A 107,976-nucleotide genomic window follows, 5' to 3' on the forward strand; every position below is an offset into this window, starting at 1 on the left:
TTTCTTTCTTTCTTTCTTTCTTTCTTTCTTTCTTTCTTTCTTTCTTTCTTTCATTCAGAGAGAGAGAGAGTGAGCGGGGGTGCAGAGAGGGCCAGAGGGAGAGAGAATCTCAAGCAGATTCCGTGCGCAGTGAAGAGCCGGACCCAGGGCTGGATCTCACGACCCTGAGGTCATGACCTGAGCCAAAACCAAGAGTCGGACACTTAACCAACTGAGCCACCCAAGCGCCCCCTCTTCTCTTTCTTAGCATACCCTATTTTTTTTTACAGAGCCTCGCTCTTTGGAAGAGGAGCTGAGTCTGGACTCAGTTCAATGTTCAACTCCCTTCTCCCTGACCCTCAGTTCCCCCATCTCTGCAATGGGACTATCACCGTGCTCTTCACTGGGCCTTCCTGAGTGTTCCATGAGAATAATGGATATGAGGGTGCCCTGCAAACTCTATAGTCATATACAAAAGTAAAGAAATTGGCATCATTTTTTTTTTATGTTTTCCGAGTCGGTCAGAATATTTCTTCCATACGGTCTGCACTTCACTGTGATGAAGTTTGCTTACACATTCCCTTGGCCACATGACTTCATCTTTCTAAACCTCAGCTCTGTCATCTGTGAAATGGGCATAACATTTGCCTTCTAGAGTGATTTGTGGCGATTAGATGCAAGGGTCTTTCTGAAGGATTACATGCATTCTAGCCACACAAGAATGTGCTTCACATTCGCACCTTGACTTTTCTCAAACTGCCGGGGTTAAATCATTTATGTCTCTCACTCGAAGACCATCTAGAATCATGCCTTCTCTCATTCTCCATGCTTTTAATACATGAATGAAACCCGTCTTCTTCGAGGCTCACATAATTCGGCATCAACAGCGGAATATTTACTTAGCAAAGAAAACTCCTCTTTTCACTCTTCTTGCCTGTGTCACTCTATGCACTGCCACACGCCCCAGCTGCCGCCCCAAGCCTGTTCCCCAGCGGCAGGACGTTTTGTGAGCACAGCAATACTCCGTGACCCTCTGAGTGCTTGTTCAGCTGGAATTACTTGTGTCTGGCACAGACCTTCTCTTTTGATTTTGGCAGAGCTTCAGGGAGTGAAAAAGCTGGGTTAGTGTGAGGGCTGGGATTAGAATTTGAGACTCAACAGATCATACTGTTAACACTTCTTCTCTTTGCTAACTTTATGAAGTTCAAGAAAAGCTTTCTGGGGAACGGCACCAATTTATTTGCCAAAAGCTGAGATGGGCCAAGGAAGATGTAGTCAGCATTTGGAATCTCCTTGCTTTAGAATTTAACAGCTAAGGAGGGAAGAAGGATATGCTGGGGAGCCGGGGAGCTGGGGGGCTGTGGGGGTAGGTGTGTAAAAGGGATTTGGAAGGATTCACGATGCTGAACAGGCTTGGCTCCTTGTGCTTCCACCCCCGACATCTCTCAAGCCGTCCCTTCCTGTCCTCTCTAGCACAGCCCCCTGTCCTGGCCCTCGTCACCCTCACCAATGACAGGTATACTTTCTGATCTGCCTTCCTGTCCCTCTGGTTCTTCCTAAACACTGCTGTTGTCCAAAGCTCCCTAGTGTTTATCAGATAAAAGCCTCGCCTTTAGCACTGTGTTCAGGCGACCCCAAACTCCCAGCTGTCCCCACCTCATCCTTTACCCTGCACAAACCTCACACCCCCAGGTGGGTAGGTGCTACCCCCCAGTGGGCCAGTATGGTCTAATCTGTGAGCCTTTGCCCTGGCTGCTCCCTCTGCCTGGATCGCTCTCACCTGGTTCCCATCTTTGCCAGGTGGATTCCTCCTGGTCCTCGAGGACACAGTTCTAATATAGCTCTTTCTGAGAAGCCTTTCTCCCTTCCTACAGGCAAAGCTGATGCCGCCTCATCTCTCCTCCATGGGACTGTGTACTGCATTTGCGTATGGGTGCCACTGGTGACTTTGGGGCCAGGACGAAGCTTTATTTATGTCTTCCCCATCCCCACCTAGTGTGTTCAGTGTATTCTACTTTATTTGAACTTTTGAAAGCTGATGGGACAAACTCCCATGATGCTAGGGAGGAGCCAGAGCAGTAGACTGAATTTTTGGCTGGGTCGGGCTCACCGATTCTGCCTTCCAGATGAGTCTCCAGAGAAGTTTAGCACATGGGGTAAGTGCCTCCTCATTTACCCATGGGTAACTGCTCCCTGAGAATGTGTCTGTCTCCGAGAAGGTGTTCCAATTGAGACATTCTCTTGGGGAAGGGGGGTGTTCTACTGTATCTGCAGCTACTCCTATCATGGTTTTCAGTAGGTGCATCCCAGGAAAATGGCCAGAAATGCAAATTTGAAGACCCCACCCCAGAGCTCCTGAATCAGGGGCTCCTGAATCACCCCAGAGCTGAATCTCACTCTGGGGGTGAGATCCAGCAATGGCCACCAGCTTCTGATGCACACTGAAGTCTGAAAACTACTGGGCCCCACTCATACAAGAATGAAAACAAAATGCCATGGTGGCTCAAGGAAGGAGAAATAATGTTTGATTAGAAGATGAGGAAAGCCTTAAGAGGCCTTTCAAGAAATAACAAGTGTTCATGAATATGTGGAGAAAAGGGAACCCTGGAGCACTGTTGCTGGAAATGCAGACTGGTTCAGCCACTGTGGGAAACAGGATGGAAGTCCTTCAAAAAGTTAAAAATAGAACTACCCTATGATCCAGTGATTCCACTACTGGGTATTTACCCAAAGAAAATGAAGACACTAATTCAAAAAGATATATGCATCCCTATGTTTATTGCAGCATTATTTATAATACTCAAAATATGGAAGCAACCTAAGTGTCCATCAATAGATAAGTGGATAAAGAAGATGTGGCATATATCTACAATGGAATATTACTCAGCCATAGAAAAGAAGGAAATCTGGCCATTTGTGACAACATGGGTGGACCAAGAGGATATTATGCTAAGTGAAATAAAGTAGACATAGAAAGACAATATCATATGATTTCACTTATATGTGGAATCTAATAAACAAAACAAGCAAACAAACAAAGCAGAAACAGACTCATAAATACAGAGAACTGGTGGTTGCCAGAGGAAAGGTGGGTAGGGGGGTGGGCAATGTAGATGAAGGGAATTAGGAGGTACAAACTTCCAGTTATAAAATAAATAAGTCACGGAGATGAAATAGGGAATGGGAAATATAGTCAATATATAGTCACTATAGAATAGGGAATATAGTCAACAATATTGGAATAACACTGAGTGGTGACAGATGGTGACTACACTTATTGTGGTAAGCATGGTGTAATGTATAGAATCGTCAAATTACTTATGTTGTACACCTGAAACTAATATAGCATTACCTCTCAATTATACTTCAATAATAAGAAAAAAAAGGAGAGAAAAGAAAAGAGAAGTTCTTTGAGGTGGGTTTTGAAGATTGGGTAGGTTGCTTGAAATAACTACAAGTTCACACGTAATATTATAATTAATTATAATATTGTAAATATAAAAATCTTTAACCCCAAAACATCAACAGTTTGCTTTTACTGACGGTCTTTTCCATTCCAGGTCCGTGAGAAAACTTACACTTTATTTTTTTATAACTAACACAAATACAATTTTCTTATTACCAGTTTTCTTCCTGATACACTATGGTTTTTCTTATTCAAGCGTTTTGACCACTTACAATGAATGGCTTTAGGGAAATTCATTTAAAACAACTTTAGAAATTATCTACGGACTCATCACTGTAACCCAATCATCATGATCATTTCCTTCTAGTCCTTTTCCCGTGGAAATTGTTTCTGCAAGAAGGGTGGAAGCAGAGATGTATTACCCACACGTACTTTACATTCTAGTGCGAGCATTCTTTTTCATTACTGAGCTGCTTCATTCTGTGTGAGAGGCCAGCAAATCAATGTATCATAACTTATTTAACCCATCTCCTATTATTGAGCATTTTGGTTGTTTCCAGCTTCTGCTATGATAAACATTTTTGTGTATGAAGTGCTTCCTCCCACATTTTGAGTTATTTCCTTAGAATAGATTTCCAGAAGTGGAATTACAGGGTCACAGGAACAAACTCTTTTATGGCTCTTGATGCATGTTGCCACATTCCTTCCAAAAGGTTTGTACCGATTTACATTGCCACCAGCAATGTGTGACAGTGCCAGTTTTCCCATATCCTTGGCAGTTTGGGGCATTTTAATTAAAAAAGAAATTTTTTTTTTTTTTGGCCAATTTAACAGGGGAAGAACTTTACCTTGTTTTAATTTGCAATTTATTACTTTACTTAATATTACTTAATAAATGTCTTGCCATGTTTCTTTAGTGTTCTTAATGTGCTCTTTTATGGTTGCAATGTCTTTTTTATGGTTTAAATTTGATGAGTGGTGGGCATTCCAGCTTGGAGACCACCATGAGTCAGAGTGCAGGGCCAGGCAGCTCAAAGATAGCCTGTCAGGAATCGGACTCATTGTTCTCAGCGCCTTCCTCCTTCTGGGTTCCCCATCTCAGTAACTAGTACCACTAGCCATGTAATCATTCAAGCCAAAGCCTGGGAGTCATTGATGACTTCTCCCTGCTCTTTATCACCTACATTCAATCAATAACCAAGTCCTCTAAATTGCTCTTGAAACCCTACTGCTACTGCTTGAGTCCAGGCTATATCATCTCTTTCCAAAACGATCGCAGAAGCCTCCTGATGAGTCTCGTTCCCCTCTCGGACATGCTTCATCTTGCAGGCAGACCTATTGTTCTCATATCCAAATATGATTCAAGTCAAGTTTAACAACTTCCCGTTACTTTCGGGATGAAGTCCCAACATTTCTTAGTTCATGTGCATGGCCTCCATGATCTGAACCCTGCCCTACTCTTTTCCAAGTGGTGCAGTTAGAGGGTTGTGTATGTCTCTTTCCCACTGAGCTGTGCAGAGACCATGGCCCAGACCTTTGAGGACCCAACCATGGCTGGCTGGGTTGGGATTAAAAGGTGGGAAGCATTACCTGGTTCATATGAGTGGTCTCACTCTCATGCCCTATATCCAGACCAACCACCTGGATGGTGCTTTATCTGGAGCTACTCAGAGTAGCTCCAAGACTTGTTTATGAAGTGTGTATTACCGGTTCACAATGAAGTGAACACAGGAAAAGAAAGTAGGTGGTTAAAAACTGTTCTAGCAATTTGATAGAGTAATTTTATGTTTAGAATCTAATAATTAAAAAGTTGTATTTTGGGGCGCCTGGGTGGCTCAGTTGGGTAAGCGACTGCCTTCGGCTCAGGTCATGATCCTGGAGTCCCTGGATCGAGTCCCGCATCGGGCTCCCTGCTCGGCGGGGAGTCTGCTTCTCCCTCTGACCCTCCCCCCTCTCATGCTCTCTCTATCTCATTCTCTCTCTCTCAAATAAATAAATAAAAAATCTTAAAAAATATATATTTAAAAAAAAAAGTTGTATTTTATGAGTCTTTTAAAAATTCAATTTGTCTCTTGGATTTTCTTGTATTTTACAAATTATTGGTCTATCAGAAGATTAATTGGAAATTTCAAAATAAAAGCTCTTGACCACAGATAGTCTGACTTGAATTCTCCTGGAAAGTTTAGTCTGAAACAAACAATCTTCCCTTAAGTGTGTAAATGTACTTTTTGGAGTAAAGAGATGTTTGAATGTCCACCCGGGAGAGTGTGTTTCAAAGACTGAAGAAAAGCACGAAAAGAAAGAAATCACAACCTTAATTTAGTGTTTTTTTTTTAAAGATTTTATTTATTTATTTGAGAGAGAGAGAATGAGAGAGAGCACATAAGAGGGGGGAGGGTCAGAGGGAGAAGCAGACTCCCTGCCAAGCAGGGAGCCCGATGCGGGACTCGATCCCGGGGCTCCAGGATCATGACCTGAGCCGAAGGCAGTCGCTTAACCAACTGAGCCACCCAGGCGCCCTTTTTCTCTCTCTTTTTTTAAAGATTTTATTTATTTATTTGAGAGAGAGAGAGAGAGAATGAGAGACAGAGAGCATGAGAGGAAGGAGGGTCAGAGGGAGAAGCAGACTCCCTGCCGAGCGGGGAGCCCGATGCGGGACTCGATCCCGGGACTCCAGGATCATGACCTGAGCCGAAGGCAGTCGCTTAACCAACTGAGCCACCCAGGCGCCCTTAATTTAGGTTTTAACTTCATGATTTTCATAGAGAAACTGGTTAAAATAGAGAGCCCTGGCTTCTGACTGTCAAGATGTAACAGTACGTGATATAATGAATGGGATGGTAACTGGGAACACCTAAGAGGGGAAACTGGTTTTAAGAAATTCTTCATTTTCCTGGCCTGTAAAATGAAGGGGTGGGATGAAAAAAACTTCTGATATTCCTTTCTGCTCTAGGACCATGTGGTTTTCTTAATTCTATGCTTAACTATTTAGTTTAAAACTTTTCTAATAAAGGTATGTAACATGGAGAAACGAGGGCTTGGAAAAAGCAGCCAATAGAGAATCATTATTCTTCCTTACAATTTTCCTTTTCCATTCTACAAATTCAACAACTCTTTAATGGAAGAAGCTGCCAAACACTGAATCATTTATCAGAGACTTGGGTTCTCCACCCCTAACTAGCTGTGTGACTGAAGACAGATGACTTCACTTGTTTGTGTCTTCTGCTTTGTAATCAGGAGATTGGACTGTTACCAGCACCCCTAGAGTGTTGAGGGGTCTTACAGAGGGTGTGAGGGAGGAGGATGGGGAGAAGATTGGGTCCTTCTTGGCATTTTCCCATTCTCAGCCAGATCAATTTCTCTTTGTATTTAAAGATCAGGCCTTGTGTAAGATTTCATTAGAAGAAACACTTCACTGCTATAAAAGGTTTGGAAAAGCTCTCTATCAGTCTACACGATTGCCAATGTTCCTTTTAGATTTATGTCTACCTATTGGCATTGTACCATTTCGTGGCAGATGCCTGACTTGCAGTCATGATGTCTAGGTGGAGGGGTAGAAAATTCAAATGGAAGGAGACAAGCAAGCTGTGAAGAAGGCTGGAGTATAAGCTCAATAGGGAGCAGTGAGGATTGTGGTGAAGTAGGAAGTGCATGCCTTATCTAAAGAGAACCTCAGTAATTCAGCTTCTGCCCATTGTTGCCATGTGGGGATGTGGACACTGGCCTGTGCATTCAGTATGATTTCTGGGAGCAAAATGTGACTCATCTGCGTCCAGACTATGGCCACCTGAAATTCTTAAAATTTTTCATGCTAATTAAGTAGCACACATGAACTCCCAGGCTAGTGGCCTGATCATCTTCCCAACTGTTTAGCACTGTAACTGGAACACAGTAAACAGACTTTGGATGTTAGCTATCATTACTTTTATCATCATCTTCATTACCTAATAATGATGTAGCAGACTGGGATCTGTTAATAATTGCAGCTGAATTGTAACATAATTATACAATTCTGTGCCATTCAAGCTTAATTCCTTTAAAAGCCGTATCATAAAACGAGCATTTCGGAGCATTGCTGACAAGAGGAGAAAGGCAATAAAGGACGCCTCACTGTGAACTTGAGTCATGTCCAAGATAGGTCCCATACTGTTCTGCCAAGTGTGGTCCTTCAGACTCATCATGGCTCACAGTGAAAAATGTGTGGGTGTCCAGCACCATTAAAGACTTGGATGTATTCGCTGTGTGTGTGTTTTCAAGTCAGACCTATTCCAGTGATAATAAAACAACACAGTCACACTCAGTGAGGTGTTGGTGTTCTTGGCTTCTCTCTCACTCACATAATAACGATAGCTTTAAAGGAAGTTATAATATCTATAGAATAAGGCCCTCTTCCTTACTTTTCTCCAAAAATGTCTTGGCTTGTCATTTAAGCTTATAAATTTATTTTTCCAGATAAACTTGCTTACTCACATGGGACATAAATACCCAAAGCCTGATTTCAGATATCACGGTGAAATCCTATCCAGGCAATTGAGATTCTGCCTTAAAAAAAATTGTAAAACAAAACATAAAAGAAAAATATTTTTTAAAAATGTTCTCTCAGTTTCACCAGCCTAACACAATTATTGTCATTTCTTTGCATTCCCCTCATCACATATTCGTACATTGTTAAGTAAATAAAGAATCATGACTGTATCGAATTTTGTTAGTGGCTGGTGAAGGGGTAGGTGGTTACAAAACTGAGTAGGACATAGTTTCTCAAAGGGAAGGAGATGAAGAGGTAAAAAAATCTTAAAATAGAATAAATAGAGCAGAGGATGACAAGGGTGGGAGGTGGCTAGGGCGAAGGAAGCATAGAAGAGAAGAGCCATGGAATTACCTAGCCTAACGTTTGCCAAATCACTTTGAAACCTGTCTAGTAGAAGGTTTCTGACGCTGGAGTCCCACCTGGGACCAGGGACTAGAGTTATATTTATTATCATGTACTGTTTTGTGTTTTCCTCTTATTAAATTTTATATTAACAAGTAAATCATTTCTCATGTTGCTACAGAGACTTTCTAATTATTTTTTGTAATCTACTGAAACCTCCCCTTGTATTAGGTATGTATGTCATATTCAGTTTCTCACTAATATAAATGACAGTGACAAATACCTTTAGATATGTAGCTTTTTTTCTTCATTACAATTTCTTCCTTAGGATAAATTCCATGGAATTGGGATCCTGGATTTAGAAGGATAACTATTGTTTTGAATTGTGTCTTCCTGGAGTCTTGTATAAATTTACATTGCTACTAGATGAGGTGGAGTTTTTAATTTTTCTGTAGACTTCCGAGAATTGGATTTTATAAGTTTTTGTTTTCATTGCTTTGATTTTGTGTTTTGAAGACTATTGAAATAGAGGATCTTTGAAAACTTCCTGTTTGTTACTCTTTTTTTCTTGTGTTAATTGCTTCATGTCCCTCACCATTTGTCAAATGGGATTGAGGTGATGTTCTTGTATATATTTGACCCTAGGATAAATAATAGCTCTTTGGTCATTATTTTTACAAATAGTTATACTTTTTAAATCTTAGTGTGACTGCCAAATATCCACTGGGCTTTCTTGTACTTTGCTCCTGTCTCATTACGGTTCTTATCAGGTTGTGTTGCAATTACTGCTTTATGTACCTCTCTCCCCTATTGAACAATGAGCTCCTTTCCATACGCCCACCTTACACAGAATCTGGCACACCATTATTTGCTCAGAATTGCTTGTTGGATTTGGAAGAAAAAGAACGCTTGATTGAAAGAAGTAAATGAAGAATGCTTTGCAGTGATACTACCATTTTGAATTTCTAGAACTACAGGGAGACCCGGGTTTTCTTCCTTCAGGCAGGAAGAGCAAAGGAGAGCCTCTGGCTGACCCTTGGGGAGGGCTAGCGGTTGGAGAGCAGGTCTTCCTCTCTCCCCTGGGGCTTCACCCAAGACTCTGGTCTTACTTGGAGAGACCCTGGGGGTCTGGGTGGGCAGCTGCTTTCCTTTGGTGCCACTTTCTGGGCAAAAGGTTCCAGTGTTTGGATTTTATTAGCCAGTAAAATTAAGGGGGAAATGCTGGAAAAAAATCACAGCACACTGTTGTTACTCTTGTGAATGAATAACATAACTCGCAACTAGACTATTAATGTCTAAATGGATTTTCTGTGCTCCAAGCCAAAACACATTTCATAAAGTTGCACAGAGATGGACGGTATCCCAGTTAATAAAAACACTTGTGGGCAAAAGATGCATGGTCTGATGGAAGGGAAGCTGATTGATGCTAGGTTGGGGGGACTGTTGCATTTCACTAGCATTTTATTTATTTTTAAATTGAAAAAAGACCACTTTATTAAATAATTGAACTTAAATATTATTATCAAAACTTAGCTGAAAAAAGTGAATTTACAGAGCAAGTGTTTAAAGATACAAATACGTAGATGGAATTTTATAAGCTATCTTGAGTAATTTTCAACATTGTATTATCAGCCATTTTAATCCAAATCCTAGTTTGTTTCTAATCGTAAGTAGGGATGTTTCTTTTTTTTTTTTTAAGATTTTATTTATTTATTTGACAGAGAAAGACACAGCGAGAGCAGGAACACAAGCAGGGGGAGAGGGAGAGGGAGAAGCAGGCTTCCCGCTGAGCAGGGAGCCCGATGCAGGGCTCGATCCCAGTACCCTGGGATCATGACCTGAGCCGAAGGCAGACGCTTAACCGACTGAGCCACCCAGGTGCCCGGGGTGTTTCTTTTAAATTCACATTTAGGAGCACCTGCGTGGCTCCATCAATTGGGCTTGATCTTACCTCAGGTCTTAATCTCACCTCAGGTCTTGTTAAGCCCCATGTTGGGCTCCATGCTGGGTGAGGAGGCTACTTAAAAAATAAAATTTAAGGGGCACCTGGGTGGCTCAGTCGTTAAGCGTCTGCCTTCGGCTCGGGTCATGGTCCCAGGGTCCTGGGATCGAGCCCCGCATCGGGCTCCCTGCTCTGCGGGAAGCCTGCTTCTCCCTCTCTCGCTCCCCCTGCTTGTGTTCCCTCTCTCGCTGTGTCTCTCTCTCTCTCAAGTAAATAAATAAAATCTTTAAAAAAAAAATAAAATAAAATTTAAGGGGTGCCTGGGTGGCTCAGTCACTAAGCGTCTGCCTTCGGCTCAGGTCATGATCTTGGGGTCCTGGGATCGAGCCCCGCATCGGGCTCCCTGCTCAGCAGGAAGCCTGCTTCTCCCTCTCCTGCTCCCCCTGCTTGTGTTCCCTCTCTTGCTGTGTCTCTCTCTGTCATATAAATAAAAATAAAATCTTTAAGAAAATAAAAATAAAATTTAAAAATAAAAAATAAATTCATGTTTATTTGGTGGAGTAATATCTCTCCCAGAATTGATGTGCAGCTCCAGAATTTTAGTCAATACTTAAAAATAAACAACTCTACAGATTCTGATAGCTGCAGATACCTTAGCTCAAAGAATTATTTTTGTGATTATCTTCCTTTACAACCTATTGTGATAATACATTTCAGAGTTTGATTTCTTTAGAGCCTCCATTATGGTGAGCTGAAGGAGGAAAGAAAGAATGCAAGCCACTGTACAGAAAGCTGAAAAAACCTGGGGCTTTCATCTGAAAAGGTAACTTTTCATTCTATTCTTAGAAAACTTCCCATTCCAGTGGATCTCCGTGGTGATTGGTGCTTGTGGCTGGATTATCACTTGCAATTGCACCTGCCTCTTCCAACAAGGCTGTTTGTAACAAGACTAAGAAATATGTGGTATGGGACACTGCTTAGACAAAATAGTTAGAATCATATATACATATATGATATATATACATATATATCATATACATTGTTTTCCTTTATCGTTACATATATAGTATAGGCATAATGTAAAAAAAGTGATAAAATATGAAAAATAAATGATGTATATGTGGAAATGCACCAAATGTGAACAGTGGGTTACTTCTATGTCATGGAATTAGGAGTGATATTTGTTTGTTGTTTGTTTGTTCCTATTTTTTCTGCATTAAACCTGAAGTTCTTATATTAGAGAAAAGGGAGCTATTTTTCCTTTTCTTTAATTTTGGAAAATTTTAGACTTGACTAATAAAGCTAGACTGTCACCTAGAGCTGTGCAGTGGATTTCAGACTCGCTTGGGACCCGTGACCCCTTTATGCTTTCGCCCTCTTCTTTCTCCCTTTTGGACTGAGAATACCTATCCCGTGCCTGTCCCACCACTGTATTTTGGAAATAGAATTGTTTTCTGGTTTCACAGCTCCACAGACAGAGTGGAATTTTGCGTCAGGACGTACTATATCCCAAGTCTCACCTGTAAATGACTTAGATGATGAAATGTGGGCTTTTCGGAGTTGATGATATTTAGATGAGATTTTGGATTTAGAGCTGATTCTGGAATGACTTAAAACCTTTGGGGACTTTTGGGGATATTTAGTATGTGGGACAGATGTGAATTTTGGGGAGCTGGAGGGCAGACTATACTAGGTTGGCTAGTGTCTCCCCCAAATTCATGTCCTTCCTAGAGCCACAGAATTTGACCTTATTTGGAAATAGGGTTGTTGCAGATATAGTTAAGATGTAAGTTAAGACAAGGTCATGTTGGAGCAGTGTGGGTCTGTGATCCAGTATGACTGGTGTCTTTATAAGAAGGGAATATATACATAGAGAGAGACACCGGGAGAAGACCACGTGACAGGGGCAGAGGAAGGAAGAGCAAGGACTGCTATTAATACCAGAACCAGAGAGAAAGGCATGGAACAGATTCTCCCCTAGACCCTTTCGAGAGAGATCATGACCCTTGCCCACACTTTGCCTTCAGAACTGTGAGACAATACATTTCTGAGGTTCTCAGCTGTGCAGTTAGTGGTACTTTGTTACAGTAGCCCTAAGAAACTAAAATAATTTGCACATAGGCTCCTGTATGGGTATATTATGCACATTACAAAACGTACACAGAAATAGATATTGAAGGGGCGCCTGGGTAGCTCAGTTGTTAAGCGTCTGCCTTCGGCTCAGGTAATGATCCCGGGGTCCTGGGATCGAGCCCCACGTCGGGCTCCCTGCTCCGCGGGAAGCCTGCTTCTCCCTCTCCCACTCCCCCTGCTTGTGTTCCCTCTCTTGCGGTCGCTCTCTCTGTGTCAAATAAATAAAATCTTAAAAAAAAAAAAAAGAAATAGATATTGAAGAATGTGTAAAGATGAAAAAAACCCTAACATTTTAAACCTTTTCTTCCTTTTTTTTAAAAAAGTAATCTCTACATCCAACATGGGGTTCCAACTCACGACCCCAAGATCAAGAGTCGCAGGTTCTCCCGACTCAGCCAGCCAGACGCCCTGAATAAACTAGCATTTAAAAAATAATTTCAACTTACTTATTGTTCACAAAGAGTTTGGCATAAGAGAGCAATGGTACTATTTGCCGTTTTTAGATAAACCTATTTTGGGATAGTTTTACAGGTACAGAAAAGTTGCAAAACAGTGCAGAGAGTTGGCCAGAGACTTGGCTGGTGTGGCTGGGGGTGGGGGCAGGAGACAGGGCCTGCTGGACAGCAAGCAGCTGTGATATCTAGGAGAGAACACTGACCTTGGAGCAGGAGACCCACGTGAAAGCCTCACTCTGCCGCCCACCATCTTCCTGCCTCCCTCAGTTTCCTCATGAGGGAGAACACGGGCGACAAAGCTACTGACAGAGTTGTGAAGGTAAAGTAAATCCTCACTCTGCCCTGTGTTAGCTAAATGAACCCGGAGAAGATATTCGACCCCACAGTGTCCTCCTCTGTTAAAGTGGGGAGAGAGGTTGTTCAACTCTAGGCCACCTGGTCGTCTGTTCTTCCCTTTCTTTGTCCACTCAGCCACGTTTCCTAGGCTTTCCCTTAAACAGAGTTCTTGGTTACAGTTGCAAAAATGCCAAAAGGCAGCTCAAATATTTGCATGGAATGTTCAGACATACCATGAAAGCTTGCTCCGAAACATACAGCTCGTGGCACTAACATTATTGACGTGTGTGTGTGTGTCCGGGGGTGGGTTGGTGACCCCTTAAAGACCTTCCAGTCTTAGGATGCTTTGTTTCAAGAGAAGCAGAATCTAGGCTTGTTGCTTTTATGCTGTGAGTAGTCTTCAGCTCTGTCTGGAAAATTCCAGGAGGAGGCTTCTTTAGTACATATGTCGGAGAAGAGCTGATTTGTTCTAAAACTAGCAAGTGCGTGGGATGCTACGCACCATTGCTCCTCAGCACCCGCCCCTCGCCCCCACTTCTGCGACACCAGCCTTGCCTTCAGCTGAGGAACCTCTGCCACCCCCGCTCCTTTCTCCCCAGACTCCCTCAGGGGGAGGGGGCACCCTCCAGGGTCTGGACTTCAGCCCTTTCCTCCTTTTTTCCCTTGATGACAAAGATCACTGAACAGGGATTTTAGAACAGAGCAGGTTGTTCTTACATCAGTTAGTCTCTGTTTCTCAATCCTGGCTACACTTTAGAATCTCTTGGTGAATACTGTAAAGCATACAGATTCCTGGGTCTCACCTTCAGAGGTTCTGGGGAGAAGCGCAGACACTGGTATGTTTGAAAAACCTTCTCAGGTGGTGGGGCGCCTGGCTGGCTCCATGGGTGGAGCGTGTGACTCTTGATCTCGGGGTTGTGGGTTCCAGCCCCATGTTGGATGTAGAGATTACTTAAAAATAAAATCTTAAAAAAATAATAAAAAGCTTTTCAGGTGATTTTAAAGCCCAGCCAGGATTGAGAGCCAGTCCAGAGTTTTCTGAGCACCCCTCACTGAAGGCAGAAACCTTGTGTCTCTTGTGTACCACAGCATCCACTAGCGGCACAAATATTTGTTGAATTAATGAATGAAACAGACTCCTCAGAGCCGTGGGAAGTTCCTTGGATGCCCCAGAGTGTTGGGAAGAAGAGGGCTACTTTACTGGGCTCCAGGCCCCCATCCTTACTTCACCTGGAGCGCTCACATTTATCTGTTAAATTTTAAATATATACTTCCACATAAGACATGGAAACCCCTCATTCACTGATGAATTCTGGTTGTTTTAGATAAAAGAATAGGGACAATGTCTCCCGATGCAGCACAATGGCCTAAGAACAAGTGTTCTCACAATAAAATAAAACTCCAACACATGTTCATTAATAAGTTTTATAATTTAATAACACATCTGTGGGGTTCAATACAACCTTATGGCCATTTTTCCAAACACTTTAATTTTTAGAATAGTTTTAGATTTACAGAAGAATTGTGGAGACAGTACAGAGTTCCTACGTACCCTGTACCCAGTTTTCCCTATTAATAAATATCTTACATTAGTAATATACTCGGTTGCAATTAATGACCCAATATTGATACATAATCATTAACTAAAGTTCATCACTTTATTCTAATTTCCTTAGTTTTTACCTAATGTCCTTTTTCTGTTTCAGGATCCCACCCAGGATCCCACCCTACATTTAGTTTGTCATGTACCCTTATATTTTTCTTGATTGTGACAATTTCTCACATTTTCTTCTTTTTAAAGACTTTGACCAGTTTTGAGGTGTGCTGTTTGGGTTTTTTAGAGTGGTCCTCTATTGGAATCTATTTTTCTCATGGATGGACTGGGGTTATGGGTTTTGGGGAGGAAGGCCACAGAGGTAAAGTACCATTCTCATCCCATCATATGAAGGGCACAGACTCTCAACATGACTTTTCACTGTTGATGGTGACCTCCATCACATGGCTGAGGTGGTGTTTGTCTGGTTTCTCCACTGTTCAGTTATTCCTCCCATCCCTGCCCTTGCCCTACTGTTTTCTTTGGAAGGCAATCACTTTGTGCAGCCCACACTTGAGGGGTGGGGAGTTATGTAACCCTCCTTGAGGGGGTAGTATCTACATAAATTATTTGGAATTCTTCTACTCAGGAGATTTCTCTTTTTCTTTCTTTTTATTTATTCAATCATTTATTTATAACAGTATATAATATATATACTCTGGATATTTATTTTATACTTTGGGCTATAATCCAATACTTCTTTATTTTGTTTTGCAGAATGTTCCAGCTTTGGCCATTGGGAGCTCTTTCAGTTGGCTCAAGTGTCCCTCTGACATATGACCATCAGTTTTCTTTCTTTTTTTTAAACACTTCCTTACTTTTGGGCACTACAACATGCTACAGGCTCATCGTGTCCTAGATTGTAGCCATCTAAAAATGTTGTGTTGTTGTGCACTCCTTGATTTCAGATTAATGTATATTTTTCTCAGAATAATTGAAAAATTTAAAAAGTATCAGACAAGTGTGTCAGGCTGTTAGAGATTTTACGATGTTGGTCAGCTTTTAAAATTCGTAATTTGCTGTGCTTTCTTTCCTTGGTCAAAATAAATATTATTTTTGTACCTAATTCGGTATTCATGATTTTGTTTGTTTTTCTTTTAAAAAGTCCCTCCAATTATAAAAGTTTTAGGCCCTGGGGAGCCCTTGGTGCCCCTTGCTTCTTCAAGTGAGCCAAGACATTTAGGAATGAGATCTAAGTCTTCAATAGTCAAGGTCAAGTGAGAGAATGACAAAATACGAACATGGGAAAAAGCTGGTCCAGCCCATGGGCCAGGACAGCTGAGCCTTCTCTTAAACTGGTTGCTGACCATGGGCCTTTGCTAAGAGCACTTCTTTGCCAATAATGGAATTCAGTTGTTATTTTACTAAGCACCTGGTACTAGTGACTCATTCAATAAGTACTCAGTAAGAACATTTATGTGTTAGGCATCTTTCTGCATAGCTGGAGATAATAAGACAAAGTCTCCAACTCAAAAGATGGGAGGCACATGAATAATTACAAATGGAATGTGACAGGTGTTCTGGGGCCATAAAATTCTCTAGGAGAGACTTATTCTCTCTTGAAGGGTTAGGGAAGGCTCCATAGAGCAAGGGATATTTGGATTGGGTCTTGACAGATGGGTAGAAGTTTACCAGGCAAAGAAAGGGTCATTTAGGTTAAGGAGTAGGGTGGCTGCATGAATAAGACTTAGGGTTGTGACAGGGCCTGCCAACCACAGTAGGAACCTTAGGGAGTCTAGTGAGCCCAAAGTATAATTACTGATTCTTTCAGGATCCTTGACTCGATTAACAGGCCTTGTGCCAGATTCATCGTTGTAAATTTAGCATCTACATGTTTCACGGTGAAGAGTAGGTACTCAAGAGCAGTGGTTGAGTGAAGAAATATGGCACTCGTTCTAAACTGACTCCTTCAATGTATGTGAATATTTGGCTATAAAGATGTCCAGTGTAGCATTATATATAATAATAAAAATCTCAAAAGAACTTAGATGCCCAAAAAAGTGGATTGGTTAGACCAAGTATGGTATCCTCACTAATGCAATAGAATTCTATATAGCCATTAATAACAATAAAGATAATACTTATGAATATGGAGCAATATTTATAACATGTTGAGTGGAATAGGAGATTACAAAAAAAATATACAATATGAACCCAGTTTTGTAAATTATGTGTGTATATATGAAAATTGGGCAAGGATTTTTACAAATTATAGATTATTCCAATTTTCTCCTTTTGGTTATCCACTCTTCCTAATTTCTCTATCATGCATGTATGTTAAATATGTAATAAGAAAAATGTTTCCAGAAGACTCAAATTTTGAGAAAAAATGTTTCTTGAAAAGCCATAAAGCAGTAACCAAAACGAGTTCTCTGTTGAAATGCAAATCCTCGTGTGTGCATGTGTGTCCGCATGCAGGGGCGTATGCTGGTGTATATGGTGTGGATGTACCAATATTTTAACACCTTGTTGCCCCACATTGAATGGTCTTTTCTTAACCATTGTCTGATTGCATTCTTGCTGCAGTCCTTGGTTAGAGGCGGTGGGATTATGTAAATGTTATAAACTCACACTCGCAGCCTCAGCCCTCCCTCGGAGCACAGAGCACTAATTACCTGGCTGAGCTGAAACTCGTCCAGGGCCTTTTGATGCCTGGGAGCCAAAGCATTCTTCTTTCCCAGTCCAGAGATTATCTGATTGGGAGGGAGGCAAAAACCAGCCATATTAATATCCCAGGGCTTTTTCCTGCATCGTAGCCTTTAAAAGTCATACCGTAGAATATTTGATCATACACAGACATGTCCACAAAACATGCTTAAGTGAAAAAAGCCCAATTACCAAAGTGTGATCCCGTTTTAGTAAAAACTAAAATGTTTGCAGAAACACAGGAAAATATCTGAACTAAGATTTACGATCAAGAGCAAAAAGCAAGATGCAGTATATGTGGTCTGATGCCTCTTATAGTAAGAAAGGTGTAAAACAGGAAGTTATGTTTGTCCTTGAATTCGCATTCAGGAGCCCTACAAGGATACACAAACAACCTAAAAGACTTCACCTGAGAGGGTGGCAGGGGGTGGGAAACATAGCTGGGGTGGGGGCAACACTTCTCAAGGAATATCTAGTCAATACCACTTTGTTTTGAACATTCAAAAAAAACGAAAATTACATAAAAAAAAAATGAGTAGACATACCAAAATGCTAATTTTGGGTGCTGGAGAAACATGTTATGTTTATTTCCTTCTTTTAGTGCATCTGCATTTTCTCAATGTTTTTCATGTGTCAGAAAAGGAGTTATTTTAAAACCTTTTTTTTTCTAAACTTATTAAAGTCTTTGTACCCTTGGTTGAAAAGAGGAGCTGAACGAGATTTCTAGCGGGTTTTGGGGAAAAGTGGTTGTGTCAGATACCATAAATGCGAATCCTTCTTTCACCTGACGCTGTTTATTACTTCAGGCTGCCAGGCTGCAAAGAAACATTCTGGACATGGTTTCCATTGTAAGAAGAGCAGTAGGCCCCAGAATTCTCTCCAGAATTGCATTTGAAATCCAGCTCTGGCTACAAGATGAAATGCAGATTTTCCACCACAGGCCAGTCCTTCCCACTCTCTGCCCCCAAAAGTTGATTCAGATAATACTTGAAAAAGAATCCCACACCACCTCCTTTCAGGGAAATGCAAGAAGTCTAGTCCAGAGACATTCTCTGGGCCTTTAGCATTTTTGATTGATTGTGAATTTAATATATTTTTAACTCAATTCAAGTGCTTCTCTCTCAAGAGACTGCTCCTCTTTTTTCTCGTCTGTGTTGTCTGGGTTGTAGTCAGTGGAGTTTGGCTGCGTGTTTGTTGACACATTTTCTGGGCAAGGCTATTTGAGAAATACTGACATTTCCTCTAACTTTCTCTTTAGGCGTCAACCCAGTTTGTCTCCCCATCCCTGTTGGGGCTCCAGTTTCTCTTTCTTGGAAGAGAAGAATCCGCTTTCGTCTTCACAATCACTTTCAGATTTTTTTCCTCTTTCTTTCTTCCCTTCTCTAGACTTGTCTCTATTCCATGGCCTGGGCATCTGCCCAGCCAGCTTCCGAACCATGCTGTGTCCTGAAGCACGGAGTCCTCTGCTCTCAGATTTGGAAGGGACCTCAGAGATCCTTTTAATTTGCATATTAGGAATCTCCTTTACTACATCCTTGCCAGATAGTCACTCAGTGTCTTTTTAAACACCTCTAGTGACAGAGGACTCACTACCTTTCAGACCAGTTGGCCATCTATTGTTGGTGTTAGAAAGTTGTTTCCTCAGGAAGCTGAGAGCAAGCTTGTGGTCCCCTTACTTGCTCTTTGGGTGATTTCTGATCCGAAAAGAATCACCTGAGACAGGAGGATGGGGAACAGAGATCGTTGCCCAGCCTGGACCAAAGGGACCAGAAGTCTGGCATTTGCCCCGAGGGCAATGGTGAGAGTGGGGGTGGGGCGGAGGGGAGGTCAAATCTTCTGGATTTGGCCTTAGAAGACAGGGCTTCATCCCTGCGCCATCTTTCACTTACTGACCAAGTTATCTGGAGAAGTCATTTGTACTCTGAATCTAGTTTCTCTCATTTGTAAAACTGGTGTTGTAATAACTACTTCCCTGGGCTAATGGGACCACTGAATGAAATAACCCAGGCGAAAATGCTTTGTAGCTATAGACTTTTATGGAAAGCACAGTTGTCATCTAAATTCTAGATGCATAGCTTAGTAAGTCCGTGAACCAGCCCAGCCTGAGGAGGTTACAAAGTGGAGGGTTTGGGGATTAACTTTGCCTACACGTGTGTATCATTGGCAGGATCAGCTCGTGACCGTTGTTGATCACCTCTGGGGGGCCAACCCAACGTGATGACAGAATCTGGGCACATCAGAGGCTGAAGGATGTGAGTTCCCATCTGGTATAAAATGCTCATTTTCAAGACGAATGAGAATTGGTGCCTTGCCCAGTCACATGGCTCAGTAATGGTGGGCTGGCTGACCATTGATCCCAGAAGCCTGATTTTTAGGCGTAGCTTTTGTCAGTTTATCTGGTATTTTGGATGGTACAATCTTCATTGTGTAGGATTTCCTGGATCACTGTAGCAAGTTTAACATCTCTCCTCCCCATCCACTGAATGACGGCAGCATCTTGTCGTCTTTTTTTTTTTTTTTTAGATTTTATTTATTCATTTGAGAGAAAGAGTGAGAGAGAGAGAGAGAGTGAGCACGAGAGGGGGTGGGGTAGAGGCAGAGGGAGAAGCAGACTCTCCGCTGAGCATGACCCCAGCCAAAGGCAGACAATTAACCGACTAAGCCATCCAGGCGTCCCTCAACCTTGAACATTTATTCGCTTTTACAGTCTCAAGCAATTCCTCATCTTCTGTTCTTACTCTCACACTTGTTTGCTCTTCCTCACTCTCGAGCACACTCTCTCCCCCACTTACCACCCACTCCTCACTACTGCTATCTGTATTTAACTATACTTAAGTTTCTCTCATTAAAAATACCCCTGGGGGTGCCTGGCTGGCTCAGTCCGTGAAGCATGTGACTCTTGATCTCAGGGTTGTGAGCTGGAGCCTCACGTTGGGTGTAGATATTACTTAAAAATAAAAAAATCTTTAAAAAAATACTCCCAAACCCCCAAACCTTTGACCAACTTCTCTCTCCTTCCTCATCACAATCAAGGCTGTGTAGGAAATGACAAGAGTAGTACAAAGACTTCCCACATACTTTTTGCTCAGACTTCCCAAATGTTTCCGTATTACCACATTTGCTTTCTCTCTCTGCATCTAATTTCATCTAAACATATAAATGATATGTTTGTATTTATAAATTTTATTTTCTCCTTAATTTATTTATTATGTGTTTTTTTTTTAAAGATTTTATTTATTTATTTGAGAGAGAGAACGAGATAGAGCAAGCATGAGAGGGGGGAGGGTCAGAGGGAGAAGCAGGTTCCCTGCCGAGCAGGGAGCCCGATGCGGGACTCGATCCCGTGACTCCAGGATCATGACCTGAGCCGAAGGCAGTCGCTTAACCAACTGAGCCACCCAGGCGCCCTATTTATTATGTTTTTATTTATTCTTATTTCTACTATTTTTCTGTGTTCTAACACATTGATTTATTCTTTTTTTTTTTTTTTTTTTACAGGGGGTGGCAGAGCAGAGGGAGAGAGAGAATCCTCAATAGGCTCCACACCCAGTGCAGAACCTGAAGTGGGGCTCAATCCCAAGACCCTGAGATCATGACGTGAGTTGAAATGAAGAGTCTGACACTCAACCCACTGAGCCACCCGGATGTCCCACACATTGATTTATTCCTGTATATATATTTTTTTCCTGAACTGTTGCAGACAGGATGCTCATTTACTGCTATACATTTCAGTGTGTATTTTCTAGAAACATAAGTCAATGGTCAAAATCAGGAAATCAGGGGCATCTGGGTGGCTCAGTGGGTTGAGTGTCAGACTCTTGATTTCTGCTAAGGTTATGATCCCGGGGTCATGAGATTGAGCCACGCTGAGGGTTCCATGCTCAGCAGGAAGTCTGCTTGTGATTTTCTCTCTCCCTCTGCCCTCCCCCAGCCCCACTCAAGTGTGCGCTCTCTCTCTCTCCCTCCCTTTGAAATAAATAAATAAATCTTTGAAAAAAAAATCAGGAAATTAACATTAATACAATGTTATCTGATCTATAGATCTTATTCAGATTTATCCATTGTCCCAATAATGTCCTTTATAGCAAAAGAAAATTCATTTGTCTTGTTTTAGTTGTGTTTTTTTTTTAATCTGAAACAGTTCCTCAGTTTTTTCTTACTGTTTTGTGACGCTGACATTTTTAAAGAGTAGAGGCCAGTTTTTTTAGTAGAAAATCCCTTAGTTTAAGTTTGTCTGATGTTTCCTCTTGATTAGGAATTTTGTAGGAATACTACAGAAGGGATGCTGTGTTTTCTTAGTGCATTATATCAGGAGACATGGGGTGTTGATTTGTCTTATTATCGGTGGCATTAACTTTCATCACTTGATAGTGTTAAGCAGGTTTTCCTCTGTAAAGTTACTATTTTTTCCATTGCAATTAATAAGTATCTTTGGGGAGATACTCTGAGACTCTGCAAATATCCTTTAGTCCTCAAACTTTCACTTACTAATTTTGGCATTCACTGATGATTCTTAGCTTGCATTAATTATATTATTGTAATGGTTGCTGAATTATGATTTTCTAATTCCTTTATTCCTTCTACATTTATTAGTGATTTAAATTCATGCTCTTTTGTCAAATGCCTTTTCAGCGTCTATGGGAATGATCATATTATTTTTCTTCTTAGATCTAGTAATATGAATTATACTGATTGATTTCCTAGTATTGAACCATCCATGCATTCATAGAGTATCCTCATGTAGTCTTTTTTTTTTTAATTCTGCTGGGTCTGTTTGTTAATATTTCATTTAGGATTTTTATATCTATATTTATAAATTAGCTTGACCTGTAAATTTTGTGTATGCAATCCTTGTTATTTGTCTGTATCAATGTTAAATTCTCATTGTAAGAGACATTTACAAGGTTTTTATTTTTTCCAAAGCTGTGGAACTGTTTAAATAACATTGGCATTAGCAGCTCTCAAGAAGTCTAGTAAAAATTCCCTGTGTGTATGTGTGTGGGGGGTGGGGGATTCCCTGTGAAATTCTCTGAGTTTGCTGCTTTTTGAGGGAGTAGGTCTCTGATAAATTTCTCACCTCCTTTTATGGAAATTGGTCTATTTTTATTTTCTACCTGTTCTGAGGTTGATTTTAGGGAATCATATTTTCCTAGAAGTTGGTCAGGTTTTCAAAGTTAGAAAATCAGTCTCATGACCTTTTAGTGTTCTCTAATTTGGGTGTATTTCTCCCTTGTCATTTCTTATTTTGTGAAATTGAACTTCCTCATTGTATTCGTTTTGTTTGGTTGCTATAACAAATTACCACAAGCGTAGTGGCCTATTATCTCACATTTTAGTAGGTGGAAGTCTGACTTGGGGACTGCCAGGCTAAAATGAGGATGCTGACAGGGCTGCATTCCTTTCCAGAGGCTCTGGGAGATAAGCTCTTTCTCTGCCTTTTCTAGTTTCTACAGCTGCCTGCATTCCTTGGCTTATGGTCTTCTACTTCCATCTTCAAGCCAGCAATAGCACACCAAATTCTCACATACATCACTTGGACCCTTCACCCATCGTTAGATTTCTCACCGACCTCAACAGGAAAAGGTTCTCTGATTTTAAGGACTCCTATGATTAGGTTGAGCCCACCTGGATAATCCAGGATGCTCTTCTATCTCAAGGTCCTTCAGCTTAATCAATATGTGAAGTCCCTTTTTGCCATGTAAAGTAACATATTCCTAGGTCCTATGGATGAGAGTGTAGACATCTTTGGGGGGGGCCATTATTCTGCCTCCCATACCCGTTTTTTCCCTTAATAAGATTGGCAAATTTTAATCTATTTTATTATTTTCCCCTTATTTATTCATTGTGTCTTAATTTATTCTTATTTCTATTTTTTCTGTTTTCCAACTTTGATTTATTTTTCTTTCTAGTTTCCTATAGTTTATGTTGTTGTTCTTTTTTAAATTTTGGAGTCAGATGTTCAATTATTTTGTTTTTCTTCTATCTTCTTTATCAGTTTAAATAAAATTATGAAATTTTCATTGAACACTCTTTTAATACTAGTCCATAGGTGCTGCTATGTTGTTTTCATTGTTATTGCTTCTAGATAGACTAGAACTTTAGTAGTTACTTTTCCTTAAACCCAAGAAATGTTTAAGACAAAATTCTAATATTTTTTAAATTTTTTTATTTTTAAAAAAATATTTTATTTATTTATTCATGAGAGACAGAGAGAGAGGCAGAGGGAGAAGCAGGCTCCCAAGGAGCAGGGAACCCGATGCGGGACTCGATCCCAGGACCCTGGGATCATGGCCTGAGCCGAAGGCAGATGCTTAACCATCTGAGCCACCCGGGTGCCCCAGAACTTTAATATTTTTAAAAAATTTCTGAAGGTGGGGGGCTCCTGGGTGGCTCAGTTTAGCATCTGCCTTCAGCTCAGGTCATGGTCCTGGGACCCTGGGATCGAGCCCCAAGTTGGTCTCCCTGCTCGGCGGGGAGCCTGCTTCTCCCTCTCCCCTGCCTGCCGCTCCCCCTGCTTGTGCTCTCTCTCTCTCTCTGTCAAATAAATACACAAAATCTATGGGTATTAAAGAGGGCACATTCTGCATGGAACACTGGGTGTTATACGCAAACAATGAATCATGGAACACTACATCAAAAACTAATGATGTAATGTATGGTGATTAACATAACACAATAATAATAATAAAAAGAAATTAGGGCCTCCATGCAAAGAAGGATCTGAGGTGAGATTAAAACTTTCCAAGAAGTATTTCCAACTATATTCTACAAAGCTTTTGACCTCTGTTACATTTTTCTTAGTATATGGTCTGTATAGTTCCTAAAGTGTGCTTATTTAATGAATCTCAACCTTTCTGAAAGAAAAGAACCTACCAGTTAGTGTGATTAAAAAAATAAAATAAAATAAATACACAAAATCTTTTTTTAAAAAGAGTTTATTTAAAAACATTTCTGAAGGTGGAAGGGTCTTTTTATTTTCTGATTTTATTATTACTGGTATTACTGTACATTGGTCTGAGAATGCTTTCCTATGGTCCAATACCTGATCAAGTTTCATGAATGTTTCAGGGGCCCTTGTGGGGAACAGGAATGTGTTCTTTATTTTCGGGGTATAGAGTTGAAATTTTATCTATCAGAACTTGTTTATGAATAATTACATATGTAAGGTCTTATCTGTCATTGCTTATCTATCATCGTTTATCCACTTGACCTGTCATGGACTGAGAGAGGTGAATTAAAGTCTACTAGGGGCGCCTGGGTGGCTCAGTCATTAAGCGTCTGCCTGGCTCAGGTCATGATCCCAGGGTCCTGGGATCAAGCCCCGCATCGGGCTCCCTGCTCAGTGGGAAGCCTGCTTCTCCCTCTCCCACTCCCCCTGCTTGTGTTCCTGCTGTCGCTATCTCTCTCTGTCAAGTAAATAAATAAAATCTTTAAAAAAAAAAAAGTCTCCTACTAAAGTATTTGTGTTTATTTCTTCTTGTATCTTTTCTAACTTCTGCTACATGATGGTCATTATTACATTTCTTGGCGTATAGATTTTCATAACTATTAGATCTTCATTGTAGGTCTTCCTTACCTCATTCAGTGTGGTATTTTTGATGTATAAAAGCTTTTAAGCTTTTATGTAGTCAAGTTTTATCAATATTATCCTTTTTGGTTTCTGTGTTTTGTGTCATGCTTAAAAAGGCTATCTCTATTCCCAGTTTTTAAAATTATTCAGTCATGCTTTCTTCCAGTACTCTTGTGGTTTTGTTTTTTGCATAAAAATTTTAAAAATCATCTGGAATTTATTTTGATGTAAAGAGTGAATAGGTGCCTAGCTTTGCTTCCTACTCTTGAACGCTGGTCTTTTCAGATGGCTTATCAGATGTCTAAACATCTTTATTGGATAATCAGTTATAGGAGACATCTGTTGTTTCTGCCTCCTGCCCAGCATCCTCTGCCTCGCTCTTTAATAACAGCCCGTCCATTTTCCCTGGGGAACTACCTCTCAGTCCATATGGTTTGTCTGGAACTGGTACTAACTCCTGCTGCAGGGTTGGGTATATAAATCAAACTTGATGTCATCTCCCTGGCCGCAGTCACTGACTTGCGGATGGGGCATGACCTAAGCTAAGACAATCAGATCCAAGAAGACTTAGTTCTAAGACTTTTACTGATATTATTTCAGAAGACATCATCTTTTTCTATTGGACTTGAAGCTCTACAAGTGTAAGCCTGGGTTTAAAGGGACCACCATCAGGTATAACCCAAGAACGAAACCAACAAAATGAAAAGCAGAGCCTTGTGTGATAGAAAGAGAATAGGTACTGGTGAATCTATCTGAGCCTCTGGATTCAACTTTGGCTTAGGCCTGGACTTTTCTGTGATGTGAGCCAAGAGGTCTACTCACCTTTTAAGATATACCAGAAAATTAATATCTGACAACCACCAATGTGTATATTGATTTACTCAGGCAAGATCATCAGAGGATGATAAAATCATCAGGGGAAATTTAATTGGGGAATGGTCTACTTATTAATCCCATAGGGGAATGAGTAATTTTAAAATAGAAAGAGCTAATGTGCCATGGTGAGCGCTGTGAATTGTGTAAGACTGATGAATCACAGACCTGTACCCCTAAAACAAATAATGCATTATATGTCAATAAAAAAAATAAATAAAATAGAAAGAACTGGTGTTACCACCTTAACCACGTGATCAGCTTCAGGCTCAGCCCTCTCAGGGTAAGCTGACATCATGTGCCTCTCAAGGTGATGGGATAGGAAGTACACCAACACTTAAGTGGTATTCCTGTGCAAAATGTTTAGTAGAATCTAATCACGAGAGATTATCAGACAAATCCAGCTTGTGATGGATTTTCCTAGTCAATAGGCTTGGTAAAGTTCTTACAACTTAGGCACTTTCATTTTATATACTTTTATAAATAGGTAGAAGGTTAGATGAATTTAAGTGAAATGTTTGCATGTGTCTATTATATTACTCTTTCATCTTGTCATAGATCTGAAATTTTAAAAAAAGACAAATTTGCAAACAAAGTATCCTTCATGCAAGCACACTGAAATAGGTACTATATAAAAATCTCATGGGCTTTCAAATTTGGTATGCCTCGTTCAATAAAATAGTTCAAACCTCTTTTGTCAAATCATATTATGAAATGTGCATTGCAATTATAGTCAATACTCATCTTATTTCAGCTTATAATAAGATTTTCCAGTTCTTATTAACAAAAAATAAAATTATACGCTAGCCGCTGGACCAATTAGTTTTAGCAGTATATATCTTTCTTTTTCATTAAATACATGGGAAATTTAATCATAATGTCTAATGAAATTAATGGAGCTATTTTGGCCTTTTTAATGCATTATTTTATTGCATTATCCCCCCAAAGCTGTCCACCAGAGTTCAATACCCACATGAACACACATTTACTGAAGGAGTATCTTGTTTTCAGTGATACTCATCACATTAATAGTAATTGATAACTTTAGTCACACATCACACTGAATAATTATAAAGTAATGAGTACTACCATTATCATCTCGTTCTGGTAACTCAGACGTGATCAATTATATTAGACATGCATCAGTTTGATCTCGACTGATTTTAATAATCTTCCTTACCATACGTGCTATAAAATGTATTATTTCAAGTTTTTATGTATTTCTTAAATTCTGTATTAACACATTTATCTGAGCTGAAAAATGACATCTGACGTTTTCTGACAGAAAGTAAGTCATAGTCCGGTTTGGCTGATGGGTTTACCACGAGACCCAGCTTTGCAAAAAATTATTCTAGTAAATATTTTCCAGCATGTTTATTATTGAATGATCTAAAGGGAACCTCTGAAGTTCTATCAAATAGAGTTCAGGCAAGTGATGCAACAAAGGCACATAAACAAAAAGTCCTGAGTGATGCAGCAGAGAGTTTAGGGCACTTCCCTGGTGTTCTTGCCCCCGTGTAATATCTTCCCCTTCTGTGTGGGCTTTGAACCAGCAAATGGCCGTACGGGGCTGACGTCAGTGTGGCAAGGAGCTGAGGGTGGCCTCTAGCTGGTCGACAACAGAGAATTTTCTCTGCGAATTTGGAAGGGAATCCTGTTCCATTTGTGCTTCCGATGAGACTTCTGTCCCTGCTGGCACTTTGCAGCCTTATGGGACCACGAAGTAGAGGACCCAGTTTAAGTCATGCCTGGACTCCTGACCCACAGAAATTGGGAGAAAATAAATGTGTGTTGTTTGAGGGTAATATTGTCATGTGCTAATAGGTAACTAATACAAATGGCAAAGATATGTTGAAATCAATATTTCGATATTTGAATGCTTTTGGAAACTATCAGATTAAATACAGGTCCAGGCAAAAGAATTACAGGTATAACACACAGTAGTAATTCTCAACTGGAGCTTCAGAATCACCCAAAGGGCTTGTTTGGTAAAACACAGACTGCAGGTCTCATCCCCAGAATTTCTGATTCAGTAGGTCTCGGTGGGGCCTAAAATTTCTAACATTTTCTAACATAGAAATTCTAACATCTCTAACAAGTTGCCAGATGATGCTGATGCACTTGTCTGGAATCCACACTTTGAGAACCACTGATGTCGAAGCATTTGGTAGCTAAGTCTTGGTAAAACCTTTTCGGTATACTTATCAGAAATGGAGGAAATGATTAGATTCTAGTGACTGGTAACTTCCAGCTTGTTTGTTTTTTTTAAAGATTTTATTTATTTATTTGATAGAGAGCACAAGCAGGGGGAACAACAGAGGGAGAAGGAGAAGCAGGCTCCCCGCCAAGCAGGGAGCCCAATGCGGGGCTCGAGCCCAGGACCCAGGGATCATGACCTGAGCCGAAGGCAGATGCTTAACCATCTGAGCCACCCAGGCTCCCACAGTTTTGTAAGTTAAATTGATTCCAATCTTTCCTTTTCAACGAAATTGAAGGAGGACCTAATGGAATTGTCAATTGATAGATCATTTAAAATAATTTCTGATGAAGATCAGTATGTGGACTTTGGCATATAATGTGGAAGGACTATTCTATAATGGAGTGGCATTTCAATTAAATACACACACACACACACACACAGCTTATTCCATTCTTAAGGATTTGTTTAAGTGAACAAGATATATTAGTTAGGGTAAGTTAAACTGCTGTTACAGATAGACTTAAACATGGTTCAAACATTATCAAAGTTTGTTTCTTAACTGGCGGGTGCTCTTCAGCATGTGGTGAGTCAGAGACCCAGGCTTCTCCCATCTCATGCCTCCGCCATCCGCCAGGGTCTTGTCATCATCTACATCCAACTGGAAGAGGGCATCGAGGAGGTACTCACGCTTTTCTAATAGCCCTAATCCAGAGGTAGCTTACATGTGCACTGTATCTATCTGGGTCCAATCAGAGGAGAGAAACCATAAGGTAATTTGAATAAGGAGAGTTTAATATGAAGAATTACTAACCAATACAGGAGACTGGAATAACGGAATTGGCAGTTCAGAAGTAAAGGAATAGCAGATACAAAGAGTGAGTACTAGCCCTAGGGTGAGACAGAGCGCCAAGGAAGGGTCCCAACACCCTCCTCTCCCCTCAGGGCTGAGATTCAGACTTTACTGGAAAGGCATATATGTATTTATTTTTAAAGATTTTATTTGTTTATTTGAGAGAGAAGAGAGCACAAGCAGGGGGAGTGGCAGAGGGAGAGGGAGAAGCAGGCTTCCCGCCGAGCAGGGAGCCTGATGCGGGGCTCGATCCCAGGACCCTGGGATCATGACCTGAGCCGAAGGCAGACGCCCAACTGACTGAGCCACCCAGGCATCCCTACTGGAAAGGTATATTTGAGAGTTCCCAAGATCACCCTCACTTAGGTTTCATGATTTGTGAGAAGGACTAACAGAACTCAGAAAAGCTGTTATACTTAAGGTTATGGTTGATCACAGCAAAAGGCTACAGATTAAAATAAGCAAAGGGAAAAGGCACACAGGGCACTGAGTCCAGAAGAGACCAGGCACGCTCTTCCAGTTGTCCTCTCCCAGAGGGACAGCACATCATTCTCCCAGCAGTGATGTGTGGAAAACACTCATGAAACCTTGCCAACTCAGGAAGCTCACCTGAGCCTCGTTGTCCAGGGTTTCCACTGGGGGCTGATCATGTATGCTTGGCTTACTGCCCATATGGCTGACCTCAGTTCACCCTCCAGAGGTCAACTGAGTCTACATGGTCCAAAGCCCCCCAAGTATAAATCACATTGTTAGCATAGACTATGTGGCTTGGCCCAAGGTCCTAGGTAAACAAAGACACTCTTCTCAGGCAGGATATTCCAAGGGCTTAGAGGTTATCTCAGGAGCCAGGCAAAGGCCAAACCATTTTCTGGAACGTGCAAGGTTTGGAGAATGCAAGCCTGCTAAGGTAATTCTTTACTGTCTTAGAGGGTATGGCGATGGCTCACTGTAGGACAGAGAGTTCCTGACTGGTAGAACTTGCTGGAAATCCACCCTCTTGGGTGCCAGAGAGAGCTGCTCAAGGTCCTTTGCTACAGAGCTGACCGGGAGGGTACAGTACCGAGGGAAGCTTCTGGCCGCTGGTTGCTGGGGCTACTGGGCACACAGGAGCCTGCGCAGGGCCTGGAGGAAGTGTGAGCACGGTGGGAGTTGCAAACATTCTGCTATAAACCCACTGAAGGTAGGGGCGCCAGAAGAAACCGCTGGAAGCTGCTTGCTACGCAGCAGCTAGGTGCTAGAGAAGCTGGGATAACGTCAGGAGCCCACACGCAGGAACTGGGAAGTAAAAACTTTCTCCTTCAGGGTCACTCCAGTGCCTTCTGCTGACAAAGCGTCACCGCCTCCTGGCAAAAAGGGAATGCATGTGGGGCCCAGATTCATTTCACAAAGCAAACAGAAAGGATGAACTTGAGCTGAGAAACAATATATTGACAATGGGCACGGCAATGGCAAGGGATGCTGGGGAATGTCATGTAGCCACGCTATGGCGACAATCTTATTACCAAGGGAGAAGAAGAAAATGAATTTGGTGGACAGCTGACACCGTCTGTCCCACAGTGTATCTTTGAACTTACTTAAAATTGAAAATCAGGACTAGAATTGACACTAAAACCCATCTCATTCATACAGTGAACTAATGGAAAAACAGGAGTACTCCCATGCCAGGGTTTGCTGACAGATTCATTTTTTATAAATTTTTACTTTTTAATTTTAATAAATATATCCCAGATTTGGTTATATAGTTATATTGTTTTGATCAATTGTGAACTATTAATTTAGTAATCACTCAATACAGAATAATTTTTCAACATGTAAAGCCTTGTTGCCAAAGGAAATTATTTAAAACAATTTATGGTATACAGGTATGATAGAGTAAGATTAAAAGGTAGGATAAAGACTTCCCAGCATAAAAATAGATTATATCGGGATAAAATTCTTTTGGGGGTGTACATGGAAATACGGATTCAAGCATAAAAAAGAGTGACATCAGGGCATCTGGGTGGTAGGTTGCTTAAATGTCCAAGTCTTGCTTTCAGCTCAGGTCATGATCGCAAGGTTGTGAGATTGAGCCCTCTGTGCTGGCTCAGGATTCTCCCTCTCCTTATGCCCTTCCCCACTCTCTAAAAAAAAAGAGTGACATAAAAGTCTGTGAAAGAGATTGTATAGTTTGGTGATAATCAATGATGAAATTTAGTAATGGTGGTAATTAAATTGGTAGCATTATTGAATCCATTGTTAAATTGGAATAATCATATTTTAAAATGTCAGAATTTACAATAAATTGGAGATTATATCCTTTTCAACTTTTCATAATATGATAGAAAATATTAAATGTTGACTTAAGACAGTGCTAACAGGTGTCTGGTTTTTAAAAATTCTTTTCTATGGTATGTGAGCAAAAAATGTGAAAACTACTGATATCATTCATCACTGAATTCTAAGTAGCTGGCTTGGTGCATGGTATGTAATAGGTGCTCAATAAATAATATCTGAATAAATAAATTAAAGAAAAGAAAGAGGGAATGGCAAATTGAGGTGTAAGCATAAACAATGTCTTGCCTAGACAAAGGGTATAAGAATCAAGTACGAATCACAGTCTTTTTGGTGAACCTTTTGCAGTTCATACAAATAACCTTGAAATATGCCTATCCTTTGCTTAAACGTCCATCTTCTAGGAATTTATCCTGAAAGTCATAAAAGAACAAAGACGCTGATTCACAGCATCTTACTTGTTCAATAGATCTCTTTTTGTTTGTTTAAATTTTATTTATTTATTTGATAGAGAGAGAGAGAGGGAACACAAGCATGGGGAGTGGGAGAGGGAGAAGCAGGCTTCCTGCTGAGCAGGGAGCCCGACGATGCAACGATGCAGGGCTAGATCCCAGGACCCTGAGATCATGACTTGAGCAGAAGGCGGATGCTTAACCAACTGAACCACCCAGGCGCCCCTCAGTAGATCTTTCTTAATCACCCCCTCTGTATTGGAGATAAAGCTGTTAGCAAAGTATACAGGGTCCTGCTTTCATGGAATTTACAGTCTATTGGGAAAGACAATCAACTAATCTTGCAAATAAATGAATAAGAATTGTGAGAAGTGCCATGAAAAAAAGATAGTGTGGGAAAAGTGGATAATGGGAGATGAGAGCAAAGGTAGGAAGGCCAGGAAATTGAAATTACTCACTTACTTGTGAGAGTAGTTGATTATTTTCCCCTGGGGTGACTTTTGAATTGAGATTAAAGTATGTGTTGAGGTTAAGCTGGTTGGAGGTCAGGGATGGTTTTGAAGGCAGTGTCACATTTCAGGTCCAGGGAATAGTTTGTGTCTGGCTGGAGCAGGAGGGGGCAAGGTATGGTTAAAGCACCAGGAGGTCTGGTGGGGGGCTGGAACATCTACAACAAGAGAGAATGGGGCAAGATGAAGCTGAAGAGATAGAAAGGACTCACGTTGTAAGGCCAAGTTAAGGATTTTGGTTTATCCCAAGAAATGACTAGAAATACTCTTTTGAGGACTACTTCACATGACATAAAAAGCACAGACTTCAGGTGTTCAGTTTGCCAAGTGCTGACAAATGGACGCGTAACAGCCCCCGAAACCAACATCTAGAGCATTTCTACCACCCCAGAGCATTCCCTCCACCCCTTTCCAACCAGTTCCTGCCCATCCACACCTTGCTATCACTTTCTGATTTCTATCTCCACAGCTCATTCTTCTTCTTCTTTTTTTAATCGCTGAGTAGCATTTTGTTGTATGGATACCACAACCTGTTTATCCGATCTTCCCTTGATGGACACTTGGGTTCCTTTGGTGGCTATTGTGAATCACGCTTCTCTAAATGTTAGCGCAGAGGTCTTTTTGTGAACACATGTCTATATCTCTCTTGGCTAAATACTTATGATTAGAATTGCTAGATCATAAAGTGGATGCATGTTTACCTTTATAAGAAACCACCAGTTTTCCAAAAGAGTCGCACCATTTTACGTGCCCTCAGCACGGTATTCTCGCCAACATCTGGTGGTATTAGGCTTTTAAAATTTTAGGTGTTCCAGTGGTTGTCAATGGAAAGGCACAAGTGAGGGGGTGACTTGGGCTTAAAAATCATCACTCTGGGGCGCCTGGGTGGCTCAGTTGGTTAAGCGACTGCCTTCGGCTCAGGTCATGATCCTGGAGTCCCGGGATCGAGTCCCGCATCGGGCTCCCTGCTCGGCAGGGAGTCTGCTTCTCCCTCTGACCCTCCCCCCTCTCATGCTCTCTCTCTCTCTCAAATAAATAAGTAAAATCTTTAAAAAAAAAAATCATCACTCTGACTACAGTAGGGAGAAGGGGTTGGGGGAGGTAAGGGTGGATGTGGCAAGGCGTGTTACGAGGTGAGGGCAATAGTCCAGTGAGAGGTGATTGTGGATCAGTTATGACAGTGATGGTGGATGTGGATTTGAGAGATATCTAGAAGGTAAAATTAGTAGTTGGTTGTTAATTGGGAACATGAGAAAAAGCCCCAATTCTTTTTCTTTAAAATTTTAAAATTAACATATAATGTATTATTTGTTTCAGGGGTACAGGTCTGTGATTCATCAGTCTTACACAATTCACAGCGCTCACCATAGTACATACCCTCCCCAGTGTCCATCACCCAGCCACCATATCCCTCCCACCCACCTCCACTCCAGCAACCCCCAGTTTGTTTCCTGAGATTAAGAGTCTCTTATGGTTTGTCTCCCTCTCTGGTTTCATCTTGTTTCATTTTTCCCTCCCTTCCCCTACGATCCTCAGTCTTGTTTCTCAAATTCCTCGTATCAGTGAGATCATATGATACTTGTCTTTCTCTGATTGACTTATTTCGCTTAGCATAATACCCTCTAGTTCCATCCACATTGTTGCAAATGGCAAGATTTCATTTTTTTTTTTAAAGATTTTATTTATTTATTCATGAGAGACAGGGAGAGAGAGAGAGGCAGAGGCAGAGAGAAGCAGGCTCCCCGCCGAGCAGGGAGCCCGATGCGGTACTCGATCCCAGGACCCCGGGATCATGACCTGAGCCGAAAGCAGATGCTTAACCATCTGAGCCACCCAGGCGCCCGAAGATTTCATTTTTTGATGGCTGCATAATATTCCATTGTGTATATACACCATATCTTCTTTATCCATTCATCTGTCAATGGGCATCTTGGCTCTTTCCACAGTTTGGCTATTGTGGATATTGCTGCTATAAACATCGGGGTGCACGTAGCCCTTCGGATCCCTACTTTTGTATCTTTGGGGTAAATACCCAGTAGTGCAGTTGCTGGGTCATAGGGTAGCTCTCTTTTCAACTTTTTGAGGAACCTCCATACTAAAAGCCCCAATTCTTGTTTTTTGTTTGTTTGATTTTCGAGGATAGAGATCACTTGGCTTGGTTTTGGATATATATTTGTGCTGCCTTAATCTTCAGCAAAGGGACTGCTCAAAAATGGTATAGTACATATGTACTGTGGAATATGATGCAGGCACTAAAAATGATACTGTAGGAAAAGACTTCCTGATCTGGAAAGATATTAAAAATATATTATTTAAATAAGTTAGAAATCTATGTTCACTGTATAGCATGACCTTATTTTTATAAATAAATAACAATACAGAGAAAAGCCATGTGGATGGGGCTCCTAGGTGGCTAAGTTGGTTAAGTGACTGACTCTTGATTTCGGCTCAGGTCATGATCTCAGGGTCCTGGGACTGAGCCCCATGTGGGGCTCCTCGCTCAGTGGGGAGTCTGCTTGAGGATTTTCTCTCTCTCTCTCTCCCTCTTCCTCTGCCCCTCGCCCTGCTCATGCTCTCTCTGTCTCTCTCTCAAATAAATAAATTTAAAAAAAAAAGAAAAGCCATGTGGAAGGATGTATGATAAAGTGTTAACTGTGATTTCTAGGTGGAGTTTTCAGAATAATTTTAAATATGGGCTAAGGTTTTTCTGTTTTTCTACAAAGAACATATGCTAATTGTGTAATATGAAAAAAGGTTATTTAAAAACACTTAACATTTCAAAAAAAGAAATTTAAGAGCACAGAACAAGAACAGAGTCCCATAGGAATGGCAAAGATGGTGGTGACAGCAATGTAATCTCTCCTCCTCTATCCCCGAATTGCTCACCAATACCTTCTGGGCAGGACACCTGGCAGGGATACCCAGGGCTCTTTCAGACTTTGAGAGTCAGGGAATAGAAGGGCTAGTGAGAGAGTCTGAGCTGAACTCAAGCCCAGGATTCTGAATCCATGGAGCCTTCTCTGATCCCTGCCTCAAACCACCTTCGAATCATTCGGTTGTGTCTCTTTCTCTCACTCCGTGGAAAGGAGCAAGTAATCCATGACATCCATGTTGCTAATTCTGTCCTCACCCTACTGACAGGTTATCAGAAGCATCTGCCACATTGATTTCTCCTTTCTCCTGGAAATACTGTTCTGATTGTCCCTACCTGACTAGCCACTTTCCCCCCTTCTCTGACAGTTCTTCTCCATCGCCTCAACCTCTTAATCTTGAAGTCCTTAGGGCTCAGTCCTGGGAACTTCTCTTTTTTCTATCTAGACACATTCCCTTAGTGATCTCATCCAGCTTCAGCTTTAAATACACACTGACGACTTCTTTGTCTCTACAGTCTGGATCTTTCCCCTGAACTCCTGACTTGTATATCTGAATTGATGTTCCCATTTGGATTTCTAATAGGCATCTCAAAGTTAATATGTTCAAAACAGGATGCCTGTTCTTCCCCCACTCACACCCCCAATTTCTCCTCTTCTATCTCGGTAAGTAGCTGTAAATGGCAACTTTGCAATTCCTTGTACTCAGGCCAAAAATCCTTAGAGCCATAACTGACCCCTCCCTTTCTCTCACTCTACACATCTAAAACCTATTGGCTCTACCCTAAAAATATACCCAGACTATGGCCCCTTGGTGCCCTGGACCAAACCACATGTGACCTCACCTGCATTACCATACAGCCTACTATTTGGTTGTGTTTCCTTCCCTGTTCCCCTAGGACCTCAGCGGCCCTGAGTGGTCCTTTAAAATATAGGTCAGATTATGTCACTTCTCTCTCAAAACCTCTAACAGCTAAACATTAACAGAGCAAAGGTCAGAGTCTTTAAAGAGCCTGCCTGGCCCTAGATAATACAACCACAATTTCTTCTTTCTGCCTTTGTCTCTTAGTATGCCCCCCCATCTCCCTCCCTCTGATCTGGAGTCACAGGCCTTGCTATTCCTAAATATTCCACATGTATTCGAAGTTTCAGGGCCTTGCACTTGCTCTTCCCTCTGTCTACATGCTTTTCCTTCAGATATCCATCCGGCTACTTTATTTTTTCAAGTCTTTGCCCTGACATCCCTACTGAAAATCGCAACCCCCGCACTTCACCATTCACTATTTCCCTTTCCTACTTTATTTTTCCCTCTTATGGTGGGATGGTACTTAAGACCATCTAATGAATACTGTGACTATTTGTTTCGTGGGCTTTTTACCCCCTTCCCCAGATGTAAGATCCCTGAGATCAGACACTGGTACCTATTTTTTTCCTTCCACTAATCCTCGAGCTGTGCCTGGCATAGCATAGGCCCAACTTATTGGATGAGTAATAGTAAGTTATAACTTGTATTCTAGTTTCACATGGAAAACCATTTTCCCCACTAGCCTGTGAGCTGTTTAAGGGGAGGGTGGGTTTCTCTGTGTGACCCTCACCCCCACCCCTGCCTCAGAGCATCTTTTGCAGGGTCTTACACAAAAGAAATGCTTGCTATATGTTTGTTAACAGAATGAGGGAAGCAAAGAATCACCCACCTTAAGTATGGAGACCACAAAACCAAGGTCATCCAGGAGAGCGCTGCTAATGTGAGAAGTAGGTGTAGCCACCTGCCCCATACCTGCTCCATGTCCCCTCAGCCTCACCTGAGTTACTACGTCTACCGACAGCTCTCTGCACATGGACCCCTGAGCCTACCCTCTGCTCTTCCTGGTAGGGAGGTACACCAAAGAGTTCACATCCCTGGGAACAACCCTCAGCCAGCTGGGGCAGGAGTTGGTGGAGAAATGCCCACCCTCCTCAGCCTCTGGTCAGTGTGGTCCAAAGAAGGTGGGGTCAGCGTCTTTTGAGTCTGAGCCGCCCTGAGCTGGCGACTACAGCATTTAAGGAGTCACTAAGGTATTACCGTGCCACGAACAGGGCTTTATTTGAAAAATGCCATCTGAAATCATTTGTTTTCAGCATCCAGCAGTGCCTGGCTTCTAGCAGGTGCTCAGTAGAGGCTTGGGAAATGAACAAACATATATCTTTGATGGTGGGACTCAGCAATCTTCAGAGCTTCCTTAAAGGTAATGACTTGAGGATGTTTTTAGCTGTTAAACCTTAGCAGATATGTGTATGCAGACACACACACACACACACCCACACACACCCTTTGAATTCCCAAAGGAACTCCTTTCTCCCATACCTCCTAAGAGATCCCGAATATCAGCTCGTCTCGTCAGTGCCCTCACTGATCTGGGAGGTTAGGCGAGGATGGCCCTGAGATCATTGAGGTAATCCAGTCAGTCCCGGAGCTGGGGCCAGAAGCCCCATGTCTAGTCCTCGCCCCACTGTAGCTACTGTGAACCTTCCAAGAAAGTACTTTGGGAGGCTCAGAGCCATATTTTCAGATTCAATTTCAACAGAGTGTTACCGTTTAAGAAAGTCTGCCAAAAAGATAATGGGGACGAAGAAGTGCCCTGTAATCTGTTAAGTGCCATTCAAAGGTTAGCTATCTGAGCTTCACTGCCAAGGTCAATAAACCAAGGCGTGGGTATGGATTCAGGTCTTAAACTGGAGGAGCTGAAGAAAGGCTGGTCGCTCAAGGACTGGTGTCTGCGACGTCGGTGTATTTGCCGGGATCAGAACCCCCGGGGCTGGTTTGTGCTCCACTCTCACTCCCACCGCCTACTTCAAGTACAGTGCACTTACGCTAAATAAAATCAATGCTTACATATATATGTACTAAAACTCTACCACTGGCCTTTTTTCCCTTTTGCTTGTGTTCCAGAGGCCACACACGGAGCACCAGCCACCTGCACCACCAGGCAACGGATTGTGTAAGGTGTCCAACCGTCTGGGTACATGAGTGTTTTTCTTCCACATTAGTTTACGTTTGTCCCAGCTGCGTTAGAATTTAGATTCTGCGCATTCCCTGGCTCTCATGACCACATTCTTTTGCCCTCACACTACCTCTTTGTCATCTACCAACTGAGTAAGCATTGTTTGCCTGGCCTGGCTCATGAAAGGGGACCTCGATGAAGAGTAAACTTCACATTTTCTGGGCTTCCTTATCCTAGTGCCCAACGCTAGAAGGGCGGCCCAGTGTTTGGTGACCTCCCGCATTAGGTTAACGATCTGGGTCTGGGCCCGGGCTGGATAATGAGCCCGTGAATAATGGGGAACTGATTGTCAGAGCCTTATCGTGGTGAAGCTCGCTTTGTCCTCGGCTCCGCTGCCTTCTCTCCAAGCATCTTTTCTTAATCTGTCGAAGCTAATGGGTTTATGTGGCAGGCATAAACCCTCACAAGCTCCGATTCGAGCCGCTGTGCACGGATTCAGTCTCAGATGTTTGTACACTTACGGGCTTGTAAAAGAGTGAAAGAAAGATGGTAGATAAACTTACAGAAAGCCTTCTGTTAGAGGCCTGAAAAAAGGTTCTACTTATTTCTCTCCTGTAACAGGAGTCTTGAAAAGCCCAAAGGAAGGTGCAGAAAAGCGTGAAAGAGGAACACGGCATGGTCCCGCCCCGCACACAGCCCAGCACCCTGTATTTCCTTCCACCACACCTGCCCCACGCAATCAACCGATACATGCCCACCAGGAGGAGATGCACTGGGAAAAAAAAATTCCTTCTGCTGCACGTCTAGGAAAAAAACAGGCCAAGGCTTTCTGAAGTCTTTGTTGTCCTTCCCAAAGGAACAGCCTGATATTGGTAAAAATTTTACTTGTTATGATTAAAGCTTGTTGGGGGAAAATTAGTAACGAAGAATTTCTTAGGTGCTTACTGTTTTTGCAAGTATGTATCCAAGGGGATGAGCTAGAATCACTCTGGAACTCACAATCCTAGCCTCATTAGTAATCTTACACACAGTCCAGGGTCCAAACAGGAGCTAGGCTTTAAAAAATGGTTACTAATTTTGAGCAGGTAGGTGGGCTCAAGGAGATGGGGTGGTCTCAGCTCACCATTGGCTGAGGAAGAGGACCTCTCTACCTCCTAGTGCTTCGGATTCAGTTTTTATCTAGAGTTTAAGAGGTAAGGCCAAAGAGCACTATGCACTTCTATTTCCAGGTAACAGTTCCTTTAATTAGTCTCTACTCCAGTCCACTGGTAAGGCTAAATAACTGAGAGGGACAGAGGGAGAATGGGGTGGGGGGGAGAGGAAGAGAGAGAGAGAGATAGAGGGGGAATTAGAGAGAGGAAGCCAGGTGGCTTCTGCTTGCTTTCAAATTAGACCGCAGAGGGCAAGAAAGAGGCAGGTTTCAGGCACTTGGTAAACTGAAAGCAAACTTCTTTATTGTACACAGTACAGAATATAACGCAGCTTGGCAGGATGCATACGGCCCTGCGCAGGGGAAAGTACTTCAAATCAACTGGCAGGTTAAAGCCTTTCTGCACTGTAGACTTTCCACACTCTGGAAAAGAAGCGAAAACAAAAGAAAACAAATAAAAAACCAAAACCATCCGGGAGGTGCATGAGTCCAATGGGAATGCAACGGTGATGCGCCATCCTGTGTCCCGTGACAGTACAGGCCCCATAGTTACAGGGGGGCGGTGGGGGGAGCTCAGGCTACAGAGGGTTATTTCATACTTGCTAAGACAGCATAAATTCATCAAAAAAAGAAAACCCAAACCAGGATAAGAAAGAATATAAAACAAAACAGAAACAAAAAAACCAAAATCCTATACAGCATTTACAACAAATAAATCTCTAGCCAGCTGGGGGTAAAATATGCATCTATATATAGACTATGTGTAGGTTAGAGAGCTATAAATATGGTTGGGAAAGAGTCCTTTGATTAGAGTACAATGCTAATTAAGGCCCAAGCTAGAGGTTCAATACCTTGGCGGGCTAATTAGCTTCCAGTAGAGGAAAACCTCATGTGTTCGTTGCTATAAAACGCACCCCTTCTCCCTATGAACCTCTTCGCAGACGTGCGGCTGCTGGTCAGAAGGGGGACTGGCGGAGACGGGCGCACGCCCCAGTCAGAGGCAAACAACTCAAAGCGTGTTTCTTCCCCTCACCGAGTCAGCACTCGGTGTGGCGCGGCGGCAGACCAGCGGCCATTCTCAGCGTGCTAAGTGCCGCGGGGGGCGCGGGATCCTACAGCGGAGCAGGCAGCAAGACTCTACCACTTCCTAGGAACTTCTCCTCTACTCTGAGGCCGACTTGCACATCGCTTTAGCTGGGTGGTGGAAAACTTTTCCAATATCATACAGCAACCGGAGTAAACCTTTTTCTTTTTCTTTTTTTTTTTTAAGGTGGTGGGAAACTAAAATGCTAGCACTGTTTTTTTACCTGTCAGTGTCACACGTACATCTCAAACCCTATTGAATCATATGCAGGGTTTAAAGTCCAAGGATTAAAGAAAAAAAAAAAAAAGAAAAGAAAACAAACTGATGAAATGGAAGTTGTCATCGGTCATGCCCGGGGAGACATCCCCAGGGTTCCCACCGGGTGGCCAGGTGTCAAATGGACATGACGCGTATTATGTACATATGCTTTCCAGAGAGGGCATGTTAGAGGACACGGGGAACTATACACATAGAATCTAAGTGGTGTGTCCGGGCTGCCCTGCACACCTCAAAAATGTACAACTCAGGTGCAAATGTTCCGTCAGGCTGTCTGGTGCAGAAAGCACAAAGCAGGCAATAGAGTGGGCTTGTGCGCGGCTAAGGGGGCGCCCCCAGCAAAGCCCCTTTCAAGCTGCAGCGTCTTCATCAGTCGGCACTGCCCTGCTAAGGACGCAGTGCACAGTTACCAAAAGGTTTGTTTTTTTTTTTTTGCTTTAAATACCAAAACTACAAAAATCAGTTTATAAACTGTTTTTCCAAAACAACCACCAAAACAAAATGATCCCCCGAATCAAAGCAAAACAAAATACTGTCAAAAGTGTAAATCACCCTTCTAAAATGAAAGCCATCGACACACAGCCGTGTGACTGGGAAGAGAAAGGGGGCTTGTTCTACTTGGTGACCACATGGCTAGAAGGTTCCCAAGAGTAGCAACGGTTTATTATTTGAGAACCATGGAGTGGGTAACAGCTGTTCTGACTTTCCCCCCTTCTTTCTAGACGGAGGGGGAAAACATTTCAGCTTGAGCTAGAAGAACTCTCCGAATTTTAAGATCTACTTTTAACCCTTTGCGGGTTGAGCCTCCCCAGCTTCTTAGCCGACCGTTCTATAGGTTTGTCATTTCTTTTTCAATAAATTGTGCAAATCAGAGCCCTTCTATGTAAAGGCAATTAGTAGTCCATGATCAATGCAGATTGTCACACACTCTTGTCCTGGTTTGTGGGCACTAACCTGAACAAGGTATTGCTTTGCATATATTGTCCATGGGAAGGAGGCTCCATTGCAATCTCTTCCCAGTAACCTTGTCAGGATCAGAGCTGAGGCACCAGCCTTTTGATGGCTTTTCCGCCCCTGCCCTTTTCCCACTCCCCAGCCAAGGTATCTGTCTTTAAGGGTGCCAATCCAGAGACAGCTTGGGTTCTCCCGATAATACTCAAAGGGCAAGCTTTAGGAACAGCCAAAAACACAAACAAAACCACTGCCCTCGTTTGCCTGAATGGGAACTGCTAGCTCTAGGGTTCGGCCGCTCAGCCACTCAGAAACTTAGTAAGCAAAGCCCTCGGCGTAGGGGAGGCTGCTGCAGCGATCCATGTCCAGGAGGTAAGCCGGGCTGTCTTCAAAGTGGGTCAGCGGCAGGGTATCCTCCTCGCTGAGGTGACACTCGGACTCTGCTTTCAGGAACGGACGCTGGTTGTCGGGGAAGGCCATGGAGAAAAGGGCATCCGGGTCACAGACGAATTTATAGACGTATCGCTCCCCAGCCACCTGAGAGAGAGAAAACACACCTTCTCAGGCCCAGCTGGAACAGGGCATGGGGGGGGAAGGGGAAACCCAGGGAAGGATGATGAGGTATTTTTACGTCATCAGGTTCTCAAGGAGCCAGGGACCAAAGGAGGCTCATTAGTAGCTGATTGTCCAAATCATTCAGATTTATTTTGATAAATCTCGGGGACCTGTTATCTGCCAAGGGTTTTGCTGACACCACCGCTCAGCAGTTGAAGACATCTGAATTTCAGATTCACAGTAGATAGGCTCGCCATTTATTTATTTATTTATTTAAGTCCTTTTAGAGGAAAATTCTCACTGTGTCGTACTCATAGCTTAGAAAGAAAGGTTATGTCGAGGCTGGTGCTTGGTGTTACAAGGAGGATTGAAAAGTGAAAGGCAGAAGGTCAGACCCTGTTTTCAGTTACCACCGAAGTTCACAGTCTTCACAGTACTGCTTTGTTATTTGGAAGGGCTAGGAATTTGATCAGTAGAGCCTATGTAGAAATTTAAATGTGTTCCAAAGCCAAATAAAATTGCTTTTTGGCTTAGCTGCAGTTTTAAATTATGCATTCCGTGGTTCTGCTACACCGAAGAACTGCGAACTACCTTTTTATGAATTTTATGCATTATAATATTATTAGAACCAAAGGTTTTGATTCGAAGGCCTCATGATGTAGTTGATGAGCCATCCAGGTCACCGGGATCAGCTATTCTCTGCTGGTCATTTAGCGTCAGTGCAAGAGGACCCAACCCCTGAAAATCAAACCTGATAACACGCTCTGCTTGGGTAATGCAAAGCGGTAAGGGAAGGCAGCTGAAATTACTGATCAAATATTTTTACGCTCAAAAATTCGAAAGGTTGAAGTTAACTCTGCCCTTTGGTCATTCTGTTGTGATTCTAAAATCTCTTTTAATTGCAGAAATATGGCTTTGCTTCCAAATCTTAGGTTTAAAAAAATCCACTGCTACACTGGCAGCTTGTAGAGGTAACAGCAGAATTCTAATAGGTCCGAAAGCTTATTTTATGGTGACATGTCTGTCTAGTCACCAGAACATGGCTGTTTGCGCCAACGTTCTTTGGAATTCAAACACTAGGAACCAGGGGCTGTGGGAGTGAAACGGGACAAGCAACATCTTCACCAAAGCAAGTCAAGGGTAGCAGATGTACGCGATCCATCAACCCTATTTAGTTTTTTAAGCTACAGACTTACCCTAAATCTCTTGATGCCCCACCCCAAAAGCCAGTACATATACACAGCAGAGGGAGGCAAAAGGGCATAGTGGAAATAATATGAGATCAGGGGCCAGGAGTGGATGGCTTCCCCTCCTCGTTCAGTCACTAATGAGTCTTAACCTCTGTGCACTTCAATCCTCCCTTTTAAAAGCTGAGGGTTTGGGACCACAGCTTTTCTACCTCTCTCCTCACACGGGCATGCTATCATTCACCTTTAATTAGTTCTCTTTCACTCACGGGTCATGTCATAAATATAACAACAATCCTTTACATTGGGTAGCACAGTATTATCTCTGGAACATTTTCACATATATTACCCTGTGAAATTACAGCAGGGTTTTTTTGTTGTTTTTTTTTTAATCTCCACTTTTATTAGGAAGAGAGGCTTTGAGAGGTTAATATAAAGCACCCAACTAATAAATGAGAGCATTAGGATCTGAACCCATCCAAGCCTCATTCTTGTGCCTTCCTGTACTCTTTGCCTGCCTTGTTCTCAGAAATGAAGTTCTCTTCTACTTCTTGAAACAACTGACGACCTAGTCACAGGGACAACTCAGTCGGTAGTTCAAGTGATTATGTCTTGTCACATTCCCTCAGGTTGGATCTGGAGTTGGGAACAGCGAAGGAATGACAGCACTTCTTCCTGAATTTTAGGATTCCACCTAATAGTATTAACATTAAAAGGGGAGTGAGTGTGTGTGTGTGTGTGTGTGTGTGAGAAGTTTGGGGGAAATGGAAAGTGATGGCTAGTGGGTTTGGGGTTTCTTTCTGGGGTGATAAGATCTTCTAAAGTTGATTGTGGTGATGGTTGCACAACTCTGTGAATATATTTAAAAAACCGCTGAATTGTACACCTTACACAAAGGGGAAATCGAGCAACCACCCTTCCTAGGTTATCTATCAACTCTGTGCCAAGCACTGAAGTCAAACCCCCAGCTCTGCCCCCCAGGAGCTTACATTACAGTACAGAGAGAAGGGCTGTGAGAGAAAGGTGTGCAGGTGCGACCGGAAGCAGGAAAGGACACCCAGTCCCAGGACTTCAGATTCTTGGGAGTGATGCAGGGATGATTGGCTGGCCGGTAATGAAGGCATTCGGAATGTTCTGGTTCTTAAATAGGATGATAGCTTAATAGGTGAGGTTTTTTTTCATTTTCAAATATGCTTGATGACCTCCATGCACATGGTGTATATTCTTTGGTAAACAAATCCTACATTAATTAAGAGAAGATGGCCGTGCCAGCGAGAGCAGTCAAGTGTGGGTGAGGAAACAGGAATTGGGTGATAGTTCCCAGACTGGGAATAGCCTTACAGTCTGTATGAAGCACTAGAAAGTCTGTAAGACTTTATCTTTAACTTCACCTTTCTTCTTTATCCAGAGGACCATGGCAAGCTGTTTAATATTTTTTAAGATGGTGAGAGGAATATGGGGTCACATTACCACCTGCCTATGAGAAAGATCAGCCTGGCTTCGGCACAGACAAGTTCTCAGCGGCAATGGCCATATGCTTCTGCCAAGTGCATCTTATTGGCCACCCACCACACAGACTGCCTAAATGTGTAAATGCTAGAATCTGGGCAACAGCACGGCATAAAATATGGTGGCTTAAGAAAGATGAACCAACCAGTGATTAACCATCCCCAACTTCTCCCTATCCACGGGATTTTCAGATTTTGTGCCAGTTTCCTCAAAATATGCCTTATCCTTTATTTTGCAAAGAGTGAGCTGGTACTAGGTGATTCTGCTGCCATTTTACAAACCTTGGGGTTTTTTTAACTTGCGTTCCAGTTTTTTCTGTAAATTCTGAAAGAGAAATAGGATTTCCTTACTCCTCTAACGCTATTGAGAGTCTTTAACCAAGATATTTAGAGGTCTGGGTGTTTTGACAGCTGAAGACTTCAACTCAGCTCTTATGGCAGTGGAGGCCTTCAAGTTGATTCCTTCATGTACTCCTTTATGGATGCAATTGTTGGCCTATGTTTCTGGACATTTTTGTAATTAGAGGCAGTTTAAGTAAAACCAGGGAGCCTAATTTTCCTATAGTGTGTTCCACGTGCAACCTGTGGTGTTCATTTTCCCAAGAGCATTAAAGTATCCTTTATATCTCATTTGACTCTTAAGTTTGTTCTCCCAAGATTTTTTCCTACCACAGAATCACTTACAAGGCTAACATTTTCTCCTAGCCATTATAAACAGTCACATCATAGAAGCCCTTGACATTTTCTTTGAAAGTGGTCAGAGTGGTCTAGGTGCTTCTTATAATGGCTCACCTTCTGCATGATGCCCTTTTCGTAGTAATAGCGTAGAGAACGGCTGAGCTTGTCATAGTTCATGGCTGGCCGGTTCTTTTGGATGCCCCAACGCCGAGCAACCTAAAGAGACAGGAAAGTAGAGAGCAATGCAAACTCATTCCCTGGGCCTAGTGGTATTCTCCCAATCCCAGGAGCGCCAGTTCTGTGATTTGACTGCTTTGGTCAATAGTCCACTTCCCTGACCTGGAAGCAAAAATACTTAATTCCCTCAAGACCCAACATTCAACAAAGGTGATGATTCAGTCACAACCGCTAAGAGAGGTGAGATCCAGAGGTGGAAGAATCCTAGCACTTTAAGATTGCAGAGGGCTTGGCTAATGTCCCAGAGGAAGCAGGCTCTCTACTGTTTCTCCACATATGAATTATTGACCAATATCCATAGACCATTAACATGTTGCCATTAAGTGCTATGGTTTCTGTAGCAGTCAATAAGGAATAATTAGAATGGTCATTCCTGAAACATTAGGAACACACTAGTGAGTTGCTAATGGGCCAGCAGAGCAAAAGTTCAATTCTAATAAGATTGGCGAGGGGCTGGGAGCTGTTTACTTACTGCAGCTCATGGAGTAAGGGGGAACCAGATCATTCCAGCCCACTGCCATCCAATCCCCTGCTCCCAGCAGACTTGCAGAATGGACATTAAAACATGCAGCACCATTATCCACTTAATGAAAAATTAACAGGGCTTCCCAAACAGTTCTGAAGTGCATTATATCCAACCCAGTCCACCTGAGGTGCAGTGATGGGGAGATGTAATTGGAGCTTTGGGCAAAGAAGCCTTATAGCAAGAAAACTTCCTAGTGGACTTTACCCAATTGTCGGGACAGCCAAGCAATTTCTGTTCTCAAGTATCTCAACATCCAAATCCTACTTGTAAGGGCAACCGTCCGTGTAGGAGGAGAGTAACTCTAGAAATGGGAGTCTCCTCAGAGGTCTTTAAATGTATGGAAACCAGGGGCCATGTTTTGAATATTTGAGGTCACTTTTGGAAACTTAAAAAAAACACACACAAAATAACTATATTCCTTTGAGCTTTAAAAAAACAGATGTTACACATGGAATGGGAAGTAGGGAGACTGCAAATGGGAAAAGCGGATCATAAAAAAGCATTTCACTTAAAATACTTCCTTAAAGCATCTGGGCAGAATGAAAGCAACATCTTCTGAAATCAGGATTCTAAAATGACCTTTAAAAATACCAGAAATGATCTGATAAGCAAGGAAGAATGCGTCTGTCCTAATTACATTAGAATAATTCAATAGCCATGATTCCTCTCTGACTTGCAACAGACCGTGTGAAAGCGAAGTTTCCATTCGTTTGCCCTGGGCCCCGTATGGCACGCATGATGTCCCTGGCTCTCCTTTCTCCATACTGCACCCATTCAAGTGTCTCTTCGAAATAGCCAAAAAGGCACAATTCACCAAAAATCCATCCTTTGGTTAGAGAAGATAAACATTTTAGACCAACAGAAACAGCAGTGCAAGGGAGACCTGCGCAACCAATACATGTCCTTCCATCCTGTTCCAAAGAAAGGACACTACGAAGCTGTCCTTGAACTGCTGTGAGCCCGCAAGTGATGCAGGGCACCTGAAAGGAAGCCCGGCCTCATCGCCTTACTGGATTCAGTGGTGGAAATCAATTCTGGAATATTCTTCAACTTCAGCCTTGACCTCTCTTTGCCGTCACTTGCATAGGCAATGGCTTACTGGAGCGAGGTTCTGTACATGCATCGACTTCCGAGCAGCTCTGGTAGCCATAGTTACTGACTCATCCTCTTGGGCCGGGGCCCTGTGATTCAGTAGCCTTCCCCAGGGCTGCTCCTCCCACAGTAATGCATGATGCGGCACAACCGTAAGCTGCTGGAAATGAGGGCTGCCCTACTTCTGGGGGGAGGGGAGCAGGCAAGAGCTTGTTAGCAGCTCTTTCTTTCATTTTCCCATTCATTACTTTGATCACACGCATCTTGAGGACAGAGGCCGAGAAAGAGTTAAAAAAAAAAAACCTCACATTTTTTTCCCCTCCCTTTTCAAGAGAGAGCAAGCCACAGCACGGGGAGCAGCTCTTTCTCGCAGCCCATCCTTTTAAACCTCCCCATGGCATCAGTTATCTGCCACATGTTCAACAAACAACCCTACCCCCCAAAATATTCATTAATGCAGATTCACAGTTAAAATGGCTCCAGATTAAAGCCGAGTCAGTCATAATTGAGAGGGTGCTAAGCTGGATGACTATCAAAAGACATTTGATTAGGGGGCCTGCCAAAACGCAGTTCTAAAACCACAATTTCCATGCACAGTGTAATGGATATTATGGATAATTACCCAGAGTGCACTACTCAGCCACACAGCTGCCTACAATTACGTCCCAAACAGCTTCCTCCTCCGCTTCACCCTTCAAGCTCCCCCCATGACAACGTCTTCCAGCTTTCTCGAGGAGTTGGTCTCTTCCTGACTTTAACAAAGAGTGGGGACGGCAAAGTTATACAACCAGTAGGGAAAGAGCTCAACCAACGCTGCATGCGGCATGTCCTGCGGCCCAAGTGCGCACACGGCACAGAAGCGGTTCTGGAACGTCAGAGAACCGAACACTCAGAGCTCGCGGAGCGCTGGGGGATTTCAAGGTGGGGTGGAAAGAAGTACTTCCTGCAGAAACGAAGCGGTCCCGTCAGCCGAGGGAGGTGCAAGGCCACCAGAGGCCTCTCGTGTGACTTGGCTACTTGGCATTTATGAGCGTTTTGGATTAATATTAGTTTCTCTATGAAGTACGAAAGCAGGCGCCCTTTGCCATCTGTTCATCATTGTCTTTCCTGCTGGTAGGAGAGCAGAAGATTCAATAACAGCTTTACAGAGGGTCATAACCAGGTTTACCTGCAACAACACAGGCTCTGCTTAGGCCCGAGGCAGTGGCAATAAAGTAATAAAAGCTCCTGTTTGTGAAATGAGATAAATCAATAAGGACTGGCCTCATGACAGACGTGCTTGCAGCAAGCCTCAGTGGGTCCGGGCAACACGCTTTCTTCAAGCCTCCTACCAACCAGGCCAAGAAGGTGGGGTGGATGGCTCTCGAGCATGGCGCCATTTCCACATGACTTGCCCCAGGAGAAGACTCCGAAAAACACAGGCATACCAAACTCTGGCTTTGAAGGGAGACTCAGTCTTAACGGAAACGGCTGATGATAGGAGATGTTGACACACTTTCATTGTTATGAAGGATACAAGACAGGGAACACCACAGATCCTTCTTTTATAACTGCCTTTAGTGAAGCCTTCCTTGCCCCTCCTACCAGCTAGGATTCTTTAGACTTTCCAATCCACATAGTCTCCTTTTCTCATTTTAACTTTCAGACCATTTTCTTCTTCCAAATCAAGTGCCAAGTGGCTACTTCCTGCTGTTAACCCCCCGGGGCCAACTGATACCCTTGGTGGGCTGAAGTGAGCCCCGGAGTTAATTGAACATCTCAAACTGCCCTTCTTGCTCAATGCCTTCCAAGGGGACTGTTCCCATTTCATTTACACCCAACCCAAAGATACCTTTTGCTCTGCTGGTTTAGCATATAATACCTAGGTATATGCTACCAAAAGAAGCCTACATCAGATTTTCAGGGCATTTTTTTTTCCCATTTATAATCTCTCTCGAGTCTAAATCAAATAGAAATTTGAAATCAACCCCTTTGGAATATGCCAAACTGAGAACATGATTTAATTTACTTTGCTATGTGATATTCAGGAAAGGGGTTCTGTAGATTCTCCCCATTGAAGAAATGGTCCTGGTGCTGTCTGTAGGCCTTTCTGTCTATAGTTCTGGTGGTGTTTCTTTTTCTATTAAAATAATGAAGGTTTGGGCTACCTCTCAACTATTGTGATGCCACATAATACACTTAAGAAAAATCTAGGCTCATAAGATTGACCCATTTCTGATCATTTTCTCTCTCTAGGGTAGAGCCATTTGAAATATATGGTGGGGTAGTTGCGTCTGATATTACCAAAATGTCATACAATATGTTCATGTAGCCTCAAATATAGCCTGTGACATACGAGGACCCACACCAAAACAAGCTGGTATCACTGAAACAACACTTGAAAAAGACTTTCCAAGATGGAAAACAGATGCTATGTGGATGCCTGTCTTCATGGCCTCACTCTTCTGATTTTGCAGACGTGTTACTAGTACTTTTTGTGTTTTCTACAGTGGAGAACTCTGCCTGTTCCCAAATTGTAAATTGTCCTATTACTAGGAAGAGAACTACCAAGCCCATTGGCCAGGCCAGAATTTGAATGAGAAGGAAGAGCAAACTTAACACAGTAAAAAGCCTCAGTGGAGAACTAAACAAGAGCAGACATCATCATCATCATCATCAACCAATCAAATATCCTCCAAGCCCAGCACCAGTGCTTACCTCCTCAGGCTCTATCAGCTTAAACTCCATGCCACGGCCCGTCCAGGCAATGAAGTGGGCATTGGCTGGGTCATCAAGCAGGGTAACCAGGAACTGCCACAGCTGAAGAGAACCTCGCCTCTGGTAAGGAGGCCCCTCCCGATACATGGTGGGTTCTTGTTTGACTTTGCCTATTTGGGACGAGGATATACATGCAATACTTTAGTCTTAGGTTTCTTGGACAATCTGGGCATGACGGAGTTGTTAATGCCAACTTGGCGTTCACAAGACTGAGGCATTCCGATACCTCTGACATTCCGGCTTAGCAACAAACTGGAGGGGCTACTCACCTTCCAGTCTCTCAGGAACAACACAAGTGTCATCAAAGTACAACCGGGGATCTTTTTCATATGAAAAACCTGAAGGAAAATTTAAAAAGAAAGACCATGTTGCTTAACAAATTCTATCTGTATTCTACTAAAACTCCGGCTTTCAGGACTAAAATGGAATTCTACTATTTCAGCTCCTAAGCCCTACTAATTGCCATATGTATGCCAGACTGAATTTGGGGGGCCTTCAAAAGGACTTAGGTGTTCGTGTTCTGATGTCTCAGTCAGTGAAGCGTCGATTCCTGCCATTCAAGCTAAAACTGCAGGGAAGTGCTGAGTCACCAATAAGTTCCTTCACATCTTGTTATGAGGTCTGTATAGGTCAGTGTTGCTGTGACTAAGCTTTTATATCTGAGAAGACATCTCATCTATTTCAGTTGGCCTAGCCGGGAGGATTTGGTTGATCTGTACATAGTCTTGCCATTTTCCTTTTAGCAAATATTAATTTCAACCTTTCTCAGGACTTGTCGAGGCTGCCCGTGTACCTCATTCAATTATGAAAGAGCTTGGAGGGTAGACAATGCTGCCAAAATGAGTAAAGACTTGGGCCTGTGGAGGATTGTGACCAGCGACAAGTTTAAAAGCAAGCTGGAAGTATTATCACCAAACATAATGGAAGAAATCTGAAGAGACTTTCCACCAATAAAAACGTATTCATTATAGAGACAACAAAACAGAGGTCAAAAAAGGGGAACTGATGGGCTCAACACATGTAAGTGGAAATGAAAGGAAAAGAGGGCAAAAAGTGAAAGGGGTCAAGGAGAAGGAAGGATGAAGGGGGCGCCTGGGTGGCTCAGTTGTTAAGCGTCTGCCTTCGGCTCAGGTCATGATCCCAGCCTCCTGGGATCGAGTCCCGCATTGGGCTCACTGCTCCGCTGGAAGCCTGCTTCTCCCTCTCCCACTCCCCCTGCTTGTGTTCCCTCTCTCACTGTCTCTCTCTGACAAATAAATAAATAAAATCTTAAAAAAAAAAAAAAAAGGAGAAGGAAGGATGGCCGGCACTCTCAATCCACACACCCTTAATGTGCACTCCGCGCTGACCACCCAGTCATGTCACCAGGGACCCTGACAAGATCAGCTGTTCAAATCAAAGTCAGTTAATAGGCTTGATGGGGACCCTATCCCTCCCTGTGGTCGAGCCTGCTCCTCTTCCAGCACACTCCTCAGCAGAGAGCCCCGGCAGCTCCCATGTGCTCAGCCCAGTGCCCTGCTCCATCCACCTGGCTGGGTACTACAGGGGTGTGTGTGCGTGTGTCTGGGGTGCGGCGGGGACAGGCCGCGAGGCTGCGCTGCAGTGAAGGACTAGCCTGAGATTCTGAGAGGGATTTGCTAGCACTTGAAAAGTCCACGGGTAAAGACGCCAAGAAATAAACGGCTGTTCTTTCTTCACAATTGGCCAAGATCAAGTTCTTCTTGGCAGGACCAGTGCCATGCTTAAAAGGCCTGGGACTGGGAAAGCACTGCCCAACTTGGAAGAAACTGAGATTATCTTGAGGTTTGTATTATTCATCTTTGTTTTCTCAGCCCCAAGAACTATTTCTCTGTTTGCTTCACGATATCAAAGGAAGTATATTTTATTGACATTTATTTATTATTTAATCCAATAAATATTTATGCCAGGCACCAGAAGAGGGTGGATAACAAGAAGAATAGAGACTCGGTTCTTGCTCTCATGGAGCTTGTACCCCGACGGGAGGAGACATATAATAAAGCAGGGAAAGAAAACTGAGCCTCGGGGTACTGTGGAGCATTACAGAGTGTGGGCCATGGAGCCAGAATGATGGACCTGGATGGGCTGTGTGACCTCTGTGCTCCAGCTTCCTCATTTGCAGACAGCGGAAGATGCTAATTGTATGAGAATTAGTTGTGTGAGAATATTATGAGTTATTAACATATGTTCTGTTACATTGATCTGTTTATCTTTATACCTCCGTGTCAAGAGTAGTTCCTGGCACATAACTATAAAATAAATGAATGTTAAAAAAATTAAGATAGTAATTGTACACTGTGATAAGTAGTATTAAGAAATGAATTGTAGGGGTGCCTGGGTGGCTCAGTCGGTTAAGCGTCCAACTCTTGATTTTGGCTCAGGTCAGGGTTGTGAGACTGGGCCTGAAGATTCTCTCTCTCCCTCCCCCTCTCCCCCAAAAAGAAATTAATCGGATAATGTGAGAGCTTTATCTTATATAGTCTCTGTTATGGATTCTAAATTCCTTGAGGATAAGGACCATGTCCTGAATATCTTAGTATCCTCATATCACCTCGTACATAATTAGTGCTCAACAAATATTTGAATAAATATGAAAGATTCTCCATTAAGAAAAGATTTAAGAATACAATGCTAGCTTTTAAGTCAGGGTTTCAGTGCCTCCTATGATAAATTTATTTTCCAGTCTGGTACTAGGAAACTGACTCTTATGACAAATTGTTATACTTTATATTATCAACAAGAATTACATAATCCCTTTTTCTTTCTTCTTTCTTTCTTTTTCTTTCTTTCTTTCTTCCTTCCTTCCTCTTTTTTTTTTTTTTTTTTTTTTGCCTTGGCTGCCAGGAAGCTATAAATTTCCTGACTTTCCATTTGGATTTTGACACTCCAGTGATGTTTTAATTGCCTCATTATAAAGTCATTATAAGTAAACTCCTTCAAAGTTTACACATCTGTCAAACTTGCCATGTTATTTTTAGTGCTCTTCTTCCTGTTCTTCCTCTAGGTAAGGATAATACATTCACAGTATACAGGAAAAAAAATGTAAATCTCAATGAAATTCTAGGTTTGGTTTTCAAACCAATCAGATGAGGGCCTGCCCATGAGTGTCGTTTCGGTGTATCTGCGGTTTCTAGTCACTGCCCCACGAGGTCCTCTAAAACATCTGCAAGATGCTGTTGGCTTAAGTGAAATTAAGTCAGTTGAATTTGCCCCAGCAGTTACAGCAGTTGTGGCCACAACCATCCCACCACTCAAAGGTGGCAGGAAGGAAGAACCTGTTTGAGGAGCCCAGTGGAGAGGAAAGATTTACCCGCCGCGCAGAGATTCCAGGTGAACGAGCACTAAGGCAGGATGGCTATCTTAGTAATCGCAGATGCCAATCAGAAACACTTGTCTCACTAACTGGCATCCGTGGTGAAGCCTATAGAAGAAGGAAGGAGAAGCCACATCATGGTAATTTAGAGTAATTAAGAATGCAGGTCTCTTTGAAACTAGCTTCTCCGATGCATGGGGGGTGGTCAGGGAGAGGAATGGGAAAGAGTAGGGGGGAAACACACAAACTCGCCTGATATTCTGTGTGTAGTAAGCAGTCCAATGCTTTACTAAAAATATTTCCTGTAAGAGCATGCTCCTTTCTAAATGTTGTAATTATGCACAATGTTTTCCTCCCTCTCTTCCCCCACTCCCTCCCAGTTTGCCTGCTGCAGACATCAGTTGCTGCCGCAGAAACATTCGGGAACCTGGAAGAGAGCCCCACACAGCTGTGCCGATCGATCACAGTCAGAGGTCCGGTAGACAGCTCTTCCTTCCCAGGGCTGGACACACATTCAGAATATTTTCGGGCACCCAGTGCAACCCCACTGGGTGTCCCCTCTCACCAGGTCAGCAGGAAGCAGCTACCCATAGAAATCACGCTTGTGAACCAATCACTTAAAAAACGAGCAGATGCTTCCTAGTACTGTCTTATGAGCTTTTCAATCCTCCTTGGATACACACTGGAATCACCTGGGGACCTTGAAAAAGGACTAATGCCTAAGCCCCACCCTAGAATTTCTGATTTACTTGTTCTGGGTGAAGCCCGGACACCAAAAGTTTTAAAAGCTCCCAGCTGATCTAACGTGCAACCAAAGCTGCGACTCTCCATGCTAGAGCAGTTCTCAAAACTGAGCGTGCATCAGGACTCCCTGGAAGGCGTGTCACAACCCAGAGTGCTGGGCCCCTGGAGCCTCTGAGTCAGCAGTGTGGGGTGGGTCCCGAGAACCTGCATTTCCAACAGATCCCAGGTGAAGCTGATGCCATGGGTTTGGGGAATCACACTGCCCTGGGTATTTAAGGACAGATGTATAGGACAAAAAGCAACTCAGTCGTTAGGCGTCTGCCTTTGGCTCGGGTCATGATCCCAGGGTCCTGGGATCGAGCCCCGCATCGGGCTCCCTGCTCAGCGGGAAGCCTGCTTCTCCCTCTCCCACTCCCCCTGCTTGTGTTCCCTCTCTTGCTGTGTTTCTCTCTGTCAAATCAATCAATCAATCAATCAATCAATCAATCTATCTTTAGGACAAAAAACAAGATGTACTTCTGGGGAAAATGTTCTAAGAAAAAAATCCCTTCCCCGTTTCAGTGTTCAGAGAAGAAGTCCTAAACGTACCATCTCAAGTATTCACACAGTTCCCAAGTTCTAGTTCAGGCTGATAATATTATAAACGGCCACATACACCTCCCTGGATGGAAATGGGGGAACCAGATTGGTTTATTTTTTCTTCATATTATCCTGTGACCTCTGAAAAGTGAGAGCCATTACTACTGAAAATGATGGTGGCCCTCACTGCATTCAGGAGTGTGCCCCCAAATAACTGAAGGTTACCATCAATTGGCTCTCATTTTCATGACTTAAGAAAGGTTTAACCTATGATCCCAAATCTTAGCCTGGAAGCTGAGAAATTTTAAGCTTGCTTGAATATTATTTTTTTTTTAAAGTTACTTACCTTCATGGCTGCTGGAGAAATACCCCCCTCTGATATAGGACGACTGGCAGTTAGGCACTTCTGAAAGAGAAACAGACACATACTCTGTCAGTAGCTTCTGTACGTGAGTCAGCACATCTCTTGAACTGCAGCCCCGTAGTGAAGCCCCTAGACCTTCTCCTGCTCCCAGGTCATGTCTTTCTGGTCTTGACCTGGGACAGAGGTGCCACCCTAACTGGCAACATGGGCAACACCCTCACCCACCATTTGAAAGTAGGACTCTTGGCTCCTCATCAAGAGAACAAGAAGGAAAAAATGATGCTTCATTCTTATAACTTGTTCATTTTAGAAATTAGTTAACACCAAATCTGGGGAGAGAGCTAATGGTATAAAAAGAAACTGGCTTTCAAAAGGCCGAGCTTGGCCTTCTGTCTCTACTGACTCAGGGGCTTTGGGGGTTAGAGTGGGATGAGGGGTGCTTTAGATCTTTCCCAATTTGCTCCCCTTTTTAGGCCAAAGAGGTTAGGGGATTTGAGGTTAGGAAGCGAGGGCAAGGCCATTTGGAAGGACGTTTCCCCATGTTGGAAGTGTTGGAATGAAACCCGAACTCAAGTGGGCTCTTTTTCAAGCATCAGGTTATCCAGGTGTCCACTGAGAGGAAAGCTGGTAGGTTGAGTTGTGCCCATGTGGGACACATGAATTACAGATATGGTAACATCTGCTGAGTGTCTTGCTTTAAGTGGGGTGGGGTGGGGTGGGGTGAAAAAACTCTTCAGGACGGATTAAAATGTCAATCCCCAAGGAAAAATATTGCTGGTCATGCCTGTTCCTGAGAAAAATACATCAAAGCTTTTAGGAGGAATGCCAGTGAGAATTTTACAAGCTATCAATACCTATACGCTTGGTAATTTTTTTTATCATAAAGCAACAGATGTCTCCCTTCTGTCTACCTCCCAGCCTTTCCCATAATCCATTTCTGCCTGAATTGAGCAATCTATGTATTATCTCCCAGAAAGCCAAGAGCAAACTATATAGCCAATTCCACTTGCAAAATTCATTCAAATACATACTGCCCCACCCTTCCCCAGGGTCTTCAAGAAAAACTGCCATGGAAAAGGCTGAAAACCTACCCACCACCCTCAAATTCCTTTAGCACCAACTGCAAGAAAAGAGTGAGAAAGTTTAAGTAATTTCTGAAAGAAGAGGAAAAGAAGAGGAGGAAACAGTTTCTAAATGTGCCAAATGCAGAATTCCAACTCTTCTTACCCCTAATGATCTCATTTAATATGCCTGGCCTATAAGATTCGTAGTTCGTGAATGAGTGTGTATGGTGGTGGCAGAGGAGGGGGGAACCCCCAAGCACAGCTTAAACTTCTTGATATGCTTATGTTTCTAGACAAGAGGTAACCCACAACCAGACAAGGGTGCCCTAACATGTTACCTCTCCCCGTGTACATCAGCAGCCTCTGAAGGACACCTGCAGCCTCCTTGCCCAGATGAAAGGAATGCAATAGGGCAGTGAATCCCATGAGGCAATCAACAAGACAGCCTTTTCCATGGTGTACCCAGCACCCCATATAGTCATGACATACCAGGTGATTTCTCAGAATACCAGTCATTTCAAGAATAGAAAGAATCCCATTCTACGTGTAGACCCTCTTCCTTATGCTCATATTGGGAGTTTGTGAGTCTACCCTTTTCAAAAGGAAAGCCGTAAAGCTAGGGGCAAGGACTAAAATGCAGAAATGATATTTCCTAGGTCCAGTGACCCTTAGATAATAGGTCTTAAAAAGGGCATTGCCACGACTGGATCTTTAGGCTTGGACTCAGAGGTGTACTCCCCACCACTTTTGAATAACTACTGCACTTCCTCCCACTGGATGGCTTTTCTGTTTTGTTTTGTATTTAGTTATGAATAAACAAGTTGGCTTTAGTAGCTCCTAAGTTCTTTGAGGGTGATTTTTTATAAAACTATTCCCTAAAGCCCTGCACAGAGAAGACAATAACGACCAGACAGATCAATGAGAGAATGAAGGAAGAAATGGCATGACTTTGTGCTAACCTGAATCAACGCAGTAATCCCGGGGCTCCTGCTTGATTCCCATTGGTGACTGGAACCCATGTGCTGGGGGGCCTGGCATGCCTGGGACCCCATGTTCATAGAGTGGATCATGGTATTCTTGTTTGAATCCCTGAGGGGGCGGGGGAGCTGCAGGGACAATCGGTTCTGACATTTGCCGGTGGTAATTGGGGCGATTATCTCCAGGAACTCCCGACTGAGGAGGGAAGGGGTGGCAGGGTTCAGACAGTTGTCTCTGAAATCTGCAAGAAGAAAGTAGTTACAGTTTTTAGCTAAGAACATGATATATGCCTACTCTGATTTAGCACTGGGAATTAGAAGTTCAGATAAATGAAATTATTTGCAAAGCACTTATTAATGCCTATTTCTGAACATTTTACCCTCTTTCCAAAATTATAGGGCATATTTCAGACCTCTTGAGTCAGGGAGTGGCAAAAAAGCAATCAAAGCAATGACACGGTAGCCTCTTGTCTCCCATGCATGTTTATTTCATACAGTCCCTCTGTACAATTGGGCCAGGTTATGTGTCTAAATATATAAGACCACTTATTTGCAAATAGGACTAACGTATACATATGTTTATTAGTTCATTCCTTCTTTTACCTGTAGATAGAATCAAATTTTAAAGACCAAAGAGTACAAATTGACCAGTTAGAAAATGTAATTTAAAAAATCCCATTCGTAATAGCAATGAAAAACAGAAAATCTCTAGGAATAATCAGGAAATGTGTAGGCCACATAAGAATAAAACCTTAAAACTGTTTTTTTTTTTTTTTAAAGATTTTATTTATTTATTTGAGAGAGAGAATGAGAGAGACAGAGAGCACATGAGAGGGGGGATGGTCAGAGGGAGAAGCAGACTCCCCGCCGAGCAGGGAGCCTGATGAGGGACTCGATCCCGGGACTCCAGGATCATGACCTGAGCCGAAGGCAGTCGCTTAACCAACTGAGCCACCCAGGCACCCCAAAACTCTTTTCTGAGGAAAAGAAAGAAAATTTAGTTAAAGAGAAAACATTTAGAGGACTTTGAAGCTATTGGTTCACTGACAATTATTCTTTAAAAGCAATGCCTTCCCAATCAACTTGATAAAATGATTCTATACTTTATTTAAAATAGTAAACAATTTTTGAAAAGAAATAATGATCTTTTAGATATATTCACAAATTTTCTAAAACTGCAATAATTAAAACAGCAATATAAGGAATGAAAGATAGGCATATCTAAGGAATTGAATGGGAAGTCAAAAACTGTCAGGTATATTCTAAAATTTACTACTTGTTAAAGTTAGCATTTCAAATTAGTGAGGGGAAGGTCCCTGTTTTATACCACATGTCAAAATAAATTTCATATGGATTCAAGATTTCAATGTGAAACCTTAATGACAGAGAAAATATATGTGGAAACATATAATCTGAGAGTGAGGGAAAACCTTTTTACACATCATACCAACAGTGGAAATCATCAAGATAAATATGGATATTCCTCATTGTATAAATTTCTACAGTTCAAAAAACACCAGAAACAAAATCAAAAGAAAACAAACCGAGGAGAATGTCTCTAACAGTCAGAAAACATCAGAAACAAAAACCAAAAACAAAACAAGCTGGAGAAAAATCTCTAACAGGTACAGCAATATTGTTGACATAAGCAGCTTTTAAAAATCAGTAGAGAATGAATATCCCAGTAGAAAAAAATGGGTAACGGACATAAATAGGAAAATCACTAAAGAAGAAATACTAATGATCGTAAACAAACAAGAAGTTCAACGTCATTAGTGATCAAAAAAGTACTAAGAGAGAAAAGGTTTGTCCTGGTTAGTTGGAGGATGAATCAGTAGTTAATAGATCTGTGCCTGGCACAGAAAAAGCACTGAAATCATAAATACGATGAGATCTAGTTACAAGGATGGTCACCAGTGCAAGCCTCCAACAAGGGAACTGGCTAAGCACATTGTGATATAGCTCTTTAGTTGAGAGCAACGATCAAATATGGTGTAATACACAAATATGTAAGAACCTGGAAAGATATTTTTGACATACTGTGGAAGTTACAAAGAACATCAAATTTTTGCAAAAATAAAAATTATTTATGAAAAAAAGTATGGTGTCATACAAATCTTGGAGAGAGCTGCATAACTAAATGTGAACACTGTTTCTTTGGTTGGTTATGATATTAGAGGATTTTCTTTTTTTGCTCATCTGCAGTTTAATAAATATACACTACCATATAATAAGACAGAACAATAAAAGCCTTTTGTTATTAATTGGGTAGCATTAATATCCTTCAGCTGTCAGAAAAATCCAAAAGTATGTCAACTGCACTTTCTCTGTTGGAAGGGCAGTATAGCAAAAGGGAAAGTGATAGAGGGCAAATTTTCTTGGCTTCAGTTTCCTCATCTGTAACATGGGGGTGTATTATGCATCAAAATGCTACTGGAATGATAAAATAAAATCATGTCTACAAAGCATGGTTTGCACCACAGTTGGAGGATAGGTGTAGAAGTTAGAGATGGTAACCCTCAAGGTGAGGTCTCGATCCATGAAATATGTGTAAGACACTCATCTCTGTGTATAAAGAAAAGCAACTGTGAATATATGCCCTCAGGTAGAAAGCAGGAGCCGAGGTTCAGGTTCAAAAATAAAAAATTTACAACAATGAATTCCAGTGGGTTATTTAAAATCAACAATAGAATCCTGTAATATTAAGGTCTTACTCTAACTTTCACTTGAATCCTATGAATAGCTTTCATAAAATAACTTGAATTTGATTTGAATCAATCTGTGGCAACAGGTGGCCAACAGATTTCTAGAATATCAAGATTCAAAATCTTTAACTGAAGAGATTTGGATGCAGAAGAAACATTGTTTAGATCAGGGTTTAGCAAGGCACTCACTCTGTGGGGATCTTTACCACCTTACCAAAAGCAGTACCGCAAGATCATGTCATAACATGAAGATCACCAAACAGTTTTACATATGCTTATCCTTTTATCCCAGACACCAAAGGCATCAGAATCTGCCTGGCCAATGTATTAAACAAGTTGTACAAACTATTTAAGGTTCGAGGGGTTGAGAGCCTTTCCCAGCGGCGCTGAATGCATTACAGTGGAACTTCTTCAGGAATGCGGATTTTCAAGGTTGCTGTTATTTAAGGAAACCCTTCCAGGGTCTTTGAAGAAGTGTAAATTTGAAACCCGGGTTTAGGCTTGACATTTAGAATACAGGCAGCAGCGGCCCACTGCAAACCTGATTTTTGAAGTGAATTCTGAAGAAGTGGGCAGAAAAGAAAGATGAAGATATTCTCAAGGCCTTATTTTTATAAAGTACCAAACCTCCCAGCCAAGTACTAACTAGGCCCGACCCTGCTTAGCTTCCGAGATCAGACCTTACACTAGCAGGAAGAAACAGTAACAGAGGCACCCATCTTCCACATTCTCTCCCCTCTGCCACCATCTTGGCTCCTTCAAAGGTGACCTCCACAAATCACTTCCTTTGATGGCTCTGGGAGGGCGCAGAACCGCTCAGTTCTGTAACCAGAGCCCCTGCAGCTGACAGGCCCAAGCCCTTCACTTCCTCCCGGTGCCTAGCTTCTCACCTTCCAGAATGAAACTCTAGAGTCGGCCTGGTGCGGCCCCTTGAGGAAGAGGTACGTCCATATGGGTACCAGCCAGCAGCCCCTGCCCCTCCCCCAAGCCCCACTTTAAGGGTGCTTGGAGCTTAGGGGCCGGGGATCTGCAGAACAGATTCTATAATTGGGATGGTTCAGTCCTGGTTTGTTTTGAGGGAGTGGCATGGCAAAGGGGATCTTAAGGGTAGGTCACAAAACCAACATGTTTGGAGAAAAGATTCGCTCAGAGCTTGCTGTTGATAATGGCTTTTATTTGCAGAGATTAGAAAAGTAATTCCACTCTTGTCCTCAAAATACATTCTGTGAACTTTACTCACTGACCTTCATTTGAACCCCCTTCCCCTTTCCGCAATCCTTTTGAAGTATCTAAGAATGTGTTGTATATATAATACAGCTAGGACAAAGATGCCTCTTGTTTACTGAGGCAGGCAATCATTTTCAGTGGAGGAGCGGCTTGGTTCCTCACAAACCCCTTCTGCTCACCCCGCTCCCTTCTCCCTCCCACACCCGCCATCCCAACAGAACTCCTCAGGCCGTAGTGAACTCACAGTTGGTAGTTGGTGAGCAAAAGAAGATTTCTGACTATCAAGTGAGCTTAAATTCAATAGGTTACAGATTAAAGCTTTTTCGGTGCCAGTTTATTTAAAGAACCAGTTATTTATTTATTTGTCAGATTTATATAGCGCCTTTCCTCCCAAGAGCTCACCCACGCTACCAACATTTGGTTTACGTTATGAAAACCGTTAGATGCTTTTTCTGCATTTCCTTTTCGGTTTCTGCTGCCAACACACAGAGTAAACACAATGCTTAGAGGAAGAATGGAGAAAAGTGTGGATTGGAAGAAGGCTACGCAGTGGCTATGGGTGCCAGGTAAAGTAGCCGTGGTTCAGAGGCCGCCGGGAGATGATACATAAAGTCGGCCAAGAAACCAACACCATGTACTTAATGTTTCCATTAAGGCTAAGAGAAGATAGAACAGGGAAGCAGCATAGTCGGGTGAGAGGCTGTGGCTGTGAAGGCAGAAGATCCTGGGCTGAAATCCAATCTTTACCACTTACTGGCTGTGTGACCTTGGGTGAGTTATGTAACTGTTCTGAGCCTCATTTTCCTTATCAATAAAGTAAGGACAACCAGGATACCTGTCCAAAAGTCTGTTGTAAAGGTTACAAAAGCTAATGCATGAAACAGGGCCTGGCTCGCTGTTCTCAGTATACATTACCTTCAAACACCACCATCAACTGCCCATGTCCTCCCCTACCCCCCAACAAGCGAAATTCAGAAGCTAGACAACCGTAAGGGGAGATTAAGGAATTGGGAGAAAACTATCACACAAATATAACAGAGTCCACTAGTTGCCTACCCAATATCCACTCTCCTTTCTCAGAATGAAAATGCTGATTTGTATTCACATTTATTTCACACTAATGTTTACTTTCCTGCCATATTCCAAGAGCCAGACACTGTTACCAAACAGAACTCGAACACTCCCTAAAAGCCCACCACAGAACTCTGAAAAAGCTCGCAGGGCTCTGTGAGGTCTGTCAGCACTGTCTCGACTCAAATTTGGCCCATCTAAACTGTGATAAAACACTGATAGATGAGGAACAAAATATGTCCTTTAAAGGCCTAGATGTTTGTCTGATTTCCTAACATCAAACACAGAAGAAGGACGGGGATGGAAATACAGGATGTCCTCAGAATATCAGCTGGTGAGAGTATTATTAGCTTTATATGTACAACACTAATACGTCTGATGATGAAAAGATTAGGAATAAAGGGAGCTTTACATGGTAAAAACTTACCCTTAACCAGTGAAGCAACAGAAGTTTCTAAGCTGTGCTATCTGCATCATTTTAGGAAGATTCCTTTATGGAATACGAGAGTGATCTTTAAAAAGTGTCACAGAAGCTAGCATTTACTGAGCACCTTCTCTGTGCCAGTACGACGTCATTTAATCCACCCGATGATTCTAGGTGGTAAGTAACTACCATTCTCCCATTTCCAGATGAAGAAACCAAAGCTCAGACAAATTTAAGTGCCTGCCTGAGGTCATACAGATAGGAAGTAGCAGAGGTGGGATTCAATCCCAGGCCCAACTCCAGAGCCTACACTGTTTCTATAACTACTCTTAAATACTCTCTTGATGATATTTAAATAAAAATCATATAGTCCAGACAACTAGAAAACTCCCATATGTTTGGAAATTAAGAAATATATTTTTAAAGAACTACAGGATTGAGAGAAAAAAAGAAAACACTTAGAACTGAGCTTTTAAATTAAATCAGAATTTTAATTTAAATCAGAACTTGAGGGATGCAGCTAAAAAGCAGGACTTGGGTAGGGAAATCAAATAACTGATTGTCCAAATCAGGACATCTGGGGGAGTAAAAAGGAAAGCTATGAGCAATAACTTCCATTAGGCATAAACTATAAGTGACCTGGGACAAACTCCAATATCTGGTCATTCCAGCCTTAGGAGAAGTTTTATTTGGTTATATGTTATACTATAAAGAAAAAAAGCTAAAAAATTAATGAGTGAATCATCCAACCAAAGCAGCTAGGAAAAGAAAAACAATGAAAGAAAATAGAAAGAATAAAAGATTTTAGTAAGAGCAGAGAGAAATCAACGAAAAAACATCTAATAGAGAGGATGAACAAAACCGAACTTGATTTGTTGAAAAGACAGATGATATTGTCTGCCAAGGACTAACTAGAGATTTTATGGCAATTAATTGTAAAACTCAGACAAAATGGAAAAATTCCCAGAAAAAGTAATTTATTAAATTCACTCAACTAAACAGAAATTCAGAGCAACACCAGAAAAGTGAAGATTCTTAACTGGTAGTTAAAAATCTGCCCACAAGGAAAATATCAGGCCCAAATGATTTTACTTATAAATTCTTCCAAAAATTCAAGGAATAAAGAATTCTAATTTCACATGCGCTATTCTGGTATACATAAAAAGGAGGACACCCTCTACTCATTTGAGGAGAATAACTTCAATGCTAAAACCCAACAAGGATAATATAAGAAAAAAAATTATACCTTACTCTCAATCATAAATACGGATGCAGAAGTTCTCAATATATGTTAGAATAAAAAGTCCAGCAAAAAAGGTAATATATAACAAATAAGTTAGGTTTAGCACACGAATACAAGGTTGGTTTCATATAAACCAATGTAGCTCACTACATTAAGAAATGGAAGGAGCAAATTCATTTGATGATGTCAACAGACAGAAAACATGTTTGATAAAATTCAATATCCATTCATATTAAAAACTCTGAGTAAACTAGGAACAGAAGGAAATTTCCTTTAGCTTGATATGAGGTAACAAGCTAAAAACAATCCCTCTTAAGATTCAAAACTAAAAACACCCCTCACTCTAACCATTAGAAGTACATCATTCAGTCTGTCAAAGAAGGTTCCATTAAGCATCTCCGAAACTCAGTTTCGGATCCCAAAGTGAATTTGTGCTGCCATACATAACATGCTATTAACAGCAGTGCGTGGAGAGGGGATGCGTCAGACACATTCACTTCATTCCAGGCCAGGCTACAGATATGACTCACAGTCAGGTTCTTCCCTCTCTAAAAACTACAAAATCTGAAGGACAAAAATGAACAGCAATTTATTGGGGATGGACTTTAAGGGAGGAAGTAGAAACAACAGAAAGCCTCGAGTATATTAAATCTCTTAAATCTGTACAGCATCTTCAGGGAATGAATACTTATCTATCAAATCACAATTCCACCAAACGTAAGCTCATTCCTTTAAGCTTTGAAGATGTGATCATAACCACTGAGGGAGAGAATTTTCTCAAACAGGTTAGGTTATTCACATAACTGACCCTTTCTGGATGACTCTGGGGCATTCTATTCTATCAATTCAGCAGGACGGCCTATGACAATACTGATCCCTTGGGGAACATCAAGAAGCAGAGGATTTTTCCACCAGCAGTACTGTCTTAGATGCTGTCATTTCTTGAGATCTGCCTCTTAATGCTGAGTGAGAGAGCAGCAGATCCCCAAATTTTTAGATGATAAATTTCCTAGCGGAGCCTCTTCAGTTGAATTGTGGGAACTCCTTCAACTTGAGATGTAATGAGAAATGGTATAACAGAGGACAAAATCATACCTGGCCAGTACGATGGGTATAACATAGGAACATTTTCTAAATTCCTCCACTTAGCCCATGTAAACATCGTAAGCAGCACGATGAAAAAACTTTTGAGATCGGGATGGCTGAACGAAAAATACGCCTCCTCTTTAAGGAGCAGCTGGTCTTTAAGGATAAATGGAACATGTCTCAACATGCCAAATTACATGGTTTTTTTTTTTTTTTCCTCCTTGAGGGGGAGGAAATCACGAATATAAATCATGGCTTCCAAACACAGTATTTATCTTCTAAAAATAACTTATGACTTGTGAAAAATTATATACTAAGATTATATAGAACATTACAAATGTACTTTTGAATAGATTATATTTTATTTGTTTAAAGTATAATTCTAGCAAACTGCTATCACTATCAATAAACATACACTGAGAACAAGTAAGATACTGGGCTGAGAAGGTTCTAAATCATGGTTTTTAAACCTCAAAAAGTTTATTCAACTGCAGAGGCATACTGTGAGCAAAACAAAAAAGATAACTGTCACAACATGAGTTTAGACGAGTGAAATAGGAATTTAGTAGGATTTTGTAATGTAAAACAAGGATAGAGTTCTGGTAGTTTAAGAGAATGTTAGCAACCCCTCCCCACCCCCCAAATCATAACCAAAACAAGTGGTGCAGTTATAAATGCTTTGGTTTCTAAATGTAGGCCCCTGTAGTTGGCTATGTGACCATTAGGAAGTCCCTTAGCTGCTCTGAGGCCTGATATTCTTATCTGTGGAATAGGGTTTTTTACTCTGCTTTGGTTAGAGGATTGTTAAAAAGCTCAAATAAGACTATTTCCTGGGGTGCCTGGGTGGCTCAGTTGGTTAAGCATCTGACTTCGGCTCAGGTCATGATCTCAGGGTCCTGGGATCAGGGCCCCATGTCAGGCCCCGTACTCAGCAGAGAGTCTACTTCTCTCTCTCCCTTTGTCCCTCCTCTGCTCATGCTCTCTCTGTCTCTCTCTCAAATAAATAAACAAAATCTTAAAAAAAAAAAGACTATTTCCTTCATATCTTACAAAATACCATATATTTTTCGTAGGGGGTTATTTTTGAAGTAATATTCTTAGATTGCATTTAATAAAAAGTTAGCAAAGAACAAACTCTAATTACCAGAAAAGTAATCTGCTCCATTTTAGGCAGGCATAATAATTAGGAGAGGTGGGATTATGAGGCTTGTTATCATACACAAGTGCAATTACTATTACTTTTACAAAATCAGACCAAGGCTTTCAGTTTGCCTCATTTTCTGTGTGCTCTCTAGTATCTACAAGCAAAATCATTTGTCATGTCTTTGATGTACTTTGCATCACCCAAAGAGCACATGGATACCATCATTAATAATAGACAAGGGCAATAAGAACAAAATTCGGAGTCCTGGGTATTTGATACTTGAGGAAAAGGTGGGCTGGAGTAAGGATGGGGGTAGAAGAAACAGCTGGATCATGATTTCTCAAAGTATGACAATAAAATATCCAGGCCATGCCCCCAGACCCACCAACTCAAAATCTGGGGCAGAGTAAGGAATCTGCATTTTTAATAAGCCCCTGTGGGAACTCCTGCTGTACACTTGCAACTTTGCGATTACAGTGCCCTAGGGTAGAAGACTGAGTGTCCCAGTGTTGCTTTTCTTTTATCGATTCAGGACTTTGCCCTTCACCCCAGTTCTCTCAAGGATCTCTGTATCAGCCCAGTGTGTGTGAGGTCTTTTTATTCTAGACCCACGGTCCTAATGGCAGAGTGCAGGGGAAGTAAGTCTAAGATACACAGGCAGATGTCAGGGAGGAATCGCCCCCTAAAAAGAAATACCTGGTTTCCGGTTCCTACCTCTCTCTTTGGACACCTGAGGGCAGATAGTCCTACATGTCAGGGATCAAACCTTCCCCTTTTGGGGGGAGGGGGCTGGGTAGCCTGGTGACAAACCTATTTCACCACTGAGACTAAGGCTTCCTGTCTGCCAGGGCTGCAAGAGGCCAAACATTCTCCTTACACAAGCCCTCTGGGTAAGAAACAGGGATTGAGGGGGAACTAGGAATAAAAGGAATTTAACATGAAGTAATTTCCCTTTACACACGGTATAACAAATACAAGGTTTGTTAAGTATTTCAAGGACCAAATATATGTCCCCCTTCATCCCTCCTCCTCAATTAATAATCCTTGCAGGAAATCAGGAAGATACTATTAAAAAGCACAAAACCAAAAAACTATTGAAATAGAAATGGTATCCAGGCCCGAGTGCACAAACTGGCAGCCTTGCAGAGTGATTTTGCCCAGAGAGGTTTTGTTTAGTCTGCAAAGTGCTGCTGTTGTTTTTAATTTGAATTAGTTGCCAACTTAAAAAACAAAACAAAACCACACAACCTGGAATTTTTACATGAAAATCCAATTTCCGAATTCTCCTGAAGAAGTGCAAGGCTGTTAACAAGGTAATAAACTGGCAAAGCTTGGTGGTAGCTGTCTCCTTCAGGTGAACTCCCTCTTGAAACCAAGGCCCACCACTGAGCCAGCCCCCGAGTCAACGCTCACCCCTTGGGCCCTATGTGTCATTGGTGTTCATGGCTCTTGGCTTCCCTAGGGGAATAAAGACTACCAGCCAAATTATGTAGTTCTTCATGGTGACTTTCACAGCCAGGGGGACAGGGGATCAGAATCAGACAAGAATGTCTGCTTTCTTTTCTGTATTTCATCTAGAAATAAAGTGACCCCTGAGAAAATACCAGGAGGTATTTGGGTTGGCCCAGGCCTGAGGAAAGTATACTCATACATCCTCCCTCTCCTGCCCCTCAGCCCCACCCCCAGCCAATGCAGAACAAGAAAGAGAGGAGGGAAATGCAACAGTCACCATCTTGCGACCCTTGGTAACATCACTGACAACTCCCCACCTATGTATGTACCAGAGAGACTCGAAATAAAAGATGGGTCTCCAGAACAGCCTATATAAAGGAAGGCCACAGGCATCCAAACTTCTAGAATACCCAGATAATGGACTTACAAGGCTGGGACCTAAGAGGTTATTAAGTTTGGTGTTAGAGTAGGTTGCCTTTCCACTTTAGTTTGTTTGATGAGTGAAAGACTCTGGGCAAGTTATTCCTGATGCCTCAGTTTCCTTATTAGGAACATAGAACCTACTTGGAGCAAAACCAGAAGATTTCTCTCTCAAATGGAGGTAATTACAAATAAGGTTTTTAGCTAATTTCCTGTTAAAATGTGTTAAAATCGGATGAGTAATAATACGTTTTGTAATTTAGCAATTTTCCCTAATACGTAAATAAAATGTTAATAAAGTATTTGTGGGTAGCATAAAGCCAAGTTCAATGCTAGTAGGCAGATTCCAGTGAGAAGCCAGGAAACCAGCCCTCGATGAGCATGGACAGACTGTCTAACCTGGTCAAGTCTCTCTTCTACCTCCATAATGGGGGGATGGTACTAACCATCTCTCCTTTATCTACTTCATAAATTGTCTAGAGTACAACAGAGTGCTATATAAACAGGTCATATTCCTATTATTCGTCTTACCTCACAAGACGCCTCAACGCAATGGGAACTTTACAGGTACCTGGTAAATATGACTAACTGCTTCCTCTCTCCCCGTGGGGTAAAAAGGAGGGGATGGAGGCAGCGAAAGAAGCCCAGATCAGCACCCACCTCTGTTCTGATGGATACTGGTTTTCAGGCATCATCTTTGGCATCTGCAGGGGCTGATGTGGCGGCCGGGGGACCGCAAAGGTTTGCTGCTGTGGTCCAGGTTCAGGAAGTGAGTGAGGGGCAGGGGCGGGGCCCACACCTGGGACCGGGCCAGCTGCAGGGGCGTGTGCAGAGGTGGGCAGAGCTGCCTGGGGTGGGGGGAATAGGGAGTTCTGATGGGTGGGTGACAGGGGGGTGGTGGGAGGGGTTAATGGCTTGAACCCAGAGGGAGGCTTCCTATCATAGGCACTGTAAACAGAAAGAGAGAAGGAACCATTAAGCTGCAATGAAGCCATTAGCATGGTCGCCAGGTCCAGCAAGATGGCTGGGCTAGGTTGCAGACCCAATCGCCAGGAAATGACAGCATTAACATAGTTAAATTGCTGGCAGCCCCGAGGGAATATTTGTACCTCCGAAAAGTGACAAACACTCTGCGTCACAGGGACTTGTTTAACACTTCTAGTGATTCTTCTCCAAGATAATTTTAGCCTCTGTTTCCGGTTTCCTTTTCCCCCCTTCTAAAAGCACTCTCCATGTATGCGTGTGGAGGGATGGATGGGGTGGGGGGCAGAGTTTATGCCCTGGGGGGGTTCCTGGCCCCCTCTCCCAAGTACTCCAGGGTCCCCAGGAAGTAGTCAGGATCTCTGTGGAAGATAAATTTCTGCCGTAACAGGACTTGAATTAACGACTCTTCTCCCCCTTTCCCAGGCAGTCTGTGTTTATCTTCTAGAGCAAAGAATGATTTAAAATTAAAGCTTCATTCCTGGGGCCTGGATATTCTTAAGTAAAGGGCACAGGCACGGGGACTTTTTCATATATTCTGATTTGAAGATTACTTCTTTGGTGCTTAAAGTTCACATTAACATATGATAGACATGAAGAAGTATATATTCCCTCCCTAGAAGCCACAGATCAAATATCCCAGTATTCAAGGTTCTTTCCCTCAGGAGGGCTCAGTACCCCACGCGCCCAGTTCCCCCGTGGAGCCGGCTTCACAGTTTTGCTTTTCATGTTTTGCACAAAGGCCCCCGGTCTGTACTGGCCTACACCTAGAGGACGACATTGCCGTGGGAGAGCACTCTGAGCGCTACCTCTGAGTGTCTGCTGGAGTCCTGGCAGCAGCCGGCTCCACGGCTCCTCTCCAGCCAGCCTTTCTCTGGTGTCACTTACCAATAGCTGAAGAGGCACTTTTCTCCATAGTTAGCACCGAGAGCCTGCTCGTGGCTGCAGGATGACAGCTCGGAGGAGGGGCTGTGCAGCTCCCGTTTGATCTTGGTTGGAGGTGGGGCATGAAGCACCACTGCAATCAGAAGAGGGATGGGGGGGGGGCGGAGAGAGAGAGGAGAGCCGATTAACAGGGAGCAAAAGGCTTTCCTTCTGCAACCCGTCAATAGTGGATGGCTCTTGGAAGTCATGCCGAGTCACATGCCCAAGAAAGCCAAACACTGAAACACAGAGCCTTCCATCTAAAACCAATGAAAAGTTCTTTCAAAGTTGGAAGTCATCATCTGACACTTTTAATTAGCTGTGGGTTTTTTTCCCCCATTTCTTTCGTGTTGGGTCTACTTCCTCAAAATTCCTGCAGGTGATGGTTCGTCAAGGTGCGAGAGAATACCAAGGGTTGCAGACATGAAGAATTTTGTTTCCAAAAGGGACAAAACAGTCAGAGATACATTGGTAGACATTACACATTAACTTGTCAAAGGCTTGAAACTGCTCTGGCAAATGCATTTCTTATTCAGAGGCATATAAATTAAATACAGGACTTTTTAAAAGTCTTTTCTCAAGCAGCTCTAAATATCAGCTCTGAGTAAGAAATACTTAACTATAAGGCATTTCAAAAAATTTAAGAGCAAAGGAATAAATACAACAATGGACCAAACCACAACCTAGCTTAGGCGAACTGTGTAAGGACAAGTCCTGGAAACCTTTGAGCTTATGCCGGCTCTGTGCCTTTCCTGCCCCAGGAAGGGCAGGTTTTCATAACCAATCTTTTCAGATAAGTGCCAATTACTTCTCCAAAACTGATGAAATAGTACACAGAGCTCTTGCATAACGTTTGGAAATCAAGTGCATATTCCATATGTGGTTCTGAGAGGGCAAAGTTTTTCAAATCAAGGTGACTTACATGGGAGTGAAATGAAACGAAATAAAACCAGGTTTGCCTTTTCTGTCTTATCTAGGAGCTGACTCATTTTAAAATGAGAGGGCATTTGGGGCACCTGGGTGGCTCAGATGGTTAAGCGTCTGCCTTCGGCTCAGGTCATGATCCCAGGGTCCTGGGATCGAGTCCCACATCAGGCTCCCTGATCCTTGGGAGCCTGCCTCTCCCTCTGCCTCTCTCTCTGTCTCTCTGTCTCTCATGAATAAATAAATAAAATATTAAAAAAAAATGAGAGGGCATTTTACCCAAAGTAGAAGGACAAACTCTAAAAGACGCTACACCATTGGGCTGTTTACTACTCATGAATTAGGATTGTTGTTCTCTGCCCAGCTCTCATGAAGGGTGGGGGAGAGACGAGTTAAGTTTTGTGCCAGCAACTCTCCACTCTATCAAAGGTCACATTAGATAGCTAACCACAATCAGTGCCCTGGTGCCCCGCTAAAATTTCGGTCTGACTCAATGCTTACTCCTAGAACACTTTCAGGAGCTTAGTTCATTCTTAGTGATTATATTAGGCAGAATGAGTGAAACGATCATCTGTTTTCTGCTGAGAAGACTGAACAATCTTCTGGACAACTGCTTGCTCAGGTGCCACCTCCAACCCCAAGTTCAGGTCTCAGAAGTGAACAAACGCGACAGATGACTCTATCACAGATGACAAGTTTATAAAGCAAAGTGCTGTCAGTGACTGACTGGAAAAGCTAGGTTTTTATAATTCCTTTCCTACATAATGCCAACTGCTTTTCCTAAATACATGGAGTAAGTTTGGAGCTGGAAGATTTTATTTAGAAGTCATTAGAGTCTCTCTCGTGATTTTTTGATGGTGACATCATGGCAGCCAACCCTCAATTGTTATCAAATGTTTTCAGACATTCAGACACAGAAAATGGCTAAGCTTGTTGTTGTTAGAACGTTGTTAGTAAATGAAAAGGCAGAGTCAGACAGCTTGACACAGAAAAGCACTTCTCCAATGAAGTGGATATTCTGGTGGTTCTCAGCACGATCCCTTTGTCATTGCCTTTCCTCTCATTAGCCTTCTGCCATAAAAGTTTTGGGAAAATCATGAGGAAAGGTTGATGATGCCCCAGTGTAAACAAAAGCTAACATGTCCTTGAAAAGTCTACTTTTCTTTATCTAAAGAAAATCCCTTATAATCACGACTTTACCTACATTTAGAAAGTAAACAATTATGGTATCACTCAATTTTCTTATTTCAGGTTTTGGAAATGTATTGACATTTTCACAGGATTATTTAAAAAGTTACCAGTTCCAACACCAGAGGGTAAGCCAAAGTTGTCCAGAAAGAAACATTTTCTAATGGCTTTAGGAACAGCATATACCCATTTTGAAAGAAAATCTAAACTGACCACTGAGTCTGATGTCCTGCTTTCTTTAGATCTACGCAGTACTCTTAGTGTATGTCCTACCATTTTGCCTTTAACGTAAATGGTATCTTCTATCATCCCCAAACTGTCTTATACCTGGAATCTTATGTTCTCCACACACAGGAGGAGTTCAAGAAATACCTGGTGAGTGCTACGGTCTGAATGTCTGTGTCCCCCCCAAACTCATATGTTGAAATCCTAATCCCCAATGTGATGGTATTAGGAGTGGGGGGCTTTGGGAGGTGATTAGGTCACAAGCGCAGAGCTATGTGAGGACAAAACGAGAAGAGAGCCTTCACCCGACCATACTGGCACCCTGATCTCAAACTTCCAGCCTCCAGAACTTTAAAAATAAATGTCTGTTGTTTATATGTTACCCTGTCTGTGCTATTTTGTTATAGTAGCCTGAATGGACTAAGACAATGAGTGACTGATTGGATTGTGCTTCCAATTAATTCTTAACCTTGAAGGCTGGGACCGCATCTACCCTACATGGCGAGGCAGTGTTAGTCATAAATATTTTTTCCCCAGGAATGAGCCATTCGAAAGAGAGAGAAGAAAGTGGAACACGGCCAGAGTGAGAATTGAAAGTTTCACAGATCAGTGACAAGAAAACCATTAGGGGCCGTTGGAGTGGTAAGGAAGGAGGCTCAGCTCTCCAAAGGGACTGCTGGGCCAGAGGATGTGTGAAGGAACCTAATTATGGCATACATTAGTCAGAGATAGTGGTGTATTTAAAGCAGGAACTTAGAAGCCCAAGGAATGTCCTTGCTTTCAGTCTGTTCCCTCCTTTGTAAAATGAGATATGTGATGCTGCCTTGAGAAATACAGAAAATGGCACAGCACCTTGCAGATGGTGCTATGATGTTGTGTAATTATACACTGTGTTTTCAAAAATAGAGTATTTAACTTCGCACAGGCAACTTCCTAAACGATGACAGAGACCTAGGAGTGCAAAGCGTGGCAACAGATTGGAAAGGAAAAAGGTCATGAACTGCCACGAAAGTTGGAAAAGAAATGCCAAGAAAGTTGACTATGTAAGTTGATAAATATTTTCTACAATTAGAAAATTTTTTAAAGATTTTATTTATTTATGAGAGAGAGAGAGAGAGAGCACAAGCAGGGGGGAAGGGCAGTGGGAGAATTAAGTTTTAAGCTCAGAGTTTAAGCTCAGAGTTATAGAAAATAGGCCCATGACAATAATGGTGCCCTGACAATAATTCCCACTGAATATAGATGACCTTTGCTGTTATAAAGATAACATTCATTCATTCATCCATTCACCCACTCACTGAGCCATCTTCTATGGGCCAGGCATCCTAGAGATGCTCCGGACAGGATGGTATGCCCAATAGCCATGGCCCTTTCTTCATGGCATGCACAATTTAGTGAGGAATCAGACTTTTCGCATCATCTCCTAGATGCACTCACAGTTAGACCAGGGCCTCACAGTCCTCTTCATTCAGGCCCCTACATTTATAAGGACCGTGAGGCCCAAAGGAATTAAAGTAATTGCTCAAGGTCTTGGAGCTGCTATTAGAGGGGACAGAAATCAAGTGCTTCTGTCATTTCAGTAATCTACTGCACTGACAGAAATGGGAGACATTTCACTCACCCACTTTGTACACTAAAAATAGAGGACATAAACCTTTTTTTTTTTTTAACAGAACAACAAAAATATCACATTACACCTGGCTGAAAGTACTCTAGAACAAAGAAAAAAAATGAATAAAAACTAAGACCTCTGGAAAACAACAAGGTAGACAGACAAGAAAGAGGCAGCCAGACAGAACCCTTAGCATTTACTTTGTGACAAGTTGCTCTAGCATACATTATTTTAGTCCATCTTCCCAACCCAATGAGAAAGATACTTCTAGTATCCCCTTTTCATAGGATAGAAAACCCAGGCTCAAAAAGGTAAGTAATCTGGCACAGTCTCATACCTGTAAGTGGTCAAGATTCCTACCTAAGCAGTGCTTAGTGATTCTATCATACTGCCTCCTGAGAGAATCTGAAAGAGACTACATTAAAAAGGCATTAAAAGAAATAGGGAAAGATGGAGAAGAAAGACAATACCAGAGAAGAGAGTGGAAGAATACCTTCTGCCAGCTCTCAGGGTCTGTATCCTCATGTGTACTCAGCACTCTCCAGCTGGAAGCATACCTGATACACCTGCATCCATCCGACTCCCACCTTTCCTGTCCCTAGGCCACCAAAATGCCCAGGATCCCTCTTTCACTCCTACTGGCAACCAACATCTCTTGACTCCAGTAGCCTTTACTTCTTATCAGTCCTTGCCTTCTATTCCCCTAAAAGATCTCCCCTCCCTTCTATAATCCAGCTGACCAATATCTTCTGCTTATTAAGACAGCTATAGGAGTTTGAAGAGCTGGTATCTTCCACAGCCAGTCACTGACTGGCCAGATCCCACATTACTGCCATGGATATCATCTCTCTCTCCAAATGCCCTGCCTCTCCTGAAAGTGCTTCTAGACAATTCCCTCTCAATGCCACCTGTGAGACAAGAACACTTTGAGTGAGCTGTCTGGACTCTTACTGAACTTCAAGAACTCTGTTCAGGATCCATACACAAATATGTATGAGAGTCTCTGCTTGTTAGGGGTAGGAAAGACAAGGATGCCTGTCTGACCAGATTTAAGTCTGTATCTGTGGTCGTGTACCACAAAGTACAATATATTGCTTCGTAGACCACTATAACACCATTTTAAATCTAGATATTATGTTCATAGATCAACCAACTTAACTTTATAGTTGGTTTTCTTATTAGGGAACTCCTTGGGAGATTTTTCTATCTGACACAAAAATCAGGCCTGAGGGACTCCTGGGTGGCTCAGTCGGTTAAGTGTCAGCTGTTGGCTCAGGGCATGATCCCAGGGTCCTGGAATCAAGTCCCACATCTGGCTCCTTGCTCAGGGGGAGCCTGCTTCTCCCTCTCCCTCTGTCTGCTGCTCCCCCTGCTTGTGCTCTCTCTCTCTCGCTGATAAATAAATAAATAAATTAATTAATTAATTAATTTAAAAAATCAGGCCTGATCCTAGCCAATGCAATAAGTCAAGAAAAAAATAAATAAAAAGCAAATGGATTAGAAAGGAAGAAATATAATTGTCATTATTCAAAGATGGCCTGATTTGGTATGTAGAAGGTATAAAAGTATCCTCAAAATATAGAAATCAATAAGCTAATTTACCAAGATCAATGGCTATAAGCCTAGTATAAAAAAGAATCATTTCTGTATACATGTGAAACTTAAAAAAATTTACAATAGCAACATATGACATCAAATACCTAGGAACACATCTGATAAAAGACATGTAAGACGCTTAAACCGAGAACTACAAAACACAAGAACATTAAAGAACTCTCAATATATGGAAGGATATATCATATTCATGGGTTAGAAAGCTTAACATTATAGAGTTATCAATTCTGCCCAAATCTGGCTCGATGCAACCCCAAACTAAATCTCAGCACTACACAGAAATGAGAATAAAGAAATTACAATTACATTGAAAAACACGGAAATTTCACAAATATGCTGAGTAAAAGCCAGACACAAAAGAGTACATACTGTGTGAATCCACTTATGTAACATTCAAAAGGACAGGAAACTAATATATGGTGTTTAAAGTCAGACTGGAGCTTACCCCAAGGGTAGTGCCTGTTCAGGGGGCACAAGGAATCTTCTTGTACTCTGATAAGTTCTGGGTCTTGATCTAAATGCTTGTACAGTTTGTCAAGTTGTACCCTTAACAATTGCTATACATTATATCAATTAAAAGTTTCTCTTTTCTTGTATTAAGTTTTTTATTTTAATTCCAGTATTGGAGTTATTTTAGGAAAAATATGGAACGCTTCACGAATTTGCGTGTCATCCTTGTGCAGGAACCATGCTAATCTTCTCTGTATCGTTCCAATTTTAGTATACGTGCTGCTGAAGGGAGCACAGGTTTCTCGTTTTTAAAGCAAGCAGCCCAGTTAAACAGGATTCCTGAGTTAATACTTATTAAGATTTCTCAAATTTTAGAAAATCTTTCTTCTGTGATGGTATAGAAATAGTCTTCCAAAGAACCCCAATTGTTTTGAAATAGAAAACACAGACAAACTGGCCCATTCAAGAGAAATGATAATTCCCTCTGCTGACAAAATCTGTTTCCTGTGCACAAGTCCAGGCTTGTGGACTCTGTCCAAGGCAGCTACCCCATGCCCCTGCTGGCTATTACAGCACATACGATCAAAACAAAGGAAAACCCTTTTGTTGAATGTTATGATGAACGACGGTTTGATTTAAAAGGAATTTTTTTTTTTTACTAAGACAAAACCCACCTCCTCTAATAAGGCTTTCCTGGGGTGTTCCCATAATCATCAAAGTTTCAATTTGCCACTGACTTTGTTGTGCATACATATAACATTTATGTAGCTGCTGAGTGTTAAAGAAATTGCTGATCAGTGACACTGTAGCCTGAGCGGGAGAAAGACTAAGCCCGTCGTTATTTCTTTCGCTTCACACACAGGCTTTGCCTACTTTCCCCCAGTGGTTGTTGCTCAGGTTGTTTTGGAGTTTTCCTCCCTCCTTCTTCAGTTTCAGTACCTTCATCTGGGGCAGACTCATCTTTCCCAAATCAGCTGTGTGGGCCTGCCCCCGGGGGAGGACCTTATTTGGTCACACTTGACAGCCATGACCTTCTTACTTTACATGGAAAGTTGTGTCTTATGATGGAAGTTGACCAGAACACCAACACCTGCCTCCAAATGGCATGTCCATGAGGCTATGTCTAGGTGGCCCAAGCTTATGTCTCTAGAGCCTCTCACAGCGCTTCTGAATGTGGAATGTATGCAGTCGTGGTAAGAGACTTCTTGAGATTCCAGAGTGATGTTCCTACAGTGAAGGTCTATTCTTGAGCTTTACTATTCCCTTTGCCCCAGCTTTGGGCACTGTTCCTCTCTTAGGCCACTACCATCTCATCTCATTTCCCTCCAGAGTAAGGAAATATGTACTGTTTAGTTCAAGAGTGGGGGGCGGGAGAGCCCAAGACATCTGCCCATACTGTTCTTTGGTTATGGCAGTGAGTAGAGCATGAGGAAAGAAGGCAGGGGGGAAAACCATCAAGCAGAAGGACATGTGAATATAAACATGATGCAAAATAGAACCAAAGAAGCCACCCAGAAAGAGCAGGTGTGACCTCTTCTCTCCTCATGTACTCTTAACTTGTCAGAGTACCCCACTAGCAAAGACCAAAGGACTTTAAGTCACCAGATGTAGTGCCCCTTGGGACTTGTGGTTTGAAGAGCACAACAAAGCCAACAGGCTACTTTCCAATATACTGCTGCCTTTCCTTAGCTCTGACCTTTTTTGGACAAATTTTGAGACAAAGTGCAAATAGCCAGTTAGTAAGAAAAAAGGAGTAGACAGAATGAGGCTTATTTTTTAAGTTCTACCATATTACCAGAAGAGGTCAAAAATAGGTCTTTATTTTAGGGTTGAGCAGATTAAAAATTTATTCCAAGCATAACATATATTCCTAATGTCTTAATAGTCTTTGTAAGTCCTATAGCAGTACTAGTGGATGACAGGGACAGGCGGTGATACTCTGTTCTGGGAACCAAGAAGGTTCAAGGGAGATGAAGCAAGTGGATAGGTTCTGGCACTTAAAAAGAGCATCTGGAAAAGGAGATGCCTTTTGGATTTCCAAACCAAGTAAGAAACATGCTCAAACCCATTTGAACAGTTAACATTAATTCTGCCTGGCAACAGTTTCCAAAAATAAAAATCTGAAGTGTTATCAAATGCAGTTAGGGGGCACACGGTCTAAAAGCAGAATTGGAGGAGGTATGGGAGAATGCGCCGTCTTCTTTAATATCTGACACAGCCAACCTTGCTAAGCATAAATTTAAAAATTGAATATAGTGAAAAATCATCCATAAATAGTAAAATGAACTATTTAGTAAGCCGTGCTAAAAAAATTCGAATGCTTCCCTCAAAAGCCCTCTCCTCAAACATGCAAAAACTATCTCCGACCCAAATATCTAAATCTGACTCTGTTCTTGTACACTAGTATTTTAAGGTCAATGCAGTAACATGGATATAAGAGTAAGGGAATCAGCAACACAGGACATTTCTGGGCCTAAGGCCAGCATTTTTGTGTGTTGTTTGCATTTCTATGTATCCTTTAAAAATGTACCCCCCAGGGGGACTTGGGCGGCTCAGTTGGTTGAGCATCCAACTCTTGTTTTCGGCTCAGGTCCTGATCTCTCGTGAGATCGAGCCCTGCGTTGGGTTCCATGCTTAGCATGGAGTCTGCTTCAGATTCTCTCTCCCTCTCCCTCCACCTTTCCCCCCTACTTATGCACACAACACACCTGGGTTCTCTTTCTTTCAAATAAATAAAATCTTAAAAAAAAATGTACCCCCCCAAAACAACTGTCTAGGACCCTTCAAAAAAAGGTCAATGTTATGGGGAAAAAAAAAAGACAGAGTGTTGTAAAGAAGATAAAAGACAACAAGAAATGCAATACGGGATTCTTAATTGAATCCTAGATCAAAATAATATTAATATCAGCTATAAAATACATTTGGGGGACAACTGGGGAATTCTGAATATTACTGTATAAAAGTTAATTTTCCTAGGCTACGTAGAATATCCTTAATCTTTGGAGATGCACACTAAAGTATTTGGGGGTGAAATATCATAAGACATTTGGGGAACAACTGGGGAATTCTGAATATTACTGTATAAAAGTTAATTTTCCTAGGCTATGTAGAATAGCCTTAATCTTTGGAGATGCACACCCTAAAGTATTTGGGGGTAAAATATCATGTCTGCAACTTGCTTTTCAATGGTTCAGAAAGAAAAAAATAATCTATACACAGAGAAATGAAGCAAATGTAGGAATGTGTTTTAAAAATCAATCAACAAGGGGGTGCCTGGGTGGGTTAGTCGATTGAGTGTCCGACTCTTGATTTTGGCTCAGGTCATGATCTCAGGGTCAGGAGATCAAGCCCCATGTTGGGCTCCGTGCTCAGTGGTGAGTCTGTTTGGGATTCTCTCTTTCCCTTGGCCTCTGCCCCTCCCCACCATGCGCTCTCTAATAAAGAAATCTTTAAAAAAATAAAAAATGACACTACAGATAAAGGGCTAGTATCCAAGATCTATAAAGAACTTCTCAAACTCAACACCCAAAAAAACCAAATAATCAAGTCAAAAAGTGGGCAAAAGATATGAAAAGACACTTCTCTGAAGAAGACATACAAATGGCTAACAGACACATGAAAAAATGTTCATCATTATTAGCCATCAGGGAAATCCAAATTAAAACCACACTGAGATACCACCTTACACCAGTTAGAATGGCAAAAATGGATGGGGAAAGAAATAAACGTTGGAGAGGTTGTGGAGAAAGGGGAACCCTCTTACACTGTTGGTGGGAATGCAAGTTGGTACAGCCACTTAACAGTGAGGAGGTTCCTCAAAAATTTAAAAATAGAGCTACCCTATGACCCAGCAATTGCACTACTGGGTATTTACCCCAAAGACACAGATGTAGTGAAAAGAAGGGGGCGCCTGGGTGGCTCAGTTGGTTAAGCGACTGCCTTCGGCTCAGGTCATGATCCTGGAGTCCCTGGATCGAGTCCCACATCGGGCTCCCTGCTCGGCAGGGAGTCTGCTTCTCCCTCTGACCCTCCCCCCTCTCATGTGCTTGCTCTCTCTCATTCTCTCTCTCTCAAATAAATAAATAAAATCTTTAAAAAAAAAAAAAAGAAAAGAAAAGAAGGGCCATATGCACCCCAATGTTCATAGCGGCAATGTCCGCAATAGCCAAACTGTGGAAAGAGCCGAGATGCCCTTCAACAGATGAATGGATAAAGAAGATGTGGTCCATATATACAATGGAATATTACTCAGCCATCAGAAAAGATGAATACCCAACTTTTACATCAACATGGATGGGACTGTAGGAGATTATGCTAAGTGAAATAAGTCAAGCAGAGAAAGTCAATTATCATATGGTTTCACTTATTTGTGGAACATAAGGAGTAACATGGAGGACATTAGGAGAAGGAAAGGAAAAATGGGGAGGGGGAATTGGAGGGAGAGATGAACCATGAGAGACTATGGACTCTGAGAAACAAACAGGGTTTTAGAGGGGAGGGGGGAGGGGGGATTGGTTAGCCCGGTGATGGGTATTAAGGAGGGCATGTTCTGCATGGAGCACTGGGGGTTATACGAAAACAATGGATCGTGGATCACCACATCAAAAACCAATGATGTATTGTATGGTGACTAACATAACATAATAAAATTAAAAATAAATAAATAAAAAATAATAAAATAAAATAAAAATAAATCAGTAAGACAGATATTATAGTCCATCTCCTCTGAGATACTTGGAGAAAAAAAAAAAGCCTTTGTCTTATGGTTGACTAACAGGTCAAAAGTAGATGTGCTAAGAACTTTAAAACCTGGCCCATTACCAAATTGGAAGGATACTATCCTGTTTATCCTTTACCATGTTTGGATAATACAGCCCCAGGAACTAAAATTACACAAAGGCAAATGTTGGTCACATTCTAACATCTACGCCTGTGGTTCTCAAATACTTTTTTGGCCCTGGTCCACTTAGAAAGGAGAAAGGAACACCCAAGAGAGGGCAAAATGAAAATCGCCACTGCTATCAACAGGAGTATGGCCCATGGCCACCTTTACCATTGCCTGGGTAAAAAGACAGTAATTACACAAGTACAAAATATTAATAAAAGTAAAATCTATCAGTAATTCCACATACATATCAATACACACGTAACAGAAACTAAAACATATGCCCAACTCAAGACCACAAAGCATTCTTGGAAAAAGATGGGGAATGTCTACCCCTTGTAAATATATGTGCACAACAGGTTTAGAACATTACCAGAACAGCTGGACAACTCCTTAGATTTTATCCCCAGAGTCCTCAAGAGGACACAATGTAGTCATCACCAATCTGTGAAGGTTGGCAAAATAAAAAAGAATTACAGTCCTCTTCCTTGAGGTTCTCCTTTGTTTTCTTCCTCTCTAAGCAGCTGGTTTGGCTCCTTCTGTCCATAAAGGCTGAGCAGAGCCAGAAGAAGCAGCTTGAAATGGGTGGCCTTGGCTTTTGGTGCTCTGAGCCTTAGGGAAAAAAGGCACAAGAGTTTCTGAAGGCCTCAACCGGACCAAACTAGCTTACCTGGCTAGATCAGAACGGGATGCGGACTAAAGCCCTAAATTGTGTTTTAAAAGTATGCTGGCTTGGAGAATCCCCTGTGCATTTATGTTTTGGGAATCACAGATTCCCAAAACATAGCAAGCAGGAGGACTCTGGTGTGGAATCAAAGCTCTCTACACAACTCATGGGAGATATGACAAACAATCTGATGCAGACAACACCTAGGTGAACATACACTATTTCAGGGCAGACTCTTTCTGCAATCTCAGCAAGAATAGTTTCATTTGTCCTGGGCAAAGTCCTACATGAAGAAAGCAAGGCTTCCTCCCTGGGATAGAATCTGGTATCAGTAGGTACAAGGAAAGTTCTCTTTAGGATTGGCACGGTGGCAATATTTAGGATTTTAGATTGGTGATTAATCATGGTGGTGGTGGGGGGTATGGTGTTGATTACTCCAGGTTATTTTTTCCTACTTGTCCTGTTGCTAGTCAGGGACGAGAGGACTGAGTATCATCACCCTGGTGGTATATTTCTGGGCCCCAGGGTATAGAATCAACCATGAGGTAGCATAATTCATCAATTAACAATTCTAGAAGCCCTTCCTATATGGCCAATATTATCCTCTGTACGATAAATATCACAAGAGCCAAATTAGGAACTGATAAAGCTAGTTCCCGGAACATCTGGCTTCAGGAATCAGATTTCTTCTATGCAGTGGGAAAAACCTACAGTCAGCAAAAGAGAGGCTTCAGGAATTAGTGTGTGGACAAAAAAAACAAAAACAAAACCCCCCCCCCAAAACCCCCACTCTATTTTTCATGATTTAGAGCTAGAAACTTGGGGTAATATAATAAGCTCAAAAAAAAAAAAAAAAAAGGACTTTGACCTTGCCATCATGACATGGACTATGGGAAAAGGCAGATCCAACAAATAGGGTTGGGGTTACACTGGTATTCAGAAAGGATCATCCAAAAGTGAGATTCAAGTCATCTGACCCTGCATGAACATGGCCGGGGAATACCAGAGCAAAAGAATAACCAGTGAAACCACAGCAGGTCTTGCTCAAGGAAAAGAAGTGAGGGAAGAAGATACCTTTTTTCGCCCATAAGATAGATGAGGTTATACCAAGTATTTGGAAATTAAGAGCTGGCAACTTTTTGGGGATGCAAGCCCAGGGATTCACATTGGTGAGCTCCTATTAAACATGAGAGGCACTTACTTGAAAGATGGTGTGGAGACTACATCTCCAGAGAGACCACTCTCAATTCACAAAGGGGGCGGCGGAAAAACAGGGTTAGCGGGGACATCAGAAGGTTACTTCAGACTTCTGAAAATGGCAACCCAGAGGCCTTGAATACAAGAGTTAGAAATTAAAGGGAAGAAAAGGAGCTTAGAAAAGCACTGGCCCAACTTTGAAAATGTATAAATATAGCATTAGTGGAAAGTGGTATCTGAAATATCTCTAAGTGGTTACCTGCAAAGGCGGGAGAATTCCTCCCAGGATACACGAATGAGAGTTATTGATAGAATTTCTCCCACCTAGGTTTTAAATTAGACAACGGAGTTGATACCATGAAGCAGTTAAAACCATGACACCATGCCCTGTAAGCCTCTCCATCTTCTGTTTACCTGGGATAGCCCTAAATCTCTGCTATGGACTGGAGCTGACAGCAACATGGGTCTAGGCTGGGCCATAGATACATACTGAGCTCGCAGAACATTGCTTTCTCTGGGGAAATGCTGGCTGTTTATAGGGTTGCCGTTGGACCAACGACAAGAGGCTGCAGCGCTCACCCTGGCTCTGGAAAGCAAAGTGTTTCTAAATTTTGTCTTGTATAGGGCCGGTGTTGCAGCATTTTATGTCCTTACTGCTCCCTGGAATGTGGAATATATGACAGGACATAGATTCAACAACAGAGAAATCCAGCTTCAAAGATGCCAAAGCACATCTGCAGTTCCAGCTCAAGGGGCCCCCGGGTGGAAGCTTCTGTTAGAACTCCCAACAAAGCCCTTCTGGCAAGGGTAAAAGCAGGAAAAGATAAAAACTGGTGGTTTTACACTTAAAAAAGGATTTACATTTCTCTGTGACTGACCTGACAAGGGGTCATACTTTACAGGAAAGGGCTTTATCGGGGGTATTCTTATACTGCTGGGATCATATTATTTGAACTATAATGTTTGTATCATCTAGTGACTTCACATAATGGGGAGGGGAAAAGGATGATTTGGAGGTTTGCCTCTGCTAGGCTCAGAGCCATGATTACAACATCCCACAAAAAATTTCCTCCCCCCGCCCACCCCCAGTCTCTTCCAGCAATGGCAGCAGCTGGCCGGCAGAACTCGCACACGGTATCCCAGAATCAAATCACCAGCTGGAATACTCTTGGTCAAAAGATGAAAAACTCAATTTTGCCCATGAAAATCAGTTTGGGAGGTCACTGTGTAATACACAATGGCAACCCAAAAGGTGGGATATTGCCATGCAAGCTGACCACTCAGAATATGGGGGGGCACCCCCACCTCCGGGGGAGCTCAAGGCTTTCCCTACCTCTTTATTTCCCCTCCAGAGAGGAGAAAATGTGATCCAAGCCAAGGATGACATCCAGGTTCTAAAGGAGAGACAGTTGGGGGGTGGGGAGAGCTTTCACTAGGAAGAGCCAAAGTGGTCCTCACGGCTATTTGCCTCTTCTGTTGCAAGGGGCTGGAAACTGCCCCCCACCTTCAAAGGCAGAGTGGGCTCTGGGAAGAGCTCAGGGTAATAACCGGCCTGTTGTAGGCCTTAGGAGCAAGAGTCCTCACGGGCTGACCTATGGTCCAGTGGCAAGTTTGCCAGGGTAAAACAGTTGGCTGGTCATGTCTTTCCTCGGTCATCAAGTAAGGGGACCAGTTGCTAAATAGAATTAGGGATACTGACCTTGCCCTTTCTTTAAACTTTATCAGTACTAAACAAGAATGACACAGGTGATTTTTGAAGGTTTCTATTCCAAGTCTGGCTAAAATAGAAGGAAAGAGAGTCTTTGTATGGATCCTCCTTGAAAGAAGTGGTCGTGTTAGTAAGAGGGACCCACTTTGGACATAGGTACTGAATCAGGGATGTCCTGACTCACAGATGCGGAAGTGTGGGTAAGAAAAAGTGTCTATCCCAGAACAGCTCCTTCTTGTTCTCGGTACAAAATCGCAAATCTTTCAAGTAGTCATTTCCAAATAGAAAACCGCTGTTATCAAATCGGGAAGGTAATTTAATGCCAACGGTAGCAGAGAGGTGTTGTTTTTTTTTTCCTTCTGACCCAGATGAACTAGTTTCAGATTTACCTCAAGTTCACACTCTCCACACCTCAGTATTATTTTTGAAACGGCTTGGATCTGTGCAGTTTCTTTTCTTCAAAGGACTCATTTATCCTAACAACTTAGGATTATTACTTTAGAATTTGAAAATGGAAACCCAGAAGCCTTGAATAGAAGAGCTAGAAATTAAAGAGAGGACAAGCAGGGCGCCTGGGTGGCTCAGCCTGCGTCTGCCTTCGGCTCAGGTTATGATCCCAGGGTCCTGGGATCGAGCCCTGCATTGGACTCCCTGCTCAGTGGAGAGCCTGCTTCTCCCTCTCCCTCTGCTTGTGTTCCCTCTCTCGCTCTCTGTCAAATAAATAAATAAAATCTTTAAAAAAAAAAAAAAGAGAGAGGGCAAGCTTTGAAAAGAACTGGCCCCACTCTGACTGAGGTAAGGCTTGTGTATTAACTAAGATGGGGCTCTTCCACCGAAATATTTTGTACAGAATGCATATATCTAATTGCATCAATGTGTCACATCCCCAAATTTTGGGCGATTGGAGAAACCAGAGCGTGTGACAGTCAAGGAAAAGGCTTGTGCGAATGTACAGAGCTGACTCAGAGGAGAGTCAAGATAAAAATAAGTGGTTCCCCTGGCTTTGAATGAACATCCCATTTCGACTACCACCGGGTGGGGCTTTTTAGACCCACAGCCTGGAGAGCTGGTTTCCACCTGGGGCGATTGGTTACTTTCAAGCTTAAAAAGACTAGTAGGATGAAACGGTGCCTTACTGGCCTGCTTACCCCAAAAGGAAAATTTGAGCATTATTCATCCTAATTCCTTTCCTGGGGGGAGCTGCCCAAAGAATTTCAATATTCAGCTTTCACCAATGTGATAGACAACTATTTGTTTGATTTTCACTTGTGAGAAACAGGTCTGAAGAGAGCCCCTGCGGTAGAGATGATGGGATGGTTTCCTCTCCTGTGGGCCTTACGTCAACCACAGATTTTACCATGAAGGGCTGCTCACAGGAGGGCCCACACCGTCAAGAAAAGGGGAAACAGGGCATTTTTCCTGAATGGGAAAAAAACCCCGCAAAACTACACTTTCTTTAACATCCTTCCTATAATTTATTCCCAATTTACATGATTCTCATCTGAACTAGCATTTAAGAAAAGTGTTAATGATACTTGAAACAGGACTCAAGCACGGTGGAAAATTTTATCTTTGACTTCAAACTTAAAAATCTGACAGGAGAAAACCCAAACTCTAGAGAAATTAGGGAAATCAGCTTCTCTGAGAACCATTCCTCTATTTATGGCCCTCCTTCTCCTAAAAGCAGAAACTCGGCAAACGTGTCAAGGGTGTTCACACCGTGACTCGACTCTTAGCACGTGCAGTCTTACTGGGAAACAGAGCATTAGCTGCACGAAGTCTAAACACAGCCTAGGAAGACTTGGCTTGTGTATGGGCTTAAAGGAGGAATCAGAAAATGAGAACTAGTCCTAACTAGTTTTTTTTCCTATATATCTCTAAGGTCATCCCAAGGACTCTCAGAACTCTGGTTTTGAGATCCTCAGCTTCTCCGAGCAGTTAGAAGCTGGTGTTGGGGGCTGTTGAAAGATGGGGTGGGAAGGGAACCTGATAGAGAATGTGGTGTGTAGAATACATTCACCAAGGACTGGCCGTGTGCAGAGCTCAGTGCTAGGGCTGCAGCAGAGAGAAGCAGAACACAGGGCTTCTCTGCTTTGGGAGAGATTGTTTCCTGTTTTAACAAGAATGTAAATTGGGAAGCAGGGATGAAGTTTAATATTTGTCAAAATAGAGATGACATTAAGGCCCTCTGCGGCTGTCTCCTTACTCCTCAAGAAAGAGTCCATGGAGAGGGAAAGGAAAGAAAAGGGAGTTGAGGGGCAGAAATCTTCTGACCTGAGACAGCCCCTTCAGCACAGGGAAGCTATCCCTACTAAGTTATTCCCCATTAAGATTCTGATTAGGACAATTGGGGTAGGCATTCCAGGATCTGGTCTTTACTGTGGGCGGGGCAGCCGCATAGAAGACACATCCCCTTCCTCCACTCGACCTTTTCTATGGGAAAAGTACCAAGGACCCTCATTAATTGCCCTTTCAGGCAGTCACAAAGCCTTTCCAGGCACTCAGCTGAAAAGTGTTTCTGGAAGCTGAAGTCCTCCTCAGCCCCTCTAGAAAAGCACAAATATCAGCATCCTCTTACACAGCTGATATCTAGGGTTACGTCCTGAGAGGTTTCAAACTCTCTCACAAAAGGACAATCTGCCCAGGCCTGTTCTTTTTTTAATAGGGAAAGGAAGACATTCTTGCAGGCTCAATTTATAACAAAGGAAATATTTCAGAAAAACAACAGCAACAACAAACCTTGTAGTGAAACACAAATGCCAACAGCCTCATTTCAGGTGTGAGGATGAGGAGTAGGAACTCACAAGAGCTCTTTAAAACTCCGAGGAAGCTGCACTGAATCGGTATTATTAAGTTTTGTTTTGCTTTTTAACTGATTGTCCTTTTCATGCTTATCCCACGGCCCTGGTCTAGCGCACATAGCCCTTTCGGGGTGTGTCTGTGAGCTGTTGGCCAAGATGGTGGAGGATGTTTCGAGTGGATACTGAGGCAAGCGTACCCCTAGAACCTGGCCTCATCTGGGGTGAGGAGGCCACTCTGGTTTTGGGGTTGCTCAGAGGCTGGGTTCTTTCTGATACTTCCTGGTCTGCTCGTGGGGAGGCAAGGCATTTAATGAGTGCCCGGGCGGAAGGGTCACAGCCAGAGCAAGGCTCCCCTGGAGCTGAGTAACAGTCTGAGAAGTATCATTTTAAAATGACATGGATCTGACCACAGTGGGAAATTAAACAGGACAGAGAAGGCCAAGGAGTAGGGAAATTACAGCTTTGTCATTCCCGAGTCAAAATGCATGCCTAACCAAGAAATCTCTGCGCTGCCGCAGACATCGATCCTCGGGCCTGGAGTCCGGGCTGGAGCTGACAGCAGATGATCAGGCAGGAATCTTCAGTGGGAGCTAAAGCTACCGCCCCACGGCAAGTGGCAGATAAAAGGGTAATATCTTCAGATCAAGTCTCAACACCTCTCTCTCCAGGGAAGCTAAACCACCCTCTTCTATTAGCAGCCCTTTTGGACAGCTCCAGTGTAAAAAGGGAGGAAAAAAGGGGGGGTGCGGCCTCATTGGTCAGTAGCAGTCCTACCCCAGAAGCCCAGACCATCTGCCTGGCAGTTGCAGGGTTAAAGCCAGGACTTAAAAGAAAACTGGAACCCCATTAAGCCCAGGCTCATTAAGCCCAGGCTCAGAGAACAGGGAGCAGCAGGGAAGCCAAAGGAAACTAATTTTGGAGGTTCTCCAAGCTGCCAATCACAAGCATATTTCTAACAGTCCCAGTGTTGTTTGAGTTGGTTGTTTTTCCACAGGCTGCACAATAGGGTCTGGTTATTCATTGAAAAAGTCTGCAAGGGAGCCCCGCCCTCCATTCACAACCAATTTGGAATGCTCCATTCAGGCAGGAGGGGGACTCAGCAGCTCAGCTCGCTGGGGCAGACGGAGCAGAGCCCAGCTGTCGCCACAGGGACGCTAGCTCGCCCAGTGCGCTGTGTTTATGTAAGAAATTCAGACACTGCAGGCGCCTGCCTGCTCTGCACCCTCCCTAAGATTCAGATGGCCAAGACCCTGGCTGAAATCTGCAAGGATGTGCAAGTCAGCTCCATGTAAGGTCGGCAAGTGCCCTCTGGCAAAAGGGGGAAAGGCAAAAGAAAACTATCTAGTGCTACCCTGTTCAGAATCTGACTGTAGCTACCAGCTGAGAGAAAAAGACTTCACTGTATTTCTCCTGCCCCCAGGCAAGCTGGTTTGCCTTAGAGGACAGCTCTCTATGGAAGTCAGCCTTTCCAGACTCCTTGCTTTTCCATTCACTGCCAATAGCTACATGGGGAGCCACCTGGCATCCTCCCCAAGGGAGAGGGTCTCTGGAGACACTACTAGATTCTCTGGCTGCAGAGGGGGGAGGGTGCGAGCTACCTATTATGAACAGCTTCACAGTTCCTTTACCGCTTCACATCCGGCTTGAAAGCTTTATAATCCTCCCTACCCCCCCCACACACACACCCATGCCCATGAGACATCAAAAGGGAAGAGCATGGATATCTTGGGGTTGGCGGGTGAAATCTACTCCAAGGACAACGCAAAGTACAAGGCTAAAAACTGGTTTGGTTTCTTAGAGATTTTTTTCAAATCTTCAATAATTACCCTGAAGAAGATCTGATGAAGCCAGTCTGACAGCCAGAGTTTATTTCAAGAAAAGCATACTACTTTGTGAAAATCAAATCCAGGAGATAAATTAGCTCTTGGGTTGGTTCTTTTTTTTCATAACATATTTGGCTATTTTCAAATATCTTCTGTTTACCTCTTCTCATTGCCTGCCCCCCCCCTCCGCCGCCCACCAAGCTAGTGAGCTCAGAGGGTGACATGGGAAGAATTTTTCTATAGTTTTTCTGACCACAGAATCTCCATTCAATGTCTTGGCTGCTCTGCAGACCAGTGGCAAACTCCTGGCCTCTTGATAGCTAGATCTTATCCTGCTCCCTGGAGTCTTTGTGCCCTGTGCTGCAACTTTCTACCAGTGCTTCCTCATTCTGGGCAGGGGAACACCCTTTATTTGCTTTGTGGGGGCTCTTTCCCTGAGAAGAGCTGCTACTCCCTTGCCAAGCCTAAAGGAGTACTTACATTGTGGTTACAGACACACACACACACTCTCTCTCTCTCTCTCTCTCTCTCTTAGGTGCGCCCACCCGCATATACACTAGGGACCTAGTATTTGGCCTCTCCTCCAAGCTGAGCCTCTTAGAAGGCTGGGACAATGATAGAAACTGACGACCAAAGCCTCTGTTAAATGAGCTTGATGAGTTCACAAAATGAATTTTTAAAAAAGCAACCTAATCCCGTACTGGCATCAGCATGCCTGGCGCTTGTCCAAGAGCTGGGAGCTGCAACATGACAAGACTCCGAGCTCCTTGGATTCCGAGTGGAGAAGCACTGTGTGCCAGGGCACAGATGGGGCCCAAGCTGCCTCAAGGGCAGCCGTGCGCCTGAGAGGGGGCTGTCAGCCTCTGAGGCTGGATCTACTCTACCACCATTAAAACTCGAGTAACATGTGGAGGGGACAGTCTCTTGGTAGAGAAGCACACACCCCACCCAAGCCCCCCCCAAACAAATATTTTTTTCTGAGACTGAAATTAAAACAATGATATTCCTAGATGGTAGAAATGGCAGATAATACAAATCCCCAGCTTCATCATGCTACCCATGTCTTAATCTTATAAAAGTAAAGAATGCTGAAACGGGGTAGATGGTGAGTTCTTGAATGATACCAGGATTTTGTTAGCTCTGGAATCTACATCAGTGGTCTGCCGGGCAGACACACATGTAATTCCCTGTCCCAAGTTCTTGCCAAACACAAAGGACTGGAAAGGTTACTGGGTTTTATTAGAGGGCTAAGAGCAGAAAGACATCAAAGAGGAAGAGAAAAAGTCATTGTTTGTAATAAGCCTAACTGAATTAATGTTAGAGAAAATAGATTTTGTGGGAACACTTGGCTCTCTTAGATAAACGGGGACTCTAGGTCTTAGAGCCTTAAGAGTCCTGGTCTAAGGATCTTGGAGGCTATCAAAACAGGAAGGATTTCAAGTCACTTAGCACCTCTCAGTGGTAAGGTAGTGAGTGGGCTAGCTAACAAAGACTTTTTGAAAGATACACTGTAGCCTGGAGTCAAATGACCTCTCCCCTCCACATACCGCCACCCCCCCACCCCCGGGCAGCACTCCTCTGTCTTCTCCTACCTTCAGAACCTCTGGCTCTCAAAAAGGACAAACTGATAACCTTGACTCCCTCACATCTCTCCTTTTCCAAGTGCCTACTGTTACTTTCTTACCAAACAAAAGACTTTGGGACAACCTTTTCAAATAGAAATGGCCCACGACCACAAAGCAAGTAAACTCAAGAGTTTTGCTCCAAACTGGGCCCCAAATGATGTGCCCTCTCCAAAAGGAAGGCCCTGCCTCTACTCTATCAACTTCATATGTAGTTAAAAAAAAAAAAAAAGTCCAGCTGAATAATCTCCTACTAAAACAGGATTAAGATCAATGTGTTTTAGGCTCAAGGGCTGCCATAACAGTTAATTCTATTTCCCGAGTCACCTATTACAATGTATTTATGAAAAGTCGATTTTATCAGTTAATTAGCCAGTCCTTAGGAAATTACTAGTACTTCCTTCCATCGGTCCATTCTTTTTGAAACACAGATTTAAAAAAGAACACTTCAAGGGGAACATAAGGTCATTTGGATTTTCAAACAGTTCTCTAAATTATATTTGCTATGGAGGCCACAGTTTTAAAATAAGATTTTTATCATGACTTTTCCCCAGTGTAAAATATTTTTGTTATTCAAGATGCTGACAGGTAAACATTCACAATATCACAACTGAAACAAATGAGTGTGATTAAAAGAAAATTAGAACTGAAATCTCCATTTAAAAAGTACTATTTTTATATGCTAAAATCTAGTAATACCCTTAAGTGCCAAGTTAGTCCAGAAAAATTAATGTAAGCTCCCCCTCCCCAAACCTAAGCACTTTGAGTTCCAATCTTATCCATGGTTTTGATTTATAGTTAATTCTATGAAAATGTACAGTGAAAATGTAGAGTAAAAATGTATACACATCTAACCACTGACTCAGATTTCCAGGTTTGTAACTCTGTGTTAATACACATACACACACTTATTTATATTATATAAGATATATATATACACACAGGTTTATCTGTATGTACACCAGTATGTCTTATAATAAAGATGTCAGTTTTATAGTTTTTCTGTTTTATAGGCTTCTTCCAAATCCTAGATGGAAAAACTCAAAGCACCAAGATACTTAGTAAGTTTTTCAGGATCATGGAATGAAAAGAACTGAGGTGACAAACTGGGTGGCCAACAGTCTCCCTAAGTCTTCCCTGAGGGTTGGCTCTAGGTTTTTGAAATCATGAGAGAGAGCCTGAACCACACCTGCATGGGCCAGTAACCCCTGGCTCTGCAGCTCTGTGAGAGCTTCTGTAAGGATAATATTTTATAATTTCTTTTTCTCATTTCACCTGACCCCTCCCATTTGCCCCAAACCGCCAGTCAGTCTCTCCAGTTATCTGGACCTTATATTATCCCCTCTGTAAAACGAAGGGGTTGGGAAGACTATCTCTACAAGGTACCTGCAGCCCAGTCTGGGATCTTCAAGGTTACTTCTCAGGACCAGGGGACAATGGGGGGCACTGGCAGAATCCCTCTTGTCTATAGGTTGCACTTTTTGTTGCCTTGAATTTGACCTTTAAGAATTTCCAGATGGGGGGATACTTTACTAATGTCTGTATTTGTGAGGTAAGGTGAAGTCTATATAGCTAGAAGTAAGTTGAACATTTCTATAACACTTAGAAGAACAATGGTTTAATTTATTCAAATCACACTTATGGATAGATGCCTATGGTTAGGAACCCAAATCTGGAAAATTTACAAAATATAATCTCTTTAGAAGCTGAGCTCATAGCACTTACTGAACAAAGTAAGCCATAATCTTCAAAACTGACATTCTAAAATAAAAATTACTACATTACTTAGTATTTCTTTTTCTCTCTCTCTCTCACACACACACACACCTCCCCCCCCACATATAGAAAATTAATCAAATCATCATTAAAAGGACAGATTATAATCAGTGTGTCAGGCCACAGAAGAATATTTGTTACAAATGCTTTTGCTACTACAGAGAAAAGGTTTGCTTTCCTGGGCAAGTGCAAGTTTGGTTTACAGTTCATTGATTGGCTGACTCAAATCAACTCATAAGGTTTTATTAAATTTGAATGAGTTTCTCCCCCTCCCCTGGGATAATCATGGGCTCTTCCAGAAGGTGACTGCAGTGAAAGCTGATCCTCAATCCAAGGCTGGGGGACGTGCTCACAGAGAAGTCTGCCCAGCCCCGGGCTCTGCCAGCTTCCATGCATCCCTGTACTCTTACTTAACCTCTAAGGCAAGCTGATCTATTTGAAGCCTTCCTTCTTAAACCTCCATCTCCCGAAATAAGAGGCAGAGAAGGGGAAAGAATTATTAAAACACTTTTGAGGCTACTCAACCATCTGTTTTATCCTTAAAGGACAGAAAAGCTCAACCTTAAGAAGTTAAAGCAAAAAGCAAACAAAGTAAAAAACACATCACACTTGGTAAGCAGAAAGATCTCTGAAAGCATCTCCATTTTAGGTGGGTATGGCCATTTAATTAAAGAATTGAGCACATTCTATTGGCTGAGTGGGAATTATTTCTAAGGAGCCAAAACACATTTATTGATTCCTTCACTTTAGCCTATTCCTGCAGAGAAACATCTCTCCAAATATAAATCTTGTTTACTGACATCTTTCTCTAAAGAGCATACCTTTGCTTCAGCACATGAAATCAATCTGAATGCAGTCATCTCAACTCCCTTTTAACTCTTTGGGTTACAGAGAAACAAACAAAAGTGTCATAAAAGCATTTCAAAGAACTTCTGCCAAGAAAGCCACCTCCCAAACAGACTGCAGTTTTTGCTGCTCTGAGTAGGAAATGGAAAGGCTGGGCCAAATTGTCAACACAGAACAAAGTGGGATTACAAATCCCGTCTTTTATCTTGCAACACACACACACACACACACCACACACACAGGCACACACACAATATTTGGGTTATCTTTATTTAGCCTTTTAGTGGCAAGCTTCCCAATCACTTGAAAGCAATCAAAGGGCAATAATTAACATACATTTACTTTCCTATAGAAAAAACGATAGCAAGCTGTGACATCGCTAAGGTAACTATGCATTTGTGGGTTACAGTTTATTCCCTTTTAAAGTTTCATGGCATTGTGCCTTGAATAGGAGGTATATCATTAAAGAATGTTTAGCTGGTACCTCTAGGTTTTCATCTAATGACTTAGAACAGTCAGCTTTTACTTAAATACAAAGATACCCTCTCTCTCCTGTGGCATTTACACACATAAACACACACACACATACACACACACAAGATAAAACAAAGCGGGAAGAATTTGTTGGTGCAAAATGAGAAATCGAGTCCTTGCCTGGCTCAGGTGCTTGCTATTATAAACTATGACTAAGAGACATGAATTTCTCTATGATGCAACTCTCAAGAGAGGCAGCATTTTCTCCAGGCCTCTCTTAAACCAGCTCACTCGCCAGTGACTAATGCTCTCTAGAGCTGCCCCGTGCTGCTCACATTTCATCAGCCAGCTTTGTCCTTGAGAGCTCTGCCTGGACCATAAAAGCTCCCAAACCTGTTGAGGACAGCCCGGAAAGATCAGTGAAAAGCTAACCATGCCCTTGCCAGCACCGAGAGCCATCTTTTGAGCTTCCCACTGCATTTATTAACTCAGTGATAGGTGCACTTAATGACCATTTGAAGAATAAGTTTTTACTCCTCTCTGAAAGATAAAGTCCTGACAATTACATAAAAAATAAGAGTAAATCAGGTCACACTGTGACCACCCTGTGTCAACTTAGAAGTAGAAACAAAATTGACAACATGTTGGGTGAAGCCACAATTAACTGGAATCTTCCATTAACTATTTTCTGCACCTTTAAAAGAGAAAAAAATGTCAGACTCATCATCTGCATCAAGGACTTAATTTATAAAACAAACAAACAAACAAAAAAAACCACCATAAAATAACGTCTGGTTAATGGATGTTAAGTCCAACATCTTATATATATAATGTCAGTTGATCTATAATTTTGAGCTTGAAGCCTTGTAATATTCTTAGGCAAAAAGAAATTTAGGATGAAATTATGTTCAGTAAATCTTTTCTGCAATAGAGTAAAAGCATTTTAGAAATAACTCCAATAAAGAATGAAACAAAAGTTTTGAGGGTTAACTTTGAATTATTTAAAGAAACTAAATGCATTCCACTGTCCAAATATGCTGGCAATGGCTGAAAAAAGTCTTCCAGACATGGATGTTCCAAGACCAAACGTTTTCAGAACAAATGTGCCACCACCAGAAAGGTACTTACAGTTATCAGACTGGAAATCTGGGACAAACTGTTCATCATCAGGAACTTGTGCTGGAAAAGAGATTTTTATTTTAGACATTTAAGTTTTATTACAAAACGCAGTAAAATGTTTTATATGGAAAATCGGACAGCCAAGAAACTTGCCTTCAGCTAACCAAGCCTCTTGAAGTTGACTGAGATCCTGAAACAACTCTGGAATTGAAAACAGAAGACACCAGAATGAGAACTCCTGTGCTAGGGAGAACACGGAGGATGAGTCTACATGCGGCTCTCACAGGGGGCCATTTGAAGAAGCCACAAACCAAAGGGAAAGCTTTACTACCTTCAGAATCATGGGCCAGATCTGTGTCCAAAAACTTCCTCTTTCTGTCAATCACAGGCCGCCCTCTACATTCCTCTGAGCGAGATTTCTGAAAGAGGCCAAAAGACAGTGAAGGCTCAAGGGTAATAAAGGGGTCAAAGGGGGTTGTGCCACTAAACCAATGAGGAGAAGACTCATATTCTAAGAGGGAGAACAAAACAAACCAAAGCCACATAAACTTACCCCTGGGACCATAAAAGGGACTTGCTGATCATAAAACCCATCCATGGTGCTTCCAATGCCTTGAATATCACTTTGAAAGGTTTCAGCATTGAGTAATTTCTGGGGGGAAAGGGGTCCTCCTGTAATAGGAATTTGGGAGATTTTTAACTGAGAGGGAGCAAAGAAGAGAAATGAAGTAATTTTTACTGCTCTTTCTTTAGGACCTGTGCAAAATCGCTACCTTTCTCTAAGGTACTTAAAGCCCACTCAGAGTGTAAGCTTTACAGACTAAAGGTGTGCTTGATTAAGGGCATCAGAAGTTCATAGTGACTTAGTGTCATATCCATTTACCTAGCCCTCCTGCCCTCTCTCTCTAATCATAAGTTTGCTACTATCTGTTCCCTATAAAAACGAAAACCAAAACCCCTTATTTTCATTATAAAAGGGTGATTTCAAGATTCTCTCCAATAGAAGATTCTCCAGAGCATTTGTAATGTTAGGTCTTTTTTTTTTTTTTTAAGAGATAATTTAATTTTTGACAGTACAGTGACAGGAAGTAGAGAAAATGGGTTTAAGCATTCCAAATTATTGGCAATTAAGAATTTGACATACATAGTGTTTCTAAAAGTAGTTTGTAGGTCAGTGGTAAGACACCATATATAGTTCCAGGAATATATCGATCAGAGATATACTTATCTTCACACAACACTCTTTTAAAACCTAATTCTTCTGTTCAAACAGACAAACGGTCTGTATTGTCACAAATATTCCTATGGCAACTTACAGAGATATCTGTGCTATCAACAACTTCTAAAATAAATAAAATAGCCATGAAAAGTAATGGATCAAGGAAACTAAATTCCATCACACAGACTTTAAATGCATCTCTACCACAGATCTTAAAAAAAACATTAAAAGCAAAAGATCCATGTAAAGAAAATTCAGTTTGTTTCTTACAGGGAAGTAATTTTCCCCAAACTTGCCCCCCCCCCAATTAAACTTGTTCCGGCACTGTCAAGTCTTGGGGCTGGGAAGAGAGGTTGAGGGTCAAATGGAAAGGAGGGAATGCTTTCTAATTTGGGAGGAATAAAGTAACAACTTTAGGAAGGTACCATTTTCCTGAACCCTTTGTTTCATTCTCCAAATAGAAATGCAGTTAAATCAACAAAATGGAGAAAACAGTAATTTCATTTATCCCCAGCTCTAAACAAAGCAAACTGCTTAAGGATAATTCTTTTGTTTACCCTGCATACAAATTTTAAATAGGGAACTTTTTCTCAGTGGGCAATTCCACGCAACTTGTTTTTCTTAAGTGAGCAGGATACAAGAAAACCCTTCGTGGTCAACCTCCTTTCAGCACTCTCGCCCAACTAGTCAGAAATTTTCAAAGTCAAAGAGAAAGAGAGAGAGGAGCAAAACTGCACACAGTCCATAATTTCCTAGAAAAACATGCCCGCTAGCTTGCCTGCATGCCTTCCAAACAGCGCTAAACGTTCAGAATAAAGCCTCTTTCTCAAATGTCATCAACCCGTATACAAAATCTGAGAAACGTCGGCAGTGAGTTGAGGGCCATGAAAATGAGTCCTCTGTAGACTTCAAAATCTGTCCGATTAAATCGTGACCTTAGAAATTCTGTCAGTGTCTATGGGGGAAAGGGACAACGGGGAAGAGATCGGAGGGGGGGCCATATTTCCGAGCCTCATGATGAAATACGTTGCAAAACACTTCACCACGAAGAGCAAAAATACCTTTTAAAAATGAAATAAAAGAAAGAAGCTGCCATACGCGAACCAGAAAGAGGCATAGAGGATTTTTAAAGCAGCTCTCAGAGTTCAAGGGCTAGGAAAATCTTGTTTAAAGTATAATTTTTTTTAAAGCCTTAAGGGAGTTTAAACCACTTCCTTTGTGGTCCCCCCTTCCCGGTGCCCCCAGGAAAAGTTTAACGCGGTGCAGCGGCGCGATCGAGGCCCCTCCCCCGCGGCGCGCAGCGGGCCTGGTTTTATGAATGGGAGAGCGAGCCGCGGCCGCCACATCAGGTAAAGGGCTGTAACTGGATCCCTAGCGCTGGGCCCCATTCACAAAACAAGACACACTTCCACCCAATTCCCAGCCTTCCCCATTCATGAAAACTCCTTCAGATGCGCCCCCGCCCCCACTTCCAACGCACGCCCAGCCTCCGACGCAGGCCCCTCACCCCCAGAGATTTCAGAAGAAAGCTCAATGCTTCATTCACAAAAAGGGAAAGAAAAAAAAAAAAAACCGCAGGGAGCAGCGAGCCAACGAAAAGAAACCCGCTTCATTCATAAAGTCATCCACATTCATAAAACCGAGCTGCGGCGCCGGGCGCTACCAACCACCCCCAACCTCCAAACATCTCTCTTTGGCACTCCTCAACCAGGAGTTCGGTTCCCTAGAGCTCTCCTCTCCTCTGAAAATGCGGACAGATCGCTAATCCAGTGAGAGGCTCCAGCATCTCTCCATCTCCCCACCCTCCGCACCCGTTTTTTCCCCTACTAGCCCCAGGCCGCTGCTCTGATGCTCCCCGACTTCTCGAGAACCGCGATGCAGCCTGACGCCCTCAGGCTGCTGGGGTGGGAGTTGGGGGATTGAGTGTCCACTTCCCACAATCTGAAACTTGCAAGGCCTGCATAAGTTCCTGGCCAACCCCCAATCCCTCAGGCTGCACATGCCTGTGTCACTTAACCCCTCCTGGTGCTTTGGGGGGGCATCACCTCTCAAATATTCCCCTTCAAGCTGCTTCCCGCCCCCTCCTCCCCACTGCAAAGCTCCGCCGGGCGTCTCTTCTCGCGAGCCTCCAAGGCTCCTCCGGGCTCTCAGACCTCCAGAGACTGTAAAGCCCCGCAACTCCGCGTCCCTCCCCCCCCATCCCCACCCGAGAGCCCCCGCACCTCACGCCCGGGCGCGCCTCCCCGCGACGTGCGGAAACCCGCTCTCCGAGCGCTCCGGAACCGTTAGCTACCCGCACCCTACGCCTCCCAAGAACCGAACCGGACCCGGCCACGAGAGCAGGGGGCGGCCAGCCGGGGGGGGGGGGGTACCTCAGTCCAGATAGAAAGTGCACCCGGACTTTGAGGATTCTGAATCAGCCAGTGAACTCTTGCGGGCTGAGCCCTTCGGACCGGCTCCTGAACACCCCTTCCGATGCCCTCCTGCCTCCTCGACGCCCCCTCACCTGAGGCAGCCGCTCTCCTCCGGTTGCAGCGGCCCCGGGGCGCAGGCGCGCTCACGCACGCGCGCACCGCGCCTGGGCGCCTGGGCGAATGGCTGGGCCGAACCGCTCGGGGAACGCTGAACCGCTCCGCGCACCAGCGGCTGGACTCTGCGCCGCAGCTGCCAACCAGGCTGGAGCGCTGGCCCGGCCCCCCGGGGCCTGCTGCTCCGCCTGCCACCATTGGCCCGCGGTCCTAGCTCAGCCTGGTTCTCATTGGCCCGAGGCCGCTCCTGCGCCTGTCCATCACGTCTTGTTTACCCTGTCTGCGGGCAAATCCAGCCAAGCCGCCCCATCCACTCCAGCCCCCATTGGTCAATATCGCTTTCCTCTCCACCCCCTCAGGGGTCTGTTTTACATAATTTATGCACCGGGGGCCATTGGCCAATCAGCACAGGCTTGTTTATATAATGAATGTAAGGACGTTTTTCATTCATAAAAAACGCGACCTGAGGGGGAAGCTTAGCTGAGTCAGTGAAGCACTTAAAGGGGCCGAAGCCGCGGAGAGTCGCCTTTACTTCCCTCCCCGCAGCTCTCCCAACTTTTCACCGAGGCATGGCTCTTCCCCGTCTCCATTCACCCCTATTACCCCACCCCCACGCCCCGCCCCGCAACGCCACCGCCAGGATGGGCCACTGGGCGCCAGACGTTCGCAGCTGCAGCACCAAGCAAAGTTATCATTTTAGAATTCAGGCGAGAGGAATTCGTCATTCCACCCAGAGAGAAACTCGCTGACCGACCTGGGCGTTCGGCCCACAGAAACACAGAAAACGGAAACCGAGCCCTCTAATCTTAGTTACCTTTAAGAGAGGCCTTAATTTCCTTTAACCAGGTTTCCAGTGGGGAAGAATAAGCAGTATCTCCCTTTAAAATCTGAGCTCTCAAACAGATTTTGGTTACTATTTTATCCTGGCGGGCCTAAGGCCCAAACAAATTCCGTTTGCTCCCCCTGTTTAATTGCAGTTTACAACCTCCGCCAGAATAGGTTCTGGACCCGAGATGAGATGAGAGAGGGTCGGAGCTCAAAGAAATCCTCTCCGGGGATGGCACCAACCAGTCAACCGACCTAGAAACGTAAATCCCTCCGAAACGGGCCTGCAGAGTTAGACCGCCTGCCTCCCTTCCGGGACTGCTTGTTTTCCATTTAAGTGTTGAATGCAAGATGGTGCATTTGCGAATTAGATCCCGTGCAGCTGGGAACGGCGAGAAGCTACTCTGCCTGCCAAACGATCGGGCACTAGCTGCAATTGCTGAGATTCTTAACAGGGTGTTCCAGGAAACAAATAAATAAGCAAACCTCTCCCCACTCTGCCCCCTCTACCCGCTCCTGTGAAGGCGGGGCAGCTCTCTGCGCTCCCCAGGATGTTGGGGTGCCCTGCCATTCACCCCGCGTGCCCGTGGTAGGGAGGAAAGACGCCAAATGTTAGGAGAGAGCCCCTAGTGAAGGGGGTAGCCAACTGTGGGGCTACCACCACCCCTGCCTGGGGAATGCAATGTGGATGTTGAGGGGAAAAAATTTTTTTTAAGTCAAAATTTGCCCACCTTCTTTTCGGCTTCCATTTGTGTATCTTAAAGAAAGAAGCCACTTGGTTTGTCATTTATAGCCCAAGAAATGTTGGGGTTCACCAAAGGAACCTGGAGTACCCTGCTTGAGTCCTGGACCCAGCACTGGTCCTTCGTGAGCCGTTGGCTTTTGCAAGAGACTCGGGGAACATGAGTTGATGGGTGGGAAGGTGCTCTGAACTTTAAACAAGCAGTTCCATGATACTTAATTTCCTAATAGAGCATTTTGCTTCTGACGCCAGCTCAAGGACAGTTTTTCCCTTAGTGCCTCTCTTCATTCCCCAGATAGTACCGTTTCTGTTTGGTGGCTGGAGATTTTAACCCAGTCCTGCTGTGCTGCCACTGGGTTGCTACCAGCCCTGAGGGCTTTTTCTCTCCAGCTAGACTCCCAGCCCAGGTTAGCTCCCAACCACTTCCTCCCCTAAGGCAGGCAGGCCCCAGAGTCCCTATGTGAGAGAAATAGCATGTGCCTCTGTTGCTCAGCAAACCACCAGGAAATAGCATTTGAACCCCAAATGATGGAGGACAGAACAGGTTGACACCATAGGGAAACAGATTTTAGCTTAGTGTAGCATGAGGAAGGACTTTGGGATGTTTGGAGTGGCCAGTGAAGGAACACTCCCACTGGTAATGAGTGTCCTGCCACAGGACGCATTTATGCAGAAAGATTTAAGGATAGAGCAGAGGGACCACTGCAGTGGGTGGGATAGATGCATGCAGAGAATTGTTCTAGCTCTAAGAGTCTGATTCTGGAATTTGGAGCTTGTGTTGGAGAGGGAGGTCCTTGGGCCCAGGCACCGTATCTGCAGTGTGAAATGTGATGGTATAACTCATGATGACCAACCTTGGCAGGCTGACTCCTGGGCACAGAGTCGGTTCCTTTTTGTTTAGTGTTTCTGATGTCTTTTCTCCACACCTCTTCCTTCTTTTTTTCTGCCTCTCCTTCTTGGTGACTTATGTCCTCTGCTCCCATCCCTATTCCACTCCCCCATCTTCTCTTGTTATCTTTGCTTTATAAGAGTTCCTTAACTCTTAGGGGGGTGCCCGGGTGGCTCAGTCGGTTAGGGCTCTTGATTTCGGCTCGGGTCATGATCTCAGGGTGGTGGGATCAAGCCCTGCATCAGGCTCCGTGCTCAGTGCAGAGTCTGCTTGTCCCTCTCCCTCTGCTCCTCACCACCCCCCACTCACTCTCTCTCTCTCAAATAAATAAATAAAATCTTTTAAAAAGAGTTAAGTGTCAGTATTTAGAAGTTCTTTATCTAGTACATTGAGTCTTTCCTCCTTAGAACATTACTTACAGCATATGTTCTAATGTACAATTTCTTCTCTTCCAGGAGAGTAACAGGACTGGAAAAGATAACAAAAAGAGTGACCAGCCCTCTGGAACATTCATCTAGGGTCAACCTAGCTTTTGTTCTCCAGTGGTAGCCAAACTCACTTAATTACAACAGGATAACTTGCACCTTGTTCTTCAATGTGCAGTGTGTCTTCAGGGAAACAACATGGAAAAATGGAAAAACAAGTCCCTTGCCCCAAGCCTGAAAACATCTGTTCCCTTAGAGGACAGCTCTTAAAATTTTCCCTAAAATCCCCAAAGCAGTTTAAAGTGTAAAGCAGGCAACTCTGCCTCCAGCCGATCACCAAGATGGCGGTGGGAAATGTGGCCGTGTCCTGCTCTCGGTCCCTCACCTTGAGAAACTGCCTCCCATTCCGCTATTAGAACTGTTGTGGTGAGTGTAGCCCTGGGTGGAGGCTGGAGTGTGGGCTACATGGTCCCTTCTGGTATAATATGGAGGAAGGGACTTGAGGGCAATGGCAAAAAGGTAAGGAAATGTTTGTTCGTTTGCTTGTTTTGTCTTCAAGGGAGAGATAAAGAACTCTATTTGGCTAGCACCTCTTCCTTTCTCAAATTCAGGAGTAAATACCCTAAAAATGGAAGAGAGAAAAGAAAATATTTTAGATTCAATGTCTCTTTAAACAAACAGGGGCCATATTGCCTTCAGGGTTCCTTATAGCCAGGGAATAATAACAGCTGACATTTACTGAGTGCTTAATATGAGCCAGACACTTTCCCAAACCCTTCGCATGTGTTAAGCACATTTAGTCCCAACAACCGTCCTCTGAGGGAGGTACAATTATTACCACCTCCACTTTTCACAGATGAGGAATTTTCAGTCCGGGAAGGTTCCATAAATCACTCCAGGTCACAGAGCCAGCACCCAGTGAGAGGGAGAGTGTACCTAAGGGGGCCCCTCCGGAGCCCGCCAGTCCCCACTCTGCTGGGCCGCCTCAGCCCCAGGGAAGGAAGCTGCAGGACCACAGCCAGCGATGAAAGAGTACCTCACTGCCGCAGGCCGGTTAGGGGATTTGCTTGTACTAAGCCACTTGACCTTCCTAACAGCCCTGTGATGTCCACACCATTCCTATGCCGGTTTTACAGATGAGGAAGCTGAGGCACAGAGAGGTTAGGGAATTTGTCTAAGATCTAAGAGTAGGAGTGGGGAGTCAGGAGCTGAAAGCAGCTCTTGAATGGAGTCCTTGCTCTGAAACACTTCACCCTGAAGTCTCCGTTCTGGCTGTTTTCCCTCTGTGCCTTTCCCTCATTTGCCTTCGGGGCTCTTATTGGCCACTCCCTCGGAAGTCCTGGTGCTTCCTTGGGAACTCGCTCCAGCAACTCCCACCTGACTTATGAATGACTCTCCTGGGCCAAAAAGACTTGGTCTTCAGTGAAGCCACTTTGAGAAAGAGAATGGAAATTTCGTTCACTGAGCATCACCTAGACGCCAAGCTCCATGATAGACGCTTCAGGTACATTGTCTTGGTTGATAGTCCCAATCCTCTTCAGAGGGAGCAACGATACCCAATTTGCAGCTGTGAAAACTGAGGGTCAAAGCGAGAGGTTAACAAACACGTCTGAGGTGTCATAGTGAGGAAGGAACAAGCCAGGCCTCTGACCCACGGGCCTAGTGGGAACTTACTCCTCTCCTGGTCCATTTCCTAAGCTTGAGGACATCCTCTGTCCTGCCTCCTTCTCTTAACTTTCAATTCTTAGATTGTAGAAAACATCTACTCTCCAGGAAACCTGGGGGCACATGTCATGTTTACATACCTGATGGCTGAGGGATTTCTTCCTTGAGCCCAAAACCTTAAGAAGAAAAAAACAGTAGAGTGAAAGTCTTCGGAAACTTCCTAGGCCTCCCATGGCCTCCAGGAAGGAGTCAGCTCTGCAGTGGGCTCTCCACTGTGTACGCGTGCCCCTGCTGTCTCTCCCGAGCCTCCTGGGCCCTCGGGTCGGACCAGTCACAGCCCCACATCCTGCTCTACCTCCCAGGCCCAAGAAGGAGCCCCCCAGCCTGCTGGAATCTGGGGGAGGGGGGCATCCCGAGTCTTACCTTTCAAGTTTTCTGGCTCCTGTACCACATCAGTGTGTCAGTCAGAACTTGTCCGTATGTTAAGAACATGCCTCTCCAGCAGCCCTTCACAGCTACTGTAATTTTTTGCTTCTGATCCGCCAAGGGAAAGCCACCAACCAAGCGAGTTTGAATTGGGCGTAGAGAAAGGGTCCGTGGGTTCTGGGTGAGAGCCACAGGGCCCCCTCCAATGAGGAAGTGGATGAACTTGAATGTGTCGACTTGTTAAAATCTATTTTGGGGGCGCCTGGGTGGCTCAGTTGGTTAAGCGACTGCCTTCGGCTCAGGTCATGATCCTGGAGTCCCGGGATTGAGTCCCGCATTGGGCTCCCTGCTCGGCGAGGAGCCTGCTTCTCCCTCTAAACCCTCCCCCCTCTCATGTACTCTCTCTCTCTCATTCTCGCTCTCTCAAATAAATAAATAAATCTTTAAAAAAAAAAAATCTATTTTGACCACTCAGAGTCCTCTTTTTGCTTCCCTTCTGCCATTAGTGGAGAGTTCCTTGTGGCCAGGGGTTGACACTTACTGCGACATTCCCAGTTCAGCCCCCCACGTATGAGTAGCAGGCTCAGAATTTGCCCGCCTCGGGCTCTGCAAGGCCTCGCTTTGGCATCACCCCTTGGGCCCGCTGGAACAGCAGGCTGGTGGGGCTGGAATGTGGATTCTCTCAGGGGCCTGCTTCAGCGTGGCAGCTGTAGAGCGGGTGGTAAGGAGGGTGGTCCTTTCAGCTCTTGGCTTGGCTTGTTAAGCACCCACCTCTGCTTCAGCTCTGTCAGGCCTGTGGAGGGGGCTGCATTTAGTTTGAGTTGGACAAAGGAAAGATCAGGCACGGCCACTGGTAAGGGAGCCCCCAGGTGAAATGTCCCATCCGTGGATTTGATCATATGACTTCAACTGGGCATCTGGCCTATCCCTTCAACCTGAGGCAGTCCTTCCCCTTTATTACCATACGGAGCCAAACAATCAGAGTGTTTAAAAACAGGTAACGTCCCCTTCTGTCTCTCCTCCACCATGATTCTTGCTAGTAGTCTGTCCCCTGCCCCTTACCTCTGGGACATAAGGCAGCTTCTATTTAAACCAGAGCCTGCCTAAAAACCTCTCCTCATCCCTGCCCCTCTCCCTTCTCCATATTCTCTCCCATTAAGTAGCCAAATTACATAAGCAAAACTGCAAAATATGAGAACAGCTTCCCATCCCAGGAAAGCTCGGACTTCTCTGCCCCATGGAAGGGGCTCCAGTCCTCTGTCTGTTCCTCCTTGCACGTGGGGTCTTCCTCGGGGCAGGACACAGGTGCTCATACAGTTTGGCTCCCATCTCTGTGGTCCCATCGCTGAATGTCTAGGAGGCTGGAAGGTCGACATCTTGCTCTTAAGAGAGATTATCAGCTTGAGGTAAGGGCATGCTCGGACATCTCAACTGTGACCTATTTTGTGTGTTTGTTTACTTTTTACTGAAGCATATATACAGGCAAGTATACAAATCGTAAGTGTAGAACTCGATGAATTTTCACAAAGCAAACACCTCTGTGGATCTAGACCCAGATCACAAGACAGAACGTTATCAGCTCCCTGCTCCCAAAAGACCTCCTCATGCCCCCTTCTACTCATTGACTCCCTCTCCCCACTCCCCACAAAGGTAGCCACCATCCTGGCTTCTACTCTTATAGATCAATATTGCCTATTTCTCTTTTTTATAGATGGGATTGTATAGTACAAACTCTTCTGCGTCCGGTTTCTTTTCTTTACTATATTTGGAAGAGTCATTCATTTTGTAGTGTGTAGCTGTGTTTCATTCAGTCTTTGCTGCATAGTTTCCCATCGTATGAATATATTACAGCTGATTGATCCATTTTACTGCTCGTGGACATTCGTGCAGTTTCTAGTTTTTGCTATTACTATTGACACGGCTATGAATATTCTAGTGAGACTGTAGGTATTAACCTAGTCTGAATCGGTTCATTTAAAATGTGGTCATAAGAGGCACCTGGCTGGCTCAGTCAGAAGGGCATGCAACTCTAGATGTCGGGGTTGTGAGTTGGGTACAGAGATTACTTAAAAATAAATTAAAAACTTAAAAAAAATTTTTTAAATGTAGTCATAAGATTCATTTTCGTGTCTTAGTTCTTTGAAAAGTGACAGAGACTCATGACAAAAATTCTCAACATCCCAGAAAGGTGTGGAAAACAAAAGCCCCTTCATCACTTCCTTTACCCGTAATCCAGAATCATGCTCTATTAACAGTGTCTTGTATATCAGTCTAGATATTTTCTACTGCTCAGACAATCATATCTAAGGATACGCTTCATACCCTTAAAAAACTCCATAAACTGGATTTTATTACACTCCATTTCTGCCCCTGCCTCTCCCCGCTGAGCGTTACAGAGTCCGGGCAATCAGTGGATGCCGGGGAAGGTGAATGGCCTATCCCTCCTGTCAGACGCGAACCTGGGCTATCACTTTGAATGCGCTCTTATTAAGGTAAGACATGGGAGTTTATGCAGCAGGAACTTCCATTTCTACTTCCTTACACATTTCTTGAGGGGCTGGTGTCCCCCGCGTGGAGCTTGTCTGAGAAGAGCTCCCAGCCTGGTGGGAGGTGGGTGCAAGGCACAGAACAAATAGCTACGATATGAAGTTTACAGGCGTGGTAACAGGGGCCCGTAAATGGGTTCTGAGAGTACAAAGGAAGGAGCAGTGAGTACTTCCTGTTAGGGTCAAGGGAGGCATCAGAGAGAGTTGACATTTGGGCCAGCTGGAATGTTTAATTACTAGGACTTGGCTGGGCAGAGCAAGAAGGGAAAGGCCTTCCAGGCAGAAGGAAGGACCCTCACAGACATAGCGAGGCTGGGCAGTAACTGGCATGTTCAGGGACTGGCCATTGCTTCTGTGTGGCTAGACCACTGGATGGAAGGATGGTGACTGGAGACAGGAGATGACTGAGACAGGGTGAAATAGGGATTGGGGAGATAAGATATCAGGGGTCTTATACAGTCATTACGGGGGTGATCATCCACATTTTGGAATTGTGGGCTACATCTCTTAGGTGCTTAAAAACGAAAGGCCGAAAGACACGGAGTGATTGCTTCCAACATCACCTCCTCCGAAATACCCTTGATTAAAGTATTGATCACATTGTTCCTGTGTTTGTGTTGTCCACGGGACAAACTCCTCTCATAGGGACCCCCTTGTATGCTTGTCTGAATTGCCCAGCCCAGAACACAGCACCTGCATTTAGCAGGAGGTCACCAAAGGATGAATGAGTATGTGAATGAACAGCAAGTGATTTTGACTGCCTGGCAAAACTGCTTGAGAAAGGGGGTGGCTGGGTGAGCGTCTCTTGGTGGATTTGTTTTTAGGCACGCCCAGCTTCTGCCTGCCCACATGGTGGGAGAGGAATGAGGAGCTGGTGACCTTAGCCTCTGGACCAGCTCAGGCTGTCTGCTGAGGGAAGTGCTTCATTTCCTTAGCAACACTACCTGCGCCCAACATGGGGCTTCAGTTCAGCCAGACTGGGGGTGGCATGGAGCTTGGTGAAACCCTCCAGCCTCACCTCTGCCTTTGGCAACCCAGGGGGAGTTCATACTGCACTAAAATGCCCACATCTTCCATTTCCATTTTGGAAATCTGGGCCTTGCTCAGAAAAAGGGGATCAGCCTCCTCATTGACTCCTTCGACCTAGATCCTCCCCTGCAGACAGCCCCTTAGCCACTGGGCTGGTGACATGAAACAGGTTGGAAGAACCCCTTTCCCTTTCTCCTCAGTCTGCCTGGCCTTCCTAAGTGCGGCCGGCTCTCTGGAAGAGACCCCCACCCCCACCCCTGAGGGCCCCCTTCAGGCAGGCCAGAAAAATCAGCATTTCCACCTGACCTTCGAGGAATTTTTTTTTACCAGGTAGCACCCTGGGTGGGGGAATTTTCCATGCCTTTTGACTTAACTGCCCTTGCAATCTTTCCTCGTTCCTGCTGCTCTTTTCTGCATACCTAATTGCTTTGTCTATTTATCTGGGTTTCATCTGGACCTTCCCACTTAGGAATGTTCATTTTGTACCTGGAAACTGATCCCAGGGCCTGTTCCGACAGGGTCGTCTCAACCACAGTAGAACATAAATGCTAAATATGGTCTTCCTCTTCCTCCCTATGTATTAGACTGCCTTCCATGTGGAGATGTAATTTTTCATTCCAGGATCCGTGTTTTACCCTTTCCAACCCACACATTGCCAAAAGCATGCGGGCAGCATTCATTTACAACTCTGTGTATACCGTGCAGATGTAAATGGTTGTGAGGTAATCCATCAGGTAATAATGGTAATTGCTCTGTATAGACTCACGTCTGGAAGAAGCTCTTTGTTTATTAAAAAATCTTCAGTGGGCTAGATTACCTCTCCAGCTTCCCAGACTCACTGTCTTCTCTTGCAGTTACTAAGTTATACCTGCCCTCCCTTGTGTGGTGAACAGAGGGAACAGAGGGGGAATTTGGAGCCAAAGCCCCAGTTCATACTTCAGCGCCATCGCTATTAATTATGTGACTCTTGGTTCAGGCCACTTCACTTCTCCGCATGTGAGTCTCCTGTCGAAAAAATGGGAATAATAACAGAGTAGTTTGACTGTTCAGTGAGATTGGGTGTGAAGGTGTTCAGTG

At 43.1% G+C, this 107,976-nt stretch overlaps 1 protein-coding gene and 1 non-coding gene across 3 annotated transcripts; both read right to left on the reverse strand.

The window, feature by feature from the left end:
* Window positions 1-39,369: 39,369 nt before the first annotated feature.
* Window positions 39,370-98,491, reverse strand: ETV5 (ETS variant transcription factor 5). 2 transcript variants are annotated; one of them, XM_034999768.1, is made up of 13 exons: window positions 98,331-98,491; window positions 95,159-95,277; window positions 94,937-95,024; window positions 94,759-94,806; window positions 94,615-94,665; window positions 69,639-69,768; window positions 68,430-68,717; window positions 56,980-57,239; window positions 54,939-54,998; window positions 50,208-50,276; window positions 49,879-50,048; window positions 45,441-45,542; window positions 39,370-41,935 (listed from the first exon to the last, which is right to left on the reverse strand). In XM_034999768.1, exons 2-13 carry the CDS (start codon window positions 95,201-95,203, stop codon window positions 41,714-41,716), a joined length of 1,533 nt encoding a protein of 510 aa, XP_034855659.1. In that variant the 5' UTR covers window positions 95,204-95,277; window positions 98,331-98,491; the 3' UTR covers window positions 39,370-41,713. The 2 variants fall into 2 exon arrangements, with proteins under 2 accessions (XP_034855659.1, XP_034855660.1); XM_034999769.1 differs by lacking the exons at window positions 94,615-94,665; window positions 94,759-94,806; window positions 94,937-95,024; window positions 95,159-95,277; window positions 98,331-98,491 and adding an exon at window positions 82,441-82,514.
* LOC118007146 lies at window positions 75,876-75,982 on the reverse strand. Its single transcript, XR_004678281.1, has one exon. It is a non-coding gene; the product is annotated as a U6 spliceosomal RNA (small nuclear RNA).
* Window positions 98,492-107,976: the final 9,485 nt, after the last annotated feature.

This window comes from Mirounga leonina, unplaced genomic scaffold (assembly GCF_011800145.1).
Source record: "Mirounga leonina isolate KUSES-001 unplaced genomic scaffold, KU_Mleo_1.0 Mir_115, whole genome shotgun sequence".
Lineage (NCBI taxonomy): Eukaryota > Metazoa > Chordata > Mammalia > Carnivora > Phocidae > Mirounga > Mirounga leonina.

Bases quoted from the DNA above. Each gene is read 5' to 3' on its own strand.
- ETV5 (XM_034999768.1), bottom strand. From the start codon at position 95,203: ATGGATGGGTTTTATGATCAGCAAGTCCCTTTTATGGTCCCAGGG. The intron at 95,025-95,158 runs GTAAGTTTATGT...GGCCTCTTTCAG, and splicing joins TCCCTTTTATGGTCCCAGGG to AAATCTCGCTCAGAGGAATG. The intron at 50,277-54,938 runs GTAAGTAACTTT...ATTTTCCTTCAG, and splicing joins TTTCTCCAGCAGCCATGAAG to GTTTTTCATATGAAAAAGAT.